Here is a 144,179-nt window from a genome sequence, read left to right on the forward strand (position 1 = left end):
AAAACCCCAGTTTTTGGTGCTGCAGCTGTTTTGAATATATTTTGGGTGCTGAATTAGAAAAACACAATAAAAATGTCACACCACATATAGTTTTTTCACAAATATAATTTCTAATGTGAATACTAATTTTACCCAGTCACATCATACAACATTGAACTGTAAAAACAAGATTGAAAATACTGCACAGGATGGGAAAAAATCTGAGGTCATTTTTTGGATTTAGAATGTAAAATTCCCATAAAACTAACATACATTTATAAAAAAGATTTCATGGCCTTCAATTTGGCAGGTCTGTGATTATTATTGTAGTGCTCTTGGTCTCTGTGCATAAGTCACTGAGTGGTTGCATTCATGGTTCTGACATTATTTCTGTCACTTTTTACTTTTGCTTCTGATTTGTTCTTAAATGCTTGAAGAGGTTTATCTATGATTCATTGGGACTTCTCTTTCTTCTTGGCTGCAGATACTGCCTTTTCACATTCCTCTCTGACAATGTTCCTGGCTTCATTGCAGAATTCTTCTGGCTCCCAGTTACTTAAGCATATAGTGCAAATCTATATTTTACATTATCTTTATATTTTACAAAGATGTTCTTTGAGTTGTATTTTGGCACGACAGTTGGTTTCCTGTTCTTCCATAGTTTTACTTGAATTTCTTTCATATTTATTACAAAATCTGCTCCTGCTTTTGGAGAATCTCTATCTTCTTCTTTGATTATGTCGTTGATTTCATTTACATATTTGCAATTAGGTGATGCAATTAAATGCCCTGTCCATACATACAATCATTTCTTTGGTTCCTTGAAGAATGTGTTTGCAATGAACAATCTGTTGGTCTTGTTACATGCAGTCAGTTGCTCTCCTGCTTTATTTCTTGATCCTAGGGCATTTTTTAAAAAAAAATCAGCTCTGTTTCCTACTTATGCATACCAATTGTGATTGTGCCTCCTCCTGTGCAGTACTAATAAGTGTAGCTATTGTGCCACTGCTAACTCTGAAACACACATGAGTATGTCTGTCTCTCTTTTACACACACACTGCAGCCAATGTTGTCAGTAGCTGTTTGGCACATTTAGTCTGGCTCCTCAGCAAAAGTCCATCAGCTATGGGAGGCTCTACAAGAGTATTGCTGTCTCATCCCTGAACCTGCAAGTTCCGAGTAGGGCTGTTACTTATTGAGGATCCTGAAACTCTCTCATTCATAGGATCTCCAAAATTAAAACTGACTTGACATCAATAAATATCTTAAGTTATAATCGCAGAATAACTGTTTGATAACATTTTAACGGTTTTGGTTCCAATTCTATGAAGTTCTGGGTTTTGTAGACTGGGGTGGGACATAGAACTGTCTAGTCCACTCCTCAGAAATGCAGTGTTAGAGATCTCTGACAATGAATGATAAGTTTCACAACCTTAGAGGAGAATTTTACACATCACTTGGACATGTTTCAATATTTTGCATGCCTGAAAATTGTTTCAAATCCATGATTAGGTTATTGCTCCTACCATTTCTTTCTGTAGAAAAAAAGAAATTGCTACAATAAGCATAACAGGGACTGGCAAAGGAGACAAAAACTATTCTATGCTAACATGGCATGTCTGTTACAGAAAGCTTTGATCCAAATGGAAACATTGTTAGAAATGTGGAGGAAGGCAGGAAAGAAAGTTGCATATGGAAATTAGCTACATTTTTTCTATGATTCAACACCATTCTTCTTATAATAGCAGCATATGCAGATTATTGTTGAAGTGCCCAGCCCACTACAGAATTTTGTATCCTACTATATAATGTTCTGCATTATGTAAGCCTGTTCGTCTAGTCTCCTTCCTCATTCCCATCACCTGTTTATGATGAGTCAGAATCTAACTGCTCAGAAATGAATGGATACATCTGTGCTATTCTCTACCAGCTGTATAATTTCCTGCCTTCAGGGGATACTCCCAGAGGAGGTCTTTGCTGCACAACCAAATTGCCTTGTTCATGGAAGATTACTGGAGGTCCAGAAGATGCCTTCTTCAGCTTGTACCTCCTTGAGTTTCCTTGTTGTTTCTTCAAGAAAAAAGACAACTGCATTTGAGTTGTGTAGGATCCTAATTGTGAATCCAGAAGTCCCTAGATGTCTAAACTTTCCATCCAAACACAGAGTGAAACAGGTTAACCCAGTTTTACCACATGGAATGAGAATGCTTCAGAATAACAGCCCCTCACTTTGGAGTGTGTGTGGGCAGCTGGGCCAGCTCTAATTTGAACTAGTCCACTGTCCACAGGACCTATTATCACCCCCTTTTTTCTATGCTCATTAGTGCAGAGAAGGGGACAAATTGGGCCTGCGTCATTCTCTTGCCACTGTGGCACATGGCCATGGAAATCTAGAAAGCACCTGACTGTCATCGGGCATCTTTACTCATGGGGTGAAAGAAAGAGTGATGTCAGCAAAAATGCCCAGCAATGGTCAGGAGCTCTCTTGAAGTTCCATGATGGTTCAACAGTGGCGATGGAAACATCCAAGACAAGGGGCAGTCCAGTGGAGCCAAAATACTTTGGGCCCTACTGGATGATCTTGATACCACTCTGCAATTGATGTGGGACAGAGATAGTCCACATAGCTGTCACAGATTTAGTGGCATGCATACATGTGCCCTAAATCAAGAAAAATGAATGTCCCTATCCAAGACTGCTGCTTCCAGTCATTTCTCATTACTAGCTATATTGGTGACAGCTAATGAAAGCCAAAATTCAGCATCAAATGAAGTCAAGTATTCCCCTTCCCTGTTATGTCACCAAGATGTTTTTGAGACCACTAACACTGACCAATCCAACTTGTAGTGGGATGAAGACCACAACACCTTATGTCTATGATGTGATACATTAAGTCATTGCACTAATATAGCTGAGGTATATAAAGAAAATATGTGCAACCCAAAGAGAACATCTAGCTCTATACCAACCAAATAGCTACAGGCAGAGTGCCAGAAGCAGTAAAACACAGCAGTTCCTATTTGCCTAAATATGTGACTAAGATTTTCCCCTTATGTCTAGACTGAAAATGTTTTCTGCTGACACTTTGAGTTAGAAAATGAGATGGTTATTACTAGAAAGTTGGATTGAAATCAGTGGTGCACTCGATAAGTTTTAGAGCTCTGTGCTGAATAAAAATTCAAGTGATAATAAGAATATGAAAATAGGCTCATAAAGCATGTCTGAAGAAACATGAACATATCATAATGAGATATTTAAGAACGTAAATGAATGTCTTCAAGTTTCATAGGATTCCCCAAACTCTACAAAATAATAATCAAACCAAACTTTGATAATAAAGGGCAGTTGTCATGAACTGCTATGCCTAAATAATTATTTCTCCCAGTGTAATACACCCCTTAATAAATTCAGTTACTGAAAACTGAAATGTGTAAGACAATTATTGTGACCACAAAGATTGTTTAATGCTGACAGATGATTTCCAGATTGCTAATCTTATTCCACAACTTCATAATTAAAAGAAACATTCACAGAGAAAGAAGATACGGGAGTTTAAATAATTTGGACATTAAAATAACACCCCAGAATTGTAGAAAACTGCAGAGTGGAGATTTTTTTTTCCAATTCTTTGTTTCCACATGGGGTAGTATATTTGATATAGGATAGGCTTCCAATATGTAACCTCTTCCTCTCCCCCAAAACCACTAGCAGAAAATATTAGCCAAGTTACACATGAAGTCAAATATAGCATTTCAGTCCTACAGAATCACATTTTTGTTGCAGAACATCTGCAGATCTAGACCAAGAGTGTAAGAATCATCAACATTGTTACAGGCATGTTAGGTGCAGACACGAGAGAGAAGTTGTGGAATTTGCGCTTCTCAGGAGGTTCAGCCAACCATCTCTCTTTGCACTAACAAGCAAAGACTTTATTATTTATGCAACCTTTGGGTTATAATTCATGTAGCAGAAGGAAATTTTAATGTGCTATTAGCATTTTCATTATGTTTTAATGTGTTTTAAACTGTTTTTCCTTTGTGTGTTTTTTTTAATGAAATTGGTTCATTGTTTTTAACCTTTTGTATATGTACTTGTTAAGCTGTGTCTTGTTTTAATGTTACAGAACCAGGTTTGGGTCCCTGGAAAATGAAATAAATAAATAGTATCTATTGTCATCTGAAGAAGTGTAAACAATATCCTCAAGTTTCAGCAACGGATCATATAGTATATATAGTATAGTTCATTTTTTTAAAAAAAATTGTTTTGCAGATAAAATATGGATGGGGCAATAATTGTTCCAACAAATCTCTTGGTTTTGCCTTTGAGGCATTGCAATGCATTGAGAATAGTTTCCATGTTGATTTTCCACAGTTGTGATGACAAATTGTAGGTACAATGTATATATATAATCTGTTTGCAATTTTGATATTGCTGTGTCATTTCCAATTTATGATGGCCCTCAAGTGAACTACCTATCATGTGATTCTCTTGACAAAATGTATTCCTTTGCCTTATCTGAAAGAGTATGTCTTGCCGAAGACCACCCAGTGACTTTTCATTCCAATCATAGTCCAATTCTCAAGTCATTATACCATGCAGTGGCTGGCCATTTAGCAGGAAGGGGATACACATTTTTCTCCGTGTTTAGAAAATGCAGTAACTGTGTGATCATTCCCAATGATAATCCTCACTTCTCTATACATTGGAATTCTCATTGTACTTACACAATAGTTCATAAATCAACCAATCCAAGAATATCGCCCTGGGACATGTGAGTTAAAAGGGAATGTCCAATCCTATTATTTGCAGTGGTGCTGAATTCAATTTCACTCAAGGAAGCGAATACATGTACTACAATGAATGCATGTTTTCCCAAAATGTAATCCTTATTGGGTTATTTCAGACATATTATTTGCTGTGTTTTGGATTTCACCTATAATAAGAAGTACATTTCTAACCCCACTGAATAAAATGTTCTGTTTTAGCTTTGCAAAATATAATGGTCTATACTCGAGAATGGGAACCAAGTGGCCCTCCGGGTCTTGATGGTCAGCAACTTCCCTCAGCCATGGCCAGCATAACCAGTGGTGGGGGATCATGCAAGTTGCAGTTATTGTAAGCCACCTTGAATCCCATTCTGGGGAAAAGGTGGGGCATAAATCCAATAAATAAATAAAAATAATTAATAAATTCATCATCTAAAATACTGCATGTTTCTCACCTCCTTGCAAATCAGCATTCTCTATAACACGGGAGACTGGTGATTGCACTGGAAGAAAAGACTGACAAAATTTGCTGTGCTGATAATATTTTTTCCATCTGAATATTGACTAGGACCTCTTCCACATAGCTGAATATAATCCCACATTGTCTGCTTTGAGCTGGAATATATGGCAGTGCGGACTCAGATAATCTAGTTCAAAGCAGATATTGTGGGAGTTTCTGCCTGAGTATTGTGGGCTGTTTGGAAGGGCCCTAGGTATCACCTGTATACATTCCTAGCAACCTTAAAGGGCTGTTAAAAACACTGGTTGATCTAAGGAGTCATGAAATTAACTCATTACTTTGATGAAAAACAGTATACTGAAATTCTTCCACAGTATTGTTCTGTAATGTTGTTTTGTAGTTCGCTCATTCATCAGTCTGTACATACAAAAATAAGAGCCAATGAACCCAGTAGGTCTTATTTTAGATTTCATATACACAGCATTGTATTGTGACTTTCTAATTCTGTATCACCATCTTCACCTCCAAAGATCGCTTCAGACACCCTTTGAACCTTTGTGTCTGTTTTTTGAATAAATGGTCTTTGATTTTTCACAAGATATTCTTTAACAACAAGAAGAAAAGAAATACAGATGTAAAGAAAAGGTTATTCTAAGCATGAGAGATTTAAAGCTAGGATTGCATGGAATAACAGCACTTTGTGACTTTATATTTTTAACAAGCCTCATTCATTCTGCGTTATTTCTTCGTGTGTGTAAGTTTGCATATTCTTTTCAAAGGCCCCATCTACACTGCCATGATAACACAGGTGGAACTGGATTATATAGCAGTGTAGACTCATATAATCCAGTTCAATACAGTTCAATTTGCATTGTATGAGTCTGCACTGACCATATAATACAGTTCCAACAGTGTTATATGGCAGTGTAGATGGGGTCACAGAGTCAGAAGAAGCTTTTCTGAGATGGGGGGATCGTGTTTTTTAAACATTTTACTTTCCAGCCAAAGAATCCCTGGAATTGCATCAATAGGGGGCATAAGGCCCTGTTATGAGAAGCATTCCATGAGATTTGAGAAGGACAACCGCACACAAGCAAAACTGCATTTCCATTTAGGCAAGTCATCTTTGGATTCTAGACATATTTTAATGGCCTTATAAATAGTGGATTGATTTTTTTTTCATGTACTGAACCACGTCTTCCACTGCTGCATGATTTATATTTCTGAGCACTAGTGTATTTTGGTTTGCTTTCTCCAGGGGGGTAATTAAAACTTGGACCACTCCAGTGTTTCCTGAAGTAATTGTAGATTTGCCTAGTTGATTATTTAAATCCTCTGCAGAACTCACAGAGCCTCAGCTGAATGTAACTCAATGGAGTAGCCCAAGGCTGGACTAGAGAAACTTGGTTTGTGCCAATTATTATGTTGCAGTCATAAAAGGGTTTTAAAAAGCCACAATTTGTTGGAATTCTCCTTAGGGTAATCTGGAGCATACAGTACTAATGGCACTGAGTTCAAAGAAGAGCCAGCTTCTTCTCACCATTTGTTTACTGGTGACTGACAATCTGATCTCATCATACTTTTTAAATTTTGTGCTAAATAAAGAATCTAGTGTTAAAAGTAATACAAAAGTCCTCAGTTTTTATGAGAAGTTTTTATGACAAGCCAGAACTTGTTCAGACCGCCAAATAGACAGAGGATAGTTGACAAATGGCAGTTAGGGTATAACCCAATCCCTTCAGACTCTTCTACACTGCCATATAAAAACCAGATTATCTGCTTTGACTAGATTATATGGGAGTGTAACCTCATATATCCAGTTCAAAACAGATAATGTGGATTAACTGCTTTGATAACCTGGGTTATTATTGCACTCCAAGGCTGGGAACCACCTCTGTACTTAACACACACTCCAGTCCAAGATAAAATAGCAAAGCAGTTTATTGAAGAATATATATGAAAAGCAATTCAGCAAAATAGTATTAAAAACGAAAGTCCAAATATCAGGAATAATCCACAGAAGTCATAGTACAGGAGTAGAATCAAAAACCAAGAATACAAAAGCAGAAAAAGCCAGAAACTTGAGATTCAGGAACAGTCCTCGAAACTTGGAATCATGAGACATGAACAAAAGGAAACATGGAACAAGGAACTGGAAATCCTTTGACTTGACAGTAGTCCTATGCTCGAACGCCAACATTGCCTGGATTGACGGACCCATCTGCTGGCCTAGCTAACACAGAGAGAAAATCATGCCTTTTCCCCTGGGAAACTGATAAGGACTTCTTGGCTAATACGGGTTTTGATCTTCGTAAACTCTCCTAGGAAGCTCTATGTTGATGGAATGTAAATCTCCTAACTGAACTGCTCATTAGTCTATCCACCTGGACTTTCATTTTCATCCTCTGAGTTCAGATCTTTTTCTGACCTTGCTTCCCTTGCAAACTGCCTTTCAGGAATGTGGCCTTCAGACACAAACTGCTGGTTTTTAGGGCTTAAAATCTCTTGCTGGCTCTCCTGCCAATTTGCAGACCCAGAATCCCCAGAGTCATCAGAATGACTAAGAGGCCTGGAATCCCCAGAGATCACATGCAGACACAATCAAAGGCTGAACTACAACAGTTATATGGCAGTCTAGAAGAGGCCTTAAATCACTTCTGCATTACCCTATATCCCAAGATCTGCTCCTAGATAATCTGCTTTAAACTGGATATGAGTCTCCACTGCCAGATAATCTGGGTTAAACAGATAATCTGGGATCAGATCCTGGGATATAGTGCCATATAATTCAGATCAAAGCAGATAATCTGTTTTTTTAATGGCAGTGTAGAAGGGGGTCTTAGTCTACAGAAATAGAAATGGGTAGCCCTTCCTGTTTCTAGTTAGTATAGTCTTTGCTTGCTTGAATCTATGTTGCTTTTCTTTTAATAGTCTCAATGGTTAATTCAGTCTTAATCAAAACTACACTCTCCAAATGTTTGGGGCAATGAACAGGAGATTCAAAATATCTGGAAGCATCAGACTTTAAATAGTGCCTTAGCACTATAGCACTTAGCACTATGTAAAGGTGTTCTCATTCTGCAAATATTTAATAATATATTTACATCCTGTTCTATGTTGCATGATCTCAGGATAATATACACATAAAATATTTTTAAGTAGTTTTGAATAAAATTAAATCATTATGAAAAATGGTCTAAAAGTATATGAAACACTGTAACAATTTAAAATTAGTATATATACATAGTATACACACATATACATATACAAATCCTTAGATTGTGCCATTAAAACCCATTAGTTTTTAAGACACTAGGGGAGTGTGTGTGTGTGTGGGGGGGGGGGGGTAGTTCTCAAAAATATTGGAAGGAATCCTGATTTTCCTTCTGCCATTGGAGCCATTACCTCAGCTGCACCTGCCTCAGGAACATAGATAGAGACCTGGAAGAGGGAGGAGGATGAGAAAATATCTCTTCCTTCTCCTCCTCTTCCTATTCTGCTAACATAAAAGTTGTGTTAGATAAAAAGCCTTGTATAGATGGAAGGAAGACTTCTGTTGTAAATGACACCATCTGGATTCAAATGGTATCAAAAAAATAAGATTGTTCCAGATAGAAAAATAAGGGAAAACACAACTAGTACAAAGAATCAAAAGGAGAAGAAACTGCATTATAATAGAAGCATGCATTATATAGATTGTTTGACAAGTACATATAAACATCAATATAATAGTACTGTTGGCCAGTGTGATGCAGTTGTTTCAGTGTTCAACCTGGGAAATCAGATTTTGAATCACTGTTCAACCATGAAAACTAACAAATTACATTATCCCAGTAGCAAATTCTTTTTTGAATGAATCTTGTAAAAAAAACTGTATGGTAAGATTGTCATCAGTTTAATTGAAAGCATATAAAAATAACAACAATATTCTGTCAATGAAGTACAAATTTTTATATAAAATAATCCAGTGGTTTTCTGATAAAGCTCCATTTTGATATTTCTGTTTTTCAAGGACAAAATTAAAAACACAAATATACTAAAGTATGAGCAGAACAGTCAAGTTGTCAGTACAGTAATAACAATTTGGGATTACTATGGGATAATTTATCCAGTTTGTGGAAGAAAGTACCAGGAAACCCACCATTTACCTTACAAAAGCAACATTCACAAATTAAAATTCACACAAACAGTTTTTTTTTCTCAGTAAAGGTATTGTAACCAACCCTTTACAAAGCACATTTTTTGCCATTCAACAGTCTTTAATTTCATAGTATAATAATTTCTATGTGTTCATGTGTGGATTAGCTGTTCCAAATGTAAAGGCACACTGCATTGTGATTCCTATATTATACCTATATAGACCAGTTAATTTCCTGCTTTAGACCTGTTCATGTAAGAGCATTCAGTATGAGATTCTGCTTTGGAAGGATAAACTGCCAGTTTCTACTAACAGTTATATGAATGCATCCTAGGTTTCTTATGAGAAAGAGAGGGAAAACTGGAAAATCTGTTATGTGCCAATAACATAACAAAGAGATTGTCCCTATTCTCGGGAGAGGTAGCTTGGAGGTGTGGTTTGAGCATTGGACTGTGACTCTGAAGACCAGAATCCAGTCCTTTGTTTGGTCATGGAAACACAAAGGAGTTGCACACTCTCAGCCCCAGGAAATCTCATGATAGGTTTGTCTTACAGTTGTGATAAGTTAGAAATGTCTTGAAGGCCCACAACAATGCAACATCAATTCTATTCTTGAACTGACCATGATATTTCTAAAGTCTGACCTTCAAAGTTCCACCCAAAGTTTCATTGTATGACATTAATTACATGAGTGCTCTTACAGTTGGATATGTGTTTCAATCAAAAGCATTTTCCATCTTTGAAATTTACATATTCTTGTCACTTAATAATTTGTTAGAAATAGCCACAGACTGACTCATAACATTCCAGGAACATTGTTGTTCATACCAGATTAATAAAACTTTAAAGGATGTAACTCTGTGATAATTTACAGCCAGTAATTGTGAGCAAGCCAAATATCTCACTACTCAAATGGCAATACTTCTAATGATTCAGTTAAGAAAAAAATGACAATAGAGGGCTGTGTATTGAATTAAATAGCTGAGACGGACATGATAAAGTGAAGAAGTAACAGCTGTGAAACTTTGTCGGCCACACAAATAACAAATAACACTAAGATTTTAGTGTAATATTTTAATGTATAGTGAGCTCTTGGTTTGGTTTCAGGACTTGCTGTGGATACCAAACTCCATGGATGCTCATCCCATTATATACAACGGTGCAGAAAAATAAATATTTTTGAATTTTAAAAAATATTTTCAACCTATGGATGTTTCAATCCATTGATGCAGAATCCATAGATATGGAGAGCCATTTTAAATACCTTGAATAAGAAATGTTATAGACTGTGGATATGAACTCAGACTTGATGATAATACCGAACAAGCAGAATTGCCGTATTAAAAAAGGAGTGATTCTAGAAAGTAGTAGTAATGCCTCAAATCTGCATATCCTGAAAAAAACTGAACAGTATGTTTATCATTTAATTGCATTGTGCAGTCTGTTGAACAAACAGAAGTACAAATAAGAAATCTTTCCTCTTTCTCTTTTTAAGGAAAGCTTTTGAAGAAGTGCATGTCATTCACAGCAGCCAGAAATTTGATGAGATGTACAGCAGAGACAATCCAAGTTAATTGCTGTGGGTGCATAAAAGCTTGGCCATCTGTGCTGTTTGATAACTATCTGATAAACTAGTTGGCTGATTATTTAAATTGTTTTCAAATAATTCATAGCATTTGTCTAAACAATACCCTAGAGATGTTATGATTTTTACTATGCAAAATTTAAATGACACACTGCCATGCTGTATATGTATAAAGCTTTATGTGCCAAAAAAACCAGAACAGAAACTCAGATTATAAATAAACAATCTGCAGATTATTTTGGTTTATCTTACTTAAACAAGACTTGTAGTGTTTTTCTAGTGTTTTTGTTGTTGTTGTTGTTGTTGTTGTCTTACATTGATTCTCTTCCTCATAACTGTGACGGTCATTATTTTATTCATAACTGATTCTGACAAAGGAACCCATATTTCCAGTGGTTTGAGCATTGGGCTACAACTCTAAAGACCAGGGTTCAAATCCCTTCTTGGCCATGAAACCTGCTGACAAGTTCACTAAGGCCCCTTCCCCACAGTTGAATAAAATCCCACATTTTCTGCTTTGAACTGGAATATATGGCAAAGTGGACTCAGATTATCCAGTTCATAGCAGATATTGTGGGGTTTTCTGCCTTGATATTCTGGGTTTTGTGGCTTTGTGGAAGGTCCCTAAGTCTCAGAAGACATTTGGAAATGTCTAATGAACCATGCTTGCCAGGAAAACTTTGAGATAAGTTTACCTTAGGTGAGAAATGACATGAAGCTACACAACAAACAACAGTTTAAAAAAGTGACCAAAAAACAAAATCCAACCAGAATTAAATATTGTTCTTGTTTACTTGTTTTTAGTTGCACTATTTAATAACAATCTTGTTTGCTGAACATCAGATTCCAGCTAGCAGATTTAGGTGCACACATTCCATATCTTTCCTTCTACATGAGGGATCCTATGCAGAGGATATCTCAATAAATGGAAGAACTCCCTTAGTGAATGTTAAGGTAAAGCAGGGATAGCCATTGCATCAGACATAGCTATTTATTTATTTTTAGTTTGCCCATGTCATGAGAAATAATGTCATATCCCTTTCAGCTTCTATTAAGGTTCATATTTGTCAGGATGTGAGAGCATAAATTATATCTACAAGCGATTTTGTAAACTATCTTGTCCATTTTCAAATGTCAAACCTATCAAGAGGTTAACAGGGTTTACTAGTCATATTCAGGGGAAAAAACCAAGCAGGCAATTGGAACCAATCACTCAAAAACTGGGAAAACAACTTAATATTGCCCATCTGAATAAAAATGTTATCATGATAATTCATGTAGCAAAATTATTATAAGAAGTCATTATATTTGTTATAAGAAAAGGTTACAATAAAACTATCCCTGGTCTTTTCTGTATTTGTTTAGTGTGAAAAATTTGCAATTTTAAATTTCAAAAATGAGCAGAAGATTGAAAATACAATGCATTATATAAACTGGGTTCATGAAGGGTTTAAACACTTTCAAAATTGTCATGGCTCCATGAAGTCCTGGGCTGTTTCATAGAAGAAGGTCATTGGCATGAACACTACAGAAAAACATGAAATGCTATCTGAGATAACCTTCACCATGAAACAATTGCCATTAGCACAACTTCCACTAGCACAGACCAGGGATAGTCTTATTGTAACAAAAAATAGCTACCATTGATGTAATAGTACATTTGCATTACCGCACAATTGTCTCATTACAAATAGTTCAAAGGAATTATTAAAATAGGAAAAATAAAATGAACATAAAGCAAAGGAGTATGTGAACCCTCTCCTCTCTCTTTCCTTCATGATTTGGATTTCCCACTTGGAGAGAGTGATGATGAAGGGGCAAGGCAAAGACATTACCCTGCTTATATTTTATTTTCATGTTGTATGTTAAATAGCTGCTGAATGGGGAAAAACAACATGTAAGATCCAATACAAGAGAAACCAGTGGCTGCTGGCTTCCATGTTTGTGAGGTAGTATATCTGCCCCCTGTTTTAGTTGTAACTTTAAAGGAGCTATCCAAAGTGCTGAACCTTATCCCCAATGTATTTTCAGCACTTTAGTGTGAAACACTTAAGCTTCACACTATAACTTAACCCTATCTACACTGCGATATAATACAGTTTGAAACTGAATTATGTAGACTGATATTGATTTAATGGGTCTACACTGACCATGATATACTATTTTAAACTGCATTATATGGCAGTGTAGATGGGACCCTAGAGTATATCCCTCCACTGGCATAGGAGCCAGCAGCCACCACAGAAAAATACTTCCAACTTTCCATACTCAGACGGATTCTGCATCCTTGGATTCAACCAGCCATGGATGCAAATGTTTTAGAAAAATCCAAATAGCAAACCTTGTTTTTATATAAGGGACACCATTCTACGATGCTATTGTATATAGCACCCCAAGTATCCATGGGATTTGGTATCCATTGGAGGGGACAGTCCTGGAACCAAACTCCAGCAGAAAGATACCAAGGGCCCACAATATCAACTGCAAACATGATCTTTAAAATGTATGGAGTTCCATACATATCTACTAAAATGTGTTCAGAAAGGCATACTCCCAGATAAGTAGGCATAAGACTCTAAGACTTGCACCCATGAATGGTAGTACCTGCATTTCAGTAGGAAGCTTTTGTTCACCGGACTTAAAAATGCTTTCATAGAAACAAGAAAACATTGTAATGAATGATTAGAATATTTAATTTTAGGTATACCTACTGCCTAAGCTCAGTGACACATCCATGAAGCACCAAAGAAGGAAAGAGTGCTGTGAGAAGCTTGGAATGTAACATTTTTGCCTCTTTTTCTCCAAAGATTCACATGGTTGCTCCGCTGAGAAAAAAAAATAGAATTCAAGTAGAAAAAATACTTAAAATATATGGTATTACATAAAAGCTGCTTCCTTTTTTATTGAATAGATACACTTTTCAGACAGGAGGGTATTTTTGTGCCTGAACAAATGCACAGTGTTGTCAGAGGTATATAATGTTCATCATTCACCCGGCAAAGAAATAGGTTAGCAGTGAAAGGAAGAAGGAAGGAAATTAAAAACAACCACAATCACCCAGTTTTTTTTTCATGAAGGAAATAGATCATTATCCTTTCTTTACTTACATTTTGTCCTAAATGTAGAGTTTTGAATGGCCACAGCAAAGTCTGTGCCCAATAATGTTTAACTTCTTTCGATTTTTATTGGTTGTGTGAGAAATGTACTACTTCCTTTTGATTGCTTTCTTTCAGTCAAGATGCTCAAAAGCATTACTACCTATAGGACAGAAAAAGATCCCAAATATATTCCTGGTGGTGCAGTGAGTTAAACCACTGAGCTGCTGAACCTGCTGAACCTGCTGAGTGAAGAGTTGGCAGTTCAAATCCAGGGAGTGGAGAGAGCTGCTGTTGTTAGCCCCAGCTTCTGCCCAACTTAGCAGTTTGAAAACATGTAAATGTGAGTAAATCACTAGGTACTGCCTTGGTGGGAAGGTAATTTATTTATTTATTTACTTTATTTCTATACCGCTTTTCTCAGCCCTCAGGCGACTCAAAGCGGTAACAGCGCTCCATGCAGTCATGCTGGCCAAATGACCTTGGAGGTGTCTATGGAGAATGCTGACTCTTTGGCTTAGAAATGGAGATGAGCACCACCTCCCAGAGTCAGACACAACTAGACTTAATGCCAGGGGAAACCTTTACCTTTACTATCCAGTTTTAATTTTTGTGCTATAACTGATGTTACCGTATGACAGGCCACTCCTGAAATACTTAAAAAGAATTAATTGAAGCAGAACAAAACCCCACAGATTTATTTATTTATTTTGGGATAAAGGAACAGGAAAATTAACATACAGTGTTATCCCCTTGAAATCAATGGCAAACATCCACTAATTTAATGCAGGAGGAACTTGGTATTCTGATATTTCTGAAGCCAGTAAAAAGTTGAGGGCACTGTTTGGAATTAGATGACATGCCCTGATAGGATAATTTGAAATGTATCTGGATTGGTTTTTGGCATGCTTCACATAGGCCTCAAAAAGCTTACCCCCAAAAAATGTATTCCAGGCTGACTTGAGCATGCACTGTTTGCATGAATATGGCTGGTCATTACCTGCAGCAGTGTAGCTGCAATCAGTATAAAATGGCTAAAAACTACAGCTATTTTAGACTTTAAAAAAAACCCCAAAAAAAAAACAAACCTGCATCCATCTAAATATTCTGGGATAGCTGTGTGCAGTTTTGCTTTTCTCAGTCTCAACACCAGCATATCAGATTGGTTCGATTTAGTATTCGGCAGTGTTATGTATTAGACATCAGATCAATCCTACACCTGCTTTTTAATTTTATGCATGTTTGCAGAGTATAGTTTGGTAAGAAAACCATTACTATTGCATCCCAATCACAGCTTGCCTAAAAACAAGGTTTTTCTAAAGTTGACCAACTATCAATAGAGAGTTTGCCAAATTAACAAACCAAGCATTGAACAAGGATTTAGGCTCTTTTTTGTAGATCTCCTTCCATTATACCAGTGCTATTATAAACCAATTTTCCATGATCCCTGCCTCAGATCCCTTCCTTCCTTCCATTATACCAGCGTTATTATAAACCACTTTGCCACAATGCCTTTCTCCCATGCTTTCCTTCTCTCCATTATACCAGTGTTATTATAAACCCCTCTATCATGAACCCTTCCTTAAATTTGAAGGTATGTTCAAATTTAAGGCAAATTTATAAGGTTACTATAAATTGTTCCTGAACTTTCATAGGCACTAGAACTTCTTATAGTGGGTAAAAAAGAACAAAAAGTTTAAAAGGCCTCTGTGGCACTTCATCCCTGAAATGTCTTAGAAATGTGTGCAAATGGGGAAGGATTTGTGTCTGATGCAGTCCTGAGTAGTAGAGGCACTATGGAGTCCTCCTAGAAAATTGGGAAGATGCATATCAGGGCAAGTGTGTTCCAATGTGATTGAGCTCTGCCTGTATACATTGGCATTTCCTAACTGGTGTCCTGATGTGCAGTAGGCTCTATAATGTGAATTGACACCTTGCTGGCTCCCCTTAAATGGTAATATCAAACCTTGCTCAATATGGATATTGTGAAGCTATTCAGTTCTTTTTTCCTTAGATGTAAATTGCCTGCACATTGAAGCTACCCATTAACCAATATTATCTACCTGAATGGAAAGAAGTTCATACAAGGAATCAGCATAGAATAAGGGAGTGTGTATTCTCTTTTACAATGCCAAATGGAGAAATCATTTGTTTTCTTAAATACCCATGAATGTATATCCACATTTCATTTCCATTTCTCAAGCTCTACACATGTTGAAACTTAGGACTCTAGAACTGGTTGGAATAAATTCTTTCACATAGTTTTCCTACAATGCTTGATATGCCATAATCAGAGCTGAAACCATATTCTCATTGTACTGAATATATTAGCTCAGTCATTGAATCATTATTTTCCTTTCTCAAGTTAAAAGTTCAATATTTTTACACATGTCCAATATTTTGCTGTTGCCAAGAATGGCACTTAAAATTTTAATCCATTCCCTGGAAGAATTTCAAGCTTTTAGACCACCCTAACAGTATAACTAGATGGCTGTCATCCTTCAGCCTACCTAACCTCCCTGGTAATCATAATAGATCATTTTTGTTGAGAGTAATTTAAGCCATATTCCCAAGCCTTCAAGCATATCCAGTGTCTATCTGACTGGAAATCCCCTAAGCAACTTGTGAGTCATTCAATCACTAAAAAAGGATTGGAAGCATTTCTACTAGGAAATAAATCCCTTACAACATTTTATTATTACACATTTTTATAAGCTTGGAAGAGAGACCTCAGGGAATGATGAATTTGTGGTTCATGCCAATACCTGTGAAAACAGCTGAGTAAAATTGTCATGAAAATTTACTTCCAGAGAAACAAAACTTACAGAGCTACCCTTACCAGACGATGAAAGTGAAAAAAAAAATAGTGATTATATTTTACTTGAACATCCATCAAAGCAACTCCCTTCAGGACAAAAAAACTAGTACAAAGCTTTATTTAGTTAAGAATCATATAGCTTGTAAATTGGACAAGAAAAAGAAGAAGAAGAAGAAGACAACGACACCAGTTGCAAAGGGGAAAGAGAGTCCCATAGAGCTGCAATTTTCTATAAAGCATTTATAAGATGGTTTATTGTTGTGACTTCAGAACCTTAATATTGGTTCTGTTGGCCAACAATATTAAGGTTCTGAAGTCACAAACTCATTTTTCTATAAGACTGAACATTGTAGTATAATTCTTTTGTAAGATTTTTTTTTATAAAAAAAATCAGATTTCAGAAAAAGTGGACATGACTGGAACCCATAAAACTCAAAATATCAAAGGTTTCAGCTGAACTTGAGACAATTTACCTATAATACATTATTCAACGGCAGGGGTGGCCTATTTTTGCAATTGTTTTTTAGTGGATGGGCTAGGTGAGAATATAGGAATGGTAACTTTATGAGCTGTTAATACTGAAGTGTAAAGTAAGAACCCTGGATCAAGTCTGAGAGAGACTTAATGAAGATCAAATTTCACTGATTCACTGAAAAACCCCTTCATATGAGAATTGCAAATGATGGGAGTTCTGGTTGATTGATAAAATAGAGGTTATAGCTGCAGTTAGTTGTTATAAGGTGTTGGGTTGAGGCTTAGGTTGAGGCCCCTTTGTTAGAAATCTAGGACCTCTTTCACCCCAACTATGACCCCATTTCCATTGACTATTTCATGCAGTTTCAAGATGGTATTGAAGAAAGTGATTACGCTGTGAAAATGATTACACAAGAAACCATTATAAGGCCCAGTTGACAATTACACAATTCCCAAAGCACTGATACACATTAAGGGCTTTCTTTCACATGCTTTGTGATAAGTTTTTGTCTGGCCACTGTAATTTGGAGCTCGCTTCTCAGTTCAATAAATGGTCCATGGAGATGAGGCTCAGTGAGGAGAAATGGACTTCCTCTAAGCTTATCTGAGAAATCCTTTTCTAGACACCTCATTTATTCTATAGGTAGAACTCTGCTTGGAGGTTAAAAGTGTACCATTATGTTGAAATAACCTGCTCTCAGATAAGATGGAAATGTTGGGAAGAACCAGAGATTGAAGAAGTTGCCAAGTTGTGAACATTAACAAATGGGAGAACCAAGGCTTGCAAGGCCAATAAGGAGCTACAAGGACTTTTCTCAGTCTTTCCTGCCTGATCTTCCTTAACACCTGTGAGATTAGTGGGGTCAGAGGGAAGGCATATAAATCAGACCAAAGGCCAGCTCACTTGGAGGGCATCCTGGGCTTTGGTACAGGAGAATGATGAGTTCTCTCTGTAGGAAAAATGGATAGAGTTCTATCTGACAGAACATCATGCTCCATATAGGATCACAGTCCCTGTTTTTAGGAAAATTGTAACTACATCTAACTGAATGAATCTACTAATTTTAAATTGATATTTTATGGATATTAATATGTATTTATTTATTTTAATATGTGTTCCAATCTTATGCTCATGTGTTTTTAATCTCTGTGTTTTAAAAGGGTTGTGCTATTATTTATTGTGATTTAACTGTGTTGTAATCTGCCTCCAGTCTTGGAGAGAAGGGTAAGAAATAAAATTTATTATTATTATTATTATTGTTGTTGTTGTTGTTGTTTCTACCAACACCACCACCAACACTACTACTACTACTATTGCTGCTGCTACATCATTTCTTGTAGGAGCTCCTGGTGATGCCGTGGCTTAAACCCTTGTGCCAGCAGGACTGAAGACAGACAGATTGGAGGTTTGAATCCGGGGAGAGCATGGATGAGATCCCTCTGTCAGCTCCAACTCCCCATGCGGGGACATGAGAGAAGCCTCTCACAAGTTAAAGCATCAAAACATCCAGGTGTCCTCTGGGCCACGTTCTTGCAGACGGCCAAATCTCTCACACCAGAAGAGACTTGCAGTCTCTCAAGTTTCTCCTGAACACAAAAAAAAAATCAAGTATTGTTATTATTATTTCTACTACTATCACCAGCACTACTACTACACCAATTCTTGTTCCCTCATATCAGATTTTGAATTGAATTTGTAGATATGTCTACAAGAACTAAGGATCATCCAATTCATCCCAAAATATCCCAAGGGAAAGAAAGCAACCATGTTTGGTTGCCCAAATGAGAATGAGCAATCAACAGTTAAGCAGTCAATAGAGACTAAAAGGCTAAAGGAGAAAATATGTATGCCAGAAACTTATGGGAACAAAAGCCTCTAAGACTAAATAGAAGAGTTGAGAGTGTTTGGCTTTGAGAAAAAGCATAGAAAGGATTAGTATGAGACCAGTTTTATAGAACAGAGATAACCCATGTATAGAAATGAAAGAAAAGGAACGATAAGCTTTTATAACACCAGGGTTTCAGGGGGGTTCTGATGGAAAATACACACAAAATGTGTATAGTGGGATAACTTGCTTATAAAAACACACATTGGGTAGAACTGTATATCCAAGTGTGTATATTAAAGTATGTGCAAAAAGACATATATGAGAATACCTATGAATTTTCAAGTAATTTTTTTTATTATGAAAACCAAACTGTTTCAGAAAGCCTATGGGCATTACAAAAATGATAAAAAAAATGTCCATCTCTTCTCACATTATCCAGGCAGAGTGAAGGAGACAGAGGGAGGCTTGCCAAGTTAATCCATTGCCAAGGCAACACTTAAACCAGTTCAAAGTTCATCATGAACTGTTCATAATGTTTGCCCTGAGAATGATTTCATTATCAGTCATTTACCTGTATGAAGTTGCATACTAAATAGATAGGTACAATAATTATCACCATAACTGTTAAAAAGAGAGGGAGCTTCAAACAGTTCAGCAGTCTTAAAATGCTCTTTGTGTCTCATGGATACAACTTTGGTATCACCATTTTCTCTCTCCAGGAATTACTGCATCTTATTCTATTCAGCGAGTTGACACTTCTCTTTTTGCCTTTGATTTGGATAATTCTGCTGACACATATCAGGCTCTGAAATCCTGTCAGATTGTGCGAGCGAGTAAGTCAAAGTCTTTCCGAGGGAAGGAAGTGAACATTGTGTCCATCCAGCAACTGTTACAGAGCTGGGCTTTCACTGTCTCCTGTCTTTACTGATCTGTCTCCCGTCACTTTTTGTGTGCATCAGAACTCTTTGACATAGCAAATCTCTCACAGAGATGCTTACATACCATATTTTGATGGCCTGCTGGAGGGGAGGAAAACACTCTTGAGGGCCCATCTACACTGCCATTATAATGCAGATGGAACTGGATTATATGGTAGTGTAGACTCTTATAATCCAGTTTAATCTGCATTATAGGAGTCTACACTGATTGTATAAAGCACATAGGGCCTGAGAGATTTCCCTCCTTCCCCACCGCCATATTTAGTCATCCTAAAAAAAGGATGGAGTGATGGAGAGCAGAAGTCAGAAGTCAGGGGAGAGAAAAAAAAAACAGATTTCAAGAAATAGAAAAGCAGTCAGGTGGTAAGAAAAACAGAAAATGTGGTAGGAGAATAGGCTTCCCTGGGAAGTTCACAAAATACAGGTTTTCATCCCGTTTAAGCAGACTCCTACAATGTAGCAAGTTCTCAGAAAGAGTTATTGGCATCTGGGAACTACAAAGGAATAATACATTGTACCCTTGCAAGTGGGCCAAATACCTGATCCTTCAAGGAAGACTGATAAAGATTGTTTCATGCTTTTTCCATGCAAGAAAAAAGATTTAGTTTCCAGCAAGGTTTAAGATGTTGGAAAGATGGCAACAATCAACAGTTAAACTGCAGGTCTCTTAAACCTGTGGCTCTCCAGGTGTTTGGGCCTCCAACTCCCTGAAGCCTTAGCCAGCTTGTCGAATGCTCAGAAATCCTAGTAGCTGAAGTCAAAAACACTTGAAGGATCACAGGTGGAAGAGGCCTGACTTAAAGAGTTCAAAAATATTTTAGTATTAGGGATAGATTTAAGTAGTTTCCAGTAACCTAGTCTTGTCACCTCTTAGCCACCTGTCCTAAACTGTCTGAGATCTAAACCAATAATCATGGGAATCTATCTAATTCTTCTCTTATTTCAGAGCTTTCCAAACAATTCATGTTGGTGACATACATTTTAGATATGCATCATTTCACAACACAATAATTCAGTTTATTAGCAAGTCAGAGGTTAAACCAACCCCTTTTAAGAGATAAGGGCACATACATAAATTGTAATAACAAAATGTATGGGGACATAACATATCTCATAAAAATATTTCATTTATATATTTTATAAATATTTGTTTATGATTTATTGCTTATGTCACATAAGACTCAGTGATTTCTTGTTACATTTCTTGTTACAGTTCTGTGACACACCAACACATCGCAGCCAAAACATTAATGTGTTGTGACAAACAGTTTGGAAAGCTCTGCCTTATTTTCTCACTTGTGCTAAATAAAGGTTACCACTTTTAGGGAGTTTCCTTTCTTTAGTGGCATTTTTGCAATATCATCTTATTTCTTTAACACTTAATCAGAATTGCTATACACTACACATATATACACTCTCCGTCACATTTGGATGGCCATGATAAACAGGGCGTGGTTTGTGTTTTACTTATAATCACCCAGATGGAGAGAGTAGAGACTGGAATACTTACTAGTTTTGTATTAATAAATATTGTAATTATGATTTCAGTGACACTGTATAATGACATATTTAGTAATGGCTTAACTGTAGATATATCCCTTAACTGGAAATATATGCAATTAGAATATGTCACAGGTTTGTAACCCTTGATACAATGACCTTTAAAACAGTATAAAATTATCATCTCCAAGGGCAAAGTTGCATTGCAGGATCTTCCACTGTGTATTGGCAAACTTTCCTCCACAGTCAGTTGAATAGTGTTCCACCAGGGATTAATCTGATTTGATTACAGAGTTTGCAAAACAAACAAGACACTAGATGCCTCACTATTAAACCCTCATTAAGTGCTGTGTGTAAGTTCAGGCACTCTATTCTGAAAGGGAAATGTACACGCTGCAGAATCCGAAGCAAATTAAGAGAGAACAATACTGCTGGTGACATACATGGACAGGCAGAAAGTAGTAAAATTGGTCTTCTGTCTTTGTGCGGAAAGTATGCTTTTGTTCACAGTGGCCAACCAGATGCTGCCTCTGGGAGGTCTATAGCTAGGACATGATGTCAGTTTCTTTCTCTTGCTGTTACTTCCCAGCTATCGTCTCCAGTAGCAGTGCTGCCAACCATGAAGTATTTATTTAGTGTCCCATTATTAACATTTGTGAATTTGCAATTTTCCTTGAATTCTGTCTAAGATAGTCATGATTTTTAGCAGTCAATTCATAATCATGTGCTGTTCTATATCTTCTTATGACCTCATCACACAGGGCTTTTTTTTTTTTTAGCATTCTAGGATGCTTCCCCATCAGTTCAGCGACCGATGGGCACCCTGCCCATTATACGATGTTGCTAGACTTCTGGTGGAGGCTCCACCCACAACTGGAGTGGAAGCGTCATACATACTAAACTTCCCTCACAACATAGGAGTCCTTCCTCTGTGCCACTTTGAAGATGCTTCTCCTGTGTGATGGGGGAAGCGTTGCTGCCATGGAGGCTGGCGAAACGGCACCGGAAGAGTCCCCCATATGATAAGGCATTAATCTATCACCAAGCTGCATCCCTCACTTTTAAAAACAGGAATCATTGGGGGGGGGGGGAGGGGGGTGTTGGAAGAAAGTGATCTCTAAAGCTCTCCTAAGATTTTATTTCAAATGACCTTAATGTGCTCTCTAACAAAGAACATTTTGTATATATATTTTGTTTCTTGATCCACTCAGATGGCTCTGAAAAATAGTCTGGCATTTTTATCCCTTCTCTACTCTTACCATATCCCTTCCCTACCCACTTCACCCTCAAAGCCATAGGAGCCCCCGGTGGCGCAGTGAGTTAAACCCCTGTGCCGGCTGGACTGCAGACAGGTCGCAGGTTCAAATCCAGGGAGAGGAGGATGAGCTCCCTCTATCAGCTCCAGCTCCTCATGCAGGGACATGAGAGAAGCCTCCCACAAGGATGATAAAAACATCAAATCATCTGGGTGTCCCCTGGGCAACGTCCTTGCAGACGGCCAATTCTCTCACACCAGAAGTGACTTGCAGTTTCTCAACTTGTTCCTGACACGAGATATATATACCCTCAAAGCCAGGCCAAGTCATTTTGCTGCCTATGGAAAAATACCCTCCAAGCCAAGATGCACTTATCGAAGACAGGCAAAGGAATATGGAAAGTAAAGGTAGAGGATCTCACAAATATTTAGCCCCCATTATAAAAATACAGCAATAAAGCAATAATCAAATGTCTAGAAGAGTCTAAAATGCACTTCTAAAGTAGACATGGCAACATCCTAGAGAATCCTGGGATTTGCAATTTAGGAAGAGGGTTTCAAGTATTATCAGATAGAGAGCTCCAGTGCCTTATCAAATTGCAAACTCCACGTTTCCATAAGTTGTTGTCACGACTGTTGAAATGGAAGCATAGAATTGTGCAAAGGCTCCTCTGTCATACCCTCCAATGGTAAGCCCCATCTTGTCACACAGCAACTTACTTTCCATTCTTCAACAGAAATGACCATAGGTAGAAGAGGATTAAGGAGAGGAGGGAATCGTTTACCACTATTCATTTTCCTAGCAGAAACATTACTGACCTTTCTAATGTTTATTTTCACAACTACAATGTGCCTCTCTCCTGCTTCACTCACTGTATTTCTTTCTTTTTTAAAATTAATTTTTTATTAATACTCACTGTATTTCTGATGCCCCTTGGTTCACACATATACACACACCCCTGCTACTTTTGAAAGAAAAAGATTTAGTTCATTCAAATAGTAATCATTGTATTATTTAGTAGGGCTGGGCGGTTTCGTTTCGTTAATTCGTTAATGATTCGTTAATTTTTTCAATTACAAAACGATAACGAACCATTCTGGAGCAATTATTAAAAAAACGAATTTTCAAAAACGTTTTGTAAATGCTTCGTATTTCGATATTGTATTCGTTTCGTTATTGTTTTGAGGTCGTTTCGTTATTATTTCCGCATGTCTGGGCCAGTTTTATGGTTTAATTAGTGAAAAAAATTATATTATCACACCAACAGTCAACAACAGAGGGAGAGGGAAGCTTCAGAAGGTTTTGGAGGTTTTTTAGCATATTTTGCGGTCGCGTCCGCCATTAACGAATCGATTCGTTATTGTTTCGGAAATCGATTCGTTAATTTTTTACCACTTACGAAATTTCGTAAATATCGAACTTTTTAAAAGGAAAAATTTGTAATTATTTTAAATATCGAAACAAAAAAACCCCCCAAATACAAATCGATTTTAGAAACAAATTTTTCCGTTGTTACCCAGGCCTATTATTTAGGAATGACTTATAAAAATATGGAATTATACTGTTTGTGTATCATCTTTGAACTGGATGAATCAGTAGTGAAGAGGAAAAACAATCTTCTCCATGCCATCATGCCTATTGTAAACATTCCTTTTTTGAAAAAAAAACAACGAAACAAAATAATACAGAAACATCGAAGGAATTTGAGTGCATGTTCCCATGTTTCTATTTTATGCTTTCACTCATTCATCCATTTGGAAAGTTTGAACTGTGTATTATGACCAGATTATGAGCCTGTTTTCCCTGCTCTACCCTTGCTGTTCATTTGATGGTGATTCTGTCTTTGAGTCATTAATTATCTTCTGACTCAGCACAAATCATAGGCTTTGGGAATACCACACAAAAGACCCGATGAGTTTTGTTTGCAGAGGGAAGAGTGCTGACAGAATCAAGTAAGCCTTTTATGAAAATTACTGACCATTCCACTATTTGCATCATTAACATTCTTGAAGGAAATTAACTCACTTACTTCATTTTTGCTAGCAAAGTTTTTAACATGTTTTGTCAGGAACTTAATTTGCATATGACAGAAGAATAGCTGTAGCCTAATGGTTAGAGAGAGCACTATGAATCAGGAAATAAATCTTAAGAAAACTGAAGAAAGAATTGTGTTGTCTTGTTTACATTCAAAAGAAAGAAGTCTGTGCAAACCTAACAAGTTTGAATAAACATATTTTATTTTGAGTTTTAAGCAATCCAAACAAAATTCATCAATATAACATAAATACAAAAAGTATTTAAAGCACATCACTGACATCCAGCTACATGGTATGCAAGAACTACAGCAAACCTCACAGGAGCAGCAGAAAACAGGACTTGGTGAATAACGGTAATGACTCCTAGGGGCGAGCTATGTTCACATATACAGGGCCTACAGACTTTCTGAAATAAAACTAATTGGGTTAAACCTCAGGGTCCTTGAAGAAATAGATAAGTATTTCCTTTAAAGTAGGCACACATCAGTGCTCTGCTTATTTGCAGAATTTAAAGAGACTTGATAAACAGGAAACATTCTCCAATTTGTAGGTCTCAATCATACAGTTCACCTTGCAAGAGGAACAATTAAACAAACAACAAAAACAAGTGATAGCATCTTAGATTCAAGATAAAGGATGGATAGTATAGGCATGATCCCAATAGATACTACTCATATAAGCCCTAACAGGGTTTTGTTTTGTGTCTCTCGGGTAGCAGCTTCCTGTTTTACATGGGAAGCCACATTACACACTATAGGGAATCTTAAAAGCAGCTTGATTGGGCTGTCTGCTTTTGTTGGAGGAAAAGGGAAAAATTCCAATGACTAAGTCTGAAATTACTCTCTGGGTGCTGCCAATAGCAGGCTACTATCCTAGAGTCTTGTATGTAACAAAATCCTTCTATAATAAACTTTTTCCAAATAACGTTTTGTACTTGTGATGTGTGTGTTACTTGTACATCACCTAAAACTAAAACTCTTAGTCAAATAACATGATTTTCAAAAACACACTAGCAATTGAAAATTTAAGCTAATTTCACAGTTGTCTTTGGAGTAGGGCAATACGCATTTTTTTCTCATTAATGCTCTTTTTCAGAGTGGATATTAAATACAGGAACTAAAATTTAGGGGAGGGGTAATCTCAGAACTATTTGTTAAAGTATCTACTATGGCTTGTTCCTAGATGTGTATGGCACTAAATCAAGTATTCTTAACAGCAAAAGATTGAAGCAAACAGTTTGGCACACCACCCACCACTTCAAATATGTATTTTTCCTACATTGGCATATACTTCAGTGCCACCTAGTGGTCAACCTTATTTTATATATGTAGTACGATTTAAAAGTTATTTTTTCAGATGGAAAGGCAGCAGAATTTCCATTATACAATAGGTGAGTATCAGTGGTGGTTCTCAAACACATATTTTCCAAGGAATTTATTACTTTACATACTAATATCACTAAATTGATGTATTATATAGGATACAGCCAAATCAAATTATCTTTATATTAATTCAAAATGTATGAATTTCATCTCTTCTCTATCGCCTATCAGTGACAATATTTCAACAATAACTGTGATCTCATATACTCCCAAAACCAACAGTCCCTTTGGAAAACAATTCAGAGGTATCCAAAGGATTTTAAAAACATATTTAGTGAAATAATTGCTACATAAAATGTGTTTGTTGTGAGAAACAAGAAGCTATAAACATGAAGACTCAAAACCACAGTATAAATGAAGGGCAAATCTTTAATGTCTCCATCTTCAAAATTGAAAGATTCCATGCTATGATATTACCAAGCTATCACCACAGATAATATTTACTGTGTGGAGGTAGCATCCTTCCTATTGCAGTAACTGAAATTAAACTTCTTTTACCAGCCAAAGAGCTGAGACCATGTTACAAAAACATTTGGGATCTTTACAGCTAAATCTAAAACTATAAACTTAAACACCATGAAATCAGAACAGGTTTTCTATGGGTTCTAATTTAACCATTCAGTAAAATGCAATGATAGCAGAGAAGTCTCAAGATAAATTGTTCCCTTACTCGCATATGTCCTTATTATTTGTAAAAATTATATTATTAATATAGATCTAATGCCAATACCAAGGGATTGGCTTTCTAAGGCATACTTCCAAATGAAGTTGCATGCAACCGGGCTGGTGGAAGTAGACGTCCTTGCTCCCTCTTCCCACAGAAATCCCCCTGCGCAGCATCCTGAAAATGTTACACAGATGAAGAGGGTGCATTATGATGTAGAAGAAACTGAATAAGTGTGAACTATTCTGTGGGACTAAAGCTCTTTATTTTTTTATCAAGCAAAAATGAACTAGAAATTCTCACTGACAGCATAATGGCTAAGTTAAGTCAAGGAAGTTTTAATTTATTAGCAGTGTGGATGACATAGGTGTTCAAATATACTGAGTTGTACAGTATGGAAGCTCACTAATATAAAGTCTACAAAGAGAAGCCGAACCATAGAACTTGTTTCCCAAAAACTCAAACATATTATAGACTTAGGGAGTCACCACAATTTTAATAAACTGTAAGTTAAACTTGTCCAGAATGAGCTTCGGTCATTGAAACCCCATAGATAGTTTCTACTGGGATCTACAACACTGATTTCACCTGATGGAAGAAACAGAAAAATACTGGTCTTGTTTGGATGGGAAGTTAACACGGCTTCATAATATGGCTACAGTACAGAATTTGCCCCTTGCTACTGTTAACAAAATTTAGAATCAAATCACATCCTTATGATATGTACATATAATGAGGTCGCATACAACATTGAGAGCAAGCCATTTTGCCTGCTCGATGTTGAAAGGGTGCAGAAAAATTGCACTGGAGGTCAAAAGGTGTGGTACCCAAATTTACCCACATAGGAAAAGTTGCAAGTGAAATAATTTGTCACAAAACAGAGGACTCACAGGATCAGTTGGATGATTCCCCCCCCCCCCCCTCAAGCTGTCTATACACATGTTGTAGTCTCGTTTTCAGATCTAGCACACAATAACTCAGTTTCTGTACATCTCACAGAGAATAATCAATTTTTACATTTCTTTTCAGACCTTATTTTAACCTTACTTTCAGAGACACATAAACAAAATCGGAGGTCAGATGCCCTTCTAAATGCTATTGGTAAAAGAGTGCAAGATTTAGGATATTTCATACATGGGTCTTAGGCTGCAATCCTATACACACTAACCTAGAAGAAAGTCCCAGAGAACTCAAAGGGACTCATTTCTAAGTAGAAATGTATACAATTATTTAACTCAGGACATGGCTCCAAAACATTAAAAAAAAAAGAAGGGCAGGAAATCTATAAAGGCATGAAAGTCACAAGCCAATAAAGGCATAAAAGTGCAAGTCACAATTTAAAGATAAACTAATTGTGTTAAGTACACACTAATGAATTCACAATCTTTTCTCCTTAGAGTCATTACCAGTTATGTCAGTGAAGTAATACTTGGTTAGAAAGCCCACTGAGGATGGAAGTATCTCTATAGCAGCTCTACTATAACCACAGAATAGATGACAAAAGTAAAATGCATGTATTTATTGTTAGAACATTAAAAGCGGTTATTTGCCATATGTAGCTAGTATGAGCAAAGCAAAGAACCATTCTTAAAATGTAACAAATAATGCTGCATAGGAGCTGTTAACATAGATTTTGAAGGCTGGACATTCTAAAAAATGCAGAAGCTTTCATTTTATAAGATCTTCTGCAAAGCATTTCAAGATGAAGCAAGGAATAAGTCAGAAGGGAATGTTTAAACCAAAGTATTTGATTATTTATTTATTGTTTGTCAATACCAAACTTCAATAGTAGTGCTTTTTCGGCATAATATTGATGCACTCTAATGATCTTCAAATCTAATAAAGAGTTCTGATGCTCTAATTAATGGAGGTTTCAAGTTGGTTTGGGATTAGGCCATAGATAAAAGCAAACAAAGTTTTGAATGACCAAACACTGCCCTGTATTTGTTGCTTTTCGGGGATTTTAAAGCAATTCACAAAAGCTCTTCTAGCACCTAGACCCAACATTCAGTTCTTTGTAGGCGGAACTGTCTTAATCAAGAGTCCCGGTGGGCTTTTTGGTCACAGACTGTACAGAGCCCAAGAGAAGAGAACTCTGCCTCAAGTGGATCCTTCCAAAGGCTCTTCTCCATTTCATGGCAGAAAATACTTAGCGTAATTAACATGCCTAACGGCACTATGAATGTCAGGTATCAAAGTAGTCAGAACTCCACAGAATATTTTACCACCTGCAGTCTCCATCTCTGCAAACAAAGGCCACATTTTTGTACTGAGAAAATTAAGCTTCCCTGTAAGACCCCCTGAGGTAGTAAAATGGGGAGCTTAATGTGAATCGTTACCTCTCACTTTATTTCACACTGCAAAACGGAGTTCGAGACATGACCAATTATGAATCTGCTGAAGGAAAAGGGACAGGCCCACTTTTCCTTCCAACAGGTTACTGTGCAGTAACAGAAAATGAATCTGAATGCAGCAATGAACTGGCATGGAAATGAATACACATGCTTCGCAATATGGACACACATTATGACCCTCATGTCTCACCAAGTCCCTGATGCTTACTGCATAGCATTAGAACAGCTGACACAATAGGAGAAGTTTGCAATTGAAATATGAGGCGTTTAAAGGCAATCCCCCAGGAGCAGCTTCAGGCTATCACATTGCAAAATATGCCATATTATAAGGCAGCATGAGTGAGCATGATTGCCTGTCAGTCTTCCATTTTGTCCACACAGCTGCAGATCCTTGATAAGATTTTTCGGCTGCCTATCATACTGAGAGTTCATGGTCCACTGCAAGCTTTTGGTCTTCAATTTCCTAAGAACTTGTGGTACCACTGCTATCCGTTGAGAAAGTAGACTACCACTTCATACGTTGCCATCATTATAGCTGTGTTTGGTATCTGTCTAAACAAGTGTGTTGTTAGGCCACGGTAGAGAGAGCCATAGCCTTCTTCTCGCACCAGTAAAGAGAGTGTTTGGAAAAAAGATCTGTACTTTGTTCCTTCTTCTCGTAGCCTTGTTCGGACAACCTCTGTATAAACAGGAAGATAAAACATTGATTTTTCAAATATACAAACATACATTTCAAGTGTAGAAAGAATAGCATCCCTTATAATGAAGTAAGAGGAAAGTATAGAGAGGTACCACTGTTTTTAAAGTAAAAATTTCTTGATAGAATTATAAAAGTTGCTTTACATATTATTTATTTTAGACTTTGTAAGTGGCGGGGGGGGGGGGCACAAAATATGGTGGAAATACCATCCCCACATCTTATAGTGCAATTGGCAACATTCTGGAGGAAAAATAATTTTGCAAATACTCACACACACACAACCTTTGGAAGCCTCCCCTCCCTGCCTCCAGAGGACTGCTTGCAGAATGCAGTCCACATTTTGCACAAACCTGTCCCACAGGATACTTATAAAGAAGCTTGGCTCCTCTCTATTCATTTTTGCCTATTTGAATACATAAGCTGGGTTGTTTAGAAATACAGTAGGAAATGAGATCTATCAATTTCAATGTATTTTCTCTAGGCTGAACCAATTTATCACATGCTTTCTCAACAGATTTGATTAAAAAGGACACAATCAATCCAAAACAAAATGATCATGTTATCAGTATCAAGTCGTCACTGTCATCACCAATCATAAAGCACAACAAGTTTGTGGACCTCATTTTTCTGGGGAAGTCTTACCTGTCTAGAAAAAGGAAACTAATCTCTGTCTCTATGTTGTTTTAACTTCTCTCTCGTTGTTGTTGTTGTTGTTGTTGTTTTTGAAAAACAGAAGTTAATTTGAAGGGGGTCATATTAAATACTTATGTAGATCATTTTTATCTGATCTCAAATACCATAAATCCCAGAAACTACAAATTTTAAACCAATCATGTTCATTTCTTAAGCCAAGCAATATTAACACAGGATTATACAGTATTTTACTTGCAATAAATGGGGAAAGACTTTTATTATAAAAAGACATAGATCTTGAATACATCAGCAATCCATCCTTACCGTGTGGATAGGCTATTGATGTGGCACATGTTTTGGAAGTGGCTGCAGCCATCATCATGCCAACAAAGTCTGATGCTTCCTTGACAGATTCATCTTCCTCATCCATAGCAGAAGCAGATTTATATTCCAGTAGTCTTCTCTTAATACTCTCATATATAACGAAGTGAATAACAGTCTCTGATATGCCTGCATAAGAGGCAGACATTCCTCGGTAAAAACCTTTAATTCCGTCTGCATGATAGACTTTGCGAACACATTCAAAAGCACTCATCCGCTTTTCCCCACGATTTCTGAAAAAGAGGATTAAGAAACATCCAATACCTTAAACAGGCTGTTAAAATTTTGCCAGGTGCAGATATCCTGTGCCTGTAAATCAAAGTTCCCAAAGAATAAATTTTAGGAATTTACCTCAATTACTGATAAGGAAGGTTATGAATTTCCACGTACGCATACAGAAATTTTGGCAGTAATCTGACTGCATGGCATTTAAATTTTATACAGTTACAAGAAAATAACCCTTCCCTTATAAGGAAACAAATGAAATAAAATCCTATAAAGGCAGTGCCTCTTTGATCTCTTGGTGCATTATGCCTGCCTTAGTCTAAAATATTATGAGAATGATAAAGGGAATGACAGGCATAAGAAACTTTCTTACAGCAGCCATTACACTGCTTAGTAGGGCTGGGCGGTTTCGTTCGTTAATTTTGTAATTCGTTAATAATTCGTTATTTTTTGGGTAAACGAAGCGATAACAAACCATCCAGGAGCAACTAAAAAACGAAATGAATTTTTAAAGCTATTTCGTAATTGTTTTGTTATTGTTTCGTTATTATTTCCGTATGTGTCTGGTGCAAGTTTGATAGTTGTTTCCCTCCCCTCTCCCTGGTTGCAAGCGGTCGGCATTTACCCCACTTCCGGGTCCCTGGCCTCTGCTTAAGTGGATCAAATTCTCCTCTCCTCCTGTCGTCACCTCACCTCGTTCCTCACTCTGGCCTGCGTGCATTGGGCAAAGAGACACAGCAGTGCAGCACTCAGAGACCTGCCTGTTGTCTGCCTAACCTCTTTCCTTCTCCAGGTTAAAACTATTATATTAATTATATTTATTATTATTATTATTATTATTATTAAGAATGGATGGCCATCTTTCAGTACTGCTTTGACTGTCCCTTACATTCACGAAGGCAGAAAGTGGTTTGTTATTATTATTATTATTATTAAGAAGAAGCATTGTCAAACCAGAATAGAGATCTCACCCACCCTCCTCTCTCTCTCCTTCCCCCCCCCCTTTCCTTCTCCAGGTTAAAACTATTATATTAATTATATTTATTATTATTATTATTATTATTATTATTATTATTATTATTAAGAAGAATGGATGGCCATCTTTCAGTACTGCTTTGACTGTCCCTTACATTCACGAAGGCAGAAAGTGGTTTGTTATTGTTATTATTATTATTATTATTATTAAGAAGAAGAAGCATTGTCAAACCAGAATAGAGATCTCACCCACCCTCCTCTCTCTCTCCTCCCCCCCCCCTTTCCTTCTCCAGGTTAAAACTATTATATTAATTATTATTATTATTATTATTAAGAATGGATGGCCATCTTTCAGTACTGCTTTCACTGTCCCTTACATTCACGAAGGCAGAAAGTGGTTTGTTTCACCCCTCCTCTCTGTCTCTTTCCCCTCTCTTTCCTTCTCCGAGGTTAAAACTATTATTTAAAACTATTATTTTCACGTCGCGCAACCGCGTCCGCCATTTTAACGAATTGATTCGTTAATATTAACGAAATTTCGTAAATACCGAACTTTTTTTAAGGGAAAATTTTGTAATTATTTTAAATATCGAAACAAACCCCCCCCCCCCCCCCCCAAATACAAATCGATTTTAGAAACAATTTTTTCCGTTGTTACCCAGGCCTACTGCTTAGGTATGATGAAGGGGAGAAGCTATCCTGTCCACGCTCAGTGTTTTCATTTCTGGCATTCATGTGCTCATGAATATGAGCATGTTGAGCATAGATTAGGAGCGATATTCCCATCCATGTTTACTAACAATATGAAATGTCCTGTTGACTTGATCATTGGCTTCTTCAGCCTAATACTATGCATTCCAAACAAACAAACAAACAAACAAGGTCTTTCCTAGACCTTCCAATAAAAAAACACTGAACAATACATAAACAAATAGCAAATAAATCAGAAATGCTAATTAATGTATTTTTTTTTACCTTGCATCAAGTTGTAATCGTGTTTTTATTAACCAAATTGGATTGGTTGCTGTAATTGCAGTAAAACCTAAACAAATGTTTGAAAACAACAAATTAGGTTTGCTAACATCACAGAAAATGGTTTGTTATAAACTAAAATATACACAACAAGTACAAGTCAATGTGAATTGACATGCACTACACTAGTTGTTAACAACTAGAATGTCTGTAACGACATTTTATTACTTTTGAAAGTCCACAAAGCCAATAATCTTTTGCCCAATTACTTGAAAAAAATAAATATCTTATTGTTAATTATAAATTATAAATATATATCAAACCCAATTTGTGCCAGTATGCTCACACAAATCCCCTTTTGATATATTTTAGCAGCATGACTGAGACTACGCTAACTGAATTTAAATGCACTCCAAGTAAAAACAAATTACAAATGAAACTAAAGCATGTCAAGAAGAGCATAAAACTGAGCATAAAATATTATCTGTAAATTTAATTTATGTATCAAAAATATAATGCAAAGTATATCACATTTACTTAATGTTGTATAGCCCAGACACACATCTGTACATATACATTATAATACTGAGTTACACAGTATAATAAAGTGAGATTTTTTATTGACTATGCCAGAAGACTTGTACTTAGCATTCAAAAGCATAGATTGTTGGCAGGACCCAGTAATATTTGTACAAACACAGAAAAGTTAAAACAATACTATTTTCATACATACTATGGACTCCTTAGAAGCAAGACAGTAACTATTCAAAGACTTCATAGGGTTAAGAGACAACGCGGCTCTATTATCTATCTTGTGGATAGATAAAAAATATATCTCCTCTCACTAGAAAAGCAGTTTGGGATGACTGCTTTCAATAGCTGTTCAAAGTTATTAGTCTAAAACTAAACAAAATATTTATCAGATAATACATTTGTAGAGGACAGCTACAGATTGTGCTAGACCCAGAGTATCCAATTTATTGCTATAGCTTTTATTTTATCAGTATATTTAGAAAACATTATCACTATGCAAATTCTGCTCTCTTCTTGCAGAAAAGGGCAACAGGGATTTTAGAGTGAGTGTTCAGGAGCATCTTGTCGGGTGCATCTCTCGTACATGTTTCAGCTACACAACATGCTTGAAAACTATACAAAGACTATTGGGGCTTTTGGGACCATCTCTGTTAACTTGGAAAAGCTACAATTTAATAGCTGAGACAACAAATTCAGCCCCAGTTAGTTCAGTTCAGCTTACTCCCAGTAAGCATGCACAGATTATAGCCTAAAGGTTCAGAAACATAAATGCCAAAGGAACTTAACTGTTTTAAAGTTTAGTTACTTTTAAAAGTTCAAACTCTGATTGCTTATAATATTTAAACTGCTGACCAAAGTGGTTCAAGTTAATTGGTAACATGACTTTCACTCTCTGTGACAAAAACCCCTCCATTAAAATTTCGCACCTTTCCCATTTCAAGTGTCTTTTTCAATTAAAAAAAAGACTAAAGCTTTGGTGCTCTCTTTATTTTTATTTAGGTCTCATAAAACCCACTTTAGCATTTGACGATTCAGGGGTGACCGTACTACAAGAAATTATAAGAAATACACTATTTGTGGTAAGAATCACTTTACTTTTCAAGAAGGTGGTGCATTTTTCTTGAATATAACTTTTATTGAAACCAGCCTGGCACAATTTGGCAATGGTAAGGGGCCGAAATTAAATTAGGGGAAACCTCTTTGGACTGAAGGTAGGTTTTTAGCACCTCACTTTCCCAGCGAGAGGCTGGTGCAGGGGTTTGGCTTCCCCTCACTGGCTGGCCTTTTTTTTTTTTTTTTTTTTGGTCTGCTTGCCTAAGGCAGGCAGCAAAAAGAAGAAATGACAAGGGGAAGCCAAGCCTTTTGGCCCTTTGCCAGCCTGGTGAAGAGGGTGGGCTTCCTCCTGCTGGTGAGCCCTTTCCCTGCCTGTCCTGTGTAGGCTGCAAGGAAGTCCTTTGTGGGCTGCATCCTACCTATGGGCCATATGTTGTGCAGGCCTGATTTAAACTAAAGATGGTCGTCTCACCTTTAACTATTTTGCCTAGGGCTTGTGAGGGTTGTGGGTTTCAAGCATCTGAACGTGTAACACTCCTCTATCTCTGATTTAATCATAAAGAATATCTCACTAGATTGAGATATGATTTTGTGCTTCCTCTCCCAAACATTCTGACAAAGAGTAAAAAAAAAATTCTCATTCTATAGGCTTTTGATAATGGTTAAGATTGCAGGCAGACCACTATCTTTAGCCAGGGAAGGCTGAATTGATTATATCCACCTTTTAATTAACAACTATTGCCATATTTTCTTGATTTTATTGTTCTTATTAATTTTATATGTTTGGCTTCAAATATGTTATTGGTTTTAATGTTGTTATATTGTATTTTATATGTTGTACGGCACCACTGTGTGCTTGTAAGCCGCACCAAGTCCCTATGGGAGATGGTGGTGAGGTATAAATAAAGATTATTATTATTATTATTATTATTATTATTATTATTAGGCAACATATTAGAACAGTGGTTCTCAACCTGTGGGTCCCCAGATGTTTTGGCCTTCAACTCCCAGAAATCTAACAACTAGTAAACTGCCTGGGTTTTCTGGAAGTTGTAGACCAAAACACCTGGAGACCCACAGATTGAGAACCACTGCTCTAGAAAGAGCTAATGCAAATGTAGAATGTATAATGTGTTTTAATTTGCTTTGATACTGTCTTGTGATAATCTGTATTATGTAAACCGCTTTGAGTCGCCCAAGGGCTGAGAAAAGCAGTATAGAAATAAAGTAAATAAATAAATAAATAAATAAAATTATCAAAATGCAAGAAACAAAGGAGCTACATTCTTCAAAGACCTAGAAGAATCATCAGGAAGTAGTTTTATCGAAAGCTAATCTGTTATAATGAGAGCCTATGCATGTTGTATTTAGAAGTAAGCTGCATTGAAATCAATGGGGCATCCCCAAATAAGCATGTATAGCTTTTTCAGCCTTATCGTATTTTCAGTTTTCAAGCTAGAACAAAGTTGAAACTTAGAGGAGACTGGTTATAAAGGTAATCTAGTTCAAGTCTCCAGGGCACAAATATGTCTTAAAATGTTTAGCTCACCATTTGTAAAATCTATATAAGCCTGAAAAGGAGCCTCAGAATTGAAGAATAGGTTGTTGTAAAACTCCTGTTCCAAAATTTAAAATGCTTAGTGTTGATGTGATTAAGCAAAAGTTCTAATGCATCTTGTCTGATATATTCCAATTTGCTACTAAACTCAGTGGGAGCAAGCAAATAAGCCAGGAACTCTTACTATAGTTTGCTTCGCATGACATCTGAACCAGAAACTCTGGTTCATCTGGTTTACTCAGAAAAAATAAACAAACAAGATTTCATGCTAAACAAATTACAGATGACATCTGACTTGTTTATCTACTCTTGATGGCTGGAGGATCAAAAACAAAATTTGCTTGTTACCATAAGCCATATTCTTACTTATAAGGGGCATTTTTGAGGCAAAAGAAGAGATTTCAATATAAAACAATTAAGTTCCCAGGAATGTATCTATATTGACTTTATTTGAATGTCATAATATACTTGTTAAATTAATGTGAATATATATAATGTCAAGTAAAGGGGGAGCAACAAATGATGTTAACAGCAGTGCTGTTATTTACAGTTCTAAAACAGTCTTTGATTTAAAAAGAAAGAAAAAAGAAATTCTGCCTACTGTTGACATCAAATTTACTTCACCAAGGTGGCTAAAGTACACAACAGTGATGAATAAAATGTTTCCAACTCTTCCCACATTCCACTGGAAGAAATAGCTGAACGATGTTTTAAAAAAGCGAATAAAACTCGAATTCAGATATAAAGATTCCCCTTACGTTTTTTGTTTAAGAGTGATTACAAACCCAAAGTGTGGTTCTTACGCTAGAGGCTGCAAGAGATGCTCAGTTCAGTACTCACGAGGTTTAAGTTAGTCCATATTTCTGCAGGAAGTGACCTGCGGATGGGGAGCATGAGATGACACGATCTCACTCTTTTCACGGGAGAAATGTACAGTAAATGCCTAAAATAGACACAGGCTTTTCTGTATCATAACAACAAGCAGTGACCTCATCAGAAACATGTGACAAAACTGAATCCCAATGGAAGGATTTGTGAATTATTAAATGGTGAGATCTAACTTTTAAAAGTTTAGAACAATAAAAATGTAGTACAAGGCCACAGGTATTTTAAAAAAGGTTTTGCAAAATGTTCTGAGTACTGAAATTTCTGCCATCTGCAGCAGTTTAACCATGGAAAATACTTACCTATATTTGTTAAAGCCAAAAGTATTGCTTTGGGTTTTTAAAAAATAAAAAATGCTAACCTTGTCACATCGAGTAGAAAAACATGATTTGATATCACACTGAGACAAGTATAATTTAAAATATGAAGCCATTCCTGAACTGAATATCTATTTTGTACCTAGTTTTGTAATAGCAGATAAAGCTAATTTTGTGTAATTTTAGGAACATGTAAAAAGAAAACTTACAGAATAAGAACAAAAAACAAAGTTCAATGAGGCAATTATCTTGTAACTTGAATGAACTCTTGTCAAGAAATATGCAGGTGTTGCATCAAATATGTGAGACCAATTACTATCTGCAAAGGCCGCAAGGTTGCAATGACGACAACACGCTGACATCAAATTGTTTTTCTATCCTTCATTCTACAGCACAATGTCAGAACACAAGAGTTTCCAAATGTGCACATCATTCAACATTAATGCAACATAGGGAACAGTATTTCTTTGTAGGTATGATTTCTTAAATGTACACAGCATTGCCGCACAACAACATCTGCCTCAAAAAGGAAGGCAAATCTAAGGTCCAACTCACCATATGGAATAGTTCTGTAAGGCCAGTGGAATGTGTGTGTGGATTTCAGCTAAATACATTAACTTCAGATATAGTATAAAAGATGACAACTGAACATGGATTTCCTTGTCATTCCAGTACAGACAGCCCCCAGGATTATGAATAATATAATCAGACACAAAACTTTCTGTTACAATCAATGTTTTGATTTGGTTGTTGTTGTTTTTTCTATTTATATCTATCTAAAACAGTAAGCCACGTGTAGTATTTTGTTGCTCCAGAACTTTGGACTCTGCCTTAAAATTGGTAATGAATTATTACTACCCATCCCATACAGAAAAGGCAGGATATGAAGATTTTCTGAGCACATAAGTGCCCTGGTGACTGGATATTGAATGGTGTTGACAACTATATCCAGTAGTTATATGACTCTCTTTAATATTACGAATATGAGAGGCTACGTTAAGACTATGTACAAAGTTTAAGTATAACCTTGTCCAGCATATTTCACATAAAAATCAAGGTAGCTTTGTTCATCCATAAAAACAAAACTGAAAATGGAACCCAAAATATAAGGGTAATTGGTAATAACCAATTCTGGCAAAGTAGCTGTCCCGTAAGGGACAGAAAAGATAAAACATATGAGATACCAAAATGGCAGGCTCTGTAAGATTATTTTTATATAAGAAAAACACTATATGACTCACTAATTTAAATGTAAGTTCTTTGTAAATGATACAAACTGAGAACTGGGGTTTTGATTTTACAATTACTGAGGTACTGAATACATCTGACTGACATGAACACTGGGAACCTGTTGGTGAACTGTACTGGTGTAATTGTTCAATATGCAATATACCATGCACTTTAAAGACCATGCAGGAGCAGCAGGAAGTATGCAGAAAATGTGTGACAGGTGATTTTCCAAAACAAAACTGTCTTTGCAAGGTAGTTGGAAAGCTTCAAGGGCCGATCTAGAAGCTACATATCAAGAAAATAGGCAACTTGGGGATGGCAAACAGGATTCTAGCCTAAATGTCTGTTAAAATATGAAACCATTAAATATCTTTTGATAACCAAATCCCCCAATTATAAAGAGTTCACCACATTCTTAGCTGATAAATTGATTTTAAGCCAAATCAGATCTTGTTGGCAAACTGGTTATTTTAGCACATGTAAATTTTAAGAAGCAATTACAAAAATGACAAGGTTAGCATTTTTTTCACAAGCTACGTTGTTAACAGCCCATTAGATTAGTTGCATGGCTGGCTAGCCAACAGTATGAGGCAGTATTTTATGCATACTGAAGCAGACATTTTAAAATTTAGTCTGTGGGATTTTTAGTAACCTAAAGCTATTCTAATTCAAGAAAAAACATAGCTACCTTCACAGTCAATCGACATGGGATAGTCTTTTTCACCATTAATGTAGTTTAGGTGCATAACTGCAAAGCTGAACATTAATGCCTGTCAGTATTGCAGAAGCACCTGAGCATGATAATTTCAAGTAATAAGAACAGAGCAACTGAAGTGCAAAAAGGGTAGCTTTTAAGAATAAAACATACATATCACAAAGTAGCAACTATATAAATAAATGCAAAAAATAACTGAACCAGGAAAATATGCTACATTATCTAAAACTTTAAGTTTTAAAAACACAGTAAGAGGTCAAACCACTGGATAAGACAGAAAGCTTGTTGAACAAACTGAGTCTGCATGTAGATATGGTGCTTGCTAACAAAGTAGTTCCTTACATTTTTTAAAAAAATTGGAAATGCACATCTACACACAGACTATCATAAAAAGGGTACAGTGTTTTTCATTCTGAACAGCCAATTCTGTGCAATATAAATTGCATAAATCATGAAAATAACCTTCATTTAAAAAAGATTACTAATCCATGTGCATATCTTCTGTTCCGCTCTTTGTCAAGAGAAATAATAGTTCTTTAAACTTCTGAGGAAAAAAAACACAGGTAACAGAAGAGCCTTTACATCAACAAAGTCTCTGAAGCATCTGATTGACTGAGATGCATTTAAATTATTTCCCCTTGCCGTTTTCTTCCTCCTCCCATCTCTATACCCCGTGAACTTCTTCAGTAGAATCTTAAAGCTACTGCTATTTTACATCTAGCCTCCCATATCAGAAGCACACATCAAAGAACGACAAACATCAGCTTGCTTATTCCCTGTTTATCTGTCAGATATAACATTCTTAATTTAAAAAAAAAATAAAGCAGATTTTTTTTGTGGTTAAGAATTGTTGAATCAATTCACCAATCTGGTTGTTTTTATCAAAACTGTATTAATAATGATTCGGTTAATCTTTCAATATCTAAATGTGGGCATATACAAGATCTACAACAGAAACTAAAATAGCCAAAACACCGAAATTATTAAGTAACACTCTGTATCTTCTTAACCACCTTCTTTTTGACTGATAAAGAGAAATCCTTCAAAGTATAGTAGGATTTGAGTTATTTGAAATATACAGAAAGGAGCTATGGTTAAACTACCATCTTTAATATTATCTATTAAAAATAACAGCACAATATACTATACATGTGTATTCAGAAAGATAACTGAGTTTAGCAGGGCTTGCTACCAGATAAATAGGTATAGGACAGTGGTTCTCAACCTGTGGGTCCCCAGATGTTTTGGTCTTCAACACCCAGAAATCCTAACAGCTGGTAAACTGGCTGCGATTTCTGCAAGTTGTAGGCCAAAACATCTGGGGACCCATAAGTTGAGAACCACTGGTATAGGATTAAAGTGGCAGGTTATTAATTCCATGCACAATTACTTTGAAGAAAACTCAACAAATTCTGCAGGACTTCTGAATAAACATGCACAGAAATGAACTTGACTACATTTAACCTCATTCACTTCTAAGGGCTTGTTCTCTATCCCTCCCCACCCCCCATGGCCCTGGCTCCCTGCAACAAGCTAAAAATTAATGATTAAAGCTATCAAATTAAGATGATTTAATTTTATAGCAAATGTTGAATAATTTCAGCATGAAATGTATGGGCAGAAAATGACTACCAAACCTGCTGGCATATTTCAAAGAAGCCAAAGTAAGTGGCTTTATATACAAAGTTGAGTGCAACAAAAAGGTAAAGATGGGGGGTTATCAAGGTCTGCTTCCTTGTTTTTTAGAGATTTCTTTGCAAAACCTAGTTGCTCAGCTATATTTTAAATAGATGAAGTGAAGAATTCTGATATATTTTGCTATCTCACAAAGATCCCCATGAGTATCTACTTAGTAATATTCATTTTCAAATAACAAGACTGCCATACAGAGGACTATCTGCACAGCCATCTTGTTATTGCACTCTGAACCAGCAATTTTCCCATTTCTGTTGCTTTTTAATTCATGACAGCCACTCAACTGATAAGAGGCTTTTCAGGTAACTCAAGCTACAGAAAAGTTACAGATCCTTACCTGCCACTCCAGCTGAGGTCATGTGCACTTGGGTCGAGTCTGGCTGGAGGATATTATTCAGTACTTCTTTGCAGTTGGAATAAGCAGCAAAATATATTGCTCTAAAATCAAAACAATTTAAATAGGATTAGCTATGGATTAACAAATACAGAACATTTGTTATTGTTTATAGAAAAAGAATGTTCATCTAGTCATGTTAGGGCTTACATTTCTTTTAACCTGAATACAACCTAGATAGTTTTGTAAGTTTGCAACTACTTCTAAGTAACATCTGAAAGAGGGTGCATTTATTGATACAAGTCCCTCTGGCTAATGTGAAATTATGAATGTAGAATCAACGTTTTTCTTTTTTAAAAAACCTTTTACACACTTCATGTGCCTTTGTTCAGTGTGTGCATGCATATATTTATGTGATTCTGATCTCTCATGGAAGAGAAAAGGAAACTCTTTGCAAAGACAGAGGTGGAAACAGTGCAAGCTAAACCCCTCAGTAATTTTAATTACTGGATGTTTTTAACTCATTACCTTACTCTTCTGAGTTGAATGGGGTAAAATAATGCTAGGTAAGTCTTCAGAAGATGAGGCTTACATGTAGCAGTGGTGTGCTGTGGTAACTCAGTATAAAACAGTATTTCAAATGGATTTCAACTCTTTTTTTTTAAAAAAAAAACTGACTGAGCAATTTCTATATATAATACAGCCCCCATATGCATGGGAGATGTATTCTTGAATTATTGTTGAAACAGGAAACCATAGTTAATAGTGATCCCTACTGAAAGAAAAGAAAATGACTCTTAATTGGTAATTTAGTGGTTACAAAAAATACCACAATGCCTGTTAAAACACTTGAAAACCATGGCAATACGCTTTGACAAAAATCAGGCTCCATTGATAATCTTGGGTGGACACTCAAGAGAGCAAGTCCAGTCAGTTTTTCTTGTCCCTTTATGCAGCATAACTATGTTTTCAAAATTGAAAACAACATTTCATTGACACTGGAAATGTTACAGAAATCTGAAGTTTTCTTCCCATTCGGAAAAAAAACCTGTCTATCACAGGCAAAATAGGTTTCCAGTGCATTTCATGCATTTTCTGCAGGTGTAATGTTTTCCCATTTTCTACACCAAATGTCAAACTCTTCCATCAATGTGTCGGTATCTTGAAGTCCAGAAACAGGATGTACACATTTAGCTCATAATATTCCATTGGTCTTGGTGTCCAGTTTGGGAAGAATTCTCACTCCTGCATAGAGTACACTCATTTAGTTCTTCAAGTGCTCTCACCACCACACTGTAGAGTTCAACACAATGTTGCTCAACCCAACGGGTTTCACAAAATGGCAACAAGTTGCTTGCTCTTAATTCAGGGAAACAGTCTTTTATATTTTTCTTCAACAACTCCAGCTTGATGAATGACGCTCTGAAGAAATTGCTCACAGATTATATTGATCCTTGGCAGTTTCTGACAGGTGGTATGTTGCAAGTCTTTGCTAAGGCAAGATTTTGTGAGTGAGCATTGTGAAAAACATACAAATTGCCATAATCAAGTATAGTCATGCCTTATTTAACAAATCCCCAAATAAAGAAGCTCCTTTTTTCCAAATCTTTTTATTGTACCCCAATTCAGTTTTTCTTTTTTTGTTTTCTGTCTATCTGATAATGTTTGGGAGTTTGTTTTTGGCAACACTGGCATTAGAAGGATAGTGAGGGACGAATGGAAAAAGGCAGACTTCAGTGTGGGTTACAGCAGCTTGTTTACAGGACAATAAAGCTTGACTTCTGGATGAGATTCTACTTTACATGATCCTATTGTAACTGTGTGTTTAACAAGCAACATAGATAGCTGTCTCCAGATTCACTTGCTGAACATGTATGAAGAAGAGAACACAAAGGATGAAAGCAGAGTAGACCATGTCCTCATGCTGAAACAAATCAGATTAAATTCCATTGTCCAAATGGAAATCATAACAAATGTGGAAGCTTTTGAAAGAAAGAAAGAAAGATCACCTCAGGATGCATTTTGGAGGAAGCTTTCGAGTGGCCTCTAGAAGACTTAAAATGTTTTGTTTGAAATGCATGCAGATCCTAGTTGTTTGATTTCACATGCACATTTTTTTATGTCGGCAGCGATTTGAGAAACTGCAAGTTGCTTCTGGTATGAGAGAATTGGCCATCTGCAAGGACATTGCACAGGGGATGCCCGGATGTTTTACTATCCTTGTGGGAGGCTTCTCTCATGTCCCCCACATGGGAAGCTGGAGCTGACAGAGGGATCTCAACCCACTCTCCCCAGATCTGAATTGCTGACCTACAGGTCAGCAATCCTGCCAACACAAGAGTTTAACCCACTGCACCACCAGGGGCTCAATGTGCATGGTGCTAGTTTTGTATTTTTAAAATCGATGAAATGGGTTGAACTCTTCTTTTTTTAGTGATGTAGTAAACCATTCCTATTTTTCATGTTATTTCTATCTCTGGTATCAGATTTCTGTAAAAGAAATAAATCCTAGGTATACATCTATAGTTAACTGAGGTATTGTTTTTGTATAACTTCAAATCATTTTTATCTATGGTGATCTTAAGATAAATTTATCATGGGGTTTTCTTGGCAAGATTTGTTCAGAAAAGGTTTGCTATTGTCTTTCTCTGAAGATGAGAGAGCATGACTTGCCCAAGGACATCGAGAGGGTTTCATGGCCTAGCAGGAATTTGAACTTGCTCCTCAGAGTTGTAATCCAATGTTGAAACCATTACTCCACACTGGCTTCAGTATACAGGCAGTCCTTGAGTTACAAACATCCGCCTAACAAACACATCATTACAAACAGGAGCGAGGCAACAAGAAGTCAGAGAAATCAACCCCTCGGAAAGGAAATCTACTCCTGTAAGAGTTATCATGGAGAAAGGGTTATCTCAATTGAAGTTGTATCACCTATTCTTGTTTCCACAAGTCAAAATTTTCAAAATCCACAGGGACAGAAATCTTCAGAGCAGGGGCACAGACAGCAAAAGAAATACCACAGGGGTGTTAACTCTTCCTTATACTATCCAAAGCTAGCTAGCTATATATGTGTGTGTGCGTACGTGTACGTGTGTGTATGTATGTATGTATGTATGTATGTGGATATGGCTGGAGTTACACTTTAAAATAACTCATAACTTGGAGACTGTCTGTATTTTAATAATGCTAATTTTCCCACAAGGGGGCAGGAAAGAGTTTTCTTTATGTTTTTATTATGCTATTAAGGTTTGTTCTTATTTAGTACTTTTGTTTTTCTTAGCAACCTTAAAAATAACTTTAATGAAAAGTACTTAAGAACAAGCCAAACGAACAATTCTATCACAATGTGTAGTTTAATTAGATGTACCTTAGCTTTTAACTGGTAGTTTAAAAATGCATTCAGCAAAGTTTATAACATGAATGATATCCAGGTCTGCATGAAACAGATCATTAAGTTAAAGTCATTAGCTCGGCAAACATGTGGCCTTTCACAAGGATATGATAAAGTGGCCATTTTATGTGGTGTAATTAGAAAAATGGAATTCAAAATCACTGAAGTATACTACACATGTTACAAAACAAGTTTCCTCACTGCTTATTCAAACAGACAGATGCTGTTAAAGCTACTTAGCAAATGTTTAAATTAAAGAAAAAAGTATTTGTCCAAGCTTGATGACTGGAAAACTCACGATATATTCATTCATGAGCAAGTCTTGCATAAAAACTGTGGAAAAGTTTATCATTACGTTTTACCGGCAGAAGGGAAGGACAGATTATTTCAGGTAAACCTATAAAACTGAAAATACACATGGAAGCTACATGTTCTTTTGTTTCTTTAACTACCTATACATTTTGCTTTATTAACCTTTTCTTATCATGTTACCAATATTAAATCCTTTTTGGACCATAAGATTTTTTTTAATTAAAAAAACAGCAAATGCTTAAATTTCTACTATAGCAAAAACTACATAAAGAAAGATCCAATTGGTTCCAATGGAAATGCTTAAAACAGTCTCAAAGCTATCCTTACATTTCAATTTCTAACAGATTGAAACTGTCAGGCTTTTTCAGCAATCTTAAGCCTTGTTATATTTATACATTTTTGTTACGATGCATATTAAATATAATTTCATATGAGGTATAAGCCAACCAGAATTGATGACCCTGTAACTGCTCATCTATGGATAGCAGGGACTTTTACTGCAACCTATCCTTTATTTAAAGAATACCATAATTGACTATTCATTTTGTTACAAAACATACACAGTATTTATCAACACATGAACAGATGCACCATGATACCAAAGTGGGAGAAAAGGGATGAGGGGAGAGAAAGCAACGTTCTGTAGGATTATGAGAATGATGAGCAGACCACCATCTATCTACAATGGTACAGAGACAGTTGTTGCTGTGGTGCACCTTCACATTTTTGACTAATACAGACACTAAGATGATCCTATCACAGGGTTCCTTGGCAAAAATTGTTCAAACGAGATTGGCCATTGCCTTCCTCAGAGGATGAGATATTGTGGCTTGCCAAATGTCACTCAATGGATTTCAATGGACAAAAAGGGATTTGAATCCTGATTTCCAGAGTTATAGTTCCACACTAAAAGTGCAACACTATATTCGCTCTCTACAGGGAAAGTGCTGTGACAGTATTTTGTTCTATTCTATGAAGAAAGCTATCCATATGGATAATGTTGCTTAAATGCTTTTCCAGGGAAATGTGTTTGGACTGAGGGTCAGGTCTGTAGGGATGAATTGAGCCTCCTTCTTTACTCAAAGGTGACCTGAGATAATTTACAGGATAACATATTATAGCATGTCTGGTGAGTATCCAGAACTGGGCATGCAGCCATCTTATCCAGACAACAGGAGGGTTGGGATTTTTTTTAATATATCTCCATTTTTGCTATTACAATCTAATTATTATTTTTCACAGTTCATTCAACACATTAATTATCTCTTACAGGAAAGGAAGGAAATTTGCTATCTGTGCCAAAGTGTATTCCACTCTAGAATTCTATATATTTTTTCCTGTGCTGCTTGGGATCTTTATAATCTTAAGGATTTATTATTTACTGCCTTACTGGAGTAGTAATATCACCTTAGCCCAGCTGTCTTTGATAAAAAATTAAACATAATTTTTATGCTAGAAGTATAACCATTACAAATTAGACCTGCCTATATAAATAGTTACATTTGTAAAGAAGCATACCATCTAGTTCTGGAGCAAAAGAGTGCCTAGTGACATCTCCAAATTTTATTTAGCATAACTCACGTAGAATGTAGCTCACTTCATGAAATTCAGTTCACAAAAGCACACACTGAATAAATTATGTTAGTCTTCAAGGTACCACAAGACAACTTCTCATATATATTTATAAACTTCAGTGGCAAAGGTGAAAAAAGTGAAAATTCATAGCAATTGTCAAGTCACTGACAGTTATATTAACTGTTGCTGTATGACTTATGGTAACATTAAGGTGAGCATATCATGGGTTTTCATAGCAACAGATTTTCAGAGGGGGGTTGTCTTTGCTTTCCTGTGAGGGTAATACCATTTGACTTGCCCAAAGTCACCCCACAAGTATCCATGCCTGAGCAGAGATTTGAACCCTGGTCTCCAGAGTCGTAGTCCAATGTTCAAACCATTACACCATGTTGGTTCTCTCACCCGTTAACATCATGACCTAGCAATTATAGTGAACTTCTACCTGCCAACAAAACATGGTTGACAACTCTGTCAAAAAGCCAAATTAAATTAAGAAACCAAATTACATAAGCTGAACATATAGGTAATGTGCATATACACACATACTACATAGTAATGTCTGAGTAGTATGTGTACAGTATATTACACAACTCTGCCCCCCACCAAAAAGAATCCCACCCCACATTCATATCAATTAACTGAAAGGAAAATATTACAAACTTCTACTATCAGATTAAAAATATGCATTTTGAAAACTTGCACCAATAACTAAGAGGACGTTACCTGGATGGAGCCACGCCTACCAAGTTAGGACCTAGTCCCCGGAAGAGTGAGCGAGGCCCCTCCTTTTGCAAAATCATTCTGAAAAAGAACCAAATATAATATATATTTAACAAATAAAATATAAATTGCATCATCCAAATTACATTATTAGCATTTTGTCTTCAAGATATAAAGAAAAGAAAACCTGTCTATAATATGGACAACCCAAGAAAATGAAGAAAAAAATTCAGGATTGATTAGGAACAGTTCAAAGTCCTTCTCCAATCTGAATATAATTAGCCCCATAAAGGAAACTGAGGATGATAGCGGCATATGGCAGGCTACTGATGTGGGTGCATTAAAACCAAGTATTTTTCCTATGACAGTGTGTATAAATGAATAATCCAATATTCCAAGTCTGGCCTAGATGGTCAGAGTAAAGGCCACTGCAAATTCTGTATATAATAATAGCTACAAAAATGACCTATTCAAAGAAAGTATAGTGGAAAAACATGTGACAAGAAACAGGCTAGCCCCACCACCTTTGTCATAATTTCAATTGTCTTCTTCATGAGTAGGGTGACAGTAGAAAACTGCCATTATGTATGGAAGATCTCCATGGAAGCCAGGAAAATCAGGCTTTCAGGAGACTCTTGGATTCATGCTGTGATCTTCCATGTGGAAAATTAAACTACAGACAGTATTATCTCCCCTGATTACACTGTTCATTTAATACTGTTTCCTTATGATACAAGTAGGGCTACGATGCCCTCAGCATGAAACTTGTTCTGTTATTAATTAAAACAATAAGCAACATTCCTGAGGTAGTATCATCTCACATGAAAGTCAAGGTGGTATAGACTAAAACATCTCCGAGAAGTCTAGAGAAAAACTTGGGCTCTTTTAGTTTTGAAGCATAAACAATTATGCATGGTGTGGAAAAGTAGATAGAGAGAAGTTTCTTTCACATACGTACTCTTAGAATCTCAGATCATACAAAGATGCTGAATGGTGGGATACTGAGAACAGACGTACATGAACTGTAGAAGGTAGTGATGGCCAGAAACTCAAGTCAGCTGTAGGAGGAGGTGACATAGGTTTATGGCAGGATTCATGGTTACTCTGACAGCTATATATCATTCCCTTTATCAGAGGCAATGTGTCCCTGCATTTCACTTGTTGGTAAGCACAAGTGTCAGGAAGTTATTGGTCTCATGTTCTGATTGCAGGCTTTTCACTTCCAACTTCAAAATCCTCAAAGATATTCAATAAACAACTGTATTGGCTTTCCAGAATACAAGGAAACATTAATTGTGGGGAAATGGAAAAATGGGGCAAGTTATGACCACAGGAGGGAGCAGTAACTACCATATTTACGCAATTCTAATGCACTTTTTTGGGGCCCTGCCAAAATTGGGGTGCACATTACTTTCGTGTAATGCAGTAATGGCTCTCCCTGCTTGCCGCAATCCGCGGCCTCCTTGGCTTGCGGGGGCAGGCTCCCTCACTGGCAGCTTGCTGCAGACCCCAGGAGAAGAGGAGAAAGAGGAGAAGAAGGTGGCTGCTGCTCCGGGATCTGCAACAAGCGGCTGGCAAGGGAGCTGACCCTGGCAAGGCGGCAACCCTGGCAAGCCAAGGGGGCTCCTCCTCTAGCTTTGTGGCCGCAGCCGCCTTCGCCTTTTTCTCCTTTCCTCCTGGAGCCTGCAGCAAGCAGCCAGTGAGGGAGCTCACTCTGGCAAGGTGGTGAAGGTGGAGGAGGAGCAGCTTCCTTGGCTTGCTGGGGCGGCCACCTTGCCAGGGCTGGCTCCCTCGCTGCAGCCTCGAAGTGGAGGAGGAGATGAAGGCAGCATCCCCAAGAGGAAGGCAGGCAAGCAAGGGGCAAAAGAGACTGAGGAGGAGAGCTGCTCCTCAGGAGCCCTAGGGCCTCAAGAGTGGCAGTGGAGGAGCAGCAGCAGAACCCATCAAGGTCCTGGGCTCGCCCACAGGGTGCCCGTTCCTTCCTAGTCTTCTCTTTGGGCTCCATGAAAGAGAAGAGCGAAGAAAGAAGGAGGGATGGGGCTCCATGCTCTCTTGCCTCCACGCCTCACGTCCCGTCTCGACTCAGTCCGCCCAGCTCCAAAGCATGATGGGAAAGGCCGCTGCAGAGTTCTTCTCCTTCTTTTTCTCCCTTCCACCCTTCCTTCTGTCTTATCTTCCCCCTTTCCATCTTTCTCTCCCTTCCACCCTTCCTTCTCTATGCCTTTTTTTCCTTTCTTTCCTTCTTTCCCTCCCTCCACCCTTACTTCTCTCTTCCTTTTCTTTCTTCCTTTCCTTCTTATACCTTCTTTCCATTCCCTTTCCCTCTCACTGCCTTTTCTTTCTTTTTCCTTCTTGCACCTTCTTTCCATTCTTTCCCCCTCTCTCGCTTTTTTCAAGGCTCCTTTCTCCCCTTCCTTCTTGTACTTTCTTTCCATTCTCTTTTTTCTCTCTGCCTTATCTTTCTAGGCTCCTTGAGGGAAGGGTTACTTGATTCTTGGTGTTACTCTCAATTGCTGGAAGACTTGGTGATGCAACACTGTTTATTTTAAAATAAGGAATTCTAAGCGCACAGCAACACCTTTTTGGCCAAATTACAAAGGGGGCACTTTTTGCTGTTGCGCATTACATTCACTAGCATTTTTTTTTTTTTTGGTTTCAGGGTCTTGAAAATTGGGCTACACATTAGATTTGATGGTGCACTAAATTCAAGTAAATACGATATTTTCCCTGACTATAATAGAACGGCTTTTGTTAGCATGTTAAATAAAAATAAAATCATTTCCAGGCATGATCTCAGTTACAAGCATTTGTGAGACATCTAACACACACATTGGAGATATTGCTGACGAGGAGGAGATTGATTGTGTTTCTTGCAAGACTGAATTTATTTACCTGATTTTAAATTATTGTATCAAGATTACAATATTTCTGTACAATCAAATAATCATATCAGAAGTAGTTTTAAAAGTAAATAATATTTTATAGAAATTCAGCCCATAATATGTTTACAGGTATATTTAAAGCAGGTAACATGTTGACTATCCACAAAGTAGGAAAATTGTCAATTCTGTCTTAAACTACAGTACCCGCAGAAGGATAATTTACACAGTCAGTTCAGGACTCTTTTGGTTCCAAAGCAAACTTATTACCTAGTCAGTATGTTGCAATATATACCATTCTGGCTTATCAATTTGGTGATGTGCTAAATAATGTTAGAAATACTTCAATACTTCTTCAAAACCTTTCTTGTTCAAACAGAAAAGAAGGTTAATGACATGAAAGTTGAGCAATCTGCAAACAATGTCATAAAAGACTCCTGCTTTCAACTGTTTAAAGTGATCATTCTCTGTGTACATGCCCAGTTCAAAACAATGGTTCAAAGACTCAATAGTTGGGGGTTGTTTTGGCTGCACATGTCTTCTTTGCCCTAATTTTTTATCCAGCCATACAACAAATTTCATCTCAAAGTGCATTATTTTAAAGATATTTATTTATAAACAAACTTGTCTTCCACCTGCTTAATACTGTGTATAATCAATCTCCAGCGCCTTGAAATATGCTGTTCAATTGCATTCCTGAATGATAATATATCTGAGATTCATTGCTATTCAGGAATGCAACTATGCAACATATTTCAAAGCTCTACATTCTAAACAGTTGGTTACTATTTCATTATTCTAACTACTGGGTTAAGAGAATGGTAGTGCAAAACATAGTTTACCAAATGAGGCATAAAAGATGTTGCTGTTAATCCTGTCTGTTATGTGTAAAGATTTCCTCATTATACTGTATATGTCCCCCTCCCCCATCCTATCCTACAATTGTCAAATATATATCGTTGTAAGCAGCTGAACAAGTATGGAGTGCAGAACAAATTTAGGCTGAAGTGAACTGAGCCTTCTAGTTGGATTCGTTGCTCATATCCTCATTCTCAGTCTCTCTCTTTTTGCCATCACCCACCTAATTCAACCTTTGAGATAGTGTCTGCAGTGCTCATGTCTCAGATCCTTAGTCTCTCTAGCCTCACATTTCCTTTGTCTGCTACTTTTGTGTATGAAATGCAAGGTTAAAAAAGATGGAGAGCCTGAGAGAGAAACAAGCAGAAATGCTGTGGAACTACTACTTCAAAGGCAGAAACAGGTGTCTGGTGGCAAAAAGAGAGAGACTGAGGACCTGAGTGATGAACTAACAAAAATTCTGCTATCTCAAAGGCAGAGATAGGCTCCTAGGGGCAAAGTTTCATTTTTCCACCATTATATACCCACAGTCTCTGTCCAGCCTTGCATCTCAAACACAACACAAACAGAGATTGAACAAGACATGTGGTTGAAGAGATGGATCACCAATGAAGGCAGGTTCCCCATGATTAAAAAGAGGAACTATTTATGTTTAAGAATTGGATCCCAGCTCTAAAATATCTCATGATGAATATGATATTGCAAGTACAGTAGTCCAAAATCTGAAACATTTCTGGCTTCAAGCATTTCAGATAAGAGATATCTAACCTATATAGAACACAATTCGAAAACAAATTATCCAGATAAAATAACACAAATCTAAGAGTATGGAGTAGCAAATGAAAAAGGATCAATTCAAGTAAGAGGAAAACCCTTTGTGGGTAAGAAGCCTAGAGTTCCTGGAGTCCTAATCTCAAACAGACTGTTAAAGAGAGAGAGAATTGAAAGATAGGGAGGAGTTGGGTTGTATAGGGCTTTGATAGTCAAAACAAGAAGCTTGTACCAAATCCTGCAAGGAATAGGTAACTAATGGAAATATGATTAAAATGCAGCCCAAAAAGATAATATTAGAGGACTAAGGTGAGATAACGGAAGACCAGTTAAAGGAAGGCTGTAATAATAAAGGCAGGAAATGAACAGGGCGTGGACTCACATCTCAATGGAGGAAGCAGACAGAAAATGTCTCATTTTGGTAATATTATATAAAAAATAACAAGATGACTTTGCTACACCCTTAATGTGAAGGAAAAAAATTAAGACTACATGTTTCCTTCACAGGATAAGTGAGAATATTATCAACAATGACAAAGAAGATTGTTCTAAAGACAATCTTGGATGATAAATAAGCAATTCTGTCTATGCTATGTGAAGTTTCAAGTGAAGATTAAGCATCTATGCTGATCTTGCTGAAAGACAAGCTGTAATATCATGTTTGATATCAGAAGAGAGTTCCGGAGTCAAGAAATTTGGCTGAATATCATCAGCATGAAGAGAATACTGAAAACCATACAAGCTGTTAAGATCAGCTAAAGGTAGTGTATAAAATGAAAACAACAAAAACACAAATCAGCACCCTATGGAAACCCAATCAAAAGGGGAAAAGATGTTGCATGACCTTCATACTCTACCACATTAAATGATTGACTGGAGAGATAAGTTAAGAAGCAGCCGAGGACTGAATCAATAAACTCTGGGTCATAAAGTGAATCCAACAAAAGAGCATGATCCTATATTAAAGGCTGAAGAGAGACCAGGGAGCTCGTTTCTCTCAATTCTTTTAAGGCAGTGGGACTAATGACTCAGACATTTGTTGGAAGGAATCCCAAGGATCACAGTGTAATCCCCTGCCAGTAACCATTCCATCATAACCATTACCAAGCGGTAGCCATCCAACCATTAGAAATCTCCAATGAAGGAGACTCCATCGCCGTCCTCTGAGTGAGTACTACTGTTGTCCATAATGCAGGAAGAATAACACTTTATTGTACATTAACATGCAATTAATTAGCCCAAGTTTTTAAAATTTAAAATTCACATTTTGTTCTGTACTCATAACAAAAGCCAAATTCAATCATACAGAAGTAGTCTGAAACTGTGAGAAATAAATGCCTTACAGAAGCAGCAATACGCAAAAGGTTTGCAGGGAAACATTAAATCACAGACTGGTTCTGTATTATCAAGGAACCCAAATATAGCAGTGTTCTTTAACTTACCCTGGGGGCATTGCTCGCAACTTTGCTTTTGTTTCAAGTTAAAATCAGAGTTAGAAAATTCTACAAGGCTGTCCAGTCCAACCTCCTGCTATGCAAAAGTACGCAATCAAATACTCCCAACAGATGGCCATTGAGCCTCTGTTTAAAATTGTCTAGTGAAGACTCCATCATCTGCTGGGGCAGGATATTACACTGTTGAATAGTTCTTGCTGTCAGGAAGTTCTTCCTACTTTTTAGGTGAGAAGAAAACAAGCTGGCTCCATATCCACATGGTATTTTTTTCAAATATTTAAGCATGGCTCTTGTGTCACGCCTTAACTCTCTCATCTCAAGACTAAATATACCCTGGCAGCCTGTTTAATGATCTGTTTTAAAATCTGTCCTGATTTAGCTTGAGTATCCTTTATCTGGAGTCCCAAAATGTTGTTCATCTGGCCCTGGAAACGTACATTAATTTAGTGTAACCGGTATTCCTGTACTAATTCTTACCTATTCTGGGCTGTATTTCCCCAACTGCATCATCTGATTCACTTCCCACAAGCAGAGCACTGTTCTCCTTTTGAAAGAAGACCAAGACAAAGAACTGCTCGATTCTGTCTTTTGTCTAGCAGTCACCAGAATAGTACATTTCATATGTGAATGCATTTATAGATTTTTTTTAGAATGCAGGAATAAATTTTTCTGGTGTTTTTTCCCCTTTCCTTTTTATTTATTTATTTATTGGCAAATGATGCCAGAATGACTTGACACTTTTAGAGTGATCAACTATTCCTTAGTCAGTTGCTACTAGCTCATTCAGTGTATATATAGGTTTGAGATTTTTTGCATCACATCACAGCAGTTTTTATATTTACATTTAGCAGTAATTACTTAGTAATTCTTTTTATAGCATCCATAGTTGATTCAGACCCGTTCTATACTGTCATATAAATCAAAATTATCTGCTTTGAACTGAATTATATGGAAGTGTAGAAGGGGCCTTAGAGTTGTCTGAAGAATTTACATTAAGTCATTATCTGAAACCATTCTGTCAAACTATATTTTGCCCTGTTAAAAGTGTTTTAATAACAAATATATAACTTGATAGAGGGAATAAGAGAAAACTTGAGGGAGAATTATGGCGTGAGTATCTATTGGGAAGTTTGGCCCCACACATGGATCTCACAGTTTTCAATGGAATTCAGAGTTCCACATTACGTTTTTTAAAATATATATATATATACTCAAACTGTTCACCCATTTTTCTCTCAAGAATTTTGCCAAGTTTCAGCACTGTACTGGAACAGTATGTGAATAACTTCCAATTTTTCATGCCTAAGATGTCTGAGGGAAATGAAATAATCTCTCTAGCACTCCTGTATAGTATGACATTTTGTGTAGAAAAATGGGCGTGAAGGCCAATAAAGGCCTTAAAACACAGCTGAAAAGAAATCAGGCAGGAGTTTGGACTGGATGATGTTGACTAGCAGCACACATTTGGTCCATTGTTTCAACTTTGACTACAGGTTGTTATATACAAATGGTGACCTACATTTTATTTTCCGGAACTGCTGATTTAGGCATAGGAATAGCCACTTATAAGAAAATGTCATATAAATAACAAGGTGATGTGATTTATTTTCTGACACTTATTTTTGTTTCTTATTAGAAGCATACCATATACAACTGGAAGGCAAAGAAAAAACATAGGAGAGTTGTATATCTAGAAGGGAAAGAAACAGGTACTCACTTTAAGCAATGGAGAGGCCCCGGGGAAACTCTAGTTACACGATTAACACTGGCACCATTCACAGTATTTAGATGAACTTCGGAGATATAGAGGGTAACAGAAGAAGACTGCAGCCGTGTTTTCACAACTTCTAGTGGACATGTCAGAATTGCACCTACAGTGCCCCCACATCTGTCAAGGAGAAAAAAAACATGTAAATAAGCCTTTCAAATTAGCAAAGAATTACAGAAATAAGAGAACACACAACAAGCTTATCTCTTCTCTTCACTTCACTTTATTTCTTAATTAGTCGCTCTCCACCAAGGTGCTCCAAGCGACTTACAATTTAAAAATATCCAACAAATATTTTTCTCCAGTTCAATTAATAACATATTATCTCTTTTGATTATCTGTTATCTATTGTTTATGTTGCATGTAATATGAAAACTGGGATGTCAGGGCTCTTCTGACATGAAGACAAGCAGTTTATTTTTTAAGGGAGAGATAACATTATGATTGGTGAGCAACAGTGTATAGAACTAGACTAGTTCTAGGTAATTTCCATAAGCAAACACTAAACCACCATTAACTAGGGCACAAGGACAACAATCAGATCTCATCTGGATCACTTTTAATGATACTGACCTAGAAGTATCAATTTACCAACCATTCTATATGGCTTTGCCCCAACACCAAATTAGCACTGTGTAAACCTCCAAGCCTTTAAAATAGATATGAAGTCCATCAATGTGAGTTTCTAGTTTCAGCAGCTTGATTTCCCACTTGTGGAATGACACAATTACCGCAAATAACTTGTGAAGTGAAAGTTCTTTTATCATAGTAGTTGACTTTTAGATGTCTTTCTTAATATCAATTTGCACATCCTATATAGAATATCTTTTTCACTGTACAAATGGAGCTCTGTCTAAAATCTAATTTTCCTTCATTCAGTTTTTTCATATATATTCATATCAAAGAACATGACTTCTTAAGTTTCACAGAATGCTAATCACTGGTGCTCCTGTTCCATTAAATACTGCATCAAAAGAATTCACTTCAGATAAGAAACTGGGTTAATTTGAAACACACATGCAACACCTATTGCCCAACTGCAGTTTTTTACTTCAAGAATAAAGAGCCTTACTTCTTGTGCTGTCCCTAAATAAAGTTCAGTCTTGGTCAGCACATAAAAAGAACTAACAGTGTCTTGTTAAATATATCACCAGTGCCCTTAAAATACGCAATAAATGTTATGTTAGTACAAATTTAACAACAGGTGGGGCAGATAAAACCAGAGTTAAAAAAAAAAGAATGTTCATGATTTCTGTTCAAAATACTTTAAAGTGTTTCCCTTTATTTATCTACTAAACTTGTTATTATAAATGTATGAAGTAAAACAAAACTTTATCAGTCTTTAACAGAAAGCTAGTAACTTCTATCCTTAAAAAATTGAACCTATAGTTAAACAAGTATTTTTATCATATGCAGGGTTTTTAAAAGATGTACTCTGTTACTACACAACACATAAATGCTAATTTACTGTACAGTCACCCCTCTGCATCCTCAGACTCAACCATTCAAAGCTTGAAAATATTCCCTCTCTTACAAAAACATCAGGTCAAATCATACCCAAAATCCAAAAAGGATATGATTATTATGCTACTGTATATACATTATATTTGGTATTCCGGGGGGGGGGGGGGGCGTTCTAGAACCAAATCCTAGCAAGTAAGTACATTATTCTATTTCCCCCCTTCCAAATTCTGAGTAACTTCTGAACTGTGAGAGCTCATTTAAATACACATGCCTATAGGTTTCTCTGCACAACACTGTGAATGCTTTTGGGCTTATTTCATACAAGTGCTGCGAAAAACAGTCATTTTAAATACTCTAGGACTAAGCTTTTCACTTCCAGAGTTATATAAAAACTCTTTCACTCTTCAGGATCACTGAGACTGTTTTCTTGGATGACCTGCACCAAAAATACTTGCTTTCACCCACTAAGAACAAATATTGAAGTATTTGTTGATATTTCGACAGGAGAAGTGAGATCAGAAATGAATTCGTAAACAAGAAGTGCTCCAGCTTTTAGTATTATTTCTGTTTTCAAACAAACTCTGCTTTTCTGAGAACTTAGGTGTTGTGACTCTTAAAATAATTTGAGTCAACACTAACAGTAATCAAACACTAACTGTCTAGCTTTTAGACAATTTTATGTTTTCATCAACCTCAAATGCACTCACCAGAACACCTTGATTACTTGAAGCTTTACATGAATAGCAGTTACACAGTCTCCATTAAAGTAGTCACAGTATGTACTACAGGGTGAGGCAGCATAACTTCCTTTTTCAAAACTTAATAAAACCCATTGTATGAATCAGAATTTATTTATTTTTTTATAATGTAGGCGCATACTTAAAGTTTTGTTTTACGTAGTTTTGAAGATCAAATTAGGTAGGTGACGTTCCCCATTCTCCATTCACTGAGTAAACCAATTTCTGGCGTTTGTCATGACTCTTGCCAGCATAGCAGGGGTTATGTGGGCAATTTCTTCCTGGATGTTAGTCTTCAAATCTTGTAGGGTCCTTGGACGGTTCACATAAACACGGGATTTCAAAAAACCTCACAGAAAAAAAATCAAAAGGGGCCAAATCTGGAGACCGGGCCGGCCACTCCAAATCCGCTCGAAAAGTAGGCCTCAACGGCAAAAGCATGCTCCTCACTGTTCCAACGCATGATGGCAACTGAACTGTGCCAGGACAAAACTTTATACTCCTGCCTCTCGAGTGAGATCACTAGTGCTCCGCTACATCTTTAACTGACTGAATGGTATGCATTTTAAAAAAGGAAGTTATGCTGCCTCACCCTGTATAATGTTAACAGACAGATGTAGGGTTGCAACATTTAACCAACAAATCTGTAGGAATAGTTTATTAAAATATAAGTGACACGAAGATATCCCTAATCTGATACTGCAATTAATACATTAGTTTTAACAGTACTGACCAGAAAGGGCCACGTAATGAGCACAGTATAAAAAGACCTTTCTTATTCAAGATGTTGAGATAATTTCCATGTGCACAGTATCATTTATTTATTTATTTATTTATTTAGTACACTTGTATACCGCTAATATCTCAGCCTAAAACGGCGACTCATTGCGGTTTACAACATTCAAAAACAACAATAATTCCGATTAAAAATATAAAACACATACATATACAATACACAGTATTGGGCCACCAATACAGACCAATGCATCTCTTAATTAAAATCATAATCCAATTTCGTTGTCTATGATTGCCAGTCCTTGATCAAAAACTTCATCGCATCGGATTAGCCGAATGCTTGCTCAAACATCCATATTTTCAGTTTTTTCCGAAATGCCATCAGCGAGGTGGCTGATCTTATCTCTATAGGGAGGGCATGTAAGCTCTGATAAAATACTCTGATAAAATACACATGAAAATTATCTAAACATCAGTTTTGCTTAATTACCATTTATTAGGAAAACCAATTCATAACTATAACCAATTCATCATTAATATTTCTTTAATTGCATAATGTTTCTATGCAAAACTTTAAATGCTTAAACTGGCTATAACGTATTTATAGAATAATCAGGGAATTTGATGAAACGTAGTGCTCAGTTTGTTGAATCAAAAATCATATTTTGTGGTTGCAAATGTGCATGGAGGAAGAAGCATAAGGAAGTCCTATTAACGTCCAGGTAGGATTTTAATTTACAGAATGTATAAGGAGAACCTCCTTTGTATTCACATACGACTTTCCCCGAGACACTGACAATGTGTGGCTATAGTGGTGAAATATCTGGTTTGTAACTTGATTTGATGGGAAATTCTTATACCCAGTCCTATTTATTCAAACTGTAATAGTAGATCACAGGAGTGGGTTGTATAATGCGCCTGAACAATTATTATAGCCAAATGATTACCATACAAGAAACAAAGGCTACTGAAGTTTCCAAGTAAATTATTAGTTATAGTAGCTTACTGAAAGCCCAGATACACATGGTCTTTGCAGTCAGCAACTCAGGAGAAAGCTATACTGCTGCCAAGAATCAGATTTTTACAACATAGTCATATCATTTACAAAAATAATTTCCCTAGTCCTTAACTATCTATTTCTAATTAGGCTCTTATCTACCTACCAGAAACAAAGTCTGAAGTTATTTCCACAGAGACAGCCTTAATGTATATTGGCTCTAGGACTGATTTTACTGCATGTCCCTTCCAGAAAAAATGCACTTGGACTGGCAACCTAAAGTTTTAAAAAACATCACTTCATAATAATACACAAGGACCTGTAGAAAAGGAATGAATGCTTTTTGCAGAAAACAAGGATGCTAAATAAAGGGGGAAAGCATCATAACTAGAGAAAAAAACAGGTTCAAATTCTCCATTCATTCCACCACCAGCTCAAAACCTAACAAATACTCTAGGATTTTTAAAACCCTACTCCTTGGGAGAAATCTGGTTCATAATGAAACAATAGACACTAGGAAGCTAAAGTCTATAACCTTTTGGAGAATTTCAGTGACTAAAACTCCTAAAAACCATGGAAGATGAAGAAGCCTTTCACTTATAGACAGTTCTTCCAATACCTTTTCCAGCTGTAGAATAACCTTTCTGAGATGCTTTAACTAGACCTGTTTAGTTAAAGTGCAGCTTCACCAGAGATTTCCATTACGTTATGAACAGTTTCAATCTATTTTTTTCATTTCTTAGCTGCTCATCTCCAACACAAATTTTGCCTTTTTTTCAGAGAAGTTGCACACAAGCTTACTTTCCCCAAGCTCTTCATGACATTTCCAAAATCAGCTTAAAAACAAACCTGCAAAAACCTATCTTGTTCATAACTTGGGGGATGTCTGTATACTTGGTTAAAATCTGTAAAGTCTTTTAGGGAATGTGCCCAGATTACTTAGAAGCTTCCCAAGTTTTCCAGTTCTGATGGGAGGAAGAAAAGGGGCTTTCTCTCATATCCACCAGTAATCTTCTCTGCTCTTTTCCTTCTGTCTGGGCAAACATATAAGTCTTTGCCTGTTAATTGTTGCAGTTGGGTCTTGAATGAGGGGCCATGATACTTTTATCTTTATTATTATTGCTTTAGTGTTTTAAGAGTACTTTAAATCAATATTTTAATAAGATAGTTTTGAAATGAATTAAATACTTTGAATTGTAAGCTGTTTTAGCTATTTTAACTATATTAATTTGGTCCTAGATTAGGTGAAAAGTATGATGTTTATTTATTTATTTATTTACTTTACTTTACTTATATACCGCTGTTCTCAGCCCGGGGGCGACTCGCAGCGGTGTACAACATAGGAACAGCAAAATTCAAGACAGAGTATAAAAACAATTCACAATCCAGCATTATACAAAAACATCATCATTACTATGAAAACCATTCAGCGTCGTCTCACCATCCAAACCACAATCCAATATCATTTTCCGTTGTTCCGTTCCTATAGTCATTACCAATTATTGCACTTCTTATTCGAACGCCTTCTTGAACAACCAAGTCTTTAATTTCCTGTGGAATATCATCAGGGAAGGTGCCAGTCTAATGTCCACAGGAAGGGTGTTCCACAGCTGAGGAGCCACCACCAAGAAGGCCCTATCTCTCGTCCCCGCCAGCCGTGCTTCTGAAGCAGGCGGGATCGAGAGCAGGGCCTCCCCGGAAGATCTCAAAGTCCTGGTGGGCTCATAGGCCGAGATGCAGTCGGATAGGTATCTTGTGCCGAAACCGTTTAAAAACCCTGATATTTATGAGCAATTAAAAAATACTAATTCCAATGTAAATTTTGAGGGGAAAAAGTATTTACTAGCCAACTTATAGCCATAAAGCTGATATTTCCATGAAAAAAGATCTAACATATATACCTGATAATTTCATCTTTAACAAGGTCTTTTTGCCAATCTACTTGGAATACATTTAAGATGACTAGCCTGTAGTCTCTTATCTTTTGAAGAGTCTACATGTTATTGTTAGGAAGTCAGCAACTTCAGTTTACATCTTTGCAAACCCTAGGATAAACACCACGTAGGCCAAATGATTTGTTTATTGTCTATATGCGAGTAAGGCCTCATTGCTTGTAAAACTACAATAGGATCTCTGTAACTATGGAACTTATATCCATGTTTTCACTTAACTACACCAGAGAATTGTCTCTCTAGAAATATGCTAGGTCCTCAAGATTGATTTTTATGATACATTTACCCGAAAGTTATCGCAGCGTTGTGTTTGGGGACCTAGCAAACTCCTAGACAATATACTTTTCTAAGAATGTCAAGGTCCTCCAGAGAGACTCCATGGTATGCGGAGATAAAAAGTCAGTTACTGAATAGTTTTGGTCATATCCGTGGTTTCTGGTAACTGCAGGCTGGTTAGGAAGATATCCTCCATGAAATCAGGGTCTTACTATACTTGATTCAATTTCTCTGTCTCTTTTCTGAAAATCTAGTTCAGGCAAGGATATCTGCCTGCTCTCTTATGAAGTAACAAGAGTGAGAAAATAATTCATTAAGTCTCTCTAAATGTCATCCTTACTATTGTTTTACCGGACTGTTCCCTGGCTATCCTCACTAGCCAGTTGATGTTTCCAGTATATTTTATCCCCCCTCCTCAACCACCCCACTATTGTTGATGTTACTGTTGCCTGCAATATCATCCTCTAAGCCTCCCTTTGTTCTGCTGGGAGAGTTCAACTCACAAACTGTGAATCATATTTATAATAGTTTTATTAACCAGTATTGAATTTTATCTGGAATTATCCAAATGGTTGAGTTACTGCATTCTTTGTGTTGCTGATCTTTTAAAATTAGAATCAATTGTTATAACTGTTCTCACATTTTGATATGTGGTTTCTATTAAATTAAACACAATCAATTCTGTAACAGGGCAGAAACCTTCAGAATTTTGCACTTTCTAATATTCAAAAAATGACAAGATTTTCAATACATATTAAACAAGAAAGCTTCAATGTAAATAATAATATGCACCCATAACTGAGGAGGCAGAAATAGATAGAACAAGACTGGCAAGCTGTAAGAGGAAAGAAGCCAAAGGGCATTCCTTAGCAGCTGAGTAACAAAAATAGTTAGGATTGATGACCCCAAATTACTTTCACTCTGTTCTTCCTGAATATCATCCAGCTTTGAAGAGTGAGGAATTTGGGGCAAGCTTTCAGCTATTAGTCTAAAACCAAGCTACCCAAGGCCTATTGAGGTATCTTCTGTATAACATGAACTTTGGCCATTTTCAAGGGACCTTGGAGCCGACAACAAAAATTCTAGCTCAGGGCACTTCCACAAGAGAGAGACAAAGGAAAATTACTAGCTCAGAGTCAAGTCACATGCCCCTGATTGTAGGACCACCCCCACACCCTGCGCATTAAGCACACATTCTATTTCATCCACAAAGAAAAATCTACTAATGTAAGAGATATAGACAACTTGGACAAAAACAGTATTTGAAGGGAGGATTTGAAAGAAATAGTTACTCTGTCTGGTTGCCTAAAGCACAACAACAAAAAGCAAAGTGATTGTTACAAAATGGTAAAGGGCCCAATAATTTATAAATAGGAATGTATCTACGAAGGGACCGTAAAATGAAATATCCAATGAAAACTTGTGAGAATAGGAGTCTCATAATGTACTAAAAAAGGATTTCAATCTAAGAAAAATCCCAATGCATTCCAGCAGGAAATATATGCACATTCTTCATCAAGTGAAAACAACTGAAAAATTAACTTGCATTTTCCTAAAAAAAAAAAAAAAAAAGCTTCAAGTTGATTTTCAAATTACAGTAACTCTACTGAAAGTCATGCCAAAATATTCTGATCAAAATCTATTGGAATATTTCTGGGAAAGAAATTGTTTTGTATACGCTTCATGACTATATCTTTTTTTTACTGCTATGAAGAGAGCTTGGAATAAAGAGCATTTTAATCTTTTCAATTTGGAAGGAACCAGTGAATGCTAATGCCAATTTTATTTTGAGTATAGTCACCCTTATGGTGGCACAACAGAAAATTACATCTTTAAAAACTTTCAGGGCCTTGCAAAACCCTATTTTAATAAGAAAAAAAACCTTTGAGCTGTTGTTCAGTAAATTTAAATATGGAGAGAATAAAAAAAAACCTGTCTATATCTACGTAAAACCCTATTTTCTAGGCAAATTATCTCTAGGCAAAAGGTTAAGTAAATTACTTAGGCTGCAAACTTGTACCCCCCTCACATACACTGAATTCAAGAGGACTTACACCTGAGTAAACATGTACAGGACTACACTGCCATATAAAACCCAGATTATGTGCTTTGAACTGGATTATATGGCAGTGGAGATTCATATAATCCAGTTCAAAGCAGATGTGGATTATCTGATTTGATAATTTGGATTATATGCAGGGCCGCAGCCAGAGGGCGGAGTTAAGGGTTCTAATTCCCCCCCCCCGCCCCCCGCAACCCGATTTACTCAAGAATTTTAACTGGTTAACCAAGTTATGAGTAAACCAGGTATCTTTTTTATCCTGACACATTTCAGGGTAGGGTTGAACTTTTAGACCCCCCGCCCGGGGCTATGGCTCTGATTATATAGCAGTGTCCCAGTGATTTCCTCTAGCAATCTGGCAATTTGAACCCTGGTCTACAACACTCAACCATAGCCTAACATTTAATCCATGACACCAGTCTGGGTCTATTAACAAACCCTTGATGCATTTTATAATCTCTTGCACATAAAATTCAAGTGATAGTGTAAATAGCACTTAGTATGCAGAGAATCAATGTTATTTATCTATTCAAGTAGTCACCAAGGGCCCTTCCACACTGCCCTATATCCCAGAATATCAAGGCAGAAAATCCCACAATATCTGCTTTGAACTGGATTATCTGAGTCCACACTCAAATAATGTGGGATTTTCTTCCTTGATATTCTGGGACATAGGGCTGTGTGGAAGGATCCCAAATTACAAACAAGATAGGTTCTGTAGGCTTGTTCTTCAGTTGAATGTGTTTGTAAGTTGCAACAGGTACATTTTTAAAGTGTAACTTCAGTGAAATATAGATAGTAAAGGGATAGGGCAACACCCCTTATGGAGTTTGATTTGCTATCTGTGTCCCTGTTCAGAAGATTTCATCTACACTTCTGTCCCTGTGATAATTGGATTTTGAAAAAAATGGCTTGTTGTGAAAACAAGGATTGGTGAGAAAGTTTACGAAAGGGAGATTCTCTCACTTCCTGTTGTCTCACCTCCATTCTTAAATACGAGACATTTGTAAGTCATATGTCTGTAATTCGGGGAATGCCTGTGTAAACACACAACACTGACTCTCATATACAAATGTAGGGTACCCCCCCCCCCACACACACACACACACACCCACAAAACAAATGTATACACTCATAACACTTTGGGATCCTTGATTTTTAAAATATATTTATTTTAGCCATTTCCCCACACAATGGATACATTTCCCCAAAACGTAACCAGCCTTAACAGGAGCAAATATTTCAAGATTAGTGAAATGTTGTGAAATCACAAGTGAAACTTTATGGTAGTTTACAACTCTGCTTTGACAAAGTACAATTTATTGCTGCATGGGGGTGTGACCCTGAACTGCTTTCATAAAATTACAAGTTAGAATTAATAGAATTAAATCATTATTATAACATTTATTCTTCAACATTAATGAATTTACTGAGCCTCTAAAGAATCACCAAAGCTACTGTCAGGGTGAAAACATTTTGGGACCCCTGTGCACCCTGTTTAGAGCAGCCGCTGCCAAACTTTTTCAGCCATGGAACCTTCAGGAGACATTTATCTTCTGTGGAACCCTAACTCTATCCCTGATTTGTGTAATCAAAATATATGTTCTGGAACATTTTACACTAATTCAAATACAATTCTTACTTTCCTATATAATCTTACCATCACTCAGTGTTTGAACTTTTATTAGCAAGCCACCCCCTTGCCTGCACCCCTGGACCAAATGGACTGGTCTGGGCTAAATAGACTGTACTTGCTGGAAGCTTTATCTTTCATCAGCCCCTTGGGCATTCCTTGAGGACAATTGGGTGTGGGGTGGATTGGACTAAGTTTAGGTGGGGATGGGTGGTGTGTGACAATGTTTTGAGGGTGTTGAGCTGTTATTTATCAGGTTTTTTGGTCATTTAAGCCACTGGACTCTAAGACCTGTAATCATGCTTCAATGCAATGTAAGTTTGATATATTTGAAAAGTTTTAATATGTTTTAATCATTTGAAATGTGTTTTTTTACAGTTTTATGATATTGTATTCTACTGATATTGTTATTATCTGAATCTGGAATTGAATTATAGCCATAGTTTGTAAGCTGCCATGAGTCCCCCATGCAGGGTGAGAAGGGCGGGGTATAAGTACAGTAAATAATAATAATAATAATAATAATAATAATAATGTCCACTTATGGCATAAATGTTACTTTGGATGTTTTATAAATAAAAATCCCATGGCAAATAAAATGTTGAAATATGAAGCCAAATAACTACATTCCCGATAGCAATAAATGTAGTATAAATGAAATAATTGGCCTTTTGTGATTTAAATTTTAAATCCTTTTAAAATTTGCTTTCTAAGATTTTTTGCAGAATGCCTATGCTTTTGTGGAACACTAGAGTTCCACAGTACAATTTGGAAAATGCCGGTTTAGAGTACATGTTGAGTATCCCTTTTCTGGAATGTTGAAATCCAAAATCTGAAATTATCCACACGAGTTGCTAAGATAGTGACACCTTTGCTTTCTGACAGTACAATATACACAAACTTTGTTTCATACACAAAATCATTAAAATATGTTGTATTAAATTACCTTCAAGTTATGTGTATAACACGTATGTTACATGAAAGTTGTGTTTAGACCTGGGTTCCATTTCCAAGATATCTCATTAAAAGAAAAAAAAAATCCAAAACACTTCTGCTCCCAAGCATTTCAGCTAAATGATACTCGGCCTGTACGCTATATGTTTCCAGTATGCAAAACCCCTGAGAAGGAATCAACTATCTGCAGAATTTATAGAGTTGCTGGGTTCTGTGTGTAGCTATACAGCAAGTTTTTTTTATATGCATAAAATATTTCCTTAATGTTGTTTTACGAATATAAAAACTGTAAATAATAAAATATTACATATAAAAACATTTTTGGGACACCTTGTATGTGTTTGTGTCAGAATTTGAAACACAATTAAAGATCTATATCTTCTGGCAGACATATCAGTCAATTTCAAACTATTATATTAATGTATTGTCAACTCTATCTCACTTAATGTATGCTTTTTAAATGATTTTGTGTCTTTATTTCAGTATTTGAGGTATTTTAACTACGGGTGCATCTACACTATAGAATTAATGCAGTTCGACAAGACTTTAATTGTCAGGGCTCAATGCTGCAGAATCCCGGGAATTGTAGTTTGGTGAACCACTTGCTTCAGATAATGTGGTACCCTATAAGAACCCAGAATGCATCTACACTTTAGAATTAATACGATTTTGAAACCACTTTATAGTCATGGCTCAATTCTATAGAATTGTGGAAATTGGAGTTTTACAGCCGCCTCTGCCAAAGAGTGCTGAAGCCATACCACTGTGCCATGGCAAGTAACTTGGTATCAAACTGCAGTCATTGTACAGTGTAGATGCATCTTATGTTTTAGTTCATCTTGAATCTTGAGAGATAATGACAATGATGTTATTGCATACGCACACAGAGATGCCATTATTATTATTATTATTATTATTATGCACAGCGACAGACAGACAAGAAAATGTACTCAGTGGGAATTTGGGAGAAAGGTTATCTAGTTCTTAACTCTTAATTGCAATTGTATTTTAACATTTAATGACAGAAAGATTTAATTGGTTTTTTATACACACACATTGATATTTACATGCTTAATTTGTATCATGTATCACATTCACTGTTAGTTCCTATGTCAGGGGAAAGGCAGAATAAAAATATAACTAGTAACAATAAATAAAATAGAGGGTAAATTAAAACGGTAAAGGTTTCCCCTTGACGTTAAGTCTAGTCATGTCCGACTCTGGGGGGTGGTGCTCATCTCCCATTTCTAAGCCAAAGAGCCAGCACTTCCCATAGATACTTCCAAAGTCATGTGGCTGGCGTGATTGCATGGAGTGCCGTTACCTTCCCACTGAAGCAGTACCTATTGATCTACTCACATTTGTATGTTTTCAAACTGCTAGGTTGGCAGAAGCTGGCATGAACAGAGGGAGCTCCCCCTGCTCCCCAGATTCAAACCACCGACCTTTCGGTCAGCAAGTTCAGCATCTCAGCAGTTTAACCCACTGTGTCACCAGGGGGCCCAAATTAGAGATTTTAAAGGGAAGAAAGAGCATGAGAAAGAATACACCAGAAATAGCATTATTATCATTGTGTAATATTATATCCTTACAAGAAATGAAGGAATTACTTTCCAACCTATTAACAGCAGCAAGACTAATAATTGCAAAAAAGTAATGAAGAGATAAAAGCAAAATTCAATTGGAAGAATGGTATAGAATGTAGGTATAGAACGTTGTGAACCAAGAGGGGTGTTTAATCATATAATATGGGAATGTGATCAAGTGCAAGAATACTGGAAAATGATTGAAGAAGAAATCAATAGAATGTTAAATTTACAAACAGTAATCTATATAAATAAAAATGTAATGTTCGTTTGTGGGATTAACAGAACTCAAAAACCACTGGGGGAATTGACACCAAATTTGGACACAAGACACCTAACAACCCAATATATGTCCTTCAGTCAAAAAAAAAATTGATTTTGTCATTTGGGAGTTGTCGTTGCTGGGATTTATAGTTCACCTACAATCAAAGAGCACTCTGAACCCCACCAACAATGGAATTGAACCAAACTTGGCACACAGAACTCCCATGACCAACAGAAAATACTGGAAGGGTTTGGTGGGCAGTGTCCTTTGGTTTTGGAGTTGTAGTTCACCTACATCCAGAGAGCACTGTGCACTCAAACAATGATGGATCTGTACCAAACTCTACACGAATACTCAATATGCCCAAATGTGAACACTGGTGGAGTTTGGGGAAAACAGAATCTTGACATTTGGGAGTTGTAGTTGCTGGGATTTATAGTTCACCTATAATCACAGCATTCTGAACCCCACCAACAATAGAAGTGGGCCAAACCTTCCACACAGAACCCCCATGTGGGCCACAGCAACGCTTGGCAGGGGACGGCTAGTGGTTAATAGAAATGTACTACATGCACGGATAACAGGAGTGAAGAATACGCAAAAGGAAAAATTGGTTGACAAATTAATAACTTGCGTACACATTGTTTTAATGAGGGTTTGTAAAGATAAAACAAAATGGACACTGACTAATTGGTATAACTGTATAGTTAATACATTAAATGTGGAAATAACCAATTGTAAATGGAATAATATAGCTAAAATTGAATTACTAAGAGGATGTGGGAACCAGTTAGGAATTATTTAGAAAATGTGCTAAGATGTGGAATAGAAAAATTAAGACTGAGACTGATATTTCAAATGTAACTTCTGTAGTTTGGTGTAGAAATTGCATGTAGAAGGAGGGGAGGGTGGGAGCAGGGGAAAAAAAAATAAAACCATTTTTAAAAAGGTATAGAACGTAGGAATTGTGGGAGTTGAAGTCCAAAATCATAGACTCATAGAATCAAAGAGTTGGAAGAGACCTCATGGGCCATCCAGTCCAACCCCCTGCCAAGAAGCAGGAATACTGCATTCAAATCACCCCTGACAGATGGCCATCCAACCTCTGTTTAAAAGCTTCTGAAGAAGGAGCCTCCACCACACTCCGGGGCAGAGAGTTCCACTGCTGAACGGTTCTCACAGTCAGGAAGTTTTTCCTCATGTTCAGATGGAATCTCCTCTCTTGTAGTTTGAAGCCATTGTTCCGCGTCCTAGTCTCCAAGGAAGCAGAAAACAAGCTTGCTCCCTCCTCCCTGTGGCTTCCTCTCACATATTTATACATGGCTATCATATCCCCTCTCAGCCTTCTCTTCTTCAGGCTAAACATGCCCAGCTCCTTAAGCCGCTCCTCATAGGGCTTGTTCTCCAGACCCTTTATCATTTTAGTCGCTCTCCTCTGTACACATTCCAGCTTGTCAATACCTCTTTTGAATTGTGGTGCCCAGAACTGGACACAATATCCCAGGTGTGGTCTAACCAAAGCGGAACAGAGGGGTAGCATTATTCCGCTTTGGTTAGACCACACCTGGGATATTGTGTCCAAAATACCTGGAGGGCTGAAGTTTGCCCATGCCTGGTTGAAACAGAAAGGGAAAAAGCATGAGAGACAGAGAGAGAAAAGGACAACCACAGCTATTTTCCACTCACCCTCCAGCAAAAAGGTGCACACAAGTGTCCTTCTGGTTCATCCTCTCATTCTCCAAAGGCAGGCTCTCTTCCTAACGTCTCCTTCCCCTCAGAAAGAGTGTGAGGTTATTTCCCCCTCTTGCTTAAGGAAGGTTCCCTTCCCATTCCTTCTCCCAAACTATTTCTCCCTCAAGAGACACCCAAGCTGCTGCTTCCTCTGCTTCCTCCTCCTCCTCCTCCTCCTCCTCCTCCTCCTCCTTCCTCAGTGACAAGAGGGCAACTGAGGCGTCCTCCACTGAGGCCTTCTTCTCCCCCTTCTCAAGGCGAAACGCGGCCCAAGATAAACAGAGGCCGCGATTGGCTGGAGCGGGGCTGTGACGTCGCCGGCGCGAGGCTTATCAGGCTCCGAGCACGTGACCGCGAGTAACGCAGGGACGCATCAATGGAAGCCAGAGGGAGGGAGGGAGAGAAGAGAAGAGAGGAAGAGAAAGGCCTTGCAAAAGGATTGCAATCATTAAACTGCACGAATTCTGCAGTGTAGATGCAGCCTCAGAGGCAAGCTGCCTTATCTGGAAAGAGAGTTGAGTTTTATCTCTCCACCTTTGCCTCTTGAGGCTGGAATTTGCCACTTTTTTTCCCTGCCTGGAAATAAAAACAAAAAAAGGGAAAGCAGCTCAAAAGATTGAGCAACCCTCTTCCCTCCAGCTCTCGCCCTCACTTGGCTTTTTTTACTTCCTCACACTAGAGAATGAATCCACTTTAAATCCGGTTTCTGCCTCCTGCAGAATTCTGGGGTTTTGTTTTACATTAAGATGTTGAATCATTGGTTGCCATTAAATAACAAAAGTTATCTAATAGTTCTCCTCTTAATAATACAGTTATTTATTAATAATACAGTTATTGTCTATTATCAGCATATCTGTAATATATTTTTCCCATTCTTCTAAAGGAGGTATCTCTGGGGTTTTCCAATATTTGGCATATACTATTCAAGGTAAAAGTGTATATAGAGGTGGGCTCAAAGCCAACCTTAAAAACTCTGGCATAGACACTGAGAACTGGGAAGCCCTGGCCCTTGACCGCTCCAGCTGGAGGTCAGCTGTGACCAGCAGTGCTGCAGAATTCGAGGAGGCACGAGTGGAGGGTGAAAGAGATAAACGTGCCAGGAGGAAAGCGTGTCAAGCCAACCCCGACCGGGACTGCCTTCCACCTGGAAACCAATGCCTTTACTGTGGGAGAAGATGCGGGTCAAGAATAGGGCTCCACAGCCACCTACAAACCCACAAAAATACTCATCAAGGAAGACCATCTTACTCGTCCAACGAGGGATCACCTAAGTAAGTATATAGAGGATCCTATATAAGATTGTCTTCTGCCAACCTAGCAGTTCAAAAACATGCAAATGCAAGTAGATAAATAGGTACTGCTCCGGCGAGAAGGTAATGGCGCTCCTTGCAGTCATGCTGGCCACATCACCTAGGTGTCTATGGACAGCACCGGGATTGTGGCGCAGCTGGCTGAGTGTCAGCTGCATTAAGATCACTCTGACCAAAAGGTCATGAGTTTGAAGCCAGCCCGGGTTGGAGTCGGTTTCCAACCAATTGTGTGTAGCCTGTTGTCGACCTTTGCAACCTGAAAGACAGTTGCATCTGTCAAGTAGGAAAATAAGGTACCACCTTAAAGTGTGGGGAGGCTAAATTAACTGATTTGTGAGGCCATAAAGAAGACTCCAGCAAAGCATTCCAGCGGGGAAGCATGCGGGGAATGCGGAAGTGCTTCATCAGCATCGCAGATGGACGGTTAAAGCGACAGCTTCCCTGGCGGCCAGAAAAAGTTAAATAGCCTCTGTGTATGTCTGTATATGTTGTATGTTAAAATTGGCATTGAATGTTTGCCACATATGTGTACACTGTAATCCGCCCTGAGTCCCCTGTGGGGTGAGAAAGGAGGAATATAAAAGCTGTAAATAAATAAAAATAAATAAATAAATAAATGCCGTCTCTTCGGCTTAGAAATGGAGGTGAGCACCAACCCCCAGAGTCAGACACAACTTAATGTCAGGGGAAAACCTTTACCTTTATATAAGATTGTAGACAAGGAGGAAGTGGGTGTAAAGTAAGAGTGTGTGATATTTTTATATGTATTATTTAGATAGTAGACTGTGACCCCTTAAAGGAAACATAAGGTTAAAGGGAAAGGTTTTCCCCTGACATTAAGTCCAATCATGTCTGACTCTGGGTGTGGTGCTCATCTCCATTTATAAGCCGAACAGCTGGAATTGTCCATAGACACCTCCAAGGCCATGTGTCCAGCATGACTGCATGGAGCGCTGTAAAGGAAATATAGTATCAGATAAATGATTTTAGAAGATTGATAGAAAGTATTGCACTGTGTGCAACAAACACTTGCAAATGTATGTCTACTTCAATAAAAAAAGAATTATGGGGTTTGTAGTTTAGGAAGGAGCCTTGAACACTAAACTACAAACCCCAGAAGTCTGCAGGAGGCAAAAATCAGATTTAAAGTGGATTCATTCTCTAGTGTGATGAGATTTTGAGTCTTAATAAGCCATAACTGCATCTACACGGGAGAATTAAGGCAGTTTGAAACCACTATGGCCCAGAAGTTGCACTTTTTCCAAGGCCTTTTATAGACTTCTCTGCCCAAGAATGCTGGTGCCTCACCAAACTACAGCTGTGTCTACACTGCTATATAATCCAGTTTCTGAATGCGGATTAAACTGGACTATATGACTACATATTGCCATATAATCTTGATTTAATGCTTCTAATCTGCATTTTGTGTAAATGGGGCCTATAACTTCGCAGCGTTCCATAGCACTGAGTTACAAGTGGTGTCAAACTGCGCTAATTCTACAGTGTAGACGCACACTCTATATCCGAAAGCAAAGGCAGTTTGACCTAAGAGTTGCACTTTTTGCAAGGCCTTTTATAGACTTCTCTGCCCAAGAATCCTAGCGCCTAGTTGTGTCAAACTGCGTTAATTCTACAGTGTAGATGCACACTCTGTATGTCCAAAAGTAAAGGCAGTTTGATACCACTTTGGCCTAGGAATTGCACTTTTTGCAAGGCCTTTTATAGACTTCTCTGCCCAAGAATGCTGGTAGGTGCCTCACCCAACTACGACTGCTATATAATCCAGTTTCTGAATGCGGATTAAATGCTTTGAACTGGATTATATGACTATACACTGCCATGCAATCTCGGTTTAATGCTCCTAATCTGCTCCTATTCTGTGTAAATGGGGCCTATAAATTCGCAGCGTTCCATAGCAGAGTTACAAGTGGTGTCAAACTGCGTTAAGCCTACACTGTAGATGCACTCTGTCCAAAAAGGAACACGCCCAAACTCCGGGAGCCATTTGCACGGAAGCTAAGACAACAAAGGTTTCTTCTCCTTCCTAGGATCAAGATGCTGCAACTCGGCTCCTCCAGATCTGCTCCTAACGCGCTTCAATGCCTGATGGGCCTTGGTGGTGCGGACGCAGAGTGAGCCCTCTCCCCTCCCTCTCTCCCCAAAGCGATTGCAAGGATTCACACGTTCATTTCCCCCCGATCCCACCAGCCCCTCGAAGGGAGAACCTACCCTCCAGCAAACAGATGCACCAAGGTGTCTCTCTGGCTCATTCTCTCTCATTCTTGTCCCCAGCAGAAGAAAGCAAGAGGACGCTTCCTTGGCTCCGCTGAGGCTTAATGGCGCAGCACTGCCGGGAGAGGCGCCGCGGGCGACACCTAGTGGCCAAGGAGGCACACGGCACAGGGCCATGTAAAATGTGCAAATGGAGGCCGCCCCATAGAATCCTAGAATCATAGAGTTGGAAGAGACCTCATTGGCCATCCAGTCCAACCCCCTGCCATGAAGCAGGAAAATTGCATTCAAAGCACCCCCGACAGATGGCCATCCAGCCTCTGTTTAAAAGCTTCCAAAGAAGGAGCCTCCACCACACCCTGGGGCAGAGAGTTCCACTGCTGAACAGCTTTTACAGTCAGGAAGTTTTTCCTAATGTTCAGATGGAATCTCCTTTCCTTGTAGTTTGAAGCCATTGTTCCATTGCGTCCTAGTCTCCAGGGCAGCATAAAACAAGCTTGCTCCCTCCTCCCTATGACTTCCTCTCGTGTATTTATATATGGCTATCATGTCTCCTCTCAGCCTTCTCTTCTGAAGGCTAAACATGCCCAGCTCTTTAAGCCGCTCCTCATAGGGCTTGTTCTCCCGACCCTTGATCATTTTAGTCACCCTCATCTGGACACATTCCAGCTTATCAACATCTACCTTCAATTGTGGTGCCCAGAATTGGACACAATATTCCAGGTGTGGTTTAACCAAAGCAGAATAGAGGGGTAGCATTACTTCCCTGGATCTCTAGACAATATACGCCTATTGATGCAGGCCAAAATCCCATTGGCTTTTTTTGCCACCGCATCACATTGTTGGCTCATGTTTACCTTGGCCTCAGTGGAGTATCTTGCATTTGTCACTGTTGAACTTCATTTTGTTAGCAGCAGCAAAAAAAAGAAGGGGGGGGGTGTCACACTTTTTGTTCCTTTTTGGCCAACGTGCCCAAACACGCCTTATTTCCCTCTACCTTTGGGGCACAAAGAGAGGCCCCATAATTTACTGCCACACAATGCACTTTGAAACTGCATTGAACTGCATTATATTGTCTACACAAGGCATGGGCCAACTTTGGTCCTCCGGGTGTTTTGGACTTCAACTCCCACAATTCCTAACAGCCCATGCCTGATCTAGAATCACAAAGTCGTGTCAAACTGTATTAATTTCACAGTGTAGATGCACCTGGAGTTGTAGTTTTACTGTGCAATCTTGGAGTTTGCAACATCCAATGAAAACTTGGGATTTGTATAAATTGCATATAATTCCTCGTGGGCCTCACTAAATTGCAAATGCACAGGGTGTTGTCATGGCAGTTAGAAGTGGAATTTTATAGTGCGATTGCAGGGTAGAGTGGGAAAGTTATCTTTGTCTCTGTTGCCCTCTCCATAAATATCTCATTTTCTCCAATCCAAAAGTACTTTCCCTTCTGGTATCCTATTTTCCAAACGTGTTGAGCAGCTCAACTCCTTTCTCTAACCTTTCTATTTAGGGAGCTGGGTATGCTTAACTTGGAGAAGACGAGGTCGAAAGGGAGCATGTTTAAATATTTGAAGTGATGTCACATTGAAGAAGGGGCAGGCTTGCTTTCTGCTGCTCTAGAGAGCAATGGATTCAAATTACAGGAAAAGAAATGCCACTAAAACGTTAGGAAGAACTTCCTGGCAGTAACAGCTGTTTAACAGTGGAGTACATTGCCTCAGAGTCCTCTTCTCCAAAGCTGGATTCTGGATTGCCATCTGTCGGCAGGCCCGTAGCCAGGATTTTTGATTCAGGGGGGGGGGGGAGTTTAGTTCGGGGGGGAGCTGAGTCTGAGTGAAAGAGGGTCTACCCTAGGAAACCTTTTGTATTGTTACCCCAATACCCCCATGCATATGGGATATATTGAGCATGGTGATCAGATCATGATATGAATAAACATAACAGTTTAAATAATGTACCAGTAAGGTCTTCTTGCGGACCATCATGAGAATTTCGGGGGGGGGGGGCTCAAGCCCCCCCAAGCCCTGTCTACATGCCTGTCTGTCGGGAGTGCTTTAATTGTGTGCTCCTGCATGGCAGAATGGGGTTTGATTAGATAGCTCATGAGGTCTCGTCCACCTCTATGATTCTTCAACTATTAGAAGCTGAAAGGCAGCTGGGCACGGCTTCCCTTTGCAGCTGCTGCTGTTACTCCTCCCTTAAGCCAAAGGCAACTCAGATGTGTGTTATGTCGCAACAGCTCTAGAGAAAGCAGCCAGCTCCAGAGGCCTTCAACTGCGAGGAATAAGGAAGTGTCTTCTGGGATTATGCCACCCCACCTTTGAGTCTGCTCTTGCCTTCGTCCCTGATCAGGCCTTTTTCACGTGGACTGAGGACGTGGAGCACATCCAGAAAGATCCTTATGAATGGCAAGCTTCACATGGTTCCCCTAAGGAAGCAGGAGATCAGAGACCAGAAACAAAACGATGAAACCCCGAAGGGTCCATAACTTCATCTCCTTATAGGAATTTTCTGCAACATTTTTTAAAAGCAAATATTCCAACTGCATAAATTTCTTATGCTAATGTTTCTCAAGCTGCCTGATATGGAGGAAAGCCAGCCCCCCCTCCCCCGCCCAATGTGCCAGAGTTGTTATGATACATGCCTTCAAGTGATTTATAGCAAACCTATCACAGAATTTCTTTGGCAGGATTTCTTCAGAAGGGGTTTGTCTTTGCCTTCCTCTGAGGCCGAGAGAGTGCGACTTCTCCTAAGCGACACAGTGGGTTTCAGTGCCATGCAAGCATTCAAATCCTGGCTTCCACAGTTGTAGACCACTACACCATGTTTGGTTTCTTACATGCCAGAGATTGATACTATATTTATGCCAATTGGTTGCATTTTTTTTCTTTTCCAAGGACCAGCAGTTAATGGCTTTGGAGTCACCACTACTCCAGGGAAAACTATTTTGAACAGCACTTTTTATAGGACAACTCACAAGAAGAAAGAAGAAAGAAAGAACAGCGGAACATTACTCTTATGTTTGCACTCTGTATCAGTGGCAGGTTCTCCACTGTAGTTGTTATTTTTGTTGTTATGTCAATATGATTGTTGTTATATGTCAAGATGATCCTAACTAATGACAATCATATCCTGGTGTTTTCTTGGCAAGATTTGTTCCGAGGACATTTATTACTATTACTTGTAGACAGCCTTATTTCTACATATTCATCAGACCTGATCACACAGTATAAGGGATTTTAAAGGTGTTTAGGAAGAAAGATTTTGTCTACTACTGTATATAGCTACAATTAATTTATAAACTGCACATTTTGTATCCATCTGTTCACTAAAAAATAATGAACACCCAGTCTGTAATTCAAACATCCGGAGAAAGAAGCTTTTGGGGGAAAACACTGTTTCAAGGTGTATTTCATCCCTCTGCTCTCAAAATTTGTTTTTCTTGAGGAGCTTTTTATTTCATGGAAAATAGTATAGCAGAGCCAGAACTCACAGAGTCAAAACCCAAGGACTGTTTAATTAGCAAGGATGATGTCAGTTTAATTTACCTATTCCTTTTCAGTTCAACTTTAATCTCCGTAGTAATAGAGCAGAAATAGAATACCAGCAATGATGCATTGTTATATGGCATCCTTGTTGTGGTTCAAAGTACTGAAGACTAGCTTGCTCTTGTGTCAGCAAGATTCATGTGGTTTTCTGAATATTGTTTTTGTTTTTTTCTGTTCTGGATCAGTCCAGCTACTTGCACTTTTTGGATTCTCTGTGGGATGTTGCTCATAGAAACTGTCTTGCTAAGGGTCCCTACTTCAAAATGTGCCACTACAGCACACATTTTACAGGTGGAAACAATAGCTTTCTGTTTTGACTGGGGGGGGGGTGTCATTTGCCAAAGGCTTTTTCACCTCCAGGGTGGTCTAGAACAGTGGCCAAAACACCTCCTAACACACAGGTGGAGAACCACTGGTCCAGAGGTTTGAAGGTTGGACTACACTCTGGAAACCACAGTTCAAATCTCTGCTCATCTATGGAAACCCAGTGGTGACCTTGGGCAATTTACTCTCTCAGCCTTGGAGGAAGCCAAAGATACCCCTTCCCAACAAATCTTTCAAAGAAAACACCATACTAAGTTAGCTTCTGAATTACCATAAGTTGGAAATAGCTTGAAGGCTCACAAACAGCTTTGCCTAATCTCTTTAAGACTGGAACTTCCACTTTCTTATGCAAAGGCTGTACTCTTCCACTGGCTTACGGTTTTTCTTCTGAGAACCTCTGGTCAATCACATTTCTCGAGGCTGTGTTCAGCTTTATATATTGTGAATGGTATTAAGTGTTGCAGTTACAGTTCTTTATTTTAGGAAAGAATTTTAGGAAGCTGTGTATTTTTCCTACTCGTCAAAGAGGCATAAAATCCAGGTTCTTAGCTTTATGACTGGCTGCCCCTACTCAGCAACAGTATATTTCAAGGGTAGGGTTTTTTGAAATGTGGAAAATGAACTAACATGGTTTATTGGTTTGAATGCTGGACAACGACTTTGGAAGACCATGATCTAAACTTACAATTGAATCATGGAAACCCATTGAAAGGAAATTACACAGTCCTAGTCTTTAGACTTTGAGGAAGGCAAAGGAATAAACCTTGCCAAGAAAACCCTATGGTAAGATCACCATACGTTGGAGTGAACTTAAAGGCACCTGAAACTGCAAGTTTTAAAAGGAGGAAGCAGAGGGGCTAAATAAAGTCTTTGAGATATCTCAAAAATAATGTGGAGATCATTAGCAAGAGAATCTAGACTTTTCAACCAAAGCCACAAACATTTTAGAAATAGAAAAGGAGAATCACAACTGTTTTGATAAATCATCAACTGACAATACCTCACTCATTCTTAGATGCTTAGATAAAATCTGAATGATTCCCCAAAACTACAATCAGTAAGACCTGGTAGAGCCTGTAAAACCCAAAAGAGGAGGAGATGATGGGGGGGAGGGGGGGAGGAGGGTGCATTATGCTTTTTAATGTATTGAGGAACTTATGGCCTTTCTAGTTTTGTTTTAGCCTCTAACCCCCATCTCCATGCCAGAATATCCAATGGTGAGGGATGATGGTATCTGTCCTCCAAAAACATGTTTGAAGGTACAACATGTTCAGTCATTAGAGTTGTGGGAAGACAATGCAGGTAAGAATTGCATGCCCTCCAACATTTTACAGCTGAGAACAGAACATGTGAGGCCAAGGAATATCATAATCTTGTCAAGATGACAAAAGTATTCAATGAGAAAGAACACAAAAATAAGGGGATGCTTCTGGAGTATTCTTTTGCCTGAGCTTCCTGAAAAGGGCAAAATTCTACTACGTCCTCTTTTCTTTTGGTCTTCTATTTCAAGTCATTGCATTCTATGCTATTTTTTCATAAAACGCAAAGTAAAATGTCAGTGTCTTTCTACATGTAGTGTGCAACATGTAATTTGTTGTCCTTAATCTCTTAGAAGAAGCACCCTAAAACTTACTGATCAAAATTCACCTTTGTCCTCTCTAAACAGTGTGTTCATTCCTCTTTGCAAATGATTTTACTTCTGTTTCTCCATGTGAGCACAAGCAGTAACCAATTACAGAGTCTGAACAAGACTGATTGTTGGCATTGCATGTGCCTCAAATATCTCTTTAATAGGTTTCACATGTTTCAAGTGCAGCTTTGTGCCCAATATAGCAAAACCCTAAGCAGTATACTATAATATCATGTGATATCCCTTCTGTTTCTCGTGAACTTTATTTCAGCTAATTTAGAGAAGACCTGAATCAATGCAAATTGTTCTGTTCTTCTTCAGACTAATTCTCTTGATTAGTACCATATATATGCTACTTGTGTCTCAGTTGACCCCATATATAAGTGGATGGAAAGTTTAGGGCCAACATTTTGGATTTTGACATGACCCATGGATAGGTTGAGGGTTGTTCCATGTACAGGACAAAGTGCCATCACCGTCTCAGTGGGTTGCCTTTCACTATTCCACTCAAAGAGTGGGATGTTTCCTTTTTAAAAATAAAAGTCAAGGTGCAGTATTTTCTCTTATAAAATAAAGATTAGTTCATCCAGAGAGAACATAAGAGAAGCAACAGTCCTGGCACTCCTTTGGGGGAAAGTGCCAAAGAGTCATCCACATTCAAAAGCAGTGCCACTTCGGAGAGAGTTGAAGGGGTTGGTGCTTCTTTTAGGTTCTCCTGGGACAGACTACACGCTCACTTTTGCCACTGTACTCAGAGAGAGGCTTTGTTCCTTAACCAGTAGGAGTTAAGGTACATAACGTAACACTGATCTGTGGATAAGTCAACCCATTTTATTATTATTATTATTATTATTATTATTATTATTATTATTATTATTAACTTTATTTGTACCCCGCTAGCATCTCCCGAAGGTCTCGATGCGGCTTACACAGGCCGAAGCCTCAGAAACACAATACAGTAAAAACATAACGCAACAATAGTAAACAAATTTAGATCAAATTTTTGATTGCCTAGACCAGGGGTCCTTAAACATTTTAAACGGAGGGCCAGGACACAGTCCCGCAAACTGTTGGAGGGCCGGATTATAATTTGAAAAAAGCATGAATTAATTCTTATGCGCACTACACATATCTTATTTGTAGTGCAAAAAACCCTTAAAAACAATAAAATGAAGAACAGTTTTAACAAATATAAACTTATTAGCATTTCTGTGGGAAGTGTGGGCCTGGTTTTGTCTGATGAGATAGGATTGTTGTTGTTGTTGTGTGCTTTCAAGTCATTTCAGACTTAGGTAGACCCTGAGCGAGGGCTGGGTAAAGGACCTTGGAGGGCCATATTCGGCCCTCGGGCCTTAGTTTGAGGACCTCTTGTCTAGACTTATTCATGAGTATATAGTAGGCTTGGGCGGTTTCGTTCATTAATTTCATAATTCGTTATTAATTCGTATTTAAATTAGCTTACGATCCAATATTGAGCCATGCAGGAATTGTGTGAGGAGTAATAAAGATTCGTAACAATTTTTTCAATTTATTTCGTAATTATTTCGAAATTATTTCATAATTATTTTGAAATTATTTCGTAATTATTTCGTAATTATTTTCGCATGTCTGGTGCAAGTTTTATAGTTGTTGTTTGTTTTATCACACCAACAGTCAACAACAGAGGGAGAGGGAAGCTTCAGAAGTTCCTCCTGTTCCATTTGGAGGTTTTTTTTAGCATATTGCGCAATCTCGTCCGCCATTAACGAATCGATTCGTAATTTTACGAAATTTCGTAAATTTTGAAATTTTTTAAAGGAAAATTTCGGAATTATTAAAAAAAACAAAATGCAAGGGCCCCCTAAAAACAAAACGAGTTTAGAACCAAATTTTTCCATGGTTACCCAAGCCTAGTATATAGTGTATCCAATTCCTGCTGAATCAAATATATATGAAAAGGGAGTTGGGTCTCTTTCACCTTTGGTCATTTGGCTTGAAGTCATTTTATTTGTTTGCCATGGAACCAGCTACTTGGCCAAATGTTTTTGGACCAATGTCGGAGCAAGCAGTTTTAAATTGCTTTCTAGAATCTTATTAAGTATTTTAAATTTATAGGTTTAAAAAAATATTTTAGCTTAACCAGATGAGATGAGAGGGGAATAAAAAACAGAATTGGAGTAAAGTTAGATAGCCTCTTTGATGCTGGAATTTCTTCAAACGTTTCTCATTTCTCCCTTTATCACACTGTTCTCAATAGCAAGCGCTAAGGTTTCTATAAACACAACTGAGAAGAAAATGTAGTAAATTTATAGCTCCCTCACAAATACGTTTCTTTCTTTTCTTCACCCCAGTTTAACTTTAAACAAAAACTGATAAGAGAAAACCAGAAACTCGTGTGGGACATGAGAACAAAATTTGATTATATTTTAGACATGCCATCTAAATACATTATTGCTCCATTGATATCATTCCTCGTGCCGGTAATCTGTTATGAATGAGAGAGGACATTTTTCTTTATGGATGATTACAACCAAGTAATCAGAGCATGTGTATTTGATATATAAAATACTCAGCTGCCAAACTGACTCAATTATTTTCTGTCTTCACAGAGTATCATTCATAAGAGAAAATGCAGGGACTGATTTCAAGATAAGACACATAACTGTAGTTTCAACCCCCCCCCCCCAAAAAAAACCCTGTGTATATATATGTGTGAGTAAAGGGTTCCCAGATCTCAGAGCCTGCACTCTATCCTTTTCTCCAGTACTCAGAGTGAAAGGGAGGAATCTTAGGACAAGAGCGCTGCCTTGAAAAATGTGTGGGTGTATTTTTTGTGTGCATATACATGGTTTTATTTGATTGGTATACTTTGTACATGTGACCCATACTTCATGTACCATATTGACTTAAATCGCATGGGGCTACCCTACCCCTTGTAAAATCAGAAAGGATTTCCCTTATATCTCAGTTTTTGGTAATGAAGTCTCAGGGCTTGGCATACGCCTGACATGGGAATCCTACATACACAATGTCACAAAATTATAGTTAATTTGAAAAAAAATCTGTCAAATACACTTTAGAATGGTGTTCTGATCTTTTAAAAAAACTCAGAAGTGTCCTGCTATCACAACTCTGGAACAAAATTTATTTATTTTGGATTGTCCATACTTATTCATTCTACAACTGTATGCAGCTTTACACAGGCCACCCTATCTTCTCTAGTGTTATTTCCTTACCAACTAGCTTGAGCGGTGATCTGCGTGCCTGTATTTTCTTGACTTTCTCGTCTCAAGAATGTCGGTGTATCTGATTTGTGAAAGGCTATATTTCTTAATTGCATTTGCTTCCCAATTTCACTGTTGTGTTAATGCACCTTTGCTCTGTCTCATGTTCAAGTTGACCTTGTGCATACAATCCACTGGCTGTAAGCAAAGCATTTCAGCTAAGTGGTACCTGTCTGCAATCCGTGAAGCACAAAACAGAGCACAGGCGATACGAAGATTATAGTTTAGCAAGCAATTTATACAGAAACCTGGGAGGAGGGAGAGTGAACTTGAAGAAATATAATTGTTTGAACAGAGAAGAAAATGGTATCTATTAGCTCTCAAGAGTGGTTTATTGTTGCACACAAAATACTATTTCATATATTGATTGTATGTGTTATAAAATAGTTTTAGAGAAACCATTCAGCTAATTTATTTAATCAATAGTTTGTGGAATAAAGTCCAACATATAATAGGGGAGGCCTTGTCTATGAGGCCAAGTAATCTATTGACAACATATAATACTCAACTTCTTGTGAAGATGTTCCTTGTTTCCTTGGTGCTTTATGACTGGTCTCAAAAAGATTAGGAGGCTGAAAACATCTATCTGTAGATGTGTTTTTCTTTTATTCATTTGTAGTGATTTAGCTAAAACCGCAGATAAGAGGATCTGTGCCTGCCAGATGTATGCTAAACCAGAAAGACCAAAACAGGAGAAAAAAAAACAAACCAACTCACCAGGTTGAAGATAAGCCACAGAAGTTTAATACAATTTGTCCAAAAGGGATGCAAGTACAAGCAATATGCTTCAAAATGTAGAAGCAAAGACATATAGAGAAAAGGCAAGATTTCTTATAGAGTTTGAGAGCTATTCAAACCTCCCACCCCCTTCCCTGATGGGCTAAAAAGAGGGCTGGTCAGGATCCACATCCTGATTGGTTGGAAGCCTCACTGATGCTACCTCCAGGCAGGGATTCGCTTGGTGGGAGAAATGATGGCTGAGGATTGACCAAGCAAGTGACCAGTCAGCTGGTGTGATGCCCCCTAGGAGGAGGCATAATCTGGAGAAGGCAGAGTCAAAGAAATGTTAATGAGCTTTGATGAGCTCAACTGTCCAGTTCTATGTTGAACAAAAATATGAGTTTTGAGAAATAAAGGTGCGAGCCTTCATTAGGGGCTTGATTGTGAAATAAAAGGGTTAACAAATGTACATGCTCTTAAGTCTTTGTTTCCACAGACAGCTATCTCACAGCCTCCAGTGAACCATATAACTATACAATCTTAGGCTAATCTTTGCTGTTACAAGTCACCTCTCTTTACTAAAACGATCAAGGGTCTGGAGAACAAGCCCTATGAGGAGTGGCTTAAAGAACTGGGTATGTTTAACCTGAAGAAGAGAAGGCGGAGAGGAAAAATGATAGCCATGTATAAGTATGTGAGAGGAAGTCATTGGGAGAAGGGAGCAAGCTTGTTTTCTGCTGCCCTGGAGACTAGGACACAGAACAATGGCTTCAAACTACAAAAAAGGAGATTCCATCTGAACATTAGGAAGAACTTCATAACTGTGAGAGCTGTTCAGCAGTGGAACCTTCTGCCCCGGAGTGTGGTGGAGGATTTTAAACAGAAGCTGGATGGCATCTGTCAGGGGTGATTTGAATGCAATTTTCCTGCTTCTTGGCAGAGGGTTGGACTGGATGGCCCATGAGGTCTCTTCCAACTCCATGATTCTATGATTCTATATATATATAGGTGTACGGGAGTTGATTATAAATTATATGATTTTAACTGTATTTGTGTTTAGATTGGCTGCAGTAATGCTGGAGCGGTCTAAGTCAGAGGAGTCCTTTCCACACAGCTGAATAAAATCCCACATTATCTGCTTTGAACTGGAATATATGGCAGTGTGGACTCAGATAACCCAGTTCAAAGCAGATATAGTGGGATTTTCTTCCTTGATATTCTGGGTTATATGGCTGTGTGGATGGGCCCTTAGGTATCTGAGAAATTTTCTCCAACCTCATACAATTCTTGAAACAGTACTCCAAATAGAAGACAGTGACTCAAACCTGCTATTCAAAGTGCAATAATTAACTCTAGCTCAATTGCTTTCACTGACTCATTAGCATTCCTCTCATTCTATCTCAAGTCAAATATGTAGGGTAAAGTCTTCTACCTTCAGTCTGGGATAAATTATGTTTGCTTACAAGCTTGTTATAAACTGAGCTCTGCTGACAGGGATTAGTGTTTATATAAAGCAAGAATCCAGTAGTACGGTGGGTGGTGTATTTAATAATCCCAGAGTTCAGCAATTCTAATATTAGCAACAAAAGTTATGTAACACCCACTGAATGAGTCAGAAGGAAATCTAGTTCTGGGATTTCAGATTTTTCAGTACTTGGCTGTTTTAAGGCCTAATGTCATGAGTAAGCTCAGTGTATATACATTGCAAATCACTGATTAGAAATATATCAGTCTGTATGATCATCTTCTATACTGAAGGCAGGCATGTAACCGGGGGGGGGGGGGGGGGGGCTTGAGGGGCTTCAGTCCCCCCCTCCTGAAATTCTCATGGTGGTCTGCGAAAAGGCCTTACTGGTACATTATTTAAACTGTTATGTTTATTCATATCATGATCTGATCACCATGCTCAATATATCTCATATGCATGGGGGTATTGGGGTAACGATACGAAAGGTTTGCTAGGGTAGACCCTCTTTCACTCAGACTCAGCCCCCCCCCCCCCCCCCCCCGGAATCAAAATCCTGGCTACGGGCCTGACTGAAGGATAATATCTGAGTTTAAGGTGTAAGGTAAAGAATGGCTAAAATGTACTTCCCATGATTTTGATCCAATTGATCAGCTAGAATAGGCCTATCGGATCAATGGGATTTATATAAGTGCATGTCATCACTTCCATTTACCCATATCTCAAAAGTTCAGTCTTAGTTTCTGTTTCATACAGCAAATATCATCATTTATACTCCCTGTTTGATGCCTCCTGCTTGATGATTACTATTTTGAAAAATAGGAAGTTATAACTGTGCAAGCGTGAAGTTATATAATTATGGAAGCTCCTTGCCCAGATTGGGAAGATTTTCCCATACAATGCCACTTCCAAAAGGACTTTTCCATGTTTTTTTGCCCCTTGCAAACTAATAACAATAACAATAACACTGTGTTTATATTTCGCCCTCTCTCCCCAAGGGTGGAGACTTGCTGGTTCTTTTTTTGTTTACTATCCTTTAAACTTATGTTTAATCTTTGCTTGTATTTTTCCCCTGAACCCTGTGATTTGATTGGACAGTATTCCCTAGTAGTATAATGTTAGGACTGCACTATTGCACTACCCCTTTTAATTTCATTTTCTTAATGATGGGAAGAAAACAAATGTACAACGGATCTCTTGGGAATTCTTGAGAATGCTGGTGCCTTCCCAGTCTAATACTGAAAGTAATCTGGGATTTCCTTGCTGGAGTGTCCTGGGAATTCACCAAAGGTAGGACAAAGAAGCCCACACTCTAACCACTAAGCTATCAATATCACAATGAAGCCAAATAAGACAATCGTACCCAAAATGGTTACTTAACTATTGTAGAATGAGCAGTCATTAATGCATCATTTCAAGTGGGAAAAATGATTTCCAAATAGGCCAACAGTGGTAAAACACCATCCAAACAGTGTCCTAGACGCCACCAGCTTAGATTTTGAAAGGTTTCTTCCTATGTAGATTTTAAAAGTAGCAGCAAGGAATACTTCCAATCACAGTATGATATCACAGTTTTATAGATTAGTTTCAATATTGTTGGATTTGATGAAACAATGAAAAACTTCATCCAAATCTACAAAAATATCATCTCTGACATACATTGAGTAATGTTATCAGTAAATGAATTGCTTTGACGTGTCTGACAAATCCAGAGGCAAAAATACCTGTAGAAAGGGTTTTTTTTGTTTGGTCAGGAGCGACTTGAGAAGCAACTTGCATATAGTGACTACAAATAAATATTTTTATGGTTGAAATATGTTACTGGAACAAAGGTTTTGCTTGTTCTCCTTAGGAAGAAGAGTAGCAGTAAGAAGGGGAAAGTGGTGACAGAATGTTATTTATGATATCTGAGACATAACTTGTAATATTCAGGGATTTCTAGATGTATGCTGACATTTTTCCTTTTTCTTTCAAGAGAAGGAGATTATGAGAATGAATTAGGAGTAGGAAATTCATCAGAGGAACAAGGTATGTATATTCTGAATTTCATGTGATGGAAAGATTCTAAATAGTAAAAGGATTACATCAAGGTCTCTGAACTAAGGCCCGTGGGCTGGACGTGGCCCTCCAAACTCACCCCCCCGGGGGGGGGGGGGGGCTTAAACTTTTGCCTTAGTGCTGCCCTAAGTCTGAAATGACATGAAGGCAACAGTCCTAATTAACTTGGTTATCTAATCAGCTAAAAGCAGCCCTACACTTCCCATTGAAATACTAGTAAATTTATTTTGGTTAAAATTGTTCATTTTAAACATTGTATTGTTCTTTCATTTGGTTTGTTTATTTGGGATTTTTTTTCGGCACTATAAATAAGATATATGCAGTGTGCATAGAAATTCATTCATTTTTCCCTCCAAACTATAATCTGCCCCCCCCCCCCCCAATAGTCTGAGGAACCATAAACCAGCCCTCTGCTGAAAAAATTTGAGGACCCCTGGATTGCATGGTACACATATTCATTATGAATGGTCAGTATAAATTGCAAAACTAATCCAGTAATAAAAATATTTATTGGTTTTATCACTTAAGGAATGAAATAAAAAAAAACTGGTACATGAAATCAAATTTATTTTTCACAGAGAAAACTTCAGGATACAGTTGCAGAGTTGTCCCATACAAGCAGCATCATAGGGTGAATAAAGACTCCTAATAAAAAAGGAAAATTGTAGTTAACATAAATTCTTTAATCTGTATGGAAGCATAGAATACATTTAAGCATGTTTGTCGCATCTGCTTTTCTCAAGAGCACCATGAAGAGCAGTCATCCATGGCAGAATTCCAAACAGAACGTCTTGGTGGAATTTCTCCTTTGGGAGCTAATTGTAAGTATTTTTCTTATGACCAGCTTATTCTGATAGGTGATAGCAGGAAAGATGGCAGAACGGGATATAAATATTTGTAATGCGTAATAAAATTGCAGGTCTGAAATTCATTCAATCACTTCATCTACATTTGTAGGAATAGTCTCCTTTGCAGTTTTTACTATGATTTATCAATACGCTCAGGTACTAATCATAGAAATAAACAAAAACATATTACAAAAAATGTAAATTTTACTTATACACTCATAATATATCCTTTTTTCACCAACAGTGGAAAGATTTTGACAGGATGCCTCCCGGCTTGTTAGCAGTACATGTGAAAAATATCTTAGAGTCCTCGTGGACAACAAGTTAAACATGAGCCAACAATGTGATGTGGCAGCTAAAAAAGCCAAAGGGATTTTGGCTTGCATAAATAGGAATATAGTGTCTACATTCAGGGAAGTCATACTCCCCCTCTATTCTGCCTTGATCAGACCACACCTGCAATACTGTGTCCAATTCTGGGCATCACAATTTAAGTGAAATGTTGACAAGCTGGAATGTGTCCAGAGAAGGGTGACTAAAATGATCAAGGCTCTGGAAAACAAGCCCTATGAGGAGCAGCTTAAAGAGCTGGACATGTTTAGCCTAAAGAAGAGAAGGTTGAGAGGAGACATGATAGTCATGTATAAATATGTGAGGGGAAGTCATAGGGAGGAGGGAGTAAGCTTGTGTTCTACTGCCCTGGAGACTTAGGACGCGGAACAATGGCTTCAAAAAAGGAGAGTCCACCTAAGGAGAGTCCACCTAAACATTAGGAAGAACTTCCTAACTGTGAGAGCCGTTCAGCAGTGGAACTCTGACCCAGAGTGTGGTGGAGGCTCCTTCTTTGGAGGTTTTTAAACAGAGGCTGGAGGACCATCTGTCGGGGGTGCTTTGAATGTGATTTTCCTGCTTCTTGGCAGGGAGTTGGACTGGATGACCCACAAGGTCTCTTCCAACTCTATGATTCTATGAGTATCCTACCTGGAAAATCCAGTTTCTAAAGTTATAGCCACTGGACAAATCAAGTAAAAATCATTATTTGTTAATCTTATAAAATATGCTAAGTTATTATAGACAACTACCTCTTGTTTGTACTTCAGAAAAATATAATTTTAAAACATTTTGAAAGTTTACAAATTCTAAATATTTATTTTTCTGTATTTTGTATATAATCTTAATTTTTAAAATTACATTTTATATTTTATTACTGTAACACCGAAGAAGTTGGAATTACAACTGCATACATGTGCAATTTAATTATCTTTTATTGCTTTTCTCTTTTTTAAAGTAACAACTAAAAACATTTTGATTGATGTGTTTGAAATTACCAAACCAGCTAGATTATAGTAATTGTGAAATAACTTAATAAAGTAAGGTACCATATGACTCCATGGCTCAGCATTATAAATAATTGAAGATGCAATGTATAAAAATTAAACACAATAACATATCATAGAAAATTCCTGCTTTGTACATTGAAAATGCTAATAGTGTTTTTTGAAAATAATTTTAAATTTAAAAAATCTATTAATTTTACAATGTGTACCTCTTCTGCTTCAAAATCACTACTATGAGGTGTGCGATTCCATGTTGCACTGATCCATTACTTTCCCACATGAACCTGTGAAGGAAAGGTTTGTGAAATGTCATATTAATTTTCTGTGTGCGCCTATCTATACAAAAGTTTAATGTTCATAGTCAAGTAGTGGTTTTATAGTAGTATATATGCAACATGTCAGTTCTGTAAAAATGTATCCAACATAAGATACACTGCATTTGAAGACAGTGTTTAGTATTTGCAAGTGACAACACTTGTTAACTGTTAAACATATTTAATAAAATTCCTGAAATAGTAGACACTGTTGTCTCCAGTGGCACTAACCACAACAGGATAAAATAAGCAGGAGGTAAATCATTTATTTAAAATAAGCCCTTTCACTTATCTGAGAGTTCTGTTGCTGACATACAATATGGTGGGAAGAAATAGTGCAGATTCCAGGGTGGAATTTCTTTTTTTTAAAAAAATGAGGTAAAGCAGTAATTACCAATTTGCTAATTGTGGAGATCTTTCCTCTTCAATGTCCAAAAGAGAAATGGTGGCTGCTTCCATCATGGAAAGTTTGGAATCAGGAGATTGCGCTGCCAGACATGGCCCCAAATGAGATGGCACAGTGTAGGTAACAGGATGTATACTGGTGTTTCAATCACAAGTAAAAACAGTGCCTCGGCAACAGAAAAAAAATCATAGTAAATAAAAACATGATTAAAATCTAGCATGAAATTACTCTGTTTCTGCAACATTTTCCAGATGGATGCCAAACCCAAAGATGTTTGTCCCTCCACCAAGCAATGGTGTTTGCAGAATGATTTGAGCTGTTCCTGAATTAAGATTTCTTTAATTCAAAGGCCTCAGATCAAGAAAAACGATGACAATTTTCTTCAATTTCCTGTGGTAAATATCCAGGTTTGTAGTTGGTGTCAAGGTTCAGAAGTCTTTCCTTTACACAAGGTTCCTGACAAATGACCAGAAGTGGCACCATTCCGATTCCTTCACCAAGAAAAAAATCACCAAGGGTTCTGCAGCCCAGTCTTCAGTATGCCCTCACCACTCTTTGTCCAGAAGAGGTAGGATTGAAGGCCAGGCAGCAGAAAAGAGAGTCAGCTTTGACTCTTGCTTCAAGAAATGCCATTGGTGTCAAGAGCACAAAAAGGAGGAAAAGGCCTACAGGACTGAATCAGAGAATTATAGAGTTGGAGGAGACCACATGGTCCATCTAGTCCAACCCCCTGCCATGCAAGAAAAGCACAATCAAATTAACCCTAATAGATGGCCATCCAGCCTCTGTTTAAAAGTTTCCAAGGAAGGAGCTTCCACCACACTATGAGGCAAAGAGTTCCACTGTTGAACAGCTTGTATGGTCAGGAAGTTCTTCCTAATGTTCAAGTGGAATCTCCTTTCCTGTAATTTGAACCCACTACTCCTAGTTTAAAGGGCAGCAGAAAACAAGTCTGTTCCCTCTTCTTTATGACAACCTTTCACATATTTATACATGGCTATCATGTCTCCTCTCAACCTTCTCTTCTGCAGGCTAAACATCCAGTTCTTTAAGATGCTCCTTATAGGGCATAATCTCCAGACCTTTCATCATTTTAGCCACCCTCCTCTGGACAACTTCCAGCTTTTGAACTGTGGTGCCCAGAATTGGACACAGTATTCCAGGTGAGGTTTAACCAAAGCAGAATACAAAGGTACCATGACTCCTTTTGATCTAGACCAGTGATTCTCAACCTGTTTGGCCCACAACTCTCAGAAATCCCAGCCAGTTTACCAGCTATTAGGATTTCTAGGAGGTGAAGACCAAAACATCTGGGGACCCAAAGGTTGAGAACCACTGATCTAGATTCCTTTTGATGAAGTCTATAATCCTATTGGCTTTTCTAGCTGCTGCATCATACTGTTGACTCATGTTCAACTTGTTGTCCATGAGGACTCCAAGATCTTTCACACATGGACCGTTGTTGAGCCAGGAATCACCCATCCTATATCTTTGCATTTCATTTTTTTCTGCCTAAGAGTAGTATCTTACATTTGTCCTTGGTGAAATTCATTTTATTAGTTTTCACCCAGCTCTCTAATCTGTTAAGGTCATTTTGAATTCTGATCCTGTCCTCTGGAGTAGTAGCTATCCCTCCTAATTTGTCATCTGGAAACCTGATAAGCATGCCCTCTAAACCTTCATACAAGTCATTAATAAAGATGTTGAACAGAATTGGGCCCAGGACCGAACCCTGCAGCACTCCACTAGTCACTTCTTTCCAGGATGAAGAAGACCCATCGGTGAACACCCTTTGGGTTCGGTCACTTAAACAATTACAAATTAACATAGTAGTAGTATTGCCCAAACCACATTTGACTATTGCATTTGATCATTGCAAGAAGGTCATTGGGGACTTTGTTGAAGGCCTTCCTGAAATCAAGATATGCTCCATCCACAGCATTCCCTTCATCTACCAAGCTGGTAACTCTATTGAAAAAAGAGATAAGATTAGTCTGGCATGACTTGTTTTTGAGAAATCCATGTTGACTTTTAGTAATCACAGCATTCCTTTCTAAGCGATTGCAGACTGTCTTCTTAATGATCTGCTCCAGAATCTTTCCTGGTATTGATGTCAGGTTGACTGGACAAAAATTGTTTGGAACATCGTTTTTTCCCCTTCTGGAAGATAGGGATTTGATGCAGGTCAGTAAACATGCATAACCTGGATGAAAATATTAATCTTTGATCTGTGTATTATAATCTGTGCATTTCATAGAAATAAATTCTAATCTATGTATCCTACATAATATTTTATGATGTGTTGCTGACTATTTTGTGCCCCACCTTGGAACTTGAGATAAAGCGGACAGGAAAGAATTACTATCATCATCACTACTACTATTACTATTGACCGAAGAACCTTGAAGTAGAAAGATTAGACTTTTCTGCCCCAACAATTTGAGGAGCTCTCCCAATTCAAATACACCATATTTCTTTCACCATTACATTAATCAAATGACCCCAAATAACTGACATTCTGATGGATGCACAGGGTTCTCCAGCTGGAAGAACAAACCAAGGGGAAGGGGTTCTGCAGTCCAGCCACTAGTATGCACTCACCGCTCTTCCTGTAAAGGACGGGACTGTGAGAAACTATGACCAGGCAGCAGAAAAGAGAGTCAACTTTGACCCTTGTTAAAGAAATGGCACTTAAATCGAACGCTCCAAATGAATCCAAATTTTTGACGTCTAGAAGATGTTTCCAGGACTTGAATTGGCATCCAATGGCTAAAGCCATGCCTTCTCTGTTGCCCAAACTGATGGTCAGTAGTGGCCACCATTCCAGTTCGATCATACGTGATATAGACCGAGGGGTAGGAAAATAAAACACCGAGGGGAAGGAGTTCTGCAGTCCAGCCTCCAATATGCGCTCATCAATCTTCCTCTAAACGAAAGGACCACGAGGAACTATGACCAGGCAGCACAAAAGAGAGTCCACTTTGATCATTGGTTAAAGAGTTGGCTCTTAAGTCAAATGCTCCCAATGAAGAAAAAGCCTACTTGCGTCAATATTACCAATTGCTCGTATATCTTTCTTCAACGCATCAGGCAAAAGGTCCAGATTCAATAAAAAAAGTTGGATTAAGTTCTTCTCCAAATTTTAGAAAACTGGAAGATGTTTCTAGGTCTTGAATTGGCATCCAGGTGATGAAGCCAATTGTTCTCAAGTGCCCAAATCGAAGGCCAGTAGTGGCCACCGTTCCTGTTCGATCATACGTGATATAGAGCAAGTGGCAGGAAGATTAATCACCGAGGGAAATGAGTCCGGCCTCTAGTATGCACTCACCGCTTTTCCTCTAAAGGAAAGGACTGCGAGGAACTATGACCAGGCAGCAGAAAAGAGAGTCAACTGTGACCGTTGATTCAAGTATTGGCTATTAAATCAAAGGCTCCCAATGAAGAAAAAGCCTACTGGTCTCAATATTCCATGTGTACTGCTAATGGGTTCCCAATAGGTCGTCTATCTTTTTACAATGCAAGAGGCAAAAGTCCCCTCGTCAATGAATCTGGAAGATGTTTCTAGGTCTTGAATTGGCATCCAGGTGATGAAGCCAATTCTTCTCTAGTTCCCAAACCAATGGTCAGTAGTGGCCACCGTTCCAGTTCGATCATACCTTATATAGGAAAATGTGGTAGGAAAATAAAACACCGAGGGGAAGGAGTTCTGCAGTCCAGCCTCCAATATGCCCTCACCACTCTTCCTCTAAAGGAAAGGACTGTGAGGAACTATGACCAGGCAGCAGAAAAGAGAGTCAATTTTGATTGTTGGTTAAAGAATTGGCTCTTAAGTCGAATGCTCCCAATCAAGCAAAAGGCCTACTGGTCTCAATATTCCACGTGTGCTGGTATTGGGTTCCCAATAGGTCATCTACCTGTCTTCAAGGCATGAGGCAAAAGTTCCCTATTCAATAAAATACAGTTGCATTAAGTTCTTCTCCAAATTTTTGAAATCTGGAAGATGTTTCCAGGTCTTGAAATGGCATTCAGGTGTTGAAGTTGAAGGCTCCAAATAAACAAAAAACACACTGGGCTCAATATTCCATGTGTGCTGCTGAAGGGAGAAGTGGCCACCATTCGGGTATGATCATACGTGATATAGACCGAGTGGTAGGACAATTAATCACCGAGAGGAAGGGGTTCTGCAGTCCAGGGTCCAGTATCCACTCACCGCTCTTCCTCTAAAGGAAAGGACTGTGAGAAACTATAACCAGGCAAAAGAAAAGAGAGTCAACTATGACTAGGCAGCAGAAAAGAGAGTCAACTTTGACCGTTGGTTAAAGAACTGGCTCTTAAGTCGAATGCTCCCAATGAAGAAAAAGCCTACTGGCCTCAATATTCCCAATTGCTCGTATATCTTTCTTCAACACATTAGGTGAAAGGTCTAGATTCAATGAAAAACAGTTGGATTAAGTTCTTCTACAAATTTTTAAAATCTGGAAGACGTTTCCAGGTCATGAATTGGCATCCAAGTGATGAAGCCATTCCTTCTCTAAAGGAAGGGACTGTAAGAAACTATGACCAGGCAGCAGAAAAGAGAGTCCATTTTGACTCTTGGTTAAAGAAATGGCACTTAAATCGATTCTCCAAATGAAGAAAAAACCTACTGTGTGCTATATTCCATGTGTGCTACTAATGGGTTCCCAATCAATCATCTATCTTTCTTCAATGCATGAAGCGAAAGGTCCAGATTAAATGAAAAACAGTAGGATTAAGTTCTCCTCCAAATTTTTGAAGTCAGGAAGACGTTTCCAGGTCTTGAATTGGCATCCAGCTGATGAAGCCATTCCTTCTCAGGTTCCCAAACCGAAGGCCAGTAGCGGCCACCATTCCTGTATGATCATACATGTAATAGACCGAGTGATAGGAAAATCAATCACCGAAGTGAAGGGGTTCTGCAGTCCAGCCTCCAGTATGCACTCACCGCTCTTCCTGTAAAGGAAGGGACTGTGAGAAACCGACCAGGCAGCAGAAAAGAGAGTCAATTTTGATTCTTGGTTAAAAAAATGGAACTTAAATCGAATGCTCCAAATGAAGAAAAAACCTACTGGACACAATATTCCATGTGTGCTACTAATGGTTTCCCAATAGATCATCTATCTTTCTTCAATGCATGTGGGAAAAGTTCCCTATTCAATGAAATACAGTTGGATTAAGTTCTTCTCGACATTTTTGAAATCTGGAAGACGTTTCCCGGTCTTCAATTGGAATTCAAGTGCTGAAGCCGTCCCCAAACCGATATCCAGTAGTGGTCACCGTTCCGGTATGATCAACTGCAAGAGGCAAAAGTTCCCTCGTCAATGAATCTGGAAGATGTTTCTAGGTCTTGAATTGGCATCCAGGTGATGAAGCCAATTCTTCTCCAGTTCCCAAACCAATGGTCAGTAGTGGCCACCGTTCCAGTTCGATCATACCTTATATAGGAAAATGTGGTAAGAAAATAAAACACCGAGGGGAAGGAGTTCTGCAATCCAGCTTCCAGTATGCCCTCACCACTCTTCCTCTAAAGGAAAGGACTGTGAGGAACTATGACTAGGCAACTAGGACCGTTGGTTAAAGAATTGGCTCTTAAGTCGAATGCTCCCAATGAAGAAAAAGCCTACTTGTCTCAATTTTCCCAATTGCTCATATATCTTTCTTCAAAGCATCAGCTGAAAGGTCCAGATTCCACCGAGTAGACCGAGTGGTAGGAAAATAAATCATGGAAGGGATGGAGTTCTGCAGTCCAGCTTCCAGTATGCCCCCACCACTCTTCCTCTAAATGAAAGGACTGTGAGGAACTATGTCCAGGCAGCAGAAAGGAGAATCAACTTTGACCAAGAATTGGCATTTAAGTCGAATGCTCCCAATGAAGAAAAAGCCTACTGGTCTCAATATTCACAAATGCTCGCATATCTTTCTTCAACGCATCAGGCGTAATGTCAAGATTCAATGAAAAGCAGTTGTATTGATTTCTTTTACAAATTTTTGAAATCTGGAAGACATTTTGAGGTGTTTAATTGCCATCCAGTGATGAGGCCATTCCTTCCCGAACCGATGGCCAGTAGTAGCCACCATTCCCGTACGATCATATGTGATATAGACCGAGTGGTAGGAAAATTAATCACCGAGGGGAAGGGGTTCTGCAGTCCAGCCTCCAGTATGCACTCACCGCTCTTCCTCTAAAGGAAGGGACTGTGAAAAACTATGACCAGGCAGCAGAAAAGAGAGTCCATTTTGAATATCGGATAAAGAAATGGCACTTAAATCGAATGCTCCAAATGAAGAAAAAACCTACTGGATTCAATATTCCATGTGTGCTACCAATGGGTTCCCAATCTTTCTTCAATGCATGAGGGGAAAGGTCCAGATTCAATGAAAAACAGTTGGATTAAATTATTTCCAAATTTTTGAAGTCAGGAAGACGTTTCCAGGTCTTGAATTCGCATCCAGGTGATGAAGCCAATCCTTCTCAGGTTCCCGAACCGATGGCCAGTAGTGGCCACCGTTCCAACATGATCATACGTGATGTAGACCGAGTGGTAGGAAAATTAATCACCGAGGGGAAGGGGTTCTGCAGTCCAGCCGCTAGTATGCACTCACCACTCTTCCTGTAAAGGAAGGGACTGTGAGAAACTATGACCAGGCAGCAGAAAAGAGAGTCCATTTTGACTCTTGGTTAAAGAAATGGCGCTTAAATCGAATGCTCCAAATGAAGAAAAAACCTACCGGACTCAATATTCCAAGTGTGCTACCAGTGGGTTCCCAATCGATCGTCCATCTTTCTTCAATGCATGAGGTGAAAGGTCCAGATTAAATGAAAAACAGTTGGATTAAGTTCTTTTCAATAATATTGATGTCAGGAAGACGTTTCCATATCTTGAATTGGCATCCAGTAGATGAAACCAATCCTTCTCAGGTTCCCGAACCAATGGCCTAAAATGTATCCACCGTTCCAATATGATCATACGTGATATAGACCGAGAGTAGGAAAATTAATCACCAAGGGGAAGGGGTTCTGCAGTCCAGCCGCTAGTATGCACTCACCGCTCTTCCTCTAAAGGAAGGGACTGTGAGGAACTATGACCAGGCAGCAGAAAAGAGAGTGAATTTTGACTCTTGGTTAAAGAAATGGCACTTAAATTGAATGCTCCAAATGAAAAAACCTACTGGACTCAATATTCCATGTGTATTACCAATGGGTTCCCAATCGATCGTCCATCTTTCTTCAATGCATGAGTTGAAAGTTCCAGATTCAATGAAAAACAGTTGGATTCAGTTCTTTTCCAAATTTTTGAAGTCTGGAAGACGTTTCCGGGTCTTGAATTGGCATCCAGGAGATGAAGCCATTCCTTCTCATGTTCCCAAACTGATGCCCAGTAGTGTCCACCGTTCCAATAAGATCATACGTGATATAGACCGAGTGGTAGGAAAATTAATCACCAAGGGGAAAGGGTTCTGCAGTCCAGCTGCTAGTATGCACTCACCGCTCTTCCTGTAAAGGAAGGGACTGTGAGAAACTATGACCAGGCAGCAGAAAAGAGAGTCCATTTTGACTCTTGGTTAAAGACATGGCACTTAAATCGAATGCTCCAAATGAAGAAAAAACCTACTGGACTCAATACTCCATGTGTGCTACTAATGGGTTCCAAATCGATCGTCTATCTTTCTTCAATGCATGAGGTGAAAGGTCCAGGTTAAAAGAAAAACAGTTGGATTAAGTTCTTTTCCAAAAATTTTGAAGTCAGGAAGACGTTTCCATATCTTGAATTGGCATCCAAGAGATGAAGCCATTCCTTCTCAAGGTTCCCGAACCGATGGCCAGTAGTGGCCACATTTCCAGTATGATCATACGTGATACAGACCGAGGGGTAGGAAAATTAATCACCGAGGAGAAGCGGTTCTACAGTCCAGCCGCTAGTATGCACTCACCGCTCTTCCTCTAAAGGAAGGGACTGTGAAAAACTATGACCAGGCAGAAGAAAAGAGAGTCAATTTTGACTCTTGGTTAAAGAAAGGGCACTTAAATCGAATGCTCCAAATGAAGAAAAAACCTACCGGACTCAATATTCCATGTGTGCTACTAATGGGTTCCCAATTGATCGCCTATCTCTCTTCAATGCATGAGGTTAAAGGTCCAAATTAAATGAAAAACAGTTGGATTAAGTTCTTTTCCAAATTGTAGAAGTCAGGAAGACGTTTCCATATCTTGAATTGGCATCCAGGAGATGAAGCCATTCCTTCTCAGGTTCCCGAACCAATGGCCAGTACTGTCCACCATTCCAATATGATCATACGTGATATAGACAGAGTGATAGGAAAATTAATCCCCGAGGGAAAGGGGTTCTGCAGTCCAGCCGCTAGTATGCACTCACCGCTCTTCCTTTAAAGGAAGGGACTGTGAGAAACTATGACCAGGCAGCAGAAAAGAGAGTCAATTTTGATTCTTGGTTAAAGAAATGGCACTTAAATCGAATGCTCCAAATGAAGAGAAAACCTACTGGACTCAATATTCCATGTGTGCTACCAATGGGTTCCCAATTGATCGTCTATCTTCAATGCATGAGGTTAAAGGTCCAGATTAAATGAAAAACCGTTGGATTAAGATCTTTTCCAAAAATTTTGAAGTCAGGAAGACGTTTCCATATCTTGAATTGGCATCCAGGAGATGAAGCCATTCCTTCTCAGGTTCCCGAACCGATGGCCAGTAGTGGCCACATTTCCAGTATGATCATACGTGATACAGACCGAGTGGTAGGAAAATTAATCACCGAGGAGAAGCGGTTCTGCAGTCCAGCCGCTAGTATGCACTCACCGCTCTTCCTCTAAAGGAAGGGACTGTGAAAAACTATGACCAGGCAGCAGAAAAGAGAGTCTATTTTGACTCTTGGTTACAGAAATGGCACTTAAATCGAATGCTCCAAATGAAGAAAAAACCTACCGGACTCAAATTTATTTATTTATTTATTTATTTATTTAGTACACTTGTATACCGCTAATATCTCAGCCTAAAACGGTGACTCATTGCGGTTTACAACATTTAAAAACAACAATAATTCCGATTAAAAATATAAAACACATACATATACAATACACAGTATTGGGCCACCAATACAAACCAATGCATCTCTTAATTAAAATCATAATCCAATTTCGTTGTCTATGATTGCCAGTCCTTGATCAAAAACTTCATCGCATCGGATTAGCCGAATGCTTGCTCAAACATCCATGTTTTCAGTTTGTTCCGAAATGCCATCAGCGAGGTGGCTGATCTTATCTCTATAGGGAGGGCATTCCAAAGCCGCGGGGCCACCACAGAAAAGGCCCTGTCTCTCGTTCCCGCCAGCCGCACCTGTGAAGCAGGCGGGATGGAGAGAAGGGCCTCTCCCGAAGATCTTAGGGTCCTGGTGGGCTGATAGGCCAAGATACGTTCGGATAGATATGTAGGGCCAGAACCGTTTAGGGCTTTAAAGGCCAATGCCAGCACTTTGAATTGGGCCCGGTAGCTAATCGGTAGCCAGTGGAGCTGGTACAGCAGAGGAGTTGTATGCTCCCTGCGCCCTGCTCCTGTTAATACCATGGCTGCCGCCCGTTGGACTAGTTGGAGCTTCCGGGCCGTCTTCAAAGGCAACCCCACGTAGAGAGCGTTGCAGTAGTCAAGGCGGGATGTAACCAGAGCGTGGACTACCGTGGCCAAGTCAGACTTCCCAAGGTACGGTCGCAGTTGGCGCACGAGTCTTAACTGTGCGAATGCTCCCCTGGTCACCGCCGAAACCTGGGGATCCAGGCTCAGCGATGAGTCCAGGATCACACCCAAACTGCGAACCTGTGTCTTCAGGGGGAGTGCGACCCCGTCTAACACAGGCTGTAACCCTATACCCTGTTCGGCCCTGCGACTGACCAGGAGTACCTCTGTCTTGTCTGGATTCAATTTCAATTTGTTCGCCCCCATCCAGACCGTCACAGCGGCCAAGCACCGGTTCAGGACCTCGACAGCCTCCTTAGTAGCAGGTGGGAAGGAGTGACAGAGTTGGACATCATCTGCGTACAGATGACACCGCACCCCGAAACTCCGGATGATCTCACCCAGCGGTTTCATGTAGATGTTAAACAACATGGGGGATAGTATTGAACCCTGAGGAACCCCACAAAACAAAGATTGTGGGGTAGAACAGGAGTCCCCCAGTAACACCTTCTGAGACCGGCCCTCGGTTAATAGGAAAATTAATCCCCGAGGGAAAGGGGTTCTGCAGTCCAGCCGCTAGTATGCACTCACCGTTCTTCCTTTAAAGGAAGGGACTGTGAGAAACTATGACCAGGCAGCAGAAAAGAGAGTCCATTTTGACTCTTGGTTAAAGAAATGGCACTTAAATTGAATGCTCCAAATCAAAAAACCTACTGGACTCAATATTCCATGTGTGTTACCAATGGGTTCCAAATCGATCGTCTATCTTTCTTCAATGCATGAGGTTAAAGGTCCAGATTAAATGAAAAACAGTTGGATTAAGTTCTTTTCCAAAAATTTTGAAGTCAGGAAGACGTTTCCATTAGGCCTGTCGGTTTTGTTTCGTTAATTCGTTTTTCGTTTTTTAATCGTTATTTTTTGAATATCCGACGCAATATCAAAACATATTTTTAAACCCGGAAGGGTTTAAAAATATCGAAGCAGCAGCCCCATGTATTTTACGAGCTTCAGCTCGTGTCGTTAATGGCATGGAGGCTGCTGCTGAGTGGTGCTGCAGTGCTGGAGCCTGGGAGCCAATCCGGCGCTCCCAAGCACCCCAGCAGTGCACCGTGGCAGAAGCCGGATGGCGCGCGGAGGCCGCTTGTAAGCGCGCGCGCGCCATCCAATGCGCTCCGGCTCCTGCGCCCCCTCCTCCTCCTCCTCCCAGCTGTGTTGCAGGAAGTGCAGCTGGGAGGAGGAGGAGGAGGAGAAGGAGGAGGGGGGCGCAGAAGCCGGAGCCCATTGGATGGCGCGCGCGCTTACAAGCGGCCTCCGCGCGCCATCCGGCTCCGGTTCCTGCGCCCCCCCTCCTCCTCCTCCTCCTCCCAGGAGGAGGAGGAGGGGGGGCGCAGGAACCGGAGCCGGATGGCGCGCGGAGGCCGCTTGTAAGCGCGCGCGCCATCCAAGCGGCCTCCGCGCGCCATCCGGCTCCGGTTCCTGCGCCCCCCCTCCTCCTCCTCCTCCTCCCAGGAGGAGGAGGAGGGGGGCGCAGGAACCGGAGCCGGATGGCGCGCGGAGGCCGCTTGTAAGCGCGCACGCCATCCAATGGGCTCCGGCTTCTGCGCCCCCCTCCTCCTCCTCTTCCTCCTCCTCCTCCTCCTCCCAGCTGGGAGGAGGAGGAGGAGGAGGGGGGGCGCAGGAGCCGGAGCCCATTGGATGGCGCGCGCGCGCTCACAAGCGGCCTCCGCGCGCCATCCGGCTTGTGTGACTTTTCAGGGCTGTATATGACCATGTTCCAGAAGCATTCTCTCCTGACATTTTGCCCACATCTATGGCAGGCATCCTCAGAGGTCTGTTGGAAACTAGGCAAATGGTGAGTTATATATCATCTCTAATACTATGGAATGTCCAGGGTGGGAGAAAGACATTGGTGACCATTACTGCAACATTCACACTTAGCCTGTTTGATCAAGAAATTTTTTTTTCTAAAATGTTTTGTAAATATTTACGAAAATTCGTAAATAACAAAACATTTTTTTGGTAAGTTTTGTAAATATTTTTAATATCGAAACAAAAAAACACCCCAATTAAGAATCGAATTTAGAAACAAATTTTTTCTTGATCAAACAGGCCTAGTTTCCATACCTTGAATTGGCATCCAGGAGATGAAGCCATTCCTTCTCAGGTTCCCGAACCGATGGCCAGTAGTGTCCACCGTTCCAATATGACCATACGTGATACAGACCGAGGGGTAGGAAAATTAATCACCGAGGAGAAGCGGTTCTGCAGTCCAGCAGCTAATATGCACTCACCGCTCTTCCTCTAAAGGAAGGGACTGTGAAAAACTATGACCAGGCAGCAAAAAAGAGAGTCTATTTTGACTCTTGGTTAAAGAAATGGCACTTAAATCGAATGCTCCAAATGAAGAAAAAACCTACCGGACTCAATATTCCATGTGTATTACCAATGGGTTCCCAATCGATCGTCTATCTTTCTTCAATGCATGAGGTGAAAGTTCCAGATTCAATGAAAAACAGTTGGATTAAGTTTTTTTCCCAAATTTTTGAATGCAGGAAGACACTTCTGGGTCTTGAATTGGCATCCAGGAGATGAAGCCATTCCTTCTCAGGTTCCTGAACCAATGGCCAGTAGTGTCCACCGTTCCAATATGATCATATGTGATATAGACCGAGTGCTAGGAAAATTAATCACCAAGGGGAAGGGGTTCTGCAGTCCAGCTGGTAGTATGCACTCACCGCTCTTCCTTTAAAGGAAGGGACTGTGAGAAACTATGACCAGGCAGCAGAAAAGAGAGCCAATTTTGATTCTTGGTTAAAGAAATGGCAATTAAATCGAATGCTCGAAATGAAGAGAAAACCTACTGGACTCAATATTCCAAGTGTGCTACCAGTGGGTTCCCAATCGATCGTCCATCTTTCTTCAATGCATGAGGTGAAAGGTCCAAATTAAAGGAAAAACAGTTGGATTAAGTTCTTTTCCAAATTTTTGAAGTCAGGAAGACGTTTCCATATCTTGAATTGGCATCCAGGAGATGAAGCCATTTCTTCTCAGGTTCCCGAACCAATGGCCAGTAGTGTCCACCGTTCCAATATGATCATACGTGATATAGACAGAGTGATAGGAAAATTAATCACCGAGGGAAAGGGGTTCTGCAGTCCAGCCGCTAGTATGCACTCACCGTTCTTCCTTTAAAGGAAGGGACTGTGAGAAACTATGACCACGCAGCAGAAAAGAGAGTCCATTTTGACTCTTGGTTAAGGAAATGGCACTTAAATCGATGCTCCAAATGAAGAAAAAACCTACTGGACTCAATACTCCATGTGTACTACTAATGGGTTTCCAATCGATCGTCTATCTTTCTTCAATGCATGAGGTTAAAGGTCCATATTAAATGGAAAACAGTTGGATTAAGTTCTTTTCCAAATTGTAGAAGTCAGGAAGACGTTTCCATATCTTGAATTGGCATCCAGGAGATGATGCCATTCCTTCTCATGTTCCCGAACCAATGGCCAGTAGAGTCCACCGTTCCAATATGATCATATGTGATATAGACCGAGTGGTAGGAAAATTAATCACCAAGGTGAAGGGGTTCTGCAGTCCAGCCTCTAGTATGCACTCACCGCTCTTCCTCTAAAGGAAGGTACTGTGAAAAACTATGACCAGGCAGCAGAAAAGAGAGTTAATTTTGACTCTTGGCTAAAGACATGGCACTTAAATCGAATTCTCCAAATGAAGAAAAAACCTACTGGACTCAATATTCCAAGTGTGCTACCAGTGGGTTCCCAATCGATCGTCCATCTTTCTTCAATGCATGAGGTGAAAGGTCCAAATTAAATGAAAAACAATTGAATTAAGTTCTTTTCCAAATTTTTGAAGTCAGGAAGACGTTTCCATATCTTGAATTGGCATCCAGGAGATGAAGCCATTCCTTCTCAGGTTCCCGAACCAATGGCCAGTACTGTCCACCGTTCCAATATGATCATACGTGATATAGACAGAGTGATAGGAAAATTAATCACCGAGGGAAAGGGGTTCTGCAGTCCAGCCGCTAGTATGCACTCACCGCTCTTCCTTTAAAGGAAGGGACTGTGAGAAACTATGACCAGGCAGCAGAAAATAGAGTAAATTTTGACTCTTGGTTAAAGAAATAGCACTTAAATCGAATGCTCCAAATGAAGAAAAAACCTAACCGACTCAATATTCCATGTGTGCTACTAATGGGTTTCCAATCGATCGTCTATCATTCTTCAATGCATGAGGTTAAAGGTCCAAATTAAATGAAAAACAGTTGGATTAAGTTCTTTTCCAAATTGTAGAAGTCAGGAAGACGTTTCCATATCTTGAATTGGCATCCAGGAGATGAAGACATTCCTTCTCAGGTTCCCGAACCAATGGCCAGTAGTGTCCACCGTTCCAATATGATCATACGTGATATAGACCGAGTGGTAGGAAAATTAATCACTGAGGGAAAGGGGTTCTGCAGTCCAGCCGCTAGTATGCACTCACCGTTCTTCCTTTAAAGGAAGGGACTGTGAGAAACTATGACCAGGCAGCAGAAAAGAGAGTCCATTTTGACTCTTGGTTAAAGAAATGGCACTTAAATTGAATGCTCCAAATCAAAAAACCTACTGGACTCAATATTCCATGTGTGTTACCAATGGGTTCCAAATCGATCGTCTATCTTTTTTCAATGCATGAGGTTAAAGGTCCAGATTAAATGAAAAACAGTTGGATTAAGTTCTTTTCCAAAAATTTTGAAGTCAGGAAGACGTTTCCATATCTTGAATTGGCATCCAGGAGATCAAGCCATTCCTTCTCAGGTTCCCGAACCGATGGCCAGTAGTGGCCACATTTCCAGTATGATCATACGTGATACAGACCGAGGGGTAGGAAAATTAATCCCCGAGGAGAAGCGGTTCTGCAGTCCAGCCGCTAGTATGCACTCACCGCTCTTCCTCTAAAGGAAGGGACTGTGAAAAACTATGACCAGGCAGCAGAAAAGAGAGTCAATTTTGACTCTTGGTTAAGGAAATGGCACTTAAATCGAATGCTCCAAATGAAGAAAAAACCTACCGGACTCAAAATTCCATGTGTGCTACTAATGGGTTTCCAATCGATCGTCTATCTTTCTTCAATGCATGAGGTTAAAGGTCCAGATTAAATGGAAAACAGTTGGATTAAGTTCTTTTCCAAATTGTAGAAGTCAGGAAGACGTTTCCATATCTTGAATTGGCATCCAGGAGATGATGCCATTCCTTCTCAGGTTCCCGAACCAATGGCCAGTAGTGTCCACCGTTCCAATATGATCATACGTGATATAGACAGAGTGATAGGAAAATTAATCACCGAGGGAAAGGGGTTCTGCAGTCCAGCCGCCAGTATGCACTCACCGCTCTTCCTTTAAAGGAAGGGACTGTGAGAAACTATGACCAGGCAGCAGAAAAGAGAGTCCATTTTGACTCTTGGTTAAGGAAATGGCACTTAAATCGAATGCTCCAAATGAAGAAAAAACCTACTGGACTCAATACTCCATGTGTACGACTAATGGGTTCCCAATCGATCGTCTATCTTTCTTCAATGCATGAGGTTAAAGGTCCAGATTAAATGAAAAACAGTTGGATTAAGTTCTTTTCCAAAACTTTGAAGTCAGGAAGACGTTTTCATATCTTGAATTGTCATCCAGGAGATGAAGCCATTCAATCTCAGGTTCCCGAACCGATGGCCAGTAGTGGCCACATTTCCAGTATGATCATACGTGATACAGACCGAGTGGTAGGAAAATTAATCACCGAGGAGAAGCGGTTCTGCAGTCCAGCCGCTAGTATGCACTCACCGCTCTTCCTCTAAAGGAAGGGACTGTGAAAAACTATGACCAGGCAGGAGAAAAGAGAGTCTATTTTGACTCTTGGTTAACGAAATGGCACTTAAATCGAATGCTCCAAATGAAGAAAAAACCTACCGGACTCAATATTCCATGTGTGCTACTAATGGGTTCCCAATCGATCACCTATCTTTCTTCAATGCATGAGGTTAAAGGTCCAAATTAAATGAAAAACAGTTGGATTAAGTTCTTTTCCAAATTGTAGAAGTCAGGAAGACGTTTCCATATCTTGAATTGGCATCCAGGAGATGAAGCCATTCCTTCTCAGGTTCCCGAACCAATGGCGAGTACTGTCCACCGTTCCAATATGTTCATACATGATATAGACAGAGTGGTAGGAAAATTAATCACCAAGCGAAAGGGTTTCTGCAGTCCAGCCGCTAGTATGCACTCACTGCTCTTCCTGTAAAGGAAGGGACTGTGAGAAACTATGACCAGGCAGCAAAAAAGAGAGTCAATTTTGATTCTTGGTTAAAGAAATGGCACTTAAATTGAATGCTCCAAATGAAGAGAAAACCTACTGGACTCAATATTCCATGTGTGCTAACAATGGGTTCCCAATCGATCGTCTATCTTTCTTCAATGCATGAGGTTAAAGGTCCAGATTAAATGAAAAACAGTTGGATTAAGTTATTTTCCAAAACTTTGAAGTCAGGAAGACGTTTTCATATCTTGAATTGTCATCCAGGAGATGAAGCCATTCAATCTCAGGTTCCCGAACCTATGGCCAGTAGTGGCCACATTTCCAGTATGATCATATGTGATATAGACCGAGTGGTAGGAAAATTGATCACCGAGGTGAAGGGGTTCTGCAGTCCAGCCTCTAGTATGCACTTACCGCTCTTCCTCTATAGGAAGGTACTGTGAGAAACTATGACCAGGCAGCAGAAAAGAGAGTCAATTTTGACTCTTGGCTAAAGACATGGCACTTAAATCGAATGCTCCAAATGAAGAAAAAACCTACTGGACTCAATATTCCAAGTGTGCTACCAGTGGGTTCCCAATCGATCGTCCATCTTTCTTCAATGCGTGAGGTTAAAGGTCCAAATTAAATGAAAAACAGTTGGATTAAGTTCTTTTCCAAATTGTAGAAGTCAGGAAGACGTTTCCATATCTTGAATTGGCATCCAGGAGATGAAGCCATTCCTTCTCAGGTTCCCGAACCAATGGCCAGTAGTGTCCACCGTTCCAATATGATCATACGTGATATAGACAGAGTGATAGGAAAATTAATCACTGAGGGAAAGGGGTTCTGCAGTCCAGCCGCTAGTATGCACTCACCGCTCTTCCTTTAAGGGAAGGGACTGTGAGAAACTATGACCAGGCAGCAGAAAAGAGCGTCAATTTTGATTCTTGGTTAAAGAAATGGCACTTAAATCGAATGCTCCAAATGAAGAGAAAACCTACTGGACTCAATATTCCATGTGTGCTACCAATGGGTTCCCAATCGATCGTCTATCTTTCTTCAATGCATGAGGTTAAAGGTCCAGATTAAATGAAAAACAGTTGGATTAAGTTCTTTTCCAAAACTTTGAAGCCAGGAAGACGTTTTCATATCTTGAATTGTCATCCAGGAGATGAAGCCATTCAATCTCAGGTTCCCGAACCGATGGCCAGTAGTGGCCACATTTCCAGTATGATCATACGTGATACAGACCGAGTGGTAGGAAAATTAATCACCGAGGAGAAGCGGTTCTGCAGTCCAGCCGCTAGTATGCACTCACCGCTCTTCCTCTAAAGGAAGGGACTGTGAGAAACTATGACCAGGCAGCAGAAAAGAGAGTCAATTTTGACTCTTGGCTAAAGACATGGCACTTAAATCGAATGCTCCAAATGAAGAAAAAAACTTACGGGACTCAATATTCCAAGTGTGCTACCAGTGGGTTCCCAATCGATCGTCCATCTTTCTTCAATGCGTGAGGTTAAAGGTCCAAATTAAATGAAAAACAGTTGGATTAAGTTCTTTTCCAAATTGTAGAAGTCAGGAAGACGTTTCCATATCTTGAATTGGCATCCAGGAGATGAAGCCATTCCTTCTCAGGTTCCCGAACCAATGGCCAGTAGTGTCCACCGTTCCAATATGATCATACGTGATATAGACAGAGTGGTAGGAAAATTAATCACCGAGGGAAAGGGGTTCTGCAGTCCAGCCGCTAGTATGCACTCACCGCTCTTCCTTTAAAGGAAGGGACTGTGAGAAACTATGACCAGGCAGCAGAAAAGCGCGTCAATTTTGATTCTTGGTTAAAGAAATGGCACTTAAATCGAATGCTCCAAATGAAGAGAAAACCTACTGGACTCAATATTCCATGTGTGCTACCAATGGGTTCCCAATCGATCGTCTATCTTTCTTCAATGCATGAGGTTAAAGGTCCAGATTAAATGAAAAACAGTTGGATTAAGTTCTTTTCCAAAACTTTGAGGCCAGGAAGACGTTTTCATATCTTGAATTGTCATCCAGGAGATGAAGCCATTCAATCTCAGGTTCCCGAACCGATGGCCAGTAGTGGCCACATTTCCAGTATGATCATACGTGATACAGACCGAGTGGTAGGAAAATTAATCACCGAGGAGAAGCGGTTCTGCAGTCCAGCCGCTAGTATGCACTCACAGCTCTTCCTCTAAAGGAAGGGACTGTGAGAAACTATATCCAGGCAGCAGAAAAGAGAGTCAATTTTGACTCTTGGCTAAAGACATGGCACTTAAATCGAATGCTCCAAATGAAGAAAAAACCTACTGGACTCAATATTCCAAGTGTGCTACCAGTGGGTTCCCAATCGATCGTCCATCTTTCTTCAATGCGTGAGGTTAAAGGTCCAAATTAAATGAAAAACAGTTGGATTAAGTTCTTTTCCAAATTGTAGAAGTCAGGAAGACGTTTCCATATCTTGAATTGGCATCCAGGAGATGAAGCCATTCCTTCTCAGGTTCCCGAACCAATGGCCAGTAGTGTCCACCGTTCCAATATGATCATACGTGATATAGACAGAGTGATAGGAAAATTAATCACCGAGGGAAAGGGGTTCTGCAGTCCAGCCGCTAGTATGCACTCACTGCTCTTCCTGTAAAGGAAGGGACTGTGAGAAACTATGACCAGGCAGCAAAAAAGAGAGTCAATTTTGATTCTTGGTTAAAGAAATGGCACTTAAATCGAATGCTCCAAATGAAGAGAAAACCTACTGGACTCAATATTCCATGTGTGCTACCAATGGGTTCCCAATCGATCGCCTATCTTTCTTCAATGCATGAGGTTAAAGGTCCAAATTAAATGAAAAACAGTTGGATTAAGTTCTTTTCCAAATTGTAGAAGTCAGGGAGACGTTTCCATATCTTGAATTGGCATCCAGGAGATGAAGCCATTCCTTCTCAGGTTCCCGAACCAATGGCTAGTACTTTCCACCGTTCCAATATGTTCATACGTGATATAGACAGAGTGGTAGGAAAATTAATCACCAAGGGAAAGGGGTTCTGCAGTCCAGCCGCTAGTATGCACTCACTGCTCTTCCTGTAAAGGAAGGGACTGTGAGAAACTATGACCAGGCAGCAAAAAAGAGAGTCAATTTTGATTCTTGGTTAAAGAAATGGCACTTAAATCGAATGCTCCAAATGAAGAAAAAACCTACCGGACTCAATATTCCATGTGTGCTACCAGTGGGTTCCCAATCGATCGTCCATCTTTCTTCAATGCGTGAGGTTAAAGGTCCAAATTAAATGAAAAACAGTTGGATTAAGTTCTTTTCCAAATTGTAGAAGTCAGGAAGACGTTTCCATATCTTGAATTGGCATCCAGGAGATGAAGCCATTCCTTCTCAGGTTCCCGAACCAATGGCCAGTAGTGTCCACCGTTCCAATATGATCATACGTGATATAGACAGAGTGATAGGAGAATTAATCACCGAGGGAAAGGGGTTCTGCAGTCCAGCCGCTAGTATGCACTCACCGCTCTTCCTTTAAAGGAAGGGACTGTGAGAAACTATGACCAGGCAGCAGAAAAGAGAGTCAATTTTGATTCTTGGTTAAAGAAATGGCACTTAAATCGAATGCTCCAAATGAAGAGAAAACCTACTGGATTCAATATTCCATGTGTGCAACCAATGGGTTCCCAATCGATCGTCTATCTTTCTTCAATGCATGAGGTTAAAGGTCCAGATTAAATGAAAAACAGTTGGATTAAGTTCTTTTCCAAAACTTTGAAGTCAGGAAGACGTTTCCATATCTTGAATTGGCATCCAGGAGATGAAGCCATTCCTTCTCAGGTTCCCGAACCAATGGCCAGTAGTGGCCACATTTCCAGTATGATCATACGTGATATAGACCGAGTGGTAGGAAAATTAATCACCGAGGTGAAGGGGTTCTGCAGTCCAGTCTCTAGTATGCACTCACCGCTCTTCCTCTATAGGAAGGTACTGTGAGAAACTATGACCAGGCAGCAGAAAAGAGAGTCAATTTTGACTCTTGGTTAAAGAAATGGCACTTAAATCGAATGCTCCAAATGAAGAAAAAACCTACCGGACTCAATATTCCATGTGTGCTACTAATGGGTTCCCAATCGATCGCCTATCTTTCTTCAATGCATGAGGTTAAAGGTCCAAATTAAATGAAAAACAGTTGGATTAAGTTCTTTTCCAAATTGTAGAAGTCAGGAAGACGTTTCCATATCTTGAATTGGCATCCAGGAGATTAAGCCATTCCTTCTCAGTTCCCGAACCAATGGCCAGTACTGTCCACCGTTCCAATATGTTCATACATGATATAGACAGAGTGGTAGGAAAATTAATCACCAAGGGAAAGGGGTTCTGCAGTCCAGCCGCTAGTATGCACTCACTGCTCTTCCTGTAAAGGAAGGGACTGTGAGAAACTATGACCAGGCAGCAGAAAAGAGAGTCAATTTTGATTCTTGGTTAAAGAAATGGCACTTAAATCGAATGCTCCAAATGAAGAGAAAACCTACTGGACTCAATATTCCATGTGTGCTACCAATGGGTTCCCAATCGATCGTCTATCTTTCTTCAATGCATGAGGTTAAAGGTCCAGATTAAATGAAAAACAGTTGGATAAGGTTCTTTTCCAAAACTTTGAAGTCAGGAAGACGTTTTCATATCTTGAATTGTCATACAGGAGATGAAGCCATTGCTTCTCAGGTTTCCGAACCAATGGCCAGTACTGTCCACCGTTCCAATATGATCATACGTGATATAGACAGAGTGATAGGAGAATTAATCACCAAGGGAAAGGGGTTCTGCAGTCCAGCCGCTAGTATGCACTCACCGCTCTTCCTGTAAAGGAAGGGACTGTGAGAAACTATGACCAGGCAGCAGAAAAGAGAGTCAATTTTGATTCTTGGTTAAAGAAATGGCACTTAAATCGAATGCTCCAAATGAAGAGAAAACCTACTGGATTCAATATTCAATGTGTGCAACCAATGGGTTCCCAATCGATCGTCTATCTTTCTTCAATGCATGAGGTTAAAGGTCCAGATTAAATGAAAAACAGTTGGATTAAGTTCTTTTCCAAAACTTTGAAGTCAGGAATATGTTTCCATATCTTGAATTGTCATCCAGGAGATGAAGCCATTCCTTCTCAGGTTCCCGAACCAATGGCCAGTAGTGGCCACATTTCCAGTATGATCATACGTGATATAGACCGAGTGGTAGGAAAATTAATCACCGAGGTGAAGGGGTTCTGCAGTCCAGTCTCTAGTATGCACTCACCGCTCTTCCTCTAAAGGAAGGTACTGTGAGAAACTATGACCAGGCAGCAGAAAAGAGAGTCAATTTTGACTCTTGGCTAAAGACATGGCACTTAAATCGAATGATCCAAATCAAGAAAAAACCTACTGGACTCAATATTCCAAGTGTGCTACCAGTGGGTTCCTAATCGATCGTCCATCTTTCTTCAATGCATGAGGTGAAAGGTCCAGATTAAATGAAAAACAGTTGGATTAAGTTATTTTCAAAAATATTGTAGAAGTCAGGAAGACGTTTCCATATCTTGAATTGGCATCCAGTAGATAAAACCAGTCCTTCTCAGGTTCCCGAACCAATGGCCTAAAATGTATCCACCGTTCCAAAATGATCATACGTGATATAGACCGAGAGTAGGAAAATTAATCACCAAGGGGAAGGGGTTCTGCAGTCCAGCCGCTAGTATGCACTCACCGCTCTTCCTCTAAAGGAAGGGACTGTGAGAAACTATGACCAGGCAGCAGAAAAGAGAGTGAATTTTGACTCTTGGTTAAAGAAATGGCACTTAAATCGAATGCTCCAAATGAAGAAAAAACCTACCGGACTCAATATTTCATGTGTGCTACTAATCGGTTCCAAATCGATCGCCTATCTTTCTTCAATGCATGAGGTTAAAGGTCCAAATTAAATGAAAAACAGTTGGATTAAGTTCTTTTCCAAATTGTAGAAGTCAGGAAGACGTTTCCATATCTTGAATTGGCATCCAGGAGATGAAGCCATTCCTTCTCAGGTTCCCGAACCAATGGCCAGTACTGTCCACCGTTCCAATATGTTCATACGTGATATAGAGAGAGTGGTAGGAAAATTAATCACCAAGGGAAAGGGGTTCTGCAGTCCAGCCGCTAGTATGCACTCACTGCTCTTCCTGTAAAGGAAGGGACTGTGAGAAACTATGACCAGGCAGCAGAAAAGAGAGTCAATTTTGATTCTTGGTTAAAGAAATGGCACTTAAATCGAATGCTCCAAATGAAGAGAAAACCTACTGGACTCAATATTCCATGTGTGCTAACAATGGGTTCCCAATCGATCGTCTATCTTTCTTCAATGCATGAGGTTAAAGGTCCAGATTAAATGAAAAACAGTTGGATTAAGTTCTTTTCCAAAACTTTGAAGTCAGGAAGACGTTTTCGTATCTTGAATTGTCATCCAGGAGATGAAGCCATTCAATCTCAGGTTCCCGAACCGATGGCCAGTAGTGGCCACATTTCCAGTATGATCATATGTGATACAGACCGAGTGGTAGGAAAATTAATCACCGAGGAGAAGCGGTTCTGCAGTCCAGCCGCTAGTATGCACTCACCGCTCTTCCTCTAAAGGAAGGTACTGTGAGAAACTATGACCAGGCAGCAGAACAGAGAGTCAATTTTGACTCTTGGCTAAAGACATGGCACTTAAATCGAATGCTCCAAATGAAGAAAAAACCTACTGGACTCAATATTCCAAGTGTGCTACCAGTGGGTTCCCAATCGATCGTCCATCTTTCTTCAATGCGTGAGGTGAAAGGTCCAAATTAAATGAAAAACAGTTGGATTAAGTTCTTTTCCGAATTGTAGAAGTCAGGAAGACGTTTCCATATCTTGAATTGGCATCCAGGAGATGAAGCCATTCCTTCTCAGGTTCCCGAACCAATGGCTAGTACTTTCCACCGTTCCAATATGTTCATACGTGATATAGACAGAGTGGTAGGAAAATTAATCACCAAGGGAAAGGGGTTCTGCAGTCCAGCCGCTAGTATGCACTCACTGCTCTTCCTGTAAAGGAAGGGACTGTGAGAAACTATGACCAGGCAGCAAAAAAGAAAGTCAATTTTGATTCTTGGTTAAAGAAATGGCACTTAAATCGAATGCTCCAAATGAAGAAAAAACCTACCGGACTCAATATTCCAAGTGTGCTACCAGTGGGTTCCCAATCGATCGTCCATCTTTCTTCAATGCGTGAGGTTAAAGGTCCAAATTAAATGAAAAACAGTTGGATTAAGTTCTTTTCCAAATTGTAGAAGTCAGGAAGACGTTTCCATATCTTGAATTGGCATCCAGGAGATGAAGCCATTCCTTCTCAGGTTCCCGAACCAATGGCCAGTAGTGTCCACCGTTCCAATATGATCATACGTGATATAGACAGAGTGATAGGAGAATTAATCACCGAGGGAAAGGGGTTCTGCAGTCCAGCCGCTAGTATGCACTCACCGCTCTTCCTTTAAAGGAAGGGACTGTGAGAAACTATGACCAGGCAGCAGAAAAGAGAGTCAATTTTGATTCTTGGTTAAAGAAATGGCACTTAAATCGAATGCTCCAAATGAAGAGAAAACCTACTGGATTCAATATTCCATGTGTGCAACCAATGGGTTCCCAATCGATCGTCTATCTTTCTTCAATGCATGAGGTTAAAGGTCCAGATTAAATGAAAAACAGTTGGATTAAGTTCTTTTCCAAAACTTTGAAGTCAGGAAGACGTTTCCATATCTTGAATTGGCATCCAGGAGATGAAGCCATTCCTTCTCAGGTTCCCGAACCAATGGCCAGTAGTGGCCACATTTCCAGTATGATCATACGTGATATAGACCGAGTGGTAGGAAAATTAATCACCGAGGTGAAGGGGTTCTGCAGTCCAGTCTCTAGTATGTACTCACCGCTCTTCCTCTATAGGAAGGTACTGTGAGAAACTATGACCAGGCAGCAGAAAAGAGAGTCAATTTTGACTCTTGGTTAAAGAAATGGCACTTAAATCGAATGCTCCAAATGAAGAAAAAACCTACCGGACTCAATATTCCATGTGTGCTACTAATGGGTTCCCAATCGATCGCCTATCTTTCTTCAATGCATGAGGTTAAAGGTCCAAATTAAATGAAAAACAGTTGGATTAAGTTCTTTTCCAAATTGTAGAAGTCAGGAAGACGTTTCCATATCTTGAATTGGCATCCAGGAGATTAAGCCATTCCTTCTCAGTTCCCGAACCAATGGCCAGTACTGTCCACCGTTCCAATATGTTCATACGTGATATAGACAGAGTGGTAGGAAAATTAATCACCAAGGGAAAGGGGTTCTGCAGTCCAGCCGCTAGTATGCACTCACTGCTCTTCCTGTAAAGGAAGGGACTGTGAGAAACTATGACCAGGCAGCAGAAAAGAGAGTCAATTTTGATTCTTGGTTAAAGAAATGGCACTTAAATCGAATGCTCCAAATGAAGAGAAAACCTACTGGACTCAATATTCCATGTGTGCTACCAATGGGTTCCCAATCGATCGTCTATCTTTCTTCAATGCATGAGGTTAAAGGTCCAGATTAAATGAAAAAGAGTTGGATAAGGTTCTTTTCCAAAACTTTGAAGTCAGGAAGATGTTTTCATATCTTGAATTGTCATCCAGGAGATGAAGCCATTCCTTCTCAGGTTTCCGAACCAATGGCTAGTACTGTCCACCGTTCCAATATGTTCATACGTGATATAGACAGAGTGGTAGGAAAATTAATCACCAAGGGAAAGGGGTTCTGCAGTCCAGCCGCTAGTATGCACTGACTGCTCTTCCTGTAAAGGAAGGGACTGTGAGAAACTATGACCAGGCAGCAGAAAAGAGAGTCAATTTTGATTCTTGGTTAAAGAAATGGCACTTAAATCAAATGCTCCAAATGAAGAGAAAACCTACTGGATTCAATATTCCATGTGTGCAACCAATGGGTTCCCAATCGATCGTCTATCTTTCTTCAATGCATGAGGTTAAAGGTCCAGATTAAATGAAAAACAGTTGGATTAAGTTCTTTTCCAAAACTTTGAAGTCAGGAATATGTTTCCATATCTTGAATTGTCATCCAGGAGATGAAGTCATTCCTTCTCAGGTTCCCGAACCAATGGCCAGTAGTGGCCACATTTCCAGTATGATCATACGTGATATAGACCGAGTGGTAGGAAAATTAATCACCGAGGTGAAGGGGTTCTGCAGTCCAGTCTCTAGTATGCACTCACCGCTCTTCCTCTAAAGGAAGGTACTGTGAGAAACTATGACCAGGCAGCAGAAAAGAGAGTCAATTTTGACTCTTGGCTAAAGACATGGCACTTAAATCGAATGATCCAAATCAAGAAAAAACCTACTGGACTCAATATTCCAAGTGTGCTACCAGTGGGTTCCTAATCGATCGTCCATCTTTCTTCAATGCATGAGGTGAAAGGTCCAGATTAAATGATAAACAGTTGGATTAAGTTATTTTCAAAAATATTGTAGAAGTCAGGAAGACGTTTCCATATCTTGAATTGGCATCCAGTAGATAAAACCAATCCTTCTCAGGTTCCCGAACCAATGGCCTAAAATGTATCCACCGTTCCAAAATGATCATACGTGATATAGACCGAGAGTAGGAAAATTAATCACCAAGGGGAAGGGGTTCTGCAGTCCAGCCGCTAGTATGCACTCACCGCTCTTCCTCTAAAGGAAGGGACTGTGAGAAACTATGACCAGGCAGCAGAAAAGAGAGTGAATTTTGACTCTTGGTTAAAGAAATGGCCTTAAATTGAATGCTCCAAATGAAAAAACCTACTGGACTCAATATTCCATGTGTATTACCAATGGGTTCCCAATCGATCGTCTATCTTTCTTCAATGCATGAGGTGAAAGTTCCAGATTCAATGAAAAACAGTTGGATTCAGTTCTTTTCCAAATTTTTGAAGTCTGGAAGACGTTTCCGGGTCTTGAATTGGCATCCAGCAGATGAAGCCATTCCTTCTCAGGTTCCCGAACCAATGGCCAGTAGTGTCCACCCTTCCAATAAGATCATACGTGATATAGACCGAGTGGTAGGAAAATTAATCACCAAGGGGAAGGGGTTCTGCAGTCCAGCCACTAGTATGCACTCACCGCTCTTCCTGTAAAGGAAGGGACTGTGAGAAACTATGACCAGGCAGCAGAAAAGAGAGTCAATTTTGACTCTTGATTAAAGAAATGGCACTTAAATCAAATGCTCCAAATGAAGAAAAAACCTACTGGACTCAATACTCCATGTGTGCTACTAATGGGTTCCAAATCGATCGTCTATCTTTCTTCAATGCATGAGGTTAAAGGTCCAGATTAAATGAAAAACAGTTGGATTAAGTTCTTTTCCAAAACTTTGAAGTCAGGAAGACGTTTCCATATCTTGAATTGGCATCCAGGAGATGAAGCCATTCCTTCTCAGGTTCCCGAACCGATGGCCAGTAGTGGCCACATTTCCAGTATGATCATACGTGATACAGACCGAGTGGTAGGAAAATTAATCACCGAGGAGAAGCGGTTCTGCAGTCCAGCCGCTAGTATGCACTCACCGCTCTTCCTCTAAAGGAAGGGACTGTGAAAAACTATGACCAGGCAGCAGAAAAGAGAGTCTATTTTGACTCTTGGTTAAAGAAATGGCACTGAAATCGAATGCTCCAAATGAAGAAAAAACCTACCGGACTCAATATTTCATGTGTGCTACTAATCGGTTCCAAATCGATCGCCTATCTTTCTTCAATGCATGAGGTTAAAGGTCCAAATTAAATGAAAAACAGTTGGATTAAGTTCTTTTCCAAATTGTAGAAGTCAGGAAGACGTTTCCATATCTTGAATTGGCATCCAGGAGATGAAGCCATTCCTTCTCAGGTTCCCGAACCAATGGCCAGTACTGTCCACCGTTCTAATATGTTCATACGTGATATAGAGAGAGTGGTAGGAAAATTAATCACCAAGGGAAAGGGGTTCTGCAGTCCAGCCGCTAGTATGCACTCACTGCTCTTCCTGTAAAGGAAGGGACTGTGAGAAACTATGACCAGGCAGCAGAAAAGAGAGTCAATTTTGATTCTTGGTTAAAGAAATGGCACTTAAATCGAATGCTCCAAATGAAGAGAAAACCTACTGGACTCAATATTCCATGTGTGCTACCAATGGGTTCCCAATCGATCGTCTATCTTTCTTCAATGCATGAGGTTAAAGGTCCAGATTAAATGAAAAACAGTTGGATTAAGTTCTTTTCCAAAACTTTGAAGTCAGGAAGACGTTTTCGTATCTTGAATTGTCATCCAGGAGATGAAGCCATTCAATCTCAGGTTCCCGAACCGATGGCCAGTAGTGGCCACATTTCCAGTATGATCATATGTGATACAGACCGAGTGGTAGGAAAATTAATCACCGAGGAGAAGCGGTTCTGCAGTCCAGCCGCTAGTATGCACTCACCGCTCTTCCTCTAAAGGAAGGTACTGTGAGAAACTATGACCAGGCAGCAGAACAGAGAGTCAATTTTGACTCTTGGCTAAAGACATGGCACTTAAATCGAATGCTCCAAATGAAGAAAAAACCTACTGGACTCAATATTCCAAGTGTGCTACCAGTGGGTTCCCAATCGATCGTCCATCTTTCTTCAATGCGTGAGGTGAAAGGTCCAAATTAAATGAAAAACAGTTGGATTAAGTTCTTTTCCGAATTGTAGAAGTCAAGAAGACGTTTCCATATCTTGAATTGGCATCCAGGAGATGAAGCCATTCCTTCTCAGGTTCCCGAACCAATGGCCTAAAATGTATCCACCGTTCCAAAATGATCATACGTGATATAGACCGAGAGTAGGAAAATTAATCACCAAGGGGAAGGGGTTCTGCAGTCCAGCCGCTAGTATGCACTCACCGCTCTTCCTCTAAAGGAAGGGACTGTGAGAAACTATGACCAGGCAGCAGAAAAGAGAGTGAATTTTGACTCTTGGTTAAAGAAATGGCCTTAAATTGAATGCTCCAAATGAAAAAACCTACTGGACTCAATATTCCATGTGTATTACCAATGGGTTCCCAATCGATCGTCTATCTTTCTTCAATGCATGAGGTGAAAGTTCCAGATTCAATGAAAAACAGTTGGATTCAGTTCTTTTCCAAATTTTTGAAGTCTGGAAGACGTTTCCGGGTCTTGAATTGGCATCCAGCAGATGAAGCCATTCCTTCTCAGGTTCCCGAACCAATGGCCAGTAGTGTCCACCCTTCCAATAAGATCATACGTGATATAGACCGAGTGGTAGGAAAATTAATCACCAAGGGGAAGGGGTTCTGCAGTCCAGCCACTAGTATGCACTCACCGCTCTTCCTGTAAAGGAAGGGACTGTGAGAAACTATGACCAGGCAGCAGAAAAGAGAGTCAATTTTGACTCTTGATTAAAGAAATGGCACTTAAATCAAATGCTCCAAATGAAGAAAAAACCTACTGGACTCAATACTCCATGTGTGCTACTAATGGGTTCCAAATCGATCGTCTATCTTTCTTCAATGCATGAGGTTAAAGGTCCAGATTAAATGAAAAACAGTTGGATTAAGTTCTTTTCCAAAACTTTGAAGTCAGGAAGACGTTTCCATATCTTGAATTGGCATCCAGGAGATGAAGCCATTCCTTCTCAGGTTCCCGAACCGATGGCCAGTAGTGGCCACATTTCCAGTATGATCATACGTGATACAGACCGAGTGGTAGGAAAATTAATCACCGAGGAGAAGCGGTTCTGCAGTCCAGCCGCTAGTATGCACTCACCGCTCTTCCTCTAAAGGAAGGGACTGTGAAAAACTATGACCAGGCAGCAGAAAAGAGAGTCTATTTTGACTCTTGGTTAAAGAAATGGCACTTAAATCGAATGCTCCAAATGAAGAAAAAACCTACCGGACTCAATATTCCATGTGTGCTACTAATGGGTTCCCAATCGATCGCCTATCTTTCTTCAATGCATGAGGTTAAAGGTCCAAATTAAATGAAAAACAGTTGGATTAAGTTCTTTTCCAAATTGTAGAAGTCAGGAAGACGTTTCCATATCTTGAATTGGCATCCAGGAGATGAAGCCATTCCTTCTCAGGTTCCCGAACCAATGGCCAGTACTGTCCACCGTTCCAATATGTTCATACGTGATATAGAGAGAGTGGTAGGAAAATTAATCACCAAGGGAAAGGGGTTCTGCAGTCCAGCCGCTAGTATGCACTCACTGCTCTTCCTGTAAAGGAAGGGACTGTGAGAAACTATGACCAGGCAGCAGAAAAGAGAGTCAATTTTGATTCTTGGTTAAAGAAATGGCACTTAAATCGAATGCTCCAAATGAAGAGAAAACCTACTGGACTCAATATTCCATGTGTGCTAACAATGGGTTCCCAATCGATCGTCTATCTTTCTTCAATGCATGAGGTTAAAGGTCCAGATTAAATGAAAAACAGTTGGATTAAGTTCTTTTCCAAAACTTTGAAGTCAGGAAGACGTTTTCGTATCATGAATTGTCATCCAGGAGATGAAGCCATTCAATCTCAGGTTCCCGAACCGATGGCCAGTAGTGGCCACATTTCCAGTATGATCATATGTGATACAGACCGAGTGGTAGGAAAATTAATCACCGAGGAGAAGCGGTTCTGCAATCCAGCCGCTAGTATGCACTCACCGCTCTTCCTCTAAAGGAAGGTACTGTGAGAAACTATGACCAGGCAGCAGAACAGAGAGTCAATTTTGACTCTTGGCTAAAGACATGGCACTTGAATCGAATGCTCCAAATGAAGAAAAAACCTACTGGACTCAATATTCCAAGTGTGCTACCAGTGGGTTCCCAATCGATCGTCCATCTTTCTTCAATGCGTGAGGTGAAAGGTCCAAATTAAATGAAAAACAGTTGGATTAAGTTCTTTTCCGAATTGTAGAAGTCAGGAAGACGTTTCCATATCTTGAATTGGCATCCAGGAGATGAAGCCATTCCTTCTCAGGTTCCCGAACCAATGGCCAGTAGTGTCCACCGTTCCAATATGATCATACGTGATATAGACAGAGTGATAGGAAAATTAATCACCGAGGGAAAGGGGTTCTGCAGTCCAGCCGCTAGTATGCACTCACCGCTCTTCCTTTAAAGGAAGGGACTGTGAGAAACTATGACCAGGCAGCAGAAAAGAGAGTCAATTTTGATTCTTGGTTAAAGAAATGGCACTTAAATCGAATGCTCCAAATGAAGAGAAAACCTACTGGATTCAATATTCCATGTGTGCTACCAATGGGTTTCCAATCGATCGTCTATCTTTCTTCAATGCATGAGGTTAAAGGTCCAGATTAAATGAAAAACAGTTGGATTAAGTTCTTTTCCAAAACTTTGAAGTCAGGAAGATGTTTCCATATTTTGAATTGGCATCCAGGAGATGCAGCCATTCCTTCTCAGGTTCCCGAACCAATGGCCAGTAGTGGCCACATTTCCAGTATGATCATACGTGATATAGACCGAGTGGTAGGAAAATTAATCACCGAGGTGAAGGGGTTCTGCAGTCTAGTCTCTAGTATGCACTCACCGCTCTTCCTCTAAAGGAAGGTACTGTGAGAAACTATGACCAGGCAGCAGAAAAGAGAGTCAATTTTGACTCTTGGCTAAAGACATGGCACTTAAATCGAATGCTCCAAATCAAGAAAAAACCTACTGGACTCAATATTCCAAGTGTGCTACCAGTGGGATCCCAATCGATCGTCCATCTTTCTTCAATGCATGAGGTGAAAGGTCCAGATTAAATGAAAAACAGTTGGATTAAGTTCTTTTCAAAAATATTGATGTCAGGAAGACGTTTCCCTATCTTGAATTGGCATCCAGTAGATAAAACCAATCCTTCTCAGGTTCCCGAACCAATGGCCTAAAATGTATCCACCATTCCAATATGATCATACGTGATATAGACCGAGAGTAGGAAAATTAATCACCAAGGGGAAGGGGTTCTGCAGTCCAGCCGCTAGTATGCACTCACCGCTCTTCCTCTAAAGGAAGGGACTGTGAGAAACTATGACCAGGCAGCAGAAAAGAGAGTCAATTTTGACTCTTGATTAAAGAAATGGCACTTAAATCGAATGCTCCAAATGAAAAAACCTACTGGACTCAATATTCCATGTGTATTACCAATGGGTTCCCAATCGATCGTCTATCTTTCTTCAGTGCATGAGGTGAAAGTTCCAGATTCAATGAAAAACAGTTGGATTCAGTTCTTTTCCAAATTTTTGAAGTCTGGAAGACGTTTCCGGATCTTGAATTGGCATCCAGGAGATGAAGCCATTCCTTCTCAGGTTCCCGAACCAATGGCCAGTAGTGTCCACTGTTCCAATAAGATCATACGTGATATAGACCGAGTGGTAGGAAAATTAATCACCAAGGGGAAGGGGTTCTGCAGTCCAGCCGCTAGTATGCACTCACCGCTCTTCCTGTAAAGGAAGGGACTGTGAGAAACTATGACCAGGCAGCAGAAAAGAGAGTCAATTTTGACTCTTGATTAAAGAAATGGCACTTAAATCGAATGCTCCAAATGAAGAGAAAACCTACTGGACTCAATATTCCATGTGTGCTACCAATGGGTTCCCAATCGATCGTCTATCTTTCTTCAATGCATGAGGTTAAAGGTCCAGATTAAATGAAAAACAGTTGGATAAGGTTCTTTTCCAAAACTTTGAAGTCAGGAAGATGTTTTCATATCTTGAATTGTCATCCAGGAGATGAAGCCATTCCTTCTCAGGTTTCCGAACCAATGGCTAGTACTGTCCACCGTTCCAATATGTTCATACGTGATATAGACAGAGTGGTAGGAAAATTAATCACCAAGGGAAAGGTGTTCTGCAGTCCAGCCGCTAGTATGCACTCACTGCTCTTCCTCTAAAGGAAGGGACTGTGAGAAACTATGACGAGGCAGCAGAAAAGAGAGTCAATTTTGATTCTTGGTTAAAGAAATGGCACTTAAATCGAATGCTCCAAATGAAGAGAAAACCTACTGGATTCAATATTCCATGTGTGCAACCAATGGGTTCCCAATCGATCGTCTATCTTTCTTCAATGCATGAGGTTAAAGGTCCAAATTAAATGAAAAACAGTTGGATTAAGTTCTTTTCCAAATTGTAGAAGTCAGGAAGACGTTTCCATATCTTGAATTGGCATCCAGGAGATGAAGCCATTCCTTCTCAGGTTCCCAAACCAATGGCCAGTAGTGGCCACATTTCCAGTATGATCATACGTGATATAGACCGAGTGGTAGGAAAATTAATCACCGAGGTGAAGGGGTTCTGCAGTCCAGTCTCTAGTATGCACTCACCGCTCTTCCTCTATAGGAAGGTACTGTGAGAAACTATGACCAGGCAGCAGAAAAGAGAGTCAATTTTGACTCTTGGTTAAAGAAATGGCACTTAAATCGAATGCTCCAAATGAAGAAAAAACCTACCGGACTCAATATTCCATGTGTGCTACTAATGGGTTCCCAATCGATCGCCTATCTTTCTTCAATGCATGAGGTTAAAGGTCCAAATTAAATGAAAAACAGTTGGATTAAGTTCTTTTCCAAATTGTAGAAGTCAGGAAGACGTTTCCATATCTTGAATTGGCATCCAGGAGATTAAGCCATTCCTTCTCAGTTCCCGAACCAATGGCCAGTACTGTCCACCGTTCCAATATGTTCATACATGATATAGACAGAGTGGTAGGAAAATTAATCACCAAGGGAAAGGGGTTCTGCAGTCCAGCCGCTAGTATGCACTCACTGCTCTTCCTGTAAAGGAAGGGACTGTGAGAAACTATGACCAGGCAGCAGAAAAGAGAGTCAATTTTGATTCTTGGTTAAAGAAATGGCACTTAAATCGAATGCTCCAAATGAAGAGAAAACCTACTGGACTCAATATTCCATGTGTGCTACCAATGGGTTCCCAATCGATCGTCTATCTTTCTTCAATGCATGAGGTTAAAGGTCCAGATTAAATGAAAAACAGTTGGATAAGGTTCTTTTCCAAAACTTTGAAGTCAGGAAGATGTTTTCATATCTTGAATTGTCATCCAGGAGATGAAGCCATTGCTTCTCAGGTTTCCGAACCAATGGCTAGTACTGTCCACCGTTCCAATATGTTCATACGTGATATAGACAGAGTGGTAGGAAAATTAATCACCAAGGGAAAGGGGTTCTGCAGTCCAGCCGCTAGTATGCACTCACTGCTCTTCCTGTAAAGGAAGGGACTGTGAGAAACTATGACCAGGCAGCAGAAAAGAGAGTCAATTTTGATTCTTGGTTAAAGAAATGGCACTTAAATCGAATGCTCCAAATGAAGAGAAAACCTACTGGATTCAATATTCCATGTGTGCAACCAATGGGTTCCCAATCGATCGTCTATCTTTCTTCAATGCATGAGGTTAAAGGTCCAGATTAAATGAAAAACAGTTGGATTAAGTTCTTTTCCAAAACTTTGAAGTCAGGAATATGTTTCCATATCTTGAATTGTCATCCAGGAGATGAAGCCATTCCTTCTCAGGTTCCCGAACCAATGGCCAGTAGTGGCCACATTTCCAGTATGATCATACGTGATATAGACCGAGTGGTAGGAAAATTAATCACCGAGGTGAAGGGGTTCTGCAGTCCAGTCTCTAGTATGCACTCACCGCTCTTCCTCTAAAGGAAGGTACTGTGAGAAACTATGACCAGGCAGCAGAAAAGAGAGTCAATTTTGACTCTTGGCTAAAGACATGGCACTTAAATCGAATGATCCAAATCAAGAAAAAACCTACTGGACTCAATATTCCAAGTGTGCTACCAGTGGGTTCCTAATCGATCGTCCATCTTTCTTCAATGCATGAGGTGAAAGGTCCAGATTAAATGAAAAACAGTTGGATTAAGTTATTTTCAAAAATATTGTAGAAGTCAGGAAGACGTTTCCATATCTTGAATTGGCATCCAGTAGATAAAACCAATCCTTCTCAGGTTCCCGAACCAATGGCCTAAAATGTATCCACCGTTCCAAAATGATCATACGTGATATAGACCGAGAGTAGGAAAATTAATCACCAAGGGGAAGGGGTTCTGCAGTCCAGCCGCTAGTATGCACTCACCGCTCTTCCTCTAAAGGAAGGGACTGTGAGAAACTATGACCAGGCAGCAGAAAAGAGAGTGAATTTTGACTCTTGGTTAAAGAAATGGCCTTAAATTGAATGCTCCAAATGAAAAAACCTACTGGACTCAATATTCCATGTGTATTACCAATGGGTTCCCAATCGATCGTCTATCTTTCTTCAATGCATGAGGTGAAAGTTCCAGATTCAATGAAAAACAGTTGGATTCAGTTCTTTTCCAAATTTTTGAAGTCTGGAAGACGTTTCCGGGTCTTGAATTGGCATCCAGCAGATGAAGCCATTCCTTCTCAGGTTCCCGAACCAATGGCCAGTAGTGTCCACCCTTCCAATAAGATCATACGTGATATAGACCGAGTGGTAGGAAAATTAATCACCAAGGGGAAGGGGTTCTGCAGTCCAGCCACTAGTATGCACTCACCGCTCTTCCTGTAAAGGAAGGGACTGTGAGAAACTATGACCAGGCAGCAGAAAAGAGAGTCAATTTTGACTCTTGATTAAAGAAATGGCACTTAAATCAAATGCTCCAAATGAAGAAAAAACCTACTGGACTCAATACTCCATGTGTGCTACTAATGGGTTCCAAATCGATCGTCTATCTTTCTTCAATGCATGAGGTTAAAGGTCCAGATTAAATGAAAAACAGTTGGATTAAGTTCTTTTCCAAAACTTTGAAGTCAGGAAGACGTTTCCATATCTTGAATTGGCATCCAGGAGATGAAGCCATTCCTTCTCAGGTTCCCGAACCGATGGCCAGTAGTGGCCACATTTCCAGTATGATCATACGTGATACAGACCGAGTGGTAGGAAAATTAATCACCGAGGAGAAGCGGTTCTGCAGTCCAGCCGCTAGTATGCACTCACCGCTCTTCCTCTAAAGGAAGGGACTGTGAAAAACTATGACCAGGCAGCAGAAAAGAGAGTCTATTTTGACTCTTGGTTAAAGAAATGGCACTTAAATCGAATGCTCCAAATGAAGAAAAAACCTACCGGACTCAATATTTCATGTGTGCTACTAATTGGTTCCAAATCGATCGCCTATCTTTCTTCAATGCATGAGGTTAAAGGTCCAAATTAAATGAAAAACAGTTGGATTAAGTTCTTTTCCAAATTGTAGAAGTCAGGAAGACGTTTCCATATCTTGAATTGGCATCCAGGAGATGAAGCCATTCCTTCTCAGGTTCCCGAACCAATGGCCAGTAGTGTCCACCGTTCCAATATGTTCATACGTGATATAGAGAGAGTGGTAGGAAAATTAATCACCAAGGGAAAGGGGTTCTGCAGTCCAGCCGCTAGTATGCACTCACTGCTCTTCCTGTAAAGGAAGGGACTGTGAGAAACTATGACCAGGCAGCAGAAAAGAGAGTCAATTTTGATTCTTGGTTAAAGAAATGGCACTTAAATCGAATGCTCCAAATGAAGAGAAAACCTACTGGACTCAATATTCCATGTGTGCTAACAATGGGTTCCCAATCGATCGTCTATCTTTCTTCAATGCATGAGGTTAAAGGTCCAGATTAAATGAAAAACAGTTGGATTAAGTTCTTTTCCAAAACTTTGAAGTCAGGAAGACGTTTTCGTATCTTGAATTGTCATCCAGGAGATGAAGCCATTCAATCTCAGGTTCCCGAACCGATGGCCAGTAGTGGCCACATTTCCAGTATGATCATATGTGATACAGACCGAGTGGTAGGAAAATTAATCACCGAGGAGAAGCGGTTCTGCAGTCCAGCCGCTAGTATGCACTCACCGCTCTTCCTCTAAAGGAAGGTACTGTGAGAAACTATGACCAGGCAGCAGAACAGAGAGTCAATTTTGACTCTTGGCTAAAGACATGGCACTTAAATCGAATGCTCCAAATGAAGAAAAAACCTACTGGACTCAATATTCCAAGTGTGCTACCAGTGGGTTCCCAATCGATCGTCCATCTTTCTTCAATGCGTGAGGTGAAAGGTCCAAATTAAATGAAAAACAGTTGGATTAAGTTCTTTTCCGAATTGTAGAAGTCAGGAAGACGTTTCCATATCTTGAATTGGCATCCAGGAGATGAAGCCATTCCTTCTCAGGTTCCCGAACCAATGGCTAGTACTTTCCACCGTTCCAATATGTTCATACGTGATATAGACAGAGTGGTAGGAAAATTAATCACCAAGGGAAAGGGGTTCTGCAGTCCAGCCGCTAGTATGCACTCACTGCTCTTCCTGTAAAGGAAGGGACTGTGAGAAACTATGACCAGGCAGCAAAAAAGAGAGTCAATTTTGATTCTTGGTTAAAGAAATGGCACTTAAATCGAATGCTCCAAATGAAGAAAAAACCTACCGGACTCAATATTCCAAGTGTGCTACCAGTGGGTTCCCAATCGATCGTCCATCTTTCTTCAATGCGTGAGGTTAAAGGTCCAAATTAAATGAAAAACAGTTGGATTAAGTTCTTTTCCAAATTGTAGAAGTCAGGAAGACGTTTCCATATCTTGAATTGGCATCCAGGAGATGAAGCCATTCCTTCTCAGGTTCCCGAACCAATGGCCAGTAGTGTCCACCGTTCCAATATGATCATACGTGATATAGACAGAGTGATAGGAGAATTAATCACCGAGGGAAAGGGGTTCTGCAGTCCAGCCGCTAGTATGCACTCACCGCTCTTCCTTTAAAGGAAGGGACTGTGAGAAACTATGACCAGGCAGCAGAAAAGAGAGTCAATTTTGATTCTTGGTTAAAGAAATGGCACTTAAATCGAATGCTCCAAATGAAGAGAAAACCTACTGGATTCAATATTCCATGTGTGCAACCAATGGGTTCCCAATCGATCGTCTATCTTTCTTCAATGCATGAGGTTAAAGGTCCAGATTAAATGAAAAACAGTTGGATTAAGTTCTTTTCCAAAACTTTGAAGTCAGGAAGACGTTTCCATATCTTGAATTGGCATCCAGGAGATGAAGCCATTCCTTCTCAGGTTCCCGAACCAATGGCCAGTAGTGGCCACATTTCCAGTATGATCATACGTGATATAGACCGAGTGGTAGGAAAATTAATCACCGAGGTGAAGGGGTTCTGCAGTCCAGTCTCTAGTATGTACTCACCGCTCTTCCTCTATAGGAAGGTACTGTGAGAAACTATGACCAGGCAGCAGAAAAGAGAGTCAATTTTGACTCTTGGTTAAAGAAATGGCACTTAAATCGAATGCTCCAAATGAAGAAAAAACCTACCGGACTCAATATTCCATGTGTGCTACCAGTGGGTTCCCAATCGATCGTCCATCTTTCTTCAATGCATGAGGTTAAAGGTCCAAATTAAATGAAAAACAGTTGGATTAAGTTCTTTTCCAAATTGTAGAAGTCAGGAAGACGTTTCCATATCTTGAATTGGCATCCAGGAGATTAAGCCATTCCTTCTCAGTTCCCGAACCAATGGCCAGTACTGTCCACCGTTCCAATATGTTCATACGTGATATAGAGAGAGTGGTAGGAAAATTAATCACCAAGGGAAAGGGGTTCTGCAGTCCAGCCGCTAGTATGCACTCACTGCTCTTCCTGTAAAGGAAGGGACTGTGAGAAACTATGACCAGGCAGCAGAAAAGAGAGTCAATTTTGATTCTTGGTTAAAGAAATGGCACTTAAATCGAATGCTCCAAATGAAGAGAAAACCTACTGGACTCAATATTCCATGTGTGCTACCAATGGGTTCCCAATCGATCGTCTATCTTTCTTCAATGCATGAGGTTAAAGGTCCAGATTAAATGAAAAACAGTTGGATAAGGTTCTTTTCCAAAACTTTGAAGTCAGGAAGATGTTTTCATATCTTGAATTGTCATCCAGGAGATGAAGCCATTCCTTCTCAGGTTTCCGAACCAATGGCTAGTACTGTCCACCGTTCCAATATGTTCATACGTGATATAGACAGAGTGGTAGGAAAATTAATCACCAAGGGAAAGGGGTTCTGCAGTCCAGCCGCTAGTATGCACTCACTGCTCTTCCTGTAAAGGAAGGGACTGTGAGAAACTATGACCAGGCAGCAGAAAAGAGAGTCAATTTTGATTCTTGGTTAAAGAAATGGCACTTAAATCGAATGCTCCAAATGAAGAGAAAACCTACTGGATTCAATATTCCATGTGTGCAACCAATGGGTTCCCAATCGATCGTCTATCTTTCTTCAATGCATGAGGTTAAAGGTCCAGATTAAATGAAAAACAGTTGGATTAAGTTCTTTTCCAAAACTTTGAAGTCAGGAATATGTTTCCATATCTTGAATTGTCATCCAGGAGATGAAGTCATTCCTTCTCAGGTTCCCGAACCAATGGCCAGTAGTGGCCACATTTCCAGTATGATCATACGTGATATAGACCGAGTGGTAGGAAAATTAATCACCGAGGTGAAGGGGTTCTGCAGTCCAGTCTCTAGTATGCACTCACCGCTCTTCCTCTAAAGGAAGGTACCGTGAGAAACTATGACCAGGCAGCAGAAAAGAGAGTCAATTTTGACTCTTGGCTAAAGACATGGCACTTAAATCGAATGATCCAAATCAAGAAAAAACCTACTGGACTCAATATTCCAAGTGTGCTACCAGTGGGTTCCTAATCGATCGTCCATCTTTCTTCAATGCATGAGGTGAAAGGTCCAGATTAAATGATAAACAGTTGGATTAAGTTATTTTCAAAAATATTGTAGAAGTCAGGAAGACGTTTCCATATCTTGAATTGGCATCCAGTAGATAAAACCAATCCTTCTCAGGTTCCCGAACCAATGGCCTAAAATGTATCCACCGTTCCAAAATGATCATACGTGATATAGACCGAGAGTAGGAAAATTAATCACCAAGGGGAAGGGGTTCTGCAGTCCAGCCGCTAGTATGCACTCACCGCTCTTCCTCTAAAGGAAGGGACTGTGAGAAACTATGACCAGGCAGCAGAAAAGAGAGTGAATTTTGACTCTTGGTTAAAGAAATGGCCTTAAATTGAATGCTCCAAATGAAAAAACCTACTGGACTCAATATTCCATGTGTATTACCAATGGGTTCCCAATCGATCGTCTATCTTTCTTCAATGCATGAGGTGAAAGTTCCAGATTCAATGAAAAACAGTTGGATTCAGTTCTTTTCCAAATTTTTGAAGTCTGGAAGACGTTTCCGGGTCTTGAATTGGCATCCAGCAGATGAAGCCATTCCTTCTCAGGTTCCCGAACCAATGGCCAGTAGTGTCCACCCTTCCAATAAGATCATACGTGATATAGACCGAGTGGTAGGAAAATTAATCACCAAGGGGAAGGGGTTCTGCAGTCCAGCCACTAGTATGCACTCACCGCTCTTCCTGTAAAGGAAGGGACTGTGAGAAACTATGACCAGGCAGCAGAAAAGAGAGTCAATTTTGACTCTTGATTAAAGAAATGGCACTTAAATCAAATGCTCCAAATGAAGAAAAAACCTACTGGACTCAATACTCCATGTGTGCTACTAATGGGTTCCAAATCGATCGTCTATCTTTCTTCAATGCATGAGGTTAAAGGTCCAGATTAAATGAAAAACAGTTGGATTAAGTTCTTTTCCAAAACTTTGAAGTCAGGAAGACGTTTCCATATCTTGAATTGGCATCCAGGAGATGAAGCCATTCCTTCTCAGGTTCCCGAACCGATGGCCAGTAGTGGCCACATTTCCAGTATGATCATACGTGATACAGACCGAGTGGTAGGAAAATTAATCACCGAGGAGAAGCGGTTCTGCAGTCCAGCCGCTAGTATGCACTCACCGCTCTTCCTCTAAAGGAAGGGACTGTGAAAAACTATGACCAGGCAGCAGAAAAGAGAGTCTATTTTGACTCTTGGTTAAAGAAATGGCACTTAAATCGAATGCTCCAAATGAAGAAAAAACCTACCGGACTCAATATTTCATGTGTGCTACTAATCGGTTCCAAATCGATCGCCTATCTTTCTTCAATGCATGAGGTTAAAGGTCCAAATTAAATGAAAAACAGTTGGATTAAGTTCTTTTCCAAATTGTAGAAGTCAGGAAGACGTTTCCATATCTTGAATTGGCATCCAGGAGATGAAGCCATTCCTTCTCAGGTTCCCGAACCAATGGCCAGTACTGTCCACCGTTCCAATATGTTCATACGTGATATAGAGAGAGTGGTAGGAAAATTAATCACCAAGGGAAAGGGGTTCTGCAGTCCAGCCGCTAGTATGCACTCACTGCTCTTCCTGTAAAGGAAGGGACTGTGAGAAACTATGACCAGGCAGCAGAAAAGAGAGTCAATTTTGATTCTTGGTTAAAGAAATGGCACTTAAATCGAATGCTCCAAATGAAGAGAAAACCTACTGGACTCAATATTCCATGTGTGCTAACAATGGGTTCCCAATCGATCGTCTATCTTTCTTCAATGCATGAGGTTAAAGGTCCAGATTAAATGAAAAACAGTTGGATTTAGTTCTTTTCCAAAACTTTGAAGTCAGGAAGACGTTTTCGTATCTTGAATTGTCATCCAGGAGATGAAGCCATTCAATCTCAGGTTCCCGAACCGATGGCCAGTAGTGGCCACATTTCCAGTATGATCATATGTGATACAGACCGAGTGGTAGGAAAATTAATCACCGAGGAGAAGCGGTTCTGCAGTCCAGCCGCTAGTATGCACTCACCGCTCTTCCTCTAAAGGAAGGTACTGTGAGAAACTATGACCAGGCAGCAGAACAGAGAGTCAATTTTGACTCTTGGCTAAAGACATGGCACTTAAATCGAATGCTCCAAATGAAGAAAAAACCTACTGGACTCAATATTCCAAGTGTGCTACCAGTGGGTTCCCAATCGATCGTCCATCTTTCTTCAATGCGTGAGGTGAAAGGTCCAAATTAAATGAAAAACAGTTGGATTAAGTTCTTTTCCGAATTGTAGAAGTCAAGAAGACGTTTCCATATCTTGAATTGGCATCCAGGAGATGAAGCCATTCCTTCTCAGGTTCCCGAACCAATGGCCTAAAATGTATCCACCGTTCCAAAATGATCATACGTGATATAGACCGAGAGTAGGAAAATTAATCACCAAGGGGAAGGGGTTCTGCAGTCCAGCCGCTAGTATGCACTCACCGCTCTTCCTCTAAAGGAAGGGACTGTGAGAAACTATGACCAGGCAGCAGAAAAGAGAGTGAATTTTGACTCTTGGTTAAAGAAATGGCCTTAAATTGAATGCTCCAAATGAAAAAACCTACTGGACTCAATATTCCATGTGTATTACCAATGGGTTCCCAATCGATCGTCTATCTTTCTTCAATGCATGAGGTGAAAGTTCCAGATTCAATGAAAAACAGTTGGATTCAGTTCTTTTCCAAATTTTTGAAGTCTGGAAGACGTTTCCGGGTCTTGAATTGGCATCCAGCAGATGAAGCCATTCCTTCTCAGGTTCCCGAACCAATGGCCAGTAGTGTCCACCCTTCCAATAAGATCATACGTGATATAGACCGAGTGGTAGGAAAATTAATCACCAAGGGGAAGGGGTTCTGCAGTCCAGCCACTAGTATGCACTCACCGCTCTTCCTGTAAAGGAAGGGACTGTGAGAAACTATGACCAGGCAGCAGAAAAGAGAGTCAATTTTGACTCTTGATTAAAGAAATGGCACTTAAATCAAATGCTCCAAATGAAGAAAAAACCTACTGGACTCAATACTCCATGTGTGCTACTAATGGGTTCCAAATCGATCGTCTATCTTTCTTCAATGCATGAGGTTAAAGGTCCAGATTAAATGAAAAACAGTTGGATTAAGTTCTTTTCCAAAACTTTGAAGTCAGGAAGACGTTTCCATATCTTGAATTGGCATCCAGGAGATGAAGCCATTCCTTCTCAGGTTCCCGAACCGATGGCCAGTAGTGGCCACATTTCCAGTATGATCATACGTGATACAGACCGAGTGGTAGGAAAATTAATCACCGAGGAGAAGCGGTTCTGCAGTCCAGCCGCTAGTATGCACTCACCGCTCTTCCTCTAAAGGAAGGGACTGTGAAAAACTATGACCAGGCAGCAGAAAAGAGAGTCTATTTTGACTCTTGGTTAAAGAAATGGCACTTAAATCGAATGCTCCAAATGAAGAAAAAACCTACCGGACTCAATATTCCATGTGTGCTACTAATGGGTTCCCAATCGATCGCCTATCTTTCTTCAATGCATGAGGTTAAAGGTCCAAATTAAATGAAAAACAGTTGGATTAAGTTCTTTTCCAAATTGTAGAAGTCAGGAAGACGTTTCCATATCTTGAATTGGCATCCAGGAGATGAAGCCATTCCTTCTCAGGTTCCCGAACCAATGGCCAGTACTGTCCACCGTTCCAATATGTTCATACGTGATATAGAGAGAGTGGTAGGAAAATTAATCACCAAGGGAAAGGGGTTCTGCAGTCCAGCCGCTAGTATGCACTCACTGCTCTTCCTGTAAAGGAAGGGACTGTGAGAAACTATGACCAGGCAGCAGAAAAGAGAGTCAATTTTGATTCTTGGTTAAAGAAATGGCACTTAAATCGAATGCTCCAAATGAAGAGAAAACCTACTGGACTCAATATTCCATGTGTGCTAACAATGGGTTCCCAATCGATCGTCTATCTTTCTTCAATGCATGAGGTTAAAGGTCCAGATTAAATGAAAAACAGTTGGATTAAGTTCTTTTCCAAAACTTTGAAGTCAGGAAGACGTTTTCGTATCATGAATTGTCATCCAGGAGATGAAGCCATTCAATCTCAGGTTCCCGAACCGATGGCCAGTAGTGGCCACATTTCCAGTATGATCATATGTGATACAGACCGAGTGGTAGGAAAATTAATCACCGAGGAGAAGCGGTTCTGCAGTCCAGCCGCTAGTATGCACTCACCGCTCTTCCTCTAAAGGAAGGTACTGTGAGAAACTATGACCAGGCAGCAGAACAGAGAGTCAATTTTGACTCTTGGCTAAAGACATGGCACTTGAATCGAATGCTCCAAATGAAGAAAAAACCTACTGGACTCAATATTCCAAGTGTGCTACCAGTGGGTTCCCAATCGATCGTCCATCTTTCTTCAATGCGTGAGGTGAAAGGTCCAAATTAAATGAAAAACAGTTGGATTAAGTTCTTTTCCGAATTGTAGAAGTCAGGAAGACGTTTCCATATCTTGAATTGGCATCCAGGAGATGAAGCCATTCCTTCTCAGGTTCCCGAACCAATGGCCAGTAGTGTCCACCGTTCCAATATGATCATACGTGATATAGACAGAGTGATAGGAAAATTAATCACCGAGGGAAAGGGGTTCTGCAGTCCAGCCGCTAGTATGCACTCACCGCTCTTCCTTTAAAGGAAGGGACTGTGAGAAACTATGACCAGGCAGCAGAAAAGAGAGTCAATTTTGATTCTTGGTTAAAGAAATGGCACTTAAATCGAATGCTCCAAATGAAGAGAAAACCTACTGGATTCAATATTCCATGTGTGCTACCAATGGGTTTCCAATCGATCGTCTATCTTTCTTCAATGCATGAGGTTAAAGGTCCAGATTAAATGAAAAACAGTTGGATTAAGTTCTTTTCCAAAACTTTGAAGTCAGGAAGATGTTTCCATATTTTGAATTGGCATCCAGGAGATGCAGCCATTCCTTCTCAGGTTCCCGAACCAATGGCCAGTAGTGGCCACATTTCCAGTATGATCATACGTGATATAGACCGAGTGGTAGGAAAATTAATCACCGAGGTGAAGGGGTTCTGCAGTCTAGTCTCTAGTATGCACTCACCGCTCTTCCTCTAAAGGAAGGTACTGTGAGAAACTATGACCAGGCAGCAGAAAAGAGAGTCAATTTTGACTCTTGGCTAAAGACATGGCACTTAAATCGAATGCTCCAAATCAAGAAAAAACCTACTGGACTCAATATTCCAAGTGTGCTACCAGTGGGATCCCAATCGATCGTCCATCTTTCTTCAATGCATGAGGTGAAAGGTCCAGATTAAATGAAAAACAGTTGGATTAAGTTCTTTTCAAAAATATTGATGTCAGGAAGACGTTTCCCTATCTTGAATTGGCATCCAGTAGATAAAACCAATCCTTCTCAGGTTCCCGAACCAATGGCCTAAAATGTATCCACCATTCCAATATGATCATACGTGATATAGACCGAGAGTAGGAAAATTAATCACCAAGGGGAAGGGGTTCTGCAGTCCAGCCGCTAGTATGCACTCACCGCTCTTCCTCTAAAGGAAGGGACTGTGAGAAACTATGACCAGGCAGCAGAAAAGAGAGTCAATTTTGACTCTTGATTAAAGAAATGGCACTTAAATCGAATGCTCCAAATGAAAAAACCTACTGGACTCAATATTCCATGTGTATTACCAATGGGTTCCCAATCGATCGTCTATCTTTCTTCAATGCATGAGGTGAAAGTTCCAGATTCAATGAAAAACAGTTGGATTCAGTTCTTTTCCAAATTTTTGAAGTCTGGAAGACGTTTCCGGATCTTGAATTGGCATCCAGCAGATGAAGCCATTCCTTCTCAGGTTCCCGAACCAATGGCCAGTAGTGTCCACTGTTCCAATAAGATCATACGTGATATAGACCGAGTGGTAGGAAAATTAATCACCAAGGGGAAGGGGTTCTGCAGTCCAGCCGCTAGTATGCACTCACCGCTCTTCCTGTAAAGGAAGGGACTGTGAGAAACTATGACCAGGCAGCAGAAAAGAGAGTCAATTTTGACTCTTGATTAAAGAAATGGCACTTAAATCGAATGCTCCAAATGAAGAGAAAACCTACTGGACTCAATATTCCATGTGTGCTACCAATGGGTTCCCAATCGATCGTCTATCTTTCTTCAATGCATGAGGTTAAAGGTCCAGATTAAATGAAAAACAGTTGGATTAAGTTCTTTTCCAAAACTTTGAAGTCAGGAAGACGTTTCCATATCTTGAATTGGCATCCAGGAGATGAAGCCATTCCTTCTCAGGTTCCCGAACCGATGGCCAGTAGTGGCCACATTTCCAGTATGATCATACGTGATACAGACCGAGTGGTAGGAAAATTAATCACCGAGGAGAAGCGGTTCTGCAGTCCAGCCGCTAGTATGCACTCACCGCTCTTCCTCTAAAGGAAGGGACTGTGAAAAACTATGACCAGGCAGCAGAAAAGAGAGTCTATTTTGACTCTTGGTTAAAGAAATGGCACTTAAATCGAATGCTCCAAATGAAGAAAAAACCTACCGGACTCAATATTCCATGTGTGCTACTAATGGGTTCCCAATCGATCGCCTATCTTTCTTCAATGCATGAGGTTAAAGGTCCAAATTAAATGAAAAACAGTTGGATTAAGTTCTTTTCCAAATTATAGAAGTCAGGAAGACGTTTCCATATCTTGAATTGGCATCCAGGAGATGAAGCCATTCCTTCTCAGGTTCCCGAACCAATGGCCAGTACTGTCCACCGTTCCAATATGTTCATACGTGATATAGAGAGAGTGGTAGGAAAATTAATCACCAAGGGAAAGGGGTTCTGCAGTCCAGCCGCTAGTATGCACTCACTGCTCTTCCTGTAAAGGAAGGGACTGTGAGAAACTATGACCAGGCAGCAGAAAAGAGAGTCAATTTTGATTCTTGGTTAAAGAAATGGCACTTAAATCGGATGCTCCAAATGAAGAGAAAACCTACTGGACTCAATATTCCATGTGTGCTACCAATGGGTTCCCAATCGATCGTCTATCTTTCTTCAATGCATGAGGTTAAAGGTCCAGATTAAATGAAAAACAGTTGGATTAAGTTCTTTTCCAAAACTTTGAAGTCAGGAAGACGTTTTCGTATGTTGAATTGTCATCCAGGAGATGAAGCCATTCAATCTCAGGTTCCCGAACCGATGGCCAGTAGTGGCCACATTTCCAGTATGATCATATGTGATACAGACCGAGTGGTAGGAAAATTAATCACCGAGGAGAAGCGGTTCTGCAGTCCAGCCGCTAGTATGCACTCACCGCTCTTCCTCTAAAGGAAGGTACTGTGAGAAACTATGACCAGGCAGCAGAACAGAGAGTCAATTTTGACTCTTGGCTAAAGACATGGCACTTAAATCGAATGCTCCAAATGAAGAAAAAACCTACTGGACTCAATATTCCAAGTGTGCTACCAGTGGGTTCCCAATCGATCGTCCATCTTACTTCAATGCGTGAGGTGAAAGGTCCAAATTAAATGAAAACCAGTTGGATTAAGTTCTTTTCCGAATTGTAGAAGTCAGGAAGACTTCTAATTTGCAACAGACCTCTGAAGATGCTTGCCATAGATGCAGGCGAAACGTCAGGAGAAATGCCTCTAGAACATGGCCATATAGCCCGAAAAAACCCACAAGAACTGAGTGATTCCGGCCATGAAAGCCTTCGACAATACATTGAACATCTCTACGGGGAGAAACTGTTCCAAGACACACGGAAATTGGAGAAACTAAGGACCAGGAAAGCACATCTACTGTGCTCCCTGACTTTCCTTCTACGCTGCAGAGACACAGACACCATCCCACAATTCCTCGCAGCCAAAAGGACTTTCAAAACACCACAGGCTCACCGGATCTATGACCGCCTGGAACGCAACCTCTTAAGAGAGAGAATCCACACTATCCGCAAAGAACTCGCAAACACAGACAAGGAACTGCTGCATCTCCATATCAATATCAGCCAGAAGATGAATTCCCAGGACTGGGACAAAATAGACAATCTCACTTACAGGAAAATGGAGAAGAACATGGTTGTCCACACCAACAGACAAAAACAAAAATTCCACAAACGCCAAAAGCAACAGCCGAAACCAGAACTGGATACATCACGGACCATCATCAACCTGACAGACAGACAACTCTCTGAAGACCAAGTATCCATACTAGCGAAAGGAGGAAACTTTGCTGTAACCGCCACCAGGATCCCAGTAGAAAACATAATTGCCAATGTCGAATCAGCAATTTACCGCCTACCAGAGGAAGAAGCAGAAGAAATACGAGCGGAAGCAGCAAGGATCCTGAAAAAGGCAAAACTCCCCTCCAGTAACATTACTAGGAAGGAAAGAGAAGCCATTCGAGACCTAAATTCAGATCCTGATATCCTCATTCTGCCAGCAGACAAGGGGAATGCCACAGTCATCATGCATACGGAGCAATACAAGGAGAAGATCAGAAAACTCCTGGACCCTACTATATACAAAAAACTCAAGCAAGACCCAACTGCCAAAATAACCAGGAAAACCAACACCCTGATTAAGAACTCCTCAATAAACTTTGACATACGACAGCAGCTATGTAAATCGGAAGCCCATCCACCCAGGCTTTATGGACTCCCAAAAATCCATAAGGACTCCACCCCACTCAGACCCATCGTAAGTGCCATTGGATCCCCCACATACGACCTAGCAAAATTTCTTGCTGCACAGTTACAAAGCCATATTGGGCTCACTACACACTATATCAAGGACTCAGCCCACTTCATAGAAAAAATCAGCAATCTCAAGCTAAATACAAACGACAAACTGATCAGCTTCGATGTGGTATCTCTATTCACCATGGTCCCGGTAGCAGACACCATGGCACTCATCAACCAGAGGTTCCCAGAAGACATCACGGCTCTGTTTCACCATTGCCTCACCACCAGTTACTTTCAGTGGGACAATGAATTCTACGAACAGAAAGATGGAGTAGCTATGGGGAGCCCTCTCAGCCCAGTCATAGCTAATTTCTACATGGAACATTTTGAAGAACAAGCCCTGGAGACAGCAACCAAAAAGCCCACGATATGGTTCAGATATGTGGATGACACCTTCACCATTTGGAGCCATGGAGATGAAGAACTCAACAGGTTCCTGGACCATCTTAACAGCATCCACCCAAACATCCAGTTCACCATGGAAAAAGAAAATGAAGGAAGACTGCCTTTTCTAGATGTCCTAGTCATCCGCAAACCAGATCAACAATTGGGTCACACCGTCTACAGAAAACCCACACACACAGATAGATATCTACATAAAAACTCCAACCATCACCCAAGTCAAAAAAGAAGCACCATTAAAGCCTTGGCAGACCGTGCAAAAAGAATCTGCGAACCCCACCTCCTCCAAGATGAACTGAACCACCTCAACTGGGCTCTCCAGGCCAATGGATACTCCACCTCAGACATCAGAAGAGCCGCAAGACCAAGAACAAACCACGAGAGACAAGATGAAGATCCACCCAGAGGAAAAGTGTTCCTGCCATACATCAAGGGAACCACTGACCGCATAGGGAAGCTGATGAGGAAACACAACATACACACAATCTACAAACCCACCAAGAAAATCCAACAAATGCTACGTTCAGCAAAGGACAAGAGGGATCCTCTCACCTCTGCAGGAGTCTACCGTATACCATGCAGCTGTGGACAAGTCTACATAGGGACCACCAAACGCAGCGCCCAGACACGCATCAAGGAACATGAAAGGCACTGCAGACTACTTCAACCAGAGAAATCAGCCATAGCAGAGCACCTGATGAACCAGCCTGGACACAGCATATTATTTGAGAACACAGAAATGCTGGACCACACCAACAACCACCATGTCAGACTACACAGAGAAGCCATTGAAATCCACAAGCATGTGGACAATTTCAACAGAAAGGAAGAGACCATGAAAATGAACAAAATCTGGCTACCAGTTTTAAAAAACTCTAAAATTTTAACAGCTAAACATCAGAGAGGAAGAAACCAGGCACAGATTAACAACTCCCAGCAACAGATTTTCCCAGACTCAGGCAGGCCTTCAAATGCTAATGAAGGTGATTAGCTAACATTCACACCTAACTGCAGCAGGGAAGAGCTCCTTGCCCCACCCCAACCATTCCACAGATATATAAACCCATTGTATTAATTTGCAACAGACCTCTGAAGATGCTTGCCATAGATGCAGGCGAAACGTCAGGAGAAATGCCTCTAGAACATGGCCATATAGCCCGAAAAAACCCACAAGAACTGAGTCAGGAAGACGTTTCCATATCTTGAATTGGCATCCAGGAGATGAAGCCATTCCTTCTCAGGTTCCCGAACCAATGGCCAGTAGTGTCCACCGTTCCAATATGATCATACGTGATATAGACAGAGTGATAGGAAAATTAATCACCGAGGGAAAGGGGTTCTGCAGTCCAGCCGCTAGTATGCACTCACCGCTCTTCCTTTAAAGGAAGGGACTGTGAGAAACTATGACCAGGCAGCAGAAAAGAGAGTCAATTTTGACTCTTGGTTAAAGAAATGGCACTTAAATCGAATGCTCCAAATGAAGAGAAAACCTACTGGATTCAATATTCCATGTGTGCAACCAATGGGTTTCCAATCGATCGTCTATCTTTCTTCAATGCATGAGGTTAAAGGTCCAGATTAAATGAAAAACAGTTGGATTAAGTTCTTTTCCAAAACTTTGAAGTCAGGAAGATGTTTCCATATTTTGAATTGGCATCCAGGAGATGCAGCCATTCCTTCTCAGGTTCCCGAACCAATGGCCAGTAGTGGCCACATTTCCAGTATGATCATACGTGATATAGACCGAGTGGTAGGAAAATTAATCACCGAGGTGAAGGGGTTCTGCAGTCCAGTCTCTAGTATGCACTCACCGCTCTTCCTCTAAAGGAAGGTACTGTGAGAAACTATGACCAGGCAGCAGAAAAGAGAGTCAATTTTGACTCTTGGCTAAAGACATGGCACTTAAATCGAATGCTCCAAATCAAGAAAAAACCTACTGGACTCAATATTCCAAGTGTGCTACCAGTGGGTTCCCAATCGATCGTCCATCTTTCTTCAATGCATGAGGTGAAAGGTCCAGATTAAATGAAAAACAGTTGGATTAAGTTCTTTTCAAAAATATTGATGTCAGGAAGACGTTTCCCTATCTTGAATTGGCATCCAGTAGATAAAACCAATCCTTCTCAGGTTCCCGAACCAATGGCCTAAAATGTATCCACCATTCCAATATGATCATACGTGATATAGACCGAGAGTAGGAAAATTAATCACCAAGGGGAAGGGGTTCTGCAGTCCAGCCGCTAGTATGCACTCACCGCTCTTCCTCTAAAGGAAGGGACTGTGAGAAACTATGACCAGGCAGCAGAAAAGAGAGTCAATTTTGACTCTTGATTAAAGAAATGGCACTTAAATCGAATGCTCCAAATGAAAAAACCTACTGGACTCAATATTCCATGTGTATTACCAATGGGTTCCCAATCGATCGTATATCTTTCTTCAATGCATGAGGTGAAAGTTCCAGATTCCATGAAAAACAGTTGGATTCAGTTCTTTTCCAAATTTTTGAAGTCTGGAAGACGTTTCCGGATCTTGAATTGGCATCCAGCAGATGAAGCCATTCCTTCTCAGGTTCCCGAACCAATGGCCAGTAGTGTCCACCGTTCCAATAAGATCATACGTGATATAGACCGAGTGGTAGGAAAATTAATCACCAAGGGGAAGGGGTTCTGCAGTCCAGCCGCTAGTATGCACTCACCGCTCTTCCTGTAAAGGAAGGGACTGTGAGAAACTATGACCAGGCAGCAGAAAAGAGAGTCAATTTTGACTCTTGATTAAAGAAATGGCACTTAAATCGAATGCTCCAAATGAAGAAAAAACCTACTGGACTCAATACTCCATGTGTGCTACTAATGGGTTCCAAATCGATCGTCTATCTTTCTTCAATGCATGAGGTTAAAGGTCCAGATTAAATGAAAAACAGTTGGATTAAGTTCTTTTCCAAAACTTTGAAGTCAGGAAGACGTTTCCATATCTTGAATTGGCATCCAGGAGATGAAGCCATTCCTTCTCAGGTTCCCGAATCGATGGCCAGTAGTGGCCACATTTCCAGTATGATCATACGTGATATAGACCGAGTGGTAGGAAAATTAATCACCAAGGGGAAGGGGTTCTGCAGTCCAGCCGCTAGTATGCACTCACCGCTCTTCCTGTAAAGGAAGGGACTGTGAGAAACTATGACCAGGCAGCAGAAAAGAGAGTCAATTTTGACTCTTGATTAAAGAAATGGCACTTAAATCGAATGCTCCAAATGAAGAGAAAACCTACTGGACTCAATATTCCAAGTGTGCTACCAGTGGGTTCCCAATCGATCGTCCATCTTTCTTCAATGCATGAGGTGAAAGGTCCAGATTAAATGAAAAACAGTTGGATTAAGTTCTTTTCAAAAATATTGTAGAAGTCAGGAAGACGTTTCCATATCTTGAATTGGCATCCAGTAGATAAAACCAATCCTTCTCAGGTTCCCGAACCAATGGCCTAAAATGTATCCACCGTTCCAAAATGATCATACGTGATATAGACCGAGAGTAGGAAAATTAATCACCAAGGGGAAGGGGTTCTGCAGTCCAGCCGCTAGTATGCACTCACCGCTCTTCCTCTAAAGGAAGGGAGTGTGAGAAACTATGACCAGGCAGCAGAAAAGAGAGTGAATTTTGACTCTTGGTTAAAGAAATGGCCTTAAATTGAATGCTCCAAATGAAAAAACCTACTGGACTCAATATTCCATGTGTATTACCAATGGGTTCCCAATCGATCGTCTATCTTTCTTCAATGCATGAGGTGAAAGTTCCAGATTCAATGAAAAACAGTTGGATTCAGTTCTTTTCCAAATTTTTGAAGTCTGGAAGATGTTTCCGGGTCTTGAATTGGCATCCAGCAGATGAAGCCATTCCTTATCAGGTTCCCGAACCAATGGCCAGTAGTGTCCACCCTTCCAATAAGATCATACGTGATATAGACCGAGTGGTAGGAAAATTAATCACCAAGGGGAAGGGGTTCTGCAGTCCAGCCACTAGTATGCACTCACCGCTCTTCCTGTAAAGGAAGGGACTGTGAGAAACTATGACCAGGCAGCAGAAAAGAGAGTCAATTTTGACTCTTGATTAAAGAAATGGCACTTAAATCAAATGCTCCAAATGAAGAAAAAACCTACTGGACTCAATACTCCATGTGTGCTACTAATGGGTTCCAAATCGATCGTCTATCTTTCTTCAATGCATGAGGTTAAAGGTCCAGATTAAATGAAAAACAGTTGGATTAAGTTCTTTTCCAAAACTTTGAAGTCAGGAAGACGTTTCCATATCTTGAATTGGCATCCAGGAGATGAATCCATTCCTTCTCAGGTTCCCGAACCGATGGCCAGTAGTGGCCACATTTCCAGTATGATCATACGTGATACAGACCGAGTGGTAGGAAAATTAATCACCGAGGAGAAGCGGTTCTGCAGTCCAGCCGCTAGTATGCACTCACCGCTCTTCCTGTAAAGGAAGGGACTGTGAGAAACTATGACCAGGCAGCAGAAAAGAGAGTCTATTTTGACTCTTGGTTAAAGAAATGGCACTTAAATCGAATGCTCCAAATGAAGAAAAAACCTACCGGACTCAATATTTCATGTGTGCTACTAATCGGTTCCAAATCGATCGCCTATCTTTCTTCAATGCATGAGGTTAAAGGTCCAAATTAAATGAAAAACAGTTGGATTAAGTTCTTTTCCAAATTGTAGAAGTCAGGAAGACGTTTCCATATCTTGAATTGGCATCCAGGAGATGAAGCCATTCCTTCTCAGGTTCCCGAACCAATGGCCAGTACTGTCCACCGTTCCAATATGTTCATACGTGATATAGAGAGAGTGGTAGGAAAATTAATCACCAAGGGAAAGGGGTTCTGCAGTCCAGCCGCTAGTATGCACTCACTGCTCTTCCTGTAAAGGAAGGGACTGTGAGAAACTATGACCAGGCAGCAGAAAAGAGAGTCAATTTTGATTCTTGGTTAAAGAAATGGCACTTAAATCGAATGCTCCAAATGAAGAGAAAACCTACTGGACTCAATATTCCATGTGTGCTAACAATGGGTTCCCAATCGATCGTCTGTCTTTCTTCAATGCATGAGGTTAAAGGTCCAGATTAAATGAAAAACAGTTGGATTAAGTTCTTTTCCAAAACTTTGAAGTCAGGAAGACGTTTTCGTATCTTGAATTGTCATCCAGGAGATGAAGCCATTCAATCTCAGGTTCCCGAACCGATGGCCAGTAGTGGCCACATTTCCAGTATGATCATATGTGATACAGACCGAGTGGTAGGAAAATTAATCACCGAGGAGAAGCGGTTCTGCAGTCCAGCCGCTAGTATGCACTCACCGCTCTTCCTCTAAAGGAAGGTACTGTGAGAAACTATGACCAGGCAGCAGAACAGAGAGTCAATTTTGACTCTTGGCTAAAGACATGGCACTTAAATCGAATGCTCCAAATGAAGAAAAAACCTACTGGACTCAATATTCCAAGTGTGCTACCAGTGGGTTCCCAATCGATCGTCCATCTTTCTTCAATGCATGAGGTTAAAGGTCCAAATTAAATGAAAAACAGTTGGATTAAGTTCTTTTCCGAATTGTAGAAGTCAGGAAGACGTTTCCATATCTTGAATTGGCATCCAGGAGATGAAGCCATTCCTTCTCAGGTTCCCGAACCAATGGCCTAAAATGTATCCACCGTTCCAAAATGATCATACGTGATATAGACCGAGAGTAGGAAAATTAATCACCAAGGGGAAGGGGTTCTGCAGTCCAGCCGCTAGTATGCACTCACCGCTCTTCCTCTAAAGGAAGGGACTGTGAGAAACTATGACCAGGCAGCAGAAAAGAGAGTGAATTTTGACTCTTGGTTAAAGAAATGGCCTTAAATTGAATGCTCCAAATGAAAAAACCTACTGGACTCAATATTCCATGTGTATTACCAATGGGTTCCCAATCGATCGTCTATCTTTCTTCAATGCATGAGGTGAAAGTTCCAGATTCAATGAAAAACAGTTGGATTCAGTTCTTTTCCAAATTTTTGAAGTCTGGAAGACGTTTCCGGGTCTTGAATTGGCATCCAGCAGATGAAGCCATTCCTTCTCAGGTTCCCGAACCAATGGCCAGTAGTGTCCACCCTTCCAATAAGATCATACGTGATATAGACCGAGTGGTAGGAAAATTAATCACCAAGGGGAAGGGGTTCTGCAGTCCAGCCACTAGTATGCACTCACCGCTCTTCCTGTAAAGGAAGGGACTGTGAGAAACTATGACCAGGCAGCAGAAAAGAGAGTCAATTTTGACTCTTGATTAAAGAAATGGCACTTAAATCAAATGCTCCAAATGAAGAAAAAACCTACTGGACTCAATACTCCATGTGTGCTACTAATGGGTTCCAAATCGATCTTCTATCTTTCTTCAATGCATGAGGTTAAAGGTCCAGATTAAATGAAAAACAGTTGGATTAAGTTCTTTTCCAAAACTTTGAAGTCAGGAAGACGTTTCCATATCTTGAATTGGCATCCAGGAGATGAAGCCATTCCTTCTCAGGTTCCCGAACCGATGGCCAGTAGTGGCCACATTTCCAGTATGATCATACGTGATACAGACCGAGTGGTAGGAAAATTAATCACCGAGGAGAAGCGGTTCTGCAGTCCAGCCGCTAGTATGCACTCACCGCTCTTCCTCTAAAGGAAGGGACTGTGAAAAACTATGACCAGGCAGCAGAAAAGAGAGTCTATTTTGACTCTTGGTTAAAGAAATGGCACTGAAATCGAATGCTCCAAATGAAGAAAAAACCTACCGGACTCAATATTCCATGTGTGCTACTAATGGGTTCCCAATCGATCGCCTATCTTTCTTCAATGCATGAGGTTAAAGGTCCAAATTAAATGAAAAACAGTTGGATTAAGTTCTTTTCCAAATTGTAGAAGTCAGGAAGACGTTTCCATATCTTGAATTGGCATCCAGGAGATGAAGCCATTCCATCTCAGGTTCCCGAACCAATGGCCAGTACTGTCCACCGTTCCAATATGATCATACGTGATATAGACAGAGTGGTAGGAAAATTAATCACCAAGGGAAAGGGGTTCTGCAGTCCAGCCGCTAGTATGCACTCACCGCTCTTCCTGTAAAGGAAGGGACTGTGAGAAACTATGACCAGGCAGCAGAAAAGAGAGTCAATTTTG

The 144,179-nt window shown here is 39.5% G+C and overlaps 1 protein-coding gene across 2 annotated transcripts; it reads right to left on the minus strand.

The window, feature by feature from the left end:
• Window positions 1–25,057: 25,057 nt before the first annotated feature.
• SLC25A36 (solute carrier family 25 member 36) lies at window positions 25,058–73,287 on the minus strand. Of its 2 annotated transcripts, none has more exons than XM_060767906.2 (7): window positions 73,144–73,287; window positions 55,162–55,332; window positions 47,486–47,563; window positions 41,485–41,585; window positions 33,164–33,230; window positions 30,932–31,221; window positions 25,058–29,953 (listed from the first exon to the last, which is right to left on the minus strand). In XM_060767906.2, the coding sequence occupies exons 1-7, from the start codon at window positions 73,182–73,184 to the stop codon at window positions 29,760–29,762; spliced, it is 942 nt and encodes a 313-aa protein (XP_060623889.2). In that variant the 5' UTR covers window positions 73,185–73,287; the 3' UTR covers window positions 25,058–29,759. The 2 variants fall into 2 exon arrangements, with proteins under 2 accessions (XP_060623889.2, XP_060623890.2); XM_060767907.2 differs by lacking the exon at window positions 73,144–73,287 and adding an exon at window positions 69,560–69,767.
• Between the last annotated feature and the right edge of the window lie 70,892 nt (window positions 73,288–144,179).

The sequence above is a fragment of the Anolis sagrei genome, chromosome 3 (assembly GCF_037176765.1).
Source record: "Anolis sagrei isolate rAnoSag1 chromosome 3, rAnoSag1.mat, whole genome shotgun sequence".
NCBI classification, from domain to species: Eukaryota; Metazoa; Chordata; class Lepidosauria; order Squamata; family Dactyloidae; genus Anolis; species Anolis sagrei.

Coding starts and splice junctions, on each gene's coding strand:
- SLC25A36 (XM_060767906.2), bottom strand. CDS start 73,184: ATGAGCCAGAGAGACACCTTGGTGCATCTGTTTGCTGGAGG. Junction 55,333..73,143: donor GTGCATCTGTTTGCTGGAGG/GTAGGTTCTCCC, acceptor TCTCCTTGACAG/ATGTGGGGGCACTGTAGGTG. Junction 47,564..55,161: donor GGGCCTCTCCATTGCTTAAA/GTGAGTACCTGT, acceptor GTTCTTTTTCAG/AATGATTTTGCAAAAGGAGG.